The 144,179-nt window shown below is 46.8% G+C and overlaps 1 protein-coding gene and 1 long non-coding RNA gene across 4 annotated transcripts; one reads left to right on the top strand and one right to left on the bottom strand.

The window, feature by feature from the left end:
- Positions 1-26,164: 26,164 nt before the first annotated feature.
- ec (ubiquitin specific peptidase echinus) lies at positions 26,165-103,738 on the top strand. Of its 3 annotated transcripts, none has more exons than XM_065439160.1 (17): positions 26,165-26,687; positions 67,134-67,327; positions 80,229-80,321; positions 81,502-81,636; positions 85,631-85,744; positions 85,833-85,915; positions 86,011-86,110; positions 86,241-86,298; positions 86,420-86,514; positions 87,497-87,649; positions 91,262-91,409; positions 93,587-94,262; positions 96,362-96,657; positions 96,782-96,901; positions 97,121-98,677; positions 99,299-99,360; positions 101,398-103,738. In XM_065439160.1, the coding sequence occupies exons 2-17, from the start codon at positions 67,181-67,183 to the stop codon at positions 102,895-102,897; spliced, it is 5,337 nt and encodes a 1,778-aa protein (XP_065295232.1). In that variant the 5' UTR covers positions 26,165-26,687; positions 67,134-67,180; the 3' UTR covers positions 102,898-103,738. The 3 variants fall into 3 exon arrangements, with proteins under 3 accessions (XP_065295232.1, XP_065295234.1, XP_065295235.1); XM_065439162.1 differs by lacking the exon at positions 26,165-26,687 and adding an exon at positions 57,426-57,981; XM_065439163.1 differs by lacking the exon at positions 26,165-26,687 and adding an exon at positions 63,745-63,866.
- On the bottom strand, positions 49,835-59,215 carry LOC135907462 (uncharacterized). Its single transcript, XR_010566003.1, has 3 exons — positions 58,903-59,215; positions 58,740-58,799; positions 49,835-49,981 (listed from the first exon to the last, which is right to left on the bottom strand). It is a non-coding gene; the product is annotated as an uncharacterized lncRNA (long non-coding RNA).
- Positions 103,739-144,179: the final 40,441 nt, after the last annotated feature.

Below are 144,179 nucleotides of genomic sequence, written 5' to 3' on the forward strand. Positions count from 1 at the left end.
GGTCTTCGTGCCCACGACGCCGACGGGACCACTGCAGTCTGCCGATCGACCGTCCTTCCTGCGGAGTCCAGGTGATCGGCCGATGAGCGAAAACATGTGTACTGCAGCAACGTCTGCGTTTGCGCTTAAAGCGAATCCTACAAGCTTCCGAAATTCGTACATTACTATAAATACTCGCCGGCCGTCCAAATCAAGTTTGAGTCAGTGTTCACTGTTCACTGAAGATTACGCCTAGCACACAGGCTCGTGTTCACTGCTAGCATGTCTGAGGTGCAGGTTATCAAGTAATTAAGACGAAAAAGAGTGTTTAAGAGTTGTGTTTAGACAATGATCATTGAACATGAAGCGCTCGTGTCGTATAGGGTCGCCTCTATACAGGGCTCAGGCAGCGCATATATACGATGTGCTATCAAATGTCGGCATGCCGCTGTTATTGCCAGTCGCGTTCATCGATGCTTCTCTCGCTGAAACGTGACACAGATCAGCAGGTTTGAAAGCATTGTCATGTTGTCTACTATGGAATTACCGAGATGCACTGCTCGCGTAGCGTGTCAAACTGCCAACAAATGGTCGCGTTTTCGATACAACTGCGAAACTACTGCCTTGCTTGAGTGTGCGCGCTGTTGGCATCAGGTATTCGGGAGATAACTGCCCGGTCACTAAATTAGCGCTGATGTCCGCACAGTATTCATTACCACTACTTTATCGAGCATACAAAGTGCATGCATCATGAAGAGTACAAACAGCGAGATTTGCCCACAAATATCGGTAGTTACATTATGCGCCTAACGGCTTGTCGTTCGCTGCTATATATGTGTAGAGTCGAATTAAGGTGCCCGCCCCTCACATACTGGCACGGCTCCGAGTGAAGTGACCTTGCTTACAGACCCTTTTCATGCTTACACACCGAGTACCTCCACAACTTTTAATTGAGCCCTCAAGAGCGACGCAAGTTACAATAGCTTATAAACTTACAGAACCCTCCAGATGGCACCAGTTTTATTGGGGATTTCGTGTGTTTTAGCATGCATTTTATTGTTAAGAACAACAAAATAAAAAGCCCACACATGAGTTCGACGCATGGCGCACGTTCTTTATATCTCAAAACATCAAGAATATGTGCCTACGGTATACTATGTGGCAAAGTAGATCTTTTTTTCATGGCTAACTGGACTCTCGAAAATGGCTGACCGGAAGTTCTCTGGGGTCATGAACGCACTGTTGCCACATCGTAGATGAAAAAGGTCTATATATGTCTAAATTACGGTATTCTGCTACATCTAAACATAATCTAGACATTGTTTCACACCAAAAGGGTGCAGTTTCCATGTGTGACAAGCGAACGATGAGCGGTGGCATGTGCGTTGCGTGTAAACAAATGCACCGTTCTGGGTCTGTCATCGGTGCTTTCCCGATGAAATTACATGTGTGCTCCTTAAAAGAGTACAAAAACGCAGAAGGCGGCTCTCTAGGACTATCATAACAAATATGCAAAAGTTAATTTTTGAGAAATCATAGAACAGATGAAAAATGGCGAGCAGCATACTTCGGAATCAGTGGCTGCAGGTTCCGCGGACGCCGCGTTTCCGCAACATAAGCGCAAGTTTTTGTGGAAAGACCTACTTAAAAAAAAATTGAATTCACTGCCTTGTTATAATGTTTGATTCATGCATGTAGTTACTGATTTAACAGTCCCTTCGGGAAGTGCTGAATTAATTTTTCTTCCGCTATAGAATGGTGTATCTTCACTGTCACCTGGCAAAGATGTCCAGAGCCTCAGTATATCAACGATGCATCCCGTGGGTTCCGCCTTGCTGCCGGGTATTTTCTTGCAAAGCGGCACACCAAATTTAGCTTCAGTTCAACTACCGTCTGGTCAATTACCGCTCATCACGGATGTTTCTTTCAAAGCGAAGCTTTATTTGCTTACCTTCCCGGGTTTAGCATGGCTGCTGCAGCTGATGGGTCGGGTGGTCGCTATCTCAGCGGATATATTTGTGGATATATACCTTACCCGCCGTGGTTGCTTAGTGGCTATGGTGTTTGGCTGCTAAGCACGAGGTCGCGGGATCGAATCGCGGCCACGGCGGCCGCATTTCGATGGGGGCGAAATACAGAAACACCCGTGTACTTAGATTTAGGTGCACGTTAAAGAACCCCAGGTGGTCAAAATTTCCGGAGTCCCCCACTACGGCGTGCCTCATAATCAGGAAGTGGTTTTGGCACGTAAAACCCCATAATTTAATTTTTTTGTGGATATATACCGGGAGCAATTACTGAGAGCTTACCACTGTTGTTGAAAAGAAAAGTGCACAATCACTGCATTCTACCGGTGCTAACATATGGGTTAATTAGCAAACGGAGTGCGAGGGCTAATCGACTATCTGATGTCCGCCGTGCTGAGAACGAATAGCGAAAAAGACATCGTCACATCGGTTAAATCTTCTTAAAAAAAAAAAAAACTCTGTTCCGATTAAAACATATCACTCGGTATATGAAGGCTGTATGTGCACCGCATGCTAGCTATAGCAAACTGGCTTAATATGGCCCTGTATGCTGACCGATAAACCAGACAATGAGCGCACCTCTGTACTGCGCAATAAAAAATAAATCCCTACATAAAATCTGTATATATCATGTCGGCATATAGGGGTAGGTATTTTAAAACCACAGTGATCTCTCAATCAAACAGCATATTATATTCAATGGCTTCTTTTATTTTTTATTTAGTTTTTTTATTCAACATCGGGTATGTGCCACCGCATGTGACCACTCTTGGCCTATTCTACAAAATTGCCATGTGCCACTACTACGCAAGAGGTAGAGAATCCTGTGCGTGTGTGCGTGCGCATGCGTGCGTGCGTTTACATAGCACGATTACATTCAAATCGTTCTATTGCAGTGTCCCAACTCAAATCGCTTCACGTGGATTGCCGCCTCTCAAGTGCATAACACAAGGGACTTGCAGCAGCGCTCTATAGATCCCGGTCTGCGCAATGCCAACCGTCTGCGTTCCCAGGATGTTTCCACTCATCTGCGGCCTCTCCATGGCTCTCGACTTCACCAAGAGCAAAATGATTGTGGTTAATCTTCTCAAATATAACAAGCACACTTTATCGCTGCAGCCCTCGCGTTTGTGTGCGTCATTCTTGCGGGGGATGGGGGGGATTCACAGTACAATGCCACCCCCATATGATGAATGTATTAAGGGGTGCTATGTCGTTCCGTTATCTAGTCGCTAAAATTAACCGGAAATTTAAACTGTTTAGCCCGTAAATCTCCCGTTAGCTTTGTTTGTAATCCCCCTCCTCCAGTGCAGGGTAGCAAACCGGGAATTTTCATCTGCTCAACCGCCCTGCGTTTCCTCTCTGTCTCTTGTATGTAATCATGGTCGAGACTAGCGCGACACCATGCTACCATTTATATCTAAGGTACGGCGCAGCTTACGGAACCGCGCGATCCACCACAGCCACAATTTGAGTTCATGTTTCAATGGTCTCGGACTGCCGAGTGGCCTTGTGCCCTGATCGGTGGCGCATAATATGTGGATGTTCTCCACAGGAGAGGCCTGCAACAGGAGATGCTCCGTCTTGTTTCCAGGAGTTGCAAACGGGACACGACTGCGGGGACGCTCGTCAGCGCTGCGCGACCAAGGAAGTCTTTCCGCCGTGATCTCAGTTGTAAATGTATGTCGTCCATCATGTGACCGATCGTCGCGGGAACTCTAGAGGCTCCTGTTCTTTCAGAATCAGCGCAGGCTGTGAGGGAGGAGGTGAAGTAGAACTCATTTGTGAGAGCCCCAAAGGAGGCTTCGCGGGTACGCCTGGATCGACCGCACGGACCGTCACGCGACTTTTCATCCGCGACGGGCGACCATACTGCGACGTGTTGTTGTATCAGTTAGTTGCCTTTTCTCTTTGATCCCGCTCGTCCGCGGACTGCAGCAGATCAGATCGTGATGGCTTCCCAACTGCATCGGCTCGTTGCAAGACGTATTTGCTCGCGAGAAAGTCATCACGGGCACCGATAGCTGCCCACCCAGTGACAACTATAGTGTGTGATGCGTGTGGGAGCCGGGCAGCCATGCACAGCAAAGTGCTTAGATCCCGTTGTGCACGGACTGGTGATTGACAAAAATTGGCACGCTATATGCCGCAATATACTTACCGTTTACCGGTGGTGAATACGTACCGACCATTAAGCGTAATTACGGGAGGTTGGGTTTTTGTTCTTTCTTTTTTTCTTCTTCCTCTCTCTCTCTTTCCATCGAGCGTGACTGACAGACCACATTACACTTCATTGTTCGTTCTTGAGGCTGCTCTCAATTGCGAATGTTCCCATGTCGGCTTTCAGCGACAGGATTTGCTCTTCAAAAATAAAGAAGAAGAAAGAAAAAAAAACCTCCGGACATCCATACCTCCGACTCCGCCACCTCAACATCACTCAATATCACTCAACATCGTAGTTGCATATGAACCTGTTGGATCTCTTATACGTAACGCCGTTTGCTACCCAACAGCTTTATTTTTCTTCCTCCTCAAACCTCGAATATTCTTATCATTAGGCACTAAAAAGAAAAATAAGCTGAGTTCTATTAGTCAATTCGTATTATATAGCATATAGTAGTGTACCACTAAATATTCCTTCCTGATCACGGCTGTACTAGTATTCGATCAAGTGATAATTATCCTATCCAAGAAATCGTTCAATGACGCCAGACATAGCAGTACAATCTTTCCGATGGCACGCTCGGCAGCAATCATTGGCTCCTGTAAACATGATCCAATGGCTGCTACAGGCCGCTCCCGTGGTTGTCCGCTCCAGCGCACACATCTCGGCGAGAGAACCGCCACTCCGTTTTGAAAAACAATTAGTGGCTGTTCACATAGTCATTCGCACCTGCACCTGGTAGTCGCTGACATGAAGAGACAGTACGAAAAGAGGACGCATCTATATGTACTCGCCCCTTCGACATCGCCGTAAATGGCGCCTCCGCGAGGTGCCCTCGTGAACGCGTCAGTCAAGTCGTCCTCGCAAAAAACCATGGATGCGAACGCCTTTCCCACGGCTAGGGCCGCTCTGCTCTTGAAGACGAGACGCCAGGCAAAAGGAATGCGCAAGGGCCGGTGCGTCGCCAATTGTTTGGCTGATCTGCGCTGGCACGCTCGTGTTGCAGCAGAAGCACGGCCGCCGATTCTCCCGCCGCGCCGGCGCTACGGCGTCTGGACCTCACACTCCGCTGTCGTACGCTCGCTTTCCAGACTGCCCATCCTGTTTACGCCAGCTCTGGCAATATTTGTGACAGCGAGAACAGAAACAACGAAAGGCTCGTTGTCCTGACGAAGCGTTGTGCTTAACATTCTTCGCCCACTACACTATCGCCTGCTGTGTTCTGGGAAATACATGCACAGACGCGCCATTCTCGAAGTCTACGTATCGCACGGAACCACACTGTCAGGCTTCGAAGCTGCGCAATAGTACATTGCGCGTGGTTAGCTCGTCCTGCTCCAAACTGCTTACTGCCGCCCGGGCTCGAGTTCGATCCCCAGTGGGCCAAGTTTCGCATTTCTTGGAGACATGAAAAGGTGGCCTGACGATAGCGGCGCGATAATGATGACAGCCAGACGACTACGCGGACACAGTACATCCAGCTTCGTGCATTATGGCTAGGCGCACTGCTTTGTAGCATAACCGAGGACAAACCATTTAGAAACCCAGTGACAAAGACAAGGCGACGCGCGAACTTGCAAGTGCTTTAATTTTTGTAAGAGCATTTGCCTTAATACCTAGAATTCGAGGAAAGAAGGATGAAAATTTGAGAGATGGTAACACGCACGCATATTAAAACGTAAGTGATAGGGATTATAACTTCCAACAGTTGTGTGGGCACCCCTCGTACCCTCACATGTGTTAACTTTTTATTTTTCTTCTTCTTTTTTTTTTCAACATGCGCGGTGTTCAAGAGTTAGGGATAGCTACGTCTGGCTTGCTTACGTATCTGTCAGTACGGTGCATTTCCAACGCCTCCTTTTTTTTATATACCTTTCCGTCTGATACCGCAGAGAGCAAAACCGTGTTCAACAGCAGGCTCTTGGAGGTCAGGCACAAGAACATATGTCCGTTGAATGCAGCATTTGAATGCTGTTTATAGCATCCCACTGTCATGTGGCGGCAAGTACATGGACCAAATAGCAAGATGCATTAACGAGAATCTCTGGGAGCATAATTACTCATGAAAGCAGATCACACACAGCAAACAGCTCATTATGTTTTCGTCACTAACGTAATGTACGACACTGTAACGTGCTTCATCCCTTTACTTAACGATTCAAACGGCCAACATGAGCCATGCATTATTACGTAACCAATGTAATCGTCTACATACATGCAACTGAAGATAGTCGTAATATTATCATTATCACTGTACTATTATCACTATTACGATCACAGAAATTGCGGGGACTGTCAGGTTTGCCCATTTGCAAGCTGCAGCCGAGTTGCAAATAACTTGCAAATAACACTGGAGGACAGAAATAGGACTTATCTACTGTTTTTCCAGCCACTTTCTTTGTTATCTTTAAAAGTTCCCGGGAAAATTTTTCGTCACTCGTTTCGATATTTCCTGGTCGTATCATGTAAGTATTCGAATGAGAATCAATTCGAAAAATAAAATAGTTTGAACAGCGTTACCTTGTAGCTATATTTCATGCAGGTATTCATACAGGAGGTATTTAGAGACCTGGATTGGGAAGAATTGCGGATAAGAGTTAATGGAGAATACCTTAGTAACTTGCGATTCGCTGATGATATTGCCTTTCTTAATTACTCAGAGGACCAATTGCATTGCATGCTCACTGACCTAGAGAGGCAAAGCAGAAGAGTAGGTCTAAAAATTATGCTGCAGTAAACTAAAGTAATGTTTAACAGTATAGGAAGAGAACAGCAGTTTACGATAGGTAGCGAGGCACTGGAAGTGGTAAGGGAATACATCTAGTTAGGGCAGGTAGTGACCGCGGATCAGGATCATGAGACTGAAATAATCAGAAGAATAAGAATGGGCTGGGGTGCGTTTGGCAGGCATTCTCAGACCTTGAACAGCAGGTTGTCATTATCCTTCAAGAGAAAAGTGTATAATAGCTGGGTCTTATCAGTACTCACGTACGGGGCAGAAACTGGAGGCTTACGAAAAGGGTTCTACTTAAATTGAGGACGACGCGAAGAGCTATGGAAAAAAGAATGATGGGTGTAACGTTAAGGGATAAGAAAAGAGCAGATTGGGTGAGGGAACAAACGCGAGTTAATGACATCTTAGTTGAAATCAAGAAAAAGAAATGGGCATGGGCAGGTCATGTAATGACGAGGGAAGTTAACCGATGGTCATTAAGGGTTGTGGACTGGATTCCAAGGGAAGGGAAGCGTAGCAGGGGGCGGTAGAAAGTTAGGTGGGTGAATGAGATGAAGAAGTTTGCAGGGACGACATGGCCACAATTAGTACATGACCGGGGTAGTTGGAGAAGTATGGGAGAGGCCTTGCCCTGCAGCGGGCGCAACCAGGCTGATGATGATGATGATGACGCGAAAGTCAAAATTACTATTCTTATCATAAAATGGTATATTTTATCTAATTATTTCTAATAGCTTTTCTTTAACGCTGAAGTGGCGCTGTCAGCGCAAGACGCTATCCGCAAACGCAAAGCCCTATTCCAGAAGTCTTCTTTCCTGCGTACCCCAACGCTAGCACCCGCAAACCTCTTTAGGGCTTCAAACTATGGGGGCCCAGTTCTAAAATTGTCTGCTATCTGATTGTTTATTATTGCGGTAGCAATTTTATGTACACTCCAAACGCATTTCTGCCGTCGTCGTGAGGTTCCGTATAAAGTGCAAGGGCGACAGAATCGTCGCCGCGCTCCGTATGCTGTATGTGCGCGTGAAAGCATGAGAGGGTGAGCCGGCAATCGCGTCTCAATCTCGCGCACGCAAGGGAGGAAAGCGGGGAGGAAGCGCGCCGTCTTCCGTAGCGCGCGACGATCCGGTGCAGGGGTAGAGAGGGGGGCGCGTTCTACTCCTGCAGGCGGCTCAGGCCGCTGTACCTTGAAAGCCATCTGCGACGGGTACAGAGTCCGCCGTGCGCAGTGTTTTCGCAGCTTAGTTCGCGTTGATGCGAGAGGCAGCACGAAGGTCTATTCGCTCGCTGCTGCTGCCGCGCTTCCTCACTGCAGCGTTTTGACAGCGAGTTTCCGTGGTCATCTAGTGAAATGTGTTCATGTTTGCTTGTGCGCGCGTGCTAACATACTTGTTAATTTGATTAGTGCGCCTATGTTTACAAGTTTATACGGCAGATAAAACTACTATCCTTACTTCGTATATCAGTTCAGTTGCGTAGACTTGCTTTTGCCGCGCACAACGCTTGGAATATGGACGTTTGGTACTTTGTAATATCTTTGTATCAAGACATATTGCCGTTAGTCACTCGTTTACTCCTCTGGACCATCCCGAAACAATCAACTTCGAACATTCAACTTCGAACATTCGCGTGCTGTCGGCATAGTCCGTCACCCATGTTTGGGCGAATTGATTCAAAAATGCGCCCATTCACTTATTCTTGATGCGTGGACTATAGAATGGCGTAATTTGAGTGTAAGCTGCGGTGGATGTGTAGCCTTCAACTTGCGAAAAACTTACTATGCCAGGAAGTGGTGCTATTCCCTTTGTCACTGTGTAACGAGCACTACTCACTCTCGCCGACGTTTCGGAGTTGAAGTCCTTTCTCTGGAGGTTAGCGATACAACGCTGGTGGATGAGTGATTTTGTTATTATCGAGGAAAGCCGTGCATCGCGAAAGGCCGGCAACAGAAGCAGTCCTTGTGTATAGCAGCGGTCTGTTAGCCACACAGATTCATTTCATTCCTTAATATGTCAGTCACAAATTTCGCAGACAGCTACTGCACGTCTTCCCTCTATTGAACCTTTCCGCGGAGCAGTTTCAGAGAAATGAGATGACACTTTCGGCGGCGCGCCGCGCGTCGCCTCAGCGACAGCGCACTAATACGCAACAATTACCGCTTCCACCTTGCTTCTGTGCGATCAGCTGTGGGAAATGCAACTGAGTTTTCGCTAATGCAGTGTGCTACACTCATGCCGGATTGAATCAGGTGGATTCAAGACGTGTGCAGTATAGTTGGCTGTAGTGACTGGTGTATTAAGAAATGGAATGAATCTGTGTAGTTAGCAGACCGTTGCTACGACTCTCCGTACGTGTTACCGGCACTTCGAGATGTACGGCTTTCTTCGAGGACACAGAAATTTGCTCATCCGCCAGCGTTGTATCGCTAACCTCCAGAGAAAGTGCTTCTGCCCCGGAACGTCGGCAGGAGCGAGTATACCGCTCGTCAAAAAATGACAAAGGGAGTAGCGCCGCTTTTCCTGTCATAGTACGTTTTGCGCGAAGTATCTGCACACATCTACTCCAACTAACACGGAATCTTACGCCCACTATATCGCCAACGTGTCAATAAGTGAATGGGCGCCCACATGAATATATGCGTGCCATATATGCACAATAAATGACGGACTACACCGATAGCGCACGAATATCTGGATGCTTGTTGACGGTCCACACACTACGCGAGTTGCTAGCGATAATACATATTTGCTAGAATGTATTACAACGAATAGAACGGCTACGTTTCAAGCCTTGCACGCAGCGAGAACAAATCTATCCTCACTGCAGTTAGGTTTGCGAGTTAGGTAATCGCTCGCGCTCATGAGCACACCCGCGAGCGATTAGGCAGAAATAATAAGATAGTTATACTGCACCAAGAAAATTTACTGAGTCAGAAATGTCACAAGCCGCTGCCTCACAATAGTTGCCAAATTAAGAACGAAGGGCAAAACACACTAATCCTGATTCAATTCATGAGCGGAAAGTTTGGATAGCTTGGAATACATATATATTTACCCTCGTTTTTAAAACAAGCACCATGTACGCTGTTCGCGCCGTTTGGACGTGGCTTAATGAACCTCCAAAGCGCTTTTCGATATTCTCTGAAGCTGTAGATAAAGCTTCATGTCCTCCACCCAGCCACCGTCTAGATATCTCGCGAAACAGGTTTTCTAAGCCGCACCTGCGTCGTATACACGCCCATCGTAAACGCGGAGGCAACGGAGGCAGTTGAGGCAAGCAATGGACGCGTCACCACGTGATCAAACATAGCAGCGCCCACGGGATTGCCGCGAAAAGGATCAATACCGTTCTAAATTTTGCATCATGAACGGACCATATAGTGTGTTATCGATTACCCATTTTCACTTCCGACAGCTGATCGCACAGTAGCAGGACAGAATCGAGAATGGTAGTAATGGTAATGGTACTAATGGTAATGTTTTCGCGTTCGTGCGCTTTCACTTGAGGCAACATGCGACGCGCCGCCGAAAGCGCCATCTCGTTTCCCTAGAGCAAACTACTCCGCCAAAAAGTGTTTTAGCCACTGCAGGTTTAATGTCGCGTGCGCGCTGTGCTGTTTCAGCGTTGACGCGGTGACACGGCGGTGCTAGGCGCGGCTTGTCGTCGTACGGATATTTACACCGATGACGACAAGACGCCAATGATCAGCCGGCTCGTCGACAGAGTGTCGCTGAAAGATCAACTCGTTATCGGCCACTGCGCGACCGACGACCGCGAGTCTTCCCAGGTCTTCGTGCCCACGACGCCGACGGGACCCCTGCAGTCTGCCGATCGACCGTCCTTCCTCCGGAGTCCAGGTGATCGGCCGATGAGCGAAAACATGTGTGCTGCAGCAACGTCTGCGTTTGCGCTTAAAGCGAATCCTACAAGCTTCCGAAATTCGTACATTACTATAAATACTCGCCGGCCGTCCAAATCAAGTTTGAGTCAGTGTTCACTGTTCACTGAAGATTACGCCTAGCACACAGGCTCGTGTTCACTGCCAGCATGTCTGAGGTGCAGGTTATCAAGTAATTAAGACGAAAAAGAGTGTTTAAGAGTTGTGTTTAGACAATGATCATTGAACATGAAGCGCTCGTGTCGTATAGGGTCGCCTCTATACAGGGCTCAGGCAGCGCATATACGATGTGCTATCAAATGTCGGCATGCCGCTGTTATTGCCAGTCGTGTTCATCGATGCTTCTCTCGCTGAAACGTGAGACAGATCAGCAGGTTTGAAAGCATTGTCATGTTGTCTACTATGGAATTACCGAGATGCACTGCTCGCGTAGCGTGTCAAACTGCCAACAAATGGTCGCGTTTTCGATACAACTGCGAAACTACTGCCTTGCTTGAGTGTGCGCGCTGTTGGCATCAGGTATTCGGGAGATAACTGCCCGCTCACTAAATTAGCGCTGATGTCCGCACAGTATTCATTAGCACTACTTTATCGAGCATACAAAGTGCATGCATCATGAAGAGTACAAACAGCGAGATTTGCCCACAAATATCGGTAGTTACATTATGCGCCTAACGGCTTGTCGTTCGCTGCTATATATGTGTAGAGTCGAATTAAGGTGCCCGCCCCTCACATACCGGCACGGCTCCGAGTGAAGTGACCTTGCTTACAGACCCTTTTCATGCTTACACACCGAGTACCTCCACAACTTTTAATTGAGCCCTCAAGAGCGACGCAAGTTACAATAGCTTATAAACTTACAGAACCCTCCAGATGGCACCAGTTTTATTGGGGATTTCGAGTGTTTTAGCATGCATTTTATTGTTAAGAACAACAAAATAAAAAGCCCACAGATGAGTTCGACGCATGGCGCACGTTCTTTATATCTGAAAACATCAAGAATATGTGCCTATGGTATACTATGTGGCAAAGTAGATCTTTTTTTCATGGCTAACTGGACTCTCGAAAATGGCTGACCGGAAGTTCTCTGGGGTCATGAACGCACTGTTGCCACATCGTAGATGAAAAAGGTCTATATATGTCTGAATTACGGTATTCTGCTACATCTAGACATAATCTAGACATTGTTTCACACCAAAAGGGTGCAGTTTCCATGTGTGACAAGCGAACGATGAGCGGTGGCATGTGCGTTGCGTGGAAACAAATGCACCGTTCTGGGTCTGTCATCGGTGCTTTCCCGATGAAATTACATGTGTGCTCCTTAAAAGAGTACAAAAACGCAGAAGGCTGCTCTCTAGGACTTTCATAACAAATATGCAAAAGTTAATTTTTGAGAAATCATAGAACAGATGAAAAATGGCGAGCAGCATACTTCGGAATCAGTGGCTGCAGGTTCCGCGGACGCCGCGTTTCCGCAACATAAGCGCAAGTTTTTGTGGAAAGACCTACTTAAAAAAAAATTGAATTCACTGCCTTGTTATAATGTTTGATTCATGCATGTAGTTACTGATTTAACAGTCCCTTCGGGAAGTGCTGAATTAATTTTTCTTCCGCTATAGAATGGTGTATCTTCACTGTCACCTGGCAAAGATGTCCAGAGCCTCAGTATATCAACGATGCATCCCGTGGGTTCCGCCTTGCTGCCGGGTATTTTCTTGCAAAGCGGCGCACCAAATTTAGCTTCAGTTCAACTACCGTCTGGTCAATTACCGCTCATCACGGATGTTTCTTTCAAAGCGAAGCTTTATTTGCTTACCTTCCCGGGTTTAGCATGGCTGCTGCAGCTGATGGGTCGGGTGGTCGCTATCTCAGCGGATATATTTGTGGATATATACCTTACCCGCCGTGGTTGCTTAGTGGCTATGGTGTTGGGCTGCTAAGCACGAGGTCGCGGGATCGAATCGCGGCCACGGCGGCCGCATTTCGATGGGGGCGAAATACAGAAACAGCCGTGTACTTAGATTTAGGTGCACGTTAAAGAACCCCAGGTGGTCAAAATTTCCGGAGTCCCCCACTACGGCGTGCCTCATAATCAGGAAGTGGTTTTGGCACGTAAAACCCCATAATTTAATTTTTTTGTGGATATATACCGGGAGCAATTACTGAGAGCTTACCACTGTTGTTGAAAAGAAAAGTGCACAATCACTGCACTCTACCGGTGCTAACATATGGGTTAATTAGCAAACGGAGTGCGAGGGCTAATCGACTATCTGATGTCCGCCGTGCTGAGAACGAATAGCGAAAAAGACATCGTCACATCGGTTAAATCTTCTTAAAAAAAAAAAAAACTCTGTTCCGATTAAAACATATCACTCGGTATATGAAGGCTGTATGTGCACCGCATGCTAGCTATAGCAAACTGGCTTAATATGGCCCTGTATGCTGACCGATAAACCAGACAATGAGCGCACCTCTGTACTGCGCAATAAAAAATAAATCCCTACATAAAATCTGTATATATCATGTCGGCATATAGGGGTAGGTATTTTAAAACCACACTGATCTCTCAATCAAACAGCATATTATATTCAATGGCTTCTTTTATTTTTTATTTCGTTTTTTTATTCACCATCGCGTATGTGCCACCGCATGTGCCCACTCTTAGCGTATTCTACAAAATTGCCATGTGCCACTACTACGCAAGAGGTACAGAATCCTGTGCGTGTGTGCGTGCGCATGCGTGCGTGCGTTTACATAGCACGATTACATTCAAATCGTTCTATTGCAGTGTCCCAACTCAAATCGCTTCACGTGGATTGCCGCCTCTCAAGTGCATAACACAAGGGACTTGCAGCAGCGCTCTATAGATCCCGGTCTGCGCAATGCCAACCGTCTGCGTTCCCAGGATGTTTCCACTCATCTGCGGCCTCTCCATGGCTCTCGACTTCACCAAGAGCAAAATGATTGTGGTTAATCTTCTCAAATATAACAAGCACACTTTATCGCTGCAGCCCTCGCGTTTGTGTGCGTCATTCTTGCGGGGGATGGGGGGGATTCACAGTACAATGCCACCCCCATATGATGAATGTATTAAGGGGTGCTATGTCGTTCCGTTATCTAGTCGCTAAAATTAACCGGAAATTTAAACTGTTTAGCCCGTAAATCTCCCGTTAGCTTTGTTTGTAATCCCCCTCCTCCAGTGCAGGGTAGCAAACCGGGAATTTTCATCTGTTCAACCGCCCTGCGTTTCCTCTCTGTCTCTTGTAGGTAATCATGGTCGAGACTAGCGCGACACCATGCTACCATTTATATCTAAGGTACGGCGCAGCTTACGGAACCGCGCGATCCACCACAGCCACAATTTGAGTTCATGTTTCAATGGTCTCGGACTGCCGAGTGGCCTTGTGCCCTGATCGGTGGCGCATAATATGTGGATGTTCTCCACAGGAGAGGCCTGCAACAGGAGATGCTCCGTCTTGTTTCCAGGAGTTGCAAACGGGACACGACTGCGGGGACGCTCGTCAGCGCTGCGCGACCAAGGAAGTCTTTCCGCCGTGATCTCAGTTGTAAATGTCTGTCGTCCATCATGTGACCGATCGTCGCGGGAACTCTAGAGGCTCCTGTTCTTTCAGAATCAGCGCAGGCTGTGAGAGAGGAGGTGAAGTAGAACTCATTTGTGAGAGCCCCAAAGGAGGCTTCGCGGGTACGCCTGGATCGACCGCACGGACCGTCACGCGACTTTTCATCCGCGACGGGCGACCATACTGCGACGTGTTGTTGTATCAGTTAGTTGCCTTTTCTCTTTGATCCCGCTCGTCCGCGGACTGCAGCAGATCAGATCGTGATGGCTTCCCAACTGCATCGGCTCGTTGCAAGACGTATTTGCTCGCGAGAAAGTCATCACGGGCACCGATAGCTGCCCACCCAGTGACAACTATAGTGTGTGATGCGTGTGGGAGCCGGGCAGCCATGCACAACAAAGTGCTTAGATCCCGTTGTGCACGGACTGGTGATTGACAAAAATTGGCACGCTATATGCTGCAAGATACTTAGCGTTTACCGGTGGCGAATAAGTACCGACCATTAAGCGTAATTACGGGAGGTTGGGTTTTTGTTCTTTCTTTTTTTTTCTCCCTCTCTCTCTCTTTCCATTGAGCGTGACTGACACACCACATTACACTTTATTGTTAGTTCTTGGGGCAGCTCTCAATTGCGAATGTTCCCATGTCGGCTTTCAGCGACAGGATTTGCTCTTCAAAAAGAAGAAAAAAAGAAAAAACCTGCAGACACCCATTCCTCCGACTCCGCTACCTCAACATCACTCATTATTACTCAACATCGTAGTTGCATATGAACCTGTTGGATCTCTTATACGTAACGCCGTTTGCTACACAACAGCTTTATTTTTTCTTCCTCCTCAAACCTCGGATATTCTTATCATTAGGCACTAAAAAGAAAAATAAGCTGAGTTCTATTAGTCAATTCGTATTATATAGCATATACAGTGAAAGCTCGTTAATTCGAACTTCAATAATTCGAATTTATGGATAATTCGAACTGTACGATTTGGTCCGGCCAAGCTCCACAGAAGTCTATGTATAAAAAAGTCCGTTAATTCGAACGCGAGAAGGTTCCCTCACGGTTAATACGAACTACGCTCGCCTGGCACACGGCCAGAGAAACGCGCCTACTGCCTACACACAAGGCTGTATTGCCTCCGAAACGGAGAGAACGGTGAGAGGAGGCAAAATCGGAAAAAAATCTAACCGACGCGGGGTCAGCCAGAAGGCAGCGGCGGCTGCCGCCTCTCCGTTCTACGTAACCTCCGAGACTTTTTGCCCGTTGCGAATCTCGGAGGCATTGCAAATCTTGTACAGCTGCTAATGTTGTGCGGAGATGGCACGGCAAGCTCCAAAACACAGCGAATCAAGTACGTCGCAGCTGCGCTTGCAATCAAGAACCAACGAATCAGGGCCTTCGCCACCTTCACATGTTCAGCGTCTTTGTCTCGGCAGTCTTCATCGGTTGTGCACCTCTGTTTTCAGCTTAGGAGGTATCGGCCGTCGCGATTCATTGTGATGGTGTTAAGCCTCGGCTAACGTTCGTTTCGGTGGACATCGGTGGTGTGGCACAGTCGGACCCTGAGCTTCGACTTGAAGATGGCGTGTGCCCGCGGCACACGCCATCACTTTCTGTCACGCCAAATTTCTGACATGCCCTATACTGCTTCCAAATCGCAGTGTACTGTTGCCCTCCTTCACTTTCGTTAGTTCGAACTTTCGTTAATTCGAACTGAAGCGGCTTCCCCTTGCGGTTCGAATTAACGAGCTTTTACTGTAGTAGTGTACCACTAAATATTCCTTCCTGATCACGGCTGTACTAGTATTCGATCAACTGATAATTATCCTATCCAAGAAACTGTTCAATGGCGCCAGACATAGCAGTACAGTCTTTCCGATGGCACGCTCGGCAGCAATCATTGTTGCTCCTGTAAACATGATCCAATGACTGCTACAGGCCGCTCCCGTGGTTGACCGCTCCAGCGGACACATCTCGGCGAGAGAACCGCCACTCCGTTTTGAAAAACAATTAGTGGCTGTCCACAGAGTCGTTCCCACATGCACCTGGGAGTCGCTGACATGAAGAGACAGTACGAAAAGAGGACGCATCTATATGTACTCGCCCCTTCGACATCGCCGTAAATGGCGCCTCCGCGAGGTGCCCTCGTGAACGCGTCAGCCAAGTCGCCCTCGTAAAAAACCATGGATGCGAACGCTTTTCCCACGGCTAGGGCCGCTCTGCTCTTGAAGACGAGACGCCAGGCAAAAGGAATGCGCAAGGGCCGGTGCGTCGCCAATTGTTTGGCTGATCTGCGCTGGCACGCTCGTGTTGCAGCAGAAGCACGGCCGCCGATTCTCCCGCCGCGCCGGCGCTACGGCGTCTGGACCTCACACTCCGCTGTCGTACGCTCGCTTTCCAGACTGCCCATCCTGTTTACGCCAGCTCTGGCAATATTTGTGACAGCGAGAACAGAAACAACGAAAGGCTCGTTGTCCTGACGAAGCGTTGTGCTTAACATTCCTCGCCCACTACAGTATCGCCTGCTTTGTTCTGGGAAATACATGCACAGACGCGCCATTCTCGAAGTCTGCGTAGCGCACGGAACCACACTGTCAGGCTTCGAAGCAGCGCGATAGTGCATTGCGCGCGGTTAGCTCGTCCTGCTCCAAACTGCTCACTGGCGCCCGGGCTCGAGTTCAATCCCCAGTGGCAGTGTTGGGCCATGTTTCGTATTTCTTGGAGACATGAAAAGGTGGCCTGACGATAGCGGCGCGATAATGATGACAGCCAGACGACAACGGACACAGTACACCCAGCTTCGTGCATTATGGCTAGGCGCACTGCTTTGTAGCATAACCGAGGACAAACCATTTAGAAACCCAGTGACAAAGACAAGGCGACGCGCGAACTTGCAAGTGCTTTAATTTTTGTTGGAGCATTTGCCTTAATATCTAGAATTCGAGGAAAGAAGAATGAAAATTTGAGAGATGGTAACACGCACGCATATTAAAACGTAAGTGATAGGGATTATAACTTCCAACAGTTGTGTGGGCACCGCTCGTACCCTCACATGCGTTAACGACGTTTTCATTTTCTTCTTTTATTTTTCAACATGCGTGGTGTTCGAGAGTTAGGGATAGCTACGTCTGGCTTGCTTACGTATCTGTCAGTACGGTGCATTTCCAACGCTTCCTTTTAATATATACATTTCCGTCTGATACCGTAGAGAACAATCCCGTGTTCAACAGCAGGCTCTTAGAGTTCAGGCACAAGAACATGTGTCCGTTGAATGCAGCACTTGAATGTTGCTTATAGCATCCCACTGTCATGTGGCGGCAAGTAGATGGACCAAATAGCAAGATGCATTAACGAGAATCTCCGGGAGCATAATTACTCATGAAAGCAGATCACACACAGAAAACAGCTCATTATGTTTTCGTCACTAACGTAATGTATGTCACTGTAACGTGCTTCAGCCCTTTATTTAACGATTCAAACGGCCAACATGAGCCATACATTATTACGTAACAAATGTAATCGTCTACATACATGCAACTGTAGATAGTCGTATGAGGTTCCTTTCTTCTGTACTATCATCACTATTAAGATCACATAAATTGCGGGGACTGTCAGTTTTGCCCATTTGCAAGCTGCAGCCGAGTTGCAAATAACTTGCAAATAACACTAGAGGACAGAAATAGGACTTATCTACTGTTTTTGCAGCCACTTTCTTTGTTATCTTTAAAAGTTCCCGGGAAAATTTTTCGTCACTCGATTCGATATTTCCTGGTCGTATCACGTAAGTATACCGAGTCGAGTGGCCACACGCCCTGGAACAGCACTTCACCGTGGAGATCGGCTATTCAGAGCAACTGAAGTACCACAGAGGCAAGAGAATTAGATACTCCCCGCCACACAAAGCCTTAACACAGCAAGAAGCAGCTAGTTGGCGGAGGCTGCAAACGGGAACCTTCTCTAACTTACATATACTAAGCAAGATGTATCCTACACAATTTAGGAACACTTGCCCGTGGTGCGGGGCAACCCCCACGCTTCCATATAACCTGGGAGTGTAAACGTAACTACACATTCCACCAACACAAAACCCCGAGTGCGGAGCAGTGGGAGAGCCGGCTCACCAGCTACGAGCTCGCCGCCCAAAGGGCAATGGTGGAGCACGCAAGCGAAGCAGCGCGGCTCAGTGGAGCCCTGGACTAGGGGCCCAACCCAGCTAAGAAGGTCAAGCGTCTGCAGCGATGAAGACGAAGACCGAACGCTAAACCCTTAATGGACCAAATAAAGTTCTCTCTCTCTCTCGAATGAGAATCAATTCGAAAAATAAAATAGTTTGAATAGCATTATCTTGTAGCTATATTTCATGCAGGTCGCTCCCTCTAATGCACAACGTATCATTTATGCTATACGCCGAGTTTGATACCTCAAATTTGTGATTTAAGCGCAGGAAACGTAACTCACAGCCTAAGCCTACCATTGCATTTTTTATATGCTGGACCAAATTTTCAGTTAAGGATAGCTTAAAAAATAAATTACTCGTTAATTAATTACTGTGCCAATTAAGCTTTCCTTCAAACAAATTTTATTAGTGCTTTTTGTGCAAATGTACTAGTACTCCATGACGAAAAATAAAGGTGAAAAATTATTTTAAATTGATGTAATATTATGCTTGGATATTACAGGCTCATGGGATTCATGGAACATTGTAGAAAAAAAAGGCATATTCCAGGTGCATGCTTCACCTGAGTTGAACTGAAAGTTCACGTATACATTTCAGACCACGCAACGGCACGCCGTCCTCTGTTAACCATGCAGCGCGTACAGGCGTAAGAGACATGTTTCTGTGGAGGTGCATGAACCAGCGAAGAATACGGCGATTTGATGTATGGAACCGCGAAAATACGCCGGTCAGTGAGATTGAGGAAACCAATTGCCCGCGACCAACAAGAACCTGTATGAAAGCTGGCCGGTATTTTGTAGCGATGCCTTTTCCGATTCTATGCTTTCTCAGGCATTTCGCGCTTGGCCAGTGGTCAGAGCGACGCTCTGGCCACATTATCAACGGGATCAGGCGGCCGTGTGTGGTGGGTGATAAGAATAGCATAGAATAAGGCATAAGACATCGCTACGAAATAGCGGCCCTGGCTTACATTGGCTGCTCCGCTCAAACGTCTCGACAAGGCAACTCCTTCATGCAGGGCCTTCGGAGAGACTGTAAATCTATGGTTTTTTTAAGACTTTTCTTAAAGAGCACGCATTTGAACACCAGGTTGTTGAGTCGATGCGCTCGTCACGCGTTTGGCCCTCTGCCCTGTCTCCTCATCGCCACCTGTCGGGCTCCTGCTTACCTCCCTTTCCTGCAGCTTCGGGAATGCAGCCCAAGCCAGCCTCTTCGAACTTGCTGCGATAAGCGGTTATGCGCTGGCTATCGAGGTATCCCTGGAACAACACTCTCGGCGCCTCCGAAAAGGAGATAATGTAAGAAAAGATTCGCGACTTTACGTGGTTCCGAACGAAGAAGCCTCACGTCTTTGAAGCGGCAGCTCTAGGCCACTGCTCCCCAACCGAATTGCATTTGCGATGAAGAAAAGTTGCATTATAGGCTTACCCTCCGAGTTAACAAAATGAGTTTAACGGGTCACATTATTTAGAGTGCGTCTAAAAAAAAAAAACGCAACGTCCCGCTTTTCGCCTTCGAAATTAAGCCCTAAATGTACATATACATACCCAACCCAGCAAGCAACGCTCCTCCTCGTCGTCCACTTCCATTCTGAAAAAAAAAAAAACAAAAAACAAAAAAGAAACAGAAAAAACAACATTATTTTATAACCTTACTGCGCTCTACAAAACGCTTTTAACGTGTCACATTAAAGGTAGCATAAGTATGCTCAATTCTTTCTTTATTTTTTGATACTGTGTCTTAAAGCACGCAAGGGCGGGTTAAACAATGAACAGCGCGCCTCGTCGTCTTCTATTCAGTCAAGCCTGGCCCAACATCGCGTGTCTGCCATGTCAGTGAAGCGGTTTAAGAAGGGCGCACAACCCATCAAATTTAATCGTTCTCAAAACTGTTGATTGTCTTTGACTTGAGTTTATGCCTCCGAATTTACCTAAGCAATGCTCAAAATTGTTCTTCGCCCTCTGCCTTCACTTTAGTGTCAACCAGTAAATGAACAGCCGCGGTACTCCACCACAGCGTTGGATTACTCGCGAGAAAGAAAGAATGGTTTCGTTGTAATTTCACTTGCCCTCACCCGAAATTGGGATACAGTGTCGACGACGAGACACGCATCTGTCCGAAGCGTCCGTTCGCGTCTGTCCTGTTCGTTCTCTTGTACTGTCGTCTGCAGTTGTATGCTGTGTTGACATTCAGCGAGCTTTTTACGCCCTTACCTCATGTACAATACAAATACATCCACAGTAAATGTCGTGATGCACAATGTTTAGTTCTCAGCAATTTAAAAAAAATATATTTTTCTTTCTTTCTTCCTTTTTTCCCCCACGCAGAAATGCCGCATTGCTGAGCGAGGACTGCCAGCGTCGGCTCATAACAGCGGGCAAGCGATGGGCTAGGACTTTCTTGCCTGCCACTCAAGCTCAAGGCCACGCGTTCAGTTCGGAAGGAAAGATGGTGCTCGAGGTGGCAAAGAGCTCGCGATTAAAATCTGTCTGGTGCTGTCTGCTCCCCGGGCGCCAGGCTGGGAAGAGAGCGGAGGGCCGCGTGCCAGACGTGCCTCCCCGACGACGCGGTGGCGGCTGTCACGGGGAACAGAAAGCGTCCGAATCTCAGTTGGCCTGCCAAAAAACGGCAGGGCGAGTGGCATCGTCCCGTCCGTGACCGCGCTTGTTTACAGGCCTCCCAAACGTTGCAAGGCGTCTTACAGTTACGCAGTGGGTCATCTCCGCCAACAACAGTTGCACAGTGAGTATCTTCCAAAGCGCTTATGATGCGTGCGACGGGTTTCGTAATGTGCTTCACATTAGGAAATGATGAAGGGATGCTTAGAGACGTATTGCATGCATGGTTTGTCGATTTCTGTTTCAAAATTAGGCTGGGTTTCAAAGCGGGCTTTCCAAATTTATCGAGGAAAGCAAAATTTCTCGCTGTGCTAGCCGATGGTGTTTTGCAATGTTTCCAAGCGTGTTTTTGACTTCAGAAACAGTCGTGAATCATGACAATTTAAGAATTTGATAACGTAGAACTAAACTGATAAACTTTAACAAAGAATTCGTAGCGTCGGCGAAAAAGCTCAAAGTTATGTTTCAAGTGTGCGGTATATATTCTGCAGATTGGCGGCTCGGCTCTGAAAAATAGTCGGAGCGGACAAGCCAACAACACCAAAAAAAATTTCAGATTGGAGTGCTTACGTTTATGCAGTGCTGTATAACATACACAGGACACTGTTTCGAGGAGGGGATATGGGGGGGGGGGGGGTTGGAATTTTCTTGTAACTTGCTTCTTTTTGTTTCGTTCGCGCGTTACTCTGCTTCGCTGTGACGCCATATGTTTCAAATTGTTTTCTTGTATTTTAAACGTATTGGCGCAGGAAAAGCTCTGGAAACTTACTTGTGCGGTGTTTGGTTCCTTTGGAATGACTCATAAACGCGTATCTGGACCCGAGCAGACGCGCTCAAAATCCATGACATCATGGCAAGCTGGTGCGGTAACTTTGGGAGAACGTCGCCGCTTGTATTCTGTCATCGAGTCTTTTCCGGCTTACCACTCCTCGTCTCACGATAACAGTGATCGTTTTGCAGTTGCAGAAGCGTAATTTACTGATGCACCCTAACCTGATATTTCTCTCTAAAGTGCCCCTTTAACTGTCCTCATCGGCGTGCACGTCTCATGCCAGGTCACGGCCGGACTGGAGCCGCGGCCACGGACCATGTAGCACAAGCGAAGGACCAAGCATAGGTAAGCGCTTGAACTGCGCCGCTTGCTCGGACGGCGAGAACTGCTGGGCTGGGAAAACGCAGGCTCGCACCATGCTGCAGAGGCCGCGGTAGCCGCATCGTATTGCTATATAGTTGTGCTAATAAGCCTGAACGAATCGTGCGTATCGTCCACGCGTCACTGGAACTCGTTTGTGCGACTCTTGATGCCTTAATACCGAAGACCGGTCGCGAAATGTGTCTAAGGGCAAATTGCGTGCACCTGTGCTATCGCATGAAGCGCCCGTTGTCGAGAGCATGCGAGGCCAAAGAGGACTTCGGCATATGTTTCGCTCTCCTCCACTGGGTCAGCCAGCGCTGCGCAGTCTGGGCTGACTTAAAGCGCCCCAATGCACTCCCTGAGAGAGAGAGAGAGCGCATCCAGGCAGCCCGACTATACAACCCGACTATACACCTGCTACTCGCGGCATATGCTTCTATCAGATGCGCGGCAGGACGCTCTCTTTTCATTTCTGCATCCTCGCGTCCACTGCAAAGGTTGCGAAAAGGGAAAGCATCACTTTTATTTCATCCCAAAGAATATGCAAACAGCCACGCGCAAAATGCGTTTGGGTATCAGCCGTGTGATAACACAACTATAATCTGCCTCTCCTTACATTTGGGTGCTTTACATTTTTTCCAGACGGAATGAACCGTACTGCCAGGCACGTTTCCGTACGGTATATACAGGGTGTCCCATCTAACTTTAGCCAGAGTTTAAAAAATATGCGAATGCCACGTAGCTGTACAGAACCAAGGTAATGCTGTTTGCCGTCGCTTGGAGATACTCAAATTATTTATTTTCTCATTCTCCTAATTAGATGATTAGTCTTAATTAATTAATCAACTCAAATATAATGATTAGATGAAAAGTGTCAATAAAAAAATTGTAGGACGACATGAAAGCTCCCGATAGGGATGTCTGTTGCTCAATACGTGCTACGTGAGAGTTTTTCCGAGCGTGCAAGAAGCCCACGAATACACGCAAATTTGCGGCGAACTGTACTTGAACGTTCCACTTATTTTACCAGAAAGCCGTAGGCTTACTGTATGTGAAACGCCGAAATATTTCGCGGCAGATATTGGGGACAAATATTTCAAAACTGGTGTTAGTCTAAGGATTTCTACTAAGCGCGCATGCCTTGAGCATTGACCGGCTTCCATTTCGCGAGTGCAACATATACCCTAAGGAAAATGAGAAAGTCAGGGAACGCCAATTAATTGAACAGTAATTTATCGCGCAGTTTATATGTCCACCGGTGCCCGAATAATGCATAGCCGGAGTAATGCATCACATCCTCATCTCTACTGTATGGTTTTAAGAGTTATATAGACTTCGCCGAAGCGTCTTGTTGCGAATACATAAACATGGCGGTGGAAACAGAAAGCCGGTTGGAAACTGTGGCCTTCCTCTTGGCTCACTACCGCGAAGGGTGTGGCCGTTCACCCGCTGATATATGTCGAAGTAGCTACACGACGACGCCCTGAGGAGAAAGCTTATGCAGAAATCGCGAATTTAGTCTAAGTCATTCGGATTTGCCCTGCTTGCCGTCGTGGTTGCAATGGCTGTGCACAATGTGCACAAGGATATCCGCACTGCTTTCAAGTTGTAAAGCTTCCGAAATAAATTATGCTGCGATGCGTGCTGCATACAATATACTGGCACATTGCCCTTCGGGCCGAAAAAAGAAAGACGTTGAAATAGTTTCCCGAAAAAAAAATAAAAAATAAAGAAGGCACGACACACGAATGTGTTGTTACAATGTTATGGGAACCAGGTCAATGTGTGTTGAATTAAATGGATGATTCGTTAGCATCATGCATCTCCTCGTTAGCGCGATGTGTCTTCGATTGCGTACCTGAAATAAGAAAAAAAAACAGATTTCTCCATTTTTTACTACGCGGGAGACAGATGCACTTACTAGTCCCACTTAGTCGGTGAGCATACAGGAATTTATGAGCCCGTTCGCTGGTACTAGCATGCTATAAAACCATGGGTATCTTTTAGGGGTGTGCGAATATTAGAAACTATAGAATAACGAGTCGAACGACCGAATCGAATAGGGATTCGATTCGGTCTTCGAATCTAATAGTCACTATTAGTAAGTGCTAATATTTTTTTGAATACTTTCCGGACATTTCAAAACGTCAATGCGCCAAATTAAACATAAAATTGGAACGAAAGTACGGTACATTCTCGCCCCCGCGGGCATAGTATAGACATAAAGCATGAGAACTTGCGTAGAGGAGCGGGCTACGTCGCTCAGGTAGCCATACTTTACAGGCTATACAGCGATCGTTCGCCCTCTCTGAAGAGTTCTGTGCATGAGGAGGAATTGATTTTCTCCTAATGCTCCATCTGTGCTTTTAATAACCAACGCTTCAAAACGTACTATGTGAGGACAGACACTTTCTCACTTTAAGAATACTAGGATGTGAATATCGTTTTATATTAATTTTGTTAACGCCTGTTCATTATTACAAAACTATTCGATATTCGATTCGATCCTGGCACTTTACATTCGTATTCGATTAGGTCTCAAAAATCACTATTCGCACGTCCCTAGTATATCTAAAGCACACCAACTATTGATGGAATAGCATATTGTATTCAATGTGTTCTCTGATTCGCTTGATTTTCTTTTATTTAGCCATGCGGTATGTGCCATTCCGTTTGTGCCATTGGGTGTGCGTCCATTATTGGCAGATTCTTTGCAGAGGCCTTCAGAATTGGCTTTTGCCACTGCGACACAACAGTTACAGAACACCTAAATGCGGCTAGATATGGGTCGTACTTCCCTGCGCATATACCTGTAATCGCCATGCTTTCCTCGACAAGCGTCATATATCTCCTTCGTCCTCGTGACATCGCTGCGTAGACATCTCACACTGCGCGTCATGGTCTGTGATGTGTGTGATCGGCAGAGTCAGCTGCTTGGCCAAGCGCAGGTTTGCAGTTGCTGACAAATAATCTAGTGCAAAGCAGGAAGGCTGATTTTATCATCACGGTATTTGCGTATTGGGAAAGTGGGTGAACGCGGTGAGAAGGCGCTTGCATTAGCTCTTGTGTTTACTGCCTCATTTGTGCGCTGTTCAACGCTGACATTGCGACATGTTTTGAAGCTCCTGTTGGTGACAGTCCCTTCTCCACCAATGTATTGAGCTCTTTGTGCGCGTCGAGAGGTCTGAACTTTTCTAGGCTTTTTAGAGGTTATTTTGTTTCCGTTTGTATTCTTTCCTTTCTTTCCTTTTCCATTTTCTCAAGCTCCCGTCCCGTGTTATTCTTTTGCTTCCAAGAAAGGTACCCCCATGCTCCCACAAACTTCCTACTCCCCTCCTTCCCGCGCACAGCAGGCTTTCTCCGAGATGCATGGCTGCATTTGCAGTCGCCGTCTAGGAGGAGCCAGCGAACAGCACAGTCAGCGCGCGCGCGAACGTAAAAGCAACTTCAAAACATCCACAGGCCCAAGGGAGACCAGATCTCTCCTCCTTGGGGGTCAGCCTCCTTCCCTGCGGGCAAAACAATGTGAAACCGGTTTTTCAGGAGCTCGCGGGGGCCCCGCGCTGCAAAGAAGAGTCGGACAGGTAAGCAGTCCACCCGGGGAGGAGGGAAATAAAAATAACACCTGCGCGGAGCGTCTCGCTCACGGCCTGCCGTGCGCTGCCGAGATTCGAAGGGCGCCGCGCTGTTTTCTACTGCCAAAGCGTCACGCGGCGGGGCGCTGCTTGTCTCTCCCGCCATTTTGACGTCACAAACTACGTGTGAGAAAGAAGGCGAAGCGCTACGGCGCTCCCACCGAATCCGCGGGCCGGCACACCGGAGAGAGAGGCACGTGGAGGAACCTCTCGGAAATTTTGCGGAAAGGGAAACAGCGGAGAGGGCGAAAAACGCGGCAACGTGACATCGCGTACGAGCCTTGTACGAGCCACGAGCGCACGGCTGGCTAGGCTACCTCGCAAGTGTTCTCCCCTGTGCGCGTGTCGCGTGCTCCCGTCCGACGGCGCTGCGTCCCTGTATCGCGCTCACGGAACGTTCGTGTGCTACGCGTTCTTTTGAAGAAGAAGGCGAGACTTATTCTTCGAACAAGTGCCCGAATTCTTACCGGCGCGCCGGTCGAGTTTAATTCGTTGTGCTGTTCCTAAGAGGATTGTCCGTGTCGTAGTGCCACCTCCCAAGCTACCTGATCGGAACTGCTGCACCTGCTCGGTGAGCGTCTGCGGGAACTGCTCTTGACGGGCTTAGGACGGCGCGTTCTCTGCTTGTCAATTGTGCCGTTGGCTCGTTCTGAACTGAAATTGCCGCGATGGACCTCCGTGCCTCTGGATACGTGTCTCCTTGGGACACGCCGCACCGCTTTCACTCAGCGACAGCCTCAGGTAAGCTGCTCGTGATGCACGAAATAATTGACGTAGACTTTACGATACCAGCGAGAACTATGACATAGCAATTTGCTGGCATAGCAATTTGCTAGACATATTTTTGTTGTCTAAATGAAAAAAGAAGGCGTCAACTCTCCCTAATCGTCGTCCCAGCAGAATTTATGTTGCACCTCGAAGTAGTAAAGCATGAGCACGAGTCGACCCACTTCACTCAAATCGCGCCAACCGCGGGATATGATTTCTGTTATCGCAAACGTGGAGGAACCTTTAACTCGAGACGGAAAAGCCTCATTTCGTCTTGCGTTTGACTTCTTCCGCGTTTTGCGCCTCTGCACCTGTACACCGCTCATCGTTTTCCGAGTGCAGTCGTTCGTGTTGTTTTCGGCGGGCAACTGTCCAAGTTTCACAGTTCCGACGAAAACCTAATGTGGAGAGCGAACTCTTGTTTTTAATTAAATGGGTATGGAGCGGTGCTTCTGATTTCTTCGTCAGCTTGCTTCACTTGCTTGTCACATGGCCGTTCTCATCCTCCTTAATTGTACCTGGCATGCGTGGTGCCGCAGTGTTCACATAAATCTTCATTGTTTCGTCTACAGTTGTACAGCCGAAGCCAAACTCACATTGGCAGGTGATAACGGCATTGCCGTCCGGGGCTAGATGCTTCTCCAAGCCCGCGGGCGGCTTCTTGCCGCCGTGATGCCTACCTGTCCGGAAACCGGTTTCTGGCCCCGTGGTGGGGGAAGCCGCGCTCCGTCTGGGGTGGCATTTGACGGGCGGCCCGCGCTGTTTTTCGGCGCTTCCTATTTTCTTTTTAGGTCTATGTTTGCTCGTTTTCTAGACGCCTTGCTGTCAGGCTGCTTGAGCTCGTTCTTAAGGCTAGCCTCTCGGCGTTCATAATTAAGCCGCCGTGGTAACGGCAGTCAGTACCATCCAATATCAAGGTACCCGAATCCAAAATCACTGTCGAGATGCTTGACTTCTCAAGCTTGGTGTTCATTGTTTGATTACCGGAAGGTAAAATGAGTGCAATGCTTGATTACAAACAAATGAAAGATTGATCAAAATGTTTGCCCTTTCTTGAGTTGTTTCCGCTGTACTTCTATCCAGTTTAATTTACTGATTGTGCTTATCGCTGCTGCTGGGGCAGCTTTGTCCGAGACCGGCGCTGCCGCAGCATGTGGTTTAGCAGCAGCCAGGAAACAGTGTGTCACAGAGAGATGACAATTGTCTCTCCAGAGATACAATACTGTGTAAATTATAACGTACGCATTGCACCATTTCCGATGTACTCTCGTGTGCACGTGCTTCCTTGGCCGGTTTATGACAAATGCTTTCCCGTCACGCACTTAGCAGGGAAACGAACCGGTGTTTCACGTCAGTTAAAAAAAAAATGAAAGAGTTGCACTGTAAAAACGGTAGTTGTAAATTGGGACAAAAAATGCGCATCGAAAGGTGTAAAACTTTCCGGTGTACTCCTTTGCAGTGCACTTCGTGTGAGCATTACCGAGAATCTCTATTGCTACCAGTCTCTGTATTACCTTGACGTTCTCTCTCAGACATAGTCCGATGATGTCTTGCTTTAGGTGAAACGTCTTTACCCAGTTTATATATTTTCGCGCTTAATCAGAACAATGGCATTGCGCGAGCGAAATGTGCAACTTCTACAGGTGGCAGTTTGAACGGAATGGAAAAGAAAGTGAGAGCGCTTTTTGCACATAATTATTTCAGAGTGCGAATTAGTTTTCCCCAAAGATAGTGAGCTTATACATATACCGTGTTTCCTTTTTCAGCTGAAACATACTTCTAAAAAAAAAAGAAAAACGTCTGTGGAAGTTAGCGCTCTTCAGCCTTTTCAAGTGAATTGCTGTCAGAGACAAAAAAATTACCCACCTCAAAGATCGCAGTGTCCGGGTAGCTAATTAGAAAAGGGTCACTCATTACCTTTATTCACTGCAGGACACATGCTGAGATTTAAACCACGCAGTACAGCGAAGTGACGTCTGCTTCGCAAGTATCCAAAGCAACAGTTTCGAGATATCCGTTCTTGAAATGTGCTACAAAATACATCAGCGTTACACTTATTATCGACCCGAACTGCGCTTCGTAGCACACTTCGAGGTCGGGAATCTCAAATTTAATGATAGTCTTTGATTTTTGCTAAGCAGACATGACTTCACCACTGCTCAATTCCGCGACTTGAATGTGTGTCCTTTAATCTGGACACTGCGATTTCTCGAGCACGTAATTTACACCTATTCCAGAAATCCGCATGTTCAGCAAAGAAGAAGTCATGTCTGGTTACCAGGAAGTCGAACCAGCGCTATCTTCTATAGGCGACTAAAGAAAGAAAAAAAATGTCTGTTCAGAAAAGTAGTAAACGCGGGTGGTATATATGTATTCGTGGAGCGATAGCCGTGGGCCTAGTGTCCATGGAGCGAGAACCTCGGCCTTGCTGCCGACACATCTGAGCAGACGCGTGAACCCATAGCTGCTGCTCAGACATCGCAGCATTATTTGTAGGGAGTGACGTCGAAGGAGTAATCGCTCTCTCGGAGCGCGGCCGGTGTCCCCCCCGTCGGGAGCAGCAGGTGGCCCGCGCGCAGCGTTGCTTCCAGCAGCTGCGTCGCCTGCTGCATTGTGTTTCCATTGGCGTCATGGACGAGTAGTAGTTGGCCGGCCCTTTACCGCCGGTGACTCACGACCGGCTGCACACACGGGAGCTGCGCGCACGTATAGCCGATAGCAACGCGCAGATGCTGCCATGGAAACGCGTTGCGGCGCGGCGGCGCAACCTTGGCGATGATTTCATTTCGGATTTATTCTAGGCGTTATGTCAGCAGCGCAAATTGTTTCTGGCGGCCGACTTCGTCATAGCGGGAAGCCTCCTCGCGTAAATTAGCGCACCTTAATTACCGGCGCCGTGTCGGCCTCTTAAGCAGTGTCTATTCTTCCCATTCTTCACTCGCACGCTCCTTCGATTCAAGTGTGACGCACACGGAGAGCTCAGGGGCCATATTTTCTAGCTTATACATTTCATTTTACCATCACCCACGGTGCCAAGCCGGCGACGTTGGAGCCAAGGGCTGAAAGCATAGAAATATTGAATTAGTCGTTCTGGCCCCAGGCTCTGCGATTCCGGGATGAATTCCACTGCAAATGTGAATTTCCGCTCTGTCTGCTGTGTCCCGTAAACTTTAGTGGCTGACTGTGCATTCGAGCAGAAGGCACGCAGCCGCCTATTTTGACGATTCAGACGCACCGTTTCAAAGAACGTCAATCGCGCTCTGCGCCGCCTTCATAGCCTCCTTCCCCTCCGCGCTTTGCGGGGAATGTCCCTCGTTGTTAACGCATCTGCGCTTGCCTGTTGGTTTCATACCACGCCGAGATTCTGTCAGCTCGCAGAGCAACGCCTGTCGCCGGTTGTTTTCTATGCGGCCGGGCATTCATCGGAAACCCGATCTCTCGAAGGTGCCCGTGGCACCTGTCGCGTTTGTGTAACCCAGTCCAGTGGATGGATACCCAACGCGGGTCGGAACAATGGGCCGATGCATGCGCGGCTATCCGAGACGTGCGCGCGCACCTGCCGACCAAGTCGACGCGTTCGCAGACGCAACAGTGACGTCGCAGCTACGCGACGCCGTCGGCTGTCGCGTCTCTGACGGACTGTGACGCACTTGCCCTGCAGACTACACTGCGTGTTATTGGACGCCGTATTTTTATCAGTCGCTTGTCAGCCTCCCGGGCGGAGCGCGCGCCAACAATCGCCTATCACATGATCTCGACTGGTGGCGGACTGGTATTGCTTCACCTCTGTGGGACGGCGACGCCTGCGGGCGAATTCGCGAGGAATCACGACTGTACCGTTTTGCGCTGCCGCTTCTTTAAAATATTCTCATTATTACTCATTTTTGTTTCATACGACGTCAAGGCTTTTTTGTTTTCTGGTGCATTATGGCGGGACTTGGCGTCTCACAATTCAGAAGCCGATGATGTCGCTAATTTGTCACGAAGCTTATCAGCCATACAGGGACATGAAAATACTTAAGGCTGTGTTTCAGTGCGCCGACTAATGAAAGCCGCTGTTATCGTTGGCTGTATTATAGTCACGACCGGTCATATTATACCGCGGTTGATTTATCAGTTACACTGCACCAAGGAATCTTGCCGCGTGGTTACTCTATAAGGCGCTCGTGGCGTTGCAACATTTGTAGTCACCTTCGGACATTTTTGCAGGACAAACCATTATATACGTGCACACTATCCCACGAAAGCGATTGTAGTAAACAGCAATTAGACAGCAACAAGATTTAAAAAATGTAACACCCCCCCCCCCCCCCCTTTTTTTTTATTTCCCCGCGCACAAAGGAGTTCACAGTATTTTGTGTCTCCTCTATTGCGAGCACAGACTTTTTCCGACCCACTGACACCAATTGTTGGAGCTACAATTTTTGTTATTCGTCGTACTTCTTTTTTCGTGTACGAATAGCTGCGGGAGAAGGAAGAGGCGTTGTCAGAAGCGCGTCTAAATGGAGCCAGGCTGGCGAGAAAGGAATTCCAGTGACTCGTTCTTGCTGCACGCTCCGGCAGCACGTCGTCCACCGTGTATGCAGTCGTCAACCGGTTGAAAGTCGTGAACTGCACATGAGAAACGAGAACGGAGGGCTGTGGCCCACTGACGGCTGGCGTCTACTCTGCTAAACTTGTGCGCACCCCGACCCTTCAAGCCCTCGAATAGCGCGCGGTCGCTGCAGCGGGAGGCCTTGCTTCACACGACTACGCCTGTTCACGTGCCTTCCTTGGCATCTTCAGACAACGCTCGCGATATTGTCAAAGCCCACGAACTAACGGGGAGGACACGGGAACGGCCGCGCACACAGTTTGGGTAAACGCCGTAGCTGACGCGTTTGGTAAATGTGCCAATTCATCGAAAGGTCTCCCGAAGAATACGCATTGTCTGAACGCTCCCTGGCCAGCACTGCATGCGCTCTCGTGCTAACTAGTGTCCCTGTATATATATGCTCGCATATACAGACACACCATTGCTGACGCACAGCCCGTCGTTTGGCAAAATGAAATGAGCCACTATCGTCATATAATCGTTATCCATGCATCCTGCAGCTGCATTATTTTATTCGCTACCACCGCAGTAAAAGAAAGATTAATAATAGAGTAAATGATGGGCGCAATATTTCCAGGGCATTAATTGCGCTGCGCTGCATTAGGCGCACATTTCGCTCGGCCGCACCACGTTCGGAATCGTTAAACCCGAGCGACAGGTGCTCGGAAGAGGGAAAGCAAAGCGTTGGTATCTCAGCGTAAGACAACAATGGAGCAGCGGGCCGGATTTGTTTGCGAGTTTCGCTTATCGACCTATAGAGTAGCGCGTTTCAGCAATAATCACTTGCAGCTTTGAGTGCGCGCGCTCGAACATAACATTCAGTATTGAGTTTTGGGGGCCCTTTTAGTGGAAATACAAGTAGTTATTGCTTCTCAAGCTAGGTTGGTAAATCTTCCTCCTCTAGTGACATGGGCACACATCACTGGAAGCTGCTCGCGTCTGACCGTGAGCTTAGCAGGCTTCCGTTGTCACATCTGATGTCACTCGAGAGGGATCTCCGTTAGTTTGTCGCTTCTAGCGGAGCGTTTGTCATGCAAAGCGTATACGTCGGCCCCTCATCCCTTCCCACGTTTCTAGTGAGTGTTCGTGATATACGTCGTATTTGTTCCGAGAAGCGAATGCCGAGCCGAGCGAGGACATCTAAAATGTCGAACCTGCGCCGTTTTTTTTATTCCCCACCCCCCATCTTCCGTGAGGGCATAGATAAGACACGCGCTGTGGTTCGCCCGAAAGCGCTAATTTATGGAAGCGCCTGCGGAGTCGCAAAAAGGAGGAGACGACGACCACTTCGTGACGTCCCCGGGGCCGATCTCGTCATCCGTGGGGCCACGAAGGGGGCCACGCCGTCGAGCGATTTCGGAGCATTACGTCCCGCCGCGGGCTGGAATTCGGCCGTAGCAGCGTGCTGGCGGCGGGATAGAGGGACGAAGGAGGGGGGGGGGGGGGCAGGGGTAGTCACCGTTCCGTTCTGTGCACGACGCGCGGCGGGGCATCATGCGGGCTCAGCGTCCTCTGTAATTCTGACGGACGCGTGCCAAGTTGTAAAGGCTCGCAGCTTGCTATACCGAAGGCTCGAGATAGAAGATCCAACAGGTGCCGGAGTCACCTTGTGATGAAGTGGCGCCCGAAGCTGTTGTATGCTTGGAGTGGTCACAAGCCGCTCGGGGCCTCTCCCACTATGAGCGAATTTGGGCCGATGCTTCACACGATCGTTGCTGCTTTACTATAGGTTAGTCTATACCTACCTCATTCGCATTGGTCCTTCTGTAATATGGACTCGCCGGGCATGCGAATTCGGCTTGTGCGACGTTCTTCGTGTCGCCTCGTCCTGTACCTATGCGGTTGAGTAGCTCTGGTGGATGGATGTGCAGCCGTACGCGGAGAGCTCTTTGTAGGAGCCGCCTCTGAAGGCGAATTTGGCGCCGTCACATGCATGCTGCGTAGGACATCGCCTCGACCCTAAGCACAGAAGTGTAACATATACGTATCTGCGCCGGCGTTTCGCGTGTCTTTACGTAGAAGGCAAGACATTTTGCTGTTCACGTGCAAGGTTTCTCTTGCGGCAGTTGCTTTATCAGGCCGCCATTGAGAGATTACTCGGGGTTGGGGTGCTGCTTTCGGTCAGCGAGTCCGCTACCGCATCACTCCCAAACCCCATGCAGAAAAACCCAAGGTTGCGTACGGACTGTTTGCTGGTACATTTTGCAAGAAGCTGTGAGTCAAAATTTATCTTCAAGTCAAAGATGTAGATGTTGATTACCGTATGCAAAAAAAAAAGAACAACCAACAACCATTCGGTCTGACATAAAAGCAAGCAACAAAAATGGCCATCAGCAAGATTGCAGAAAAATAAAAAAAAGAAGAGGAAGAAGCAAGAGATGCATCGATGAGAGCACAAAAAAATGCGTAAAGAACAGTACGCTATAAGCAGCACAAACAAAATGCAGTTTATTGTAAGTTTTCAAAATTACAAGCAAATAAGCAGTTGGTTCAAGAGGGTTGCCATGTGGGCTTGTTGGTAATGCATCTTCAAGGGGTGTATGGTAGCGCGATTAAAAGACGGGATTAAAGAATACACACAGGTACACACACAGCGCCGCTAACTTCCAAGAATGTTTATTATCGAAAACCAGGTCGTATTTATACACTCAGCCAACATGAGTCAGAGCGAAACATTTTTGTAAGCGATACGTTAAGCCAGGCGCAAAAATTTCAGTTCTTTTTCAGAGAGAGCCAATGACGGTTTGCTGATACGTGAATCCTTCAGGGAATCGATCTGCTCGGCTGCTGTTATAAGTCTAGTGAGTTCGCACTTATTTCTACCAGTGATGGTTGTTGAGTCAGCAACCATTAGGAATGGTGTTGAATCATTAGGATCAGCCATTGTGTTCAATCAACAACCATTACTGGTAGAAATAAGTGCGAACTCACTAGACTTACAATAGAAGGCGAGCACATCGATGCCCTAGGGGATCGCACTCGGTCGGGACGAGAGCGGGTCACGCGGCAGTCGTCTCCTCCTCGGCAGAGAGGCGCGCGCGTGTTCTCTTCTCGGGCTTGTGCCTATTTTTGCCGACATTGGACCACTCGCGGGCTCCCGCGTTGTCGCGTTCCTTTATTTATTATCATTATTTTTTTTCATCGTTACCACCTTGCTTTCCTGGGGTTATCATTGCGCATGAGAAAATTCCCGAGCCACTCACGATCTGCAGGACTTCATTATTACCATACCATACCATACTGCGTTGCCTTTCAAGAGGTATATTCTTACTTTTCCACTGATTGCGCTCGGCAGCAGTGCCCGATATTTCCTCAGTATTAAACCGAGCGTCGAACCGGCCATATTCTGTCTGCCGAGAGAAAGAGGGGGGAGGGGGGAAACAAAATGAAAGGAAAAAGAAAAAGCAGGACAGGACGAAATTTTGAATCTACAAACAGGAATTTGATGCACAAGCCAAGTTTCTTCCTTTTTTCATCTTTCGTGGACAAGAATTTACCAGAAACTTGGTACGCAATCCGTTGTTGAGTCATCGGAGTCATAGCCGTGGTGCGGCCCCAATGCACGAATCGCACAAAGGGACTGAAGGCGCTCTCTCGCATCTGCGCGCTTTTCAAGGAAGACCCCTCGATCCTTCGGGAAAATAAGGGCGCTTGACAAAAGTGGCGGCATTGTCGCCGCCGGGCCTTTCGACCTCCGTCCCGCGTTCCTTTTATAAATTTGGCTGCTCCTATAGTCGAAGGCACATTCCCTGGCATGCGAAGGGTGCTTGAGCATTTTCATATACTTTTCCGTCGTTTTTTTTCCCCCCATTTTTGTTTTCTATCGGAATCAGCCGCAGTTCACCCCGAATTGTCGCGACGCACCCGTTGTGTTGCGCACGCCACCGACGTGTGAACCGCCACGATGGAGCGTCGGGTCTCGATGGTGCGAACTGCGCCAGCCAAGGCTGCGCATTCCTTTGGCCGCCAAAGATGCTGCGGAGCGCGGTCCGATAGGAATGCGCGGTTCTGATGCGCCCGGGGCCGTGTGCGTGCGCCCGGTCGCGCGACCGGCGGGGCGTTTCCGTCGTCGCGAGAGGGCCTCTGGCGGCATCCGCGCGGCGGCGTGGACGCGCCGCAAGGCGAATCTTCCTCGTTTTACGGGCAGCGAGAGGAACAAACGACGCGGCGAGGAGAAGCGATCGACGAGGCTGGCGATTTCCGCGAAGAGAACCAGTTCCGGGGAACCGTTGCGAAATGACGCGGGCGGCCACGCCGAATCGCTCAGGAGGAGGAGGCCAGTCTGGCCACGAGCACCGTCTCCGGCCCGTGCCACCGGTGGGGTCACCTCGGCGACCTCACGCGGCCCCAGAGGGCCTTCTTTGGCGACCCGACCGCGAAGTCGTGGCGCCCTGCCGATTCCGACCGTTAGGGGAAAACGATGGACACACTCGGCTGGACGATGACTATTTCTTTTTACTCACCTACTGCACGCGCGGCGTTGAAACGGAGTGCGAACAAGTTATTGTAGCGCCGGTCAAATCAGATTGGTGAGGCAAGGCCGACAGCGTCGACGTACCGTCACAGACACTGCTTGTTCGAAGATACAGAAGACATGTTATGACTATATGACTTGGCCACAGAAGCGACAGTGCTGTGGCTGCAGTATAGTATAAATAGTACTACTATCGTATGGTTACGGGGATACGCGGGGCGGACGCAGGCCCTCTCTCAGTGATCTCTAATCAGGTCTATCTTGCCACCAGCCAACTCTTTCACGTGCCCGCAACTTCCCTAAAACTAGGGTTACTGTATAGGCTCCCTAAAGTGAGCCTACACAGTAACTCAAGCTAATCCTATCCCAGCCGTCCAATTATCTGTAGTCCTCGACAGCGACTGCTTCCCCTTTGTAACCCATTGCTACTCTACTATAAATAGACCCCCACGGTTATCTGTTCTATGTTGTCCCCCAAGTTTCAGCCCCGTAATTAGTATTCGTAGACTGCGATGATTGTATGCTTTTCTTCTAAAGGCTAACGGTAAAATCCTGTCCCTGACTTGACAGTAGATGCCAAATGAATCCCGTCCCTTCCCTCCAATAATACGTACATTTCTATGCCGACTCAACGAGAAATTTGTCCGTCCGTCCGTCACGTAAGACGAATGAATGCTCATACCCCCGCAGTAGGGTTTCTGTGGTCGGGCCACGAGCGTTTCGCCTAGGCAAATACAGCTTCCCTGTAAAATATTTGTGAATTCGGCCCCTGTTTCCCCTTTGGCGTATTCAATGCCATCCGAGCTACTTTCTGCGTAAGCGCGGCCTCGCGATTGTGTATGAAATGTGACTGTGCAACGTTTCTAACCTTCAATTTGGAATGGGATTTCACAGTCAGGCTGTGCGCGTGTGCTAAGCAGAAAATGTATCCGACGCGATCGTATCTTAAGCAGAGCGCGTTCAGTTGAGCTGAAGACGCACTTCTACGCATTTAGAAGGGGCCTCGAGTGCACGGATGTCGATAGAGCAGGATGAACCGCACCGGTTTCATTGGTCGAATGAAATTGTGCAGACTGCGTTTGTGTTGCCCCCCTGAGGACGCACAAGGGCATTGGGTAGCGACCAAGTGCCTTCCCTGCCCGAATGTGTGCACACAAGGCGAACGCCTCCTGTAAAGCCGGTGCTTCTCAAGCAGCTAGCGCATGCATGCACCGCTTTGTGACGGTTTCACAGCGACCTGGAGGAGGAAGACGCGCGTAATTGGTGGCCGCCTGCTTCGCTGTCGTACTTCCTTCCGCCTGCGCGGTCATAATTAATGCTTGCGCAGGAAAGTTCACAGCCGTTCTCATCTTTCACCGATCTCGGCCGACCCTATATCGGCAATTGCTGCCGTCTCGAAGATCAACCCGCAATGATAATTTGTCTCTTGGGTGTTTTGTGAAACGAGGCCGGGCGCAGCTACGGGCGGTCGACAATGGCGGAAGCATCGGGCAGCGAAAGTGGCTGCACAGGAGAAGGCACCCGTGGGACCCGGCGAGCCGAACAATGGTTTCTCTCCCCATGGGCGCAAAGTGAAGAGCCAACGGCGGCTTCCCGCCGGCGGCAATATACGGCGCGCTTTGTTTGAGACGTACTTCGACTAATAATGACTGACACGACCCACGTCTCGTGCCCGAGACCAAGGAACGCAAGCTTGCAAATGAAATCTGCGGCTGTAGCGAACGAGAACTCGCGGAGGCTCGACAAAAACGCAGAGCAGCTGGGAAACACGAAAACAAACTGCCAAGCATTAACCATCGTTGCATATTGCGGGCGCCAGGACGCGCGACGTTCTCATTTTGGACGCGGAAAGCTTCTCTGGTTTACCAGACGCGCCGAGAGCCGGCGTGGACTGAATACCGCGGCTGTCCACCGCCCCGGCGAACAGAGAGGTCTGACGATGGCGCGTTTGTCAACACGCAAGCAACTCCGCTTGGCTCTGTAGGAACAGTACGCATATTGCGCACGCTTCAGGGTCCGCGGGGTCAGCGATTGTTGAGTTGCTGACTGCGCAACACGCGCGAGGATCGAGGACGCACGGCTCTGGCGGCGAGCGGACGAATGAATGTGCGCCTTCCGTGGTCACGAGGCGGTCTTGCTGCAGGCGGTCGCCCGCAGAGCGACGCGAGCTCTCGCAGCCTTTCCATTGCGCGCCCAGAAGAATTAAAAAAAAATTACCGACGATTACGTTACTTCCTAATGCGAAATTTGAGCGCAGCAAATAAGCTGTTTCACCTTTTCGATAGATTGAGGGAAAGAAATCGGGCAACACATGCTTCAGCCTCGCTTACTGCTGGTTGCTCTCGACGGCGGCGATGAGCCTCCGCTTCGGCGGCGCGAACGGCAGGGTCTTCTCGGCGGCGGCGCTTAGCCTCTGCTTCGGCGACGCGTACTCCTGGATCATCTCGACGGCGGCGACGGTAAGCTTCTGCTTCGGCGGCACGCACCTCTGGATTCTGACGGCGACGGCGCTGGACCTCTGCTCTGGCAGCTCGTTTAGCAGCAGCAGCAGCAGCAGCAGCAGCAGCAGACGGAGGACTTCCATCGTTCGTCTCGCTCATGGCTCAGAAAGAACTGGCAGATAATTTCGCAGTGGCGAACGGCAGCGGCAATTTCGGCTCGGGCGGTGCACATATACAGATCCGCCGCCACCGATCTGGCTCTCTGATTGCCACCGCACAGGGCGAACGGCAGCGGCAATTTCGGCTCGGGCGGTGCACATATACAGATCCGCCGCCACCGATCTGGCTCTCTGATTGCCACCGCACAGGGGTTGCATTGGAGGAGGAGCGAAGAAAGGAATTAAGTTCGAGCCGGCGCTTTGACAACCGGAGACTCGCAGGAAGAGGGGGGAGGGGGGCGGCGTGTACACCCAGCGGCAAACGATGGGGGCAGAAGCGCGCGCAGCAAGCGGACAACACGATAAAGGGAGGAGGGAAGAGATAGCAGCGACTGACTGATGCCGCTGACGCCGATAGTAAAATACGTAAAGAGACCGCAAAGTATCCCCATAAGGTTTCTAGGCGTCACTCTGTCGCCGCTTTAAAGTAATGCTTAACTGTTGCGTATTGGAAAATGGGGTTATTCGGAAGAACGCTCCGTGATATTTCCTGGTTCTACAGTAAAATAAGCATAAGTCACTAAAATCAGAGAGCTCAAATGGCAAATATTTCCTCGCTTCTGGTCGCGACGACATCCCAGTTAACAATTTCCTGGACCACTCAGCCCGTAACCAGAGAGCTGATATCGGGCCGTACGTGCATCTCTTCTTGTCCTCACCCTGCACAACTGTGTAGCGTCAGCAGTAGCACACGAGCTGCACAGCACAGTCCAGCATCAGCTTTACGCGCGCAGTGGCCCGGAAGATTTTTGAGAAAAGGCTGTACACTGTGGTGGTCTGTGACCATATTTTGTAACCTTCCATTTTATGTGTCGCGTTGAGTGGTCGTTCTTGCAACGATAACGGTGGTGCGGCGACGTTCGAGCCAATGACGGAAGGGCGAAAAAGAGTGATCGTTAAAAAATACGACCGCTGGAAAGCCAGGCAGACTTTCTTCTTCAAGTGAAAACGACCGCGCGGGAGCGATGCGCTTGCATAGAGAGCAGCTGTGCTGTACAACAGCCGTACGCGTCACAGCTTCGGTTGTGGAGGTCTTCTCCTTGTCTTCTAGCGTGCGTTTCATTCGGCGTCTCTCGGGAGACGCCGAAAAAGACATCTTGTCACGGGCCCTTTTGAAGCGTTGCCCGCCGTCGTGCCTCCGAGGGGCGGTTCGCAAGTGACGCCCTTGGCGTCGAAGGTGCCGTCGCGCCTTGGCGGAAACACCCGAATCCATTATCCAGCCCTGTCGTACGTAAACGCCTGGAACAATGCTCGGCTCTGTGCGGCCGCTGTCGCGGTGGCGAAAGCGCAGCGTGTGCCGTTTGCCGACTTAATTCGTGCCTTGTCGCGCGCCTCTGTCTCGCGTGCGTCCACGCTTGTCTCGGCGAGGATGACTCAGCCGCAGGGCGTGTGCGCGCTTCTCGTGGAACAGGTCCTTGGAACCAGCGCGCGTTTCAAGTCGCGTGCTGCCCGTTTCCTTTCCGCTGCGCGCAGGCAAACGAACCTCCTCCACCGTGTGTCTCTACGTGCCCCCTGCGAGTGCCCCCGTGGCAAACCGAGCGCGCAGAGGAGGAGCTTGTGAGGCAGTCCTGCGCCTGTTCATCGTCACGGGTTCGGACGTGCGGTTCCGAAAGCCGTCCTGAAACCTGGAAGGGTTCTTTTGCACGCGAGCTGGCGCACCTGGTAGAAACCCGATAGACACGTCCCAGCACCGGTTCTCTACGAATGGTTGCTTTGTTTTTCTTTGTTTTGAAAGTGCAGCTTTTTCTGCTACGTTGTCCTTGTGATGTAGCACTCGCATTCTGTGTACTGCACTTCTCTTTTGAGCGATTTTTCTTAGCGAATAATAATAATAATAATAATAATAATAATAATAATAATAATAATAATAATAATAATAATAATAATAATAATGATGATGATGATGAGAAGAAGAACGAAAGGCAAATTTTATGTTCTTGCTTTATATTCCGACTCGCACATCTTCAGAAACGTTTATTCAAAGCAGCACTTTTTTTTTAGCGATGACACCAAGTCTTTCCCACCCAATCTAAGAGGCATTCGAGCCAACAGTAAATTAAGAAAGACGGACGTTTTAATTATAATTATTTATTCGAAGACATTATGGATCCTTTGCTGGACCAAGGTATGACATAATAGCTAAGTATGATACGAAGAATGTCAGCACATTACGTGTAAGATATCTAGAAAGAGACAAAAAGGAACAGTTTCGGCAGGTAGTGTTTTGGTATCGGAACGAGCAGAAAAGAAGCAACTAAATAAAAAATTCTTTACTCACGATAAACGCTCAAGCAGTAAGCACCGCCTCGAGCTACTATTGAAAGCTCGTAGGAGACGAAGGTCGAGGACTGCGTTTGGCTAACTCCATCGACACATTTGTTCGGCAGTTGGTTCTATTTTCACACAGTCTGAGGAAAGTGAGTGCTTCAAGCATTCCTCATTATTTCAATCACATGCATTCCATAGTTATTGACCTTTATGTGCAAATGAAACCCATATGATGCCTGTCAGGAAGGGCCAAGTTACTAAGGGTTTAGTTTTCTTTTGGCCTTCAAATTATTGTTATAGGTTGACATTGTAGAAGGGTCAAGTTGAATCTAGCCTCATATAGTAAAACAGGCGTAAATTAACTGTAATGTTCGACGCTAATTGCATAGTCCCGTGGCGTGCGACTAATGCGCAACTCGGAACGCAGCGAAGCGACTGTGCGGAACCAGAGAAACAGCGCAGGGGATACTTTGGTGCAGCTCGACAAAGCCCAGGCACTCGTTGTTCCCGCTCACTGGCGCGGCGTTCCACAGCTGCGTCTGCGTGATCAAGGACACCGGCGATCCGTGTGCTGATCACGCAATATCCAGTGTCCTTTCCGCCGTGCATTGGCGCCCACTGACATATATCTTCGAGCCCGGAGAGCACGCTGCTCGAAAACAATGGAATGGGTCGATTTAATTTGCGCTTCTTTTATTCATTTTTCTCCGCACCGCTGAGGAAGAAGGGGAGGGGATTTGCACGCTTGACGAGTATTCTAGCCGTGACATGCGCAAGCCGAAAGGGCGCAACCCCTGGACGCTGTACTCCACTGCAAGGCTGTGTGCGCAGGCGACGCGGTGCGCCCGACGAGCGAGCCGAGCGCCGGCAAAACACGCATTCTGATCACGGCTGAGCTACGGCGACTGGCTCTCGTGTCCAGCGCGGCAATTAGAGTAAGTGAGAAGGGCACGCGCCGACGCTGCTGCTGTGGCCCGCCATGTCTCCGATTGGGCCACTTCGTCCGACCGCGTCCGCGCGAGGGAGCGCAGAGGGCCTGCGGTGGCACGCTCTTGCGGATTTGCTCGGCGTCATTCTTTTGTTACGCGGATCGAGTTATACTGTCAGTTTCCTTTTGGGCTGCGAATGTTGCCGGTCGAATGACGCCGGAAGGCTGCCGTCGGTTCAGGGTTTACACTCGGTCTGGCGTTCCCCGTGTCTGGCATGATGCGCACCGTCTTTAAAGGCCTTCGGGTGAACCTTCGACGCCCTGCGTTTTCGCGCTGCCTATTGATTGCGCTTCCGTTCCTCGCTGCGGTTACGGCTGGGAGCTTCCATGAAACGCTGCTCTCCTTCAGAGGGCGGAAGAGTGAGAGAGAGAAACAGCAGAAATTGACCAGCGCCTTCTGCACGTATCGCCGCATCTCAAACCCTGCACGGGTTGCTTCTCGGTGCACAGAGTCGTAGCCCATTCATTCATGGTGTCTCTCTTGTTCGTTCCGCGCCTCGACTTACGGTCTGCGGCAGCTCGCGCGCCGTCCACAAAAGAGAGGGAGCTCAATGGCCCACAGTGCGCACGGCGGGAACAAAGCCGCCGGCGCCACCTGCGGCGCGTCATGGCCCACTGACTTTCACCAAGTGCGCCCGGCGGCGAAGAGCTGCGCTGCCGAAACAAAGCGCCGCCGCATGCGAATCAGGGGCCACCTCCTCGCCCTCCGGCGTCGACCCGGCATCTTCTGTCCACAATGGCGGCCCCTCCACGGAAAGGGGTCAGGTGGGAAGCAGGGTCCGCGCAACACTCCGCCCTCTCCCCCCGCGGACGCTACCTCCACGAATGTGCTACGGCGTCAGTGGCAAACATGATACGGGGAAGACGCGAACAGCAGGAGTTGGCATTTAGAAACCAGAGCCGGCGGACTCCGTTCACTGACGCCGAGATTTTGTATGTTGACAGAATATTTGTCGCCAAGGCAACCCGCATGTAAGCGTGAGACCTAGGCCTACTTTAAATGTGGTATGCAATTAAACCAACAGGCTGTTAACTCTTAGCCCTCCCCCCCCCCCTCCTTTCTTCTTTACATTTTATTTTAGTAAGCACACAAATGTCCAACACGCCGTTACTTGCGCTGCGAATTGGTTACGAGGCAGTTAATCCGCCTAGACGCGGCCATGGAATAGTACATTTGGAAAGATGGACGCACGGTATCTGTTCAGGAGGAGCATCTGTTGTCCAGTATCTGTAACGCTGGACACTATGCGATTCCTGAATTGAGGTGTCCGCGTCGTTCCCTTCGCATTCTTCCTCACAGAGAAAAGGAGCGAAGCAACTTGTTAAATTCGAAGACCAGAGCGGGTTTCGCATGATTCCGCTCATTGGAAGGCGTTGCGGGAAGCGGTGTGTTTTGCGGCCGCCGCTGCAGAGTTTACGCGGCTCGGCCCTATTGACCAGCAGATGTGTTCTGACCGCGAGAGAACGACTTTGCGGTGCTTTTGGCGGACCCTGCAGTCCAGGAGGGAAGCGGTGCCGCTGCACTGTCGTCACCACTTGTGCTTGCTGCGCGCACGTTAAATGGAAGCACTGCTGGCCGCGTCGCGAGCACGCCTACCTGCATGCTGCGTCAAGAGTTGCTGGCATGTATTTGGCTTTCGCGACCTTAGTGTTGCGTGTGTACATATACGCACAAACGAGGCGGCAACAAGACCATTTTGCTGCAGACACACGGTTGAAAAGGAAGCTTCTCCTGGTGTTTCGGTCACCCACAATGCGCGCCCTTCGTGAAGTTTTATGGGCCACGCCACTTATGATCGAGCCTTCCTTTATGCACTTTAGGTTCACTCATAGCGCATGCCCAGCGCTCTCAAGTTCTGGAATGAGACAGAGCTCTCTCTCTGGACATAGCTATGAGGTGCCAACAGGTATCCGAAGAGCCACTGCAGCTCCGGCACGTGGCACTGTAATAGTTGTGCTGGCCACGCACGCAGTGGCCTGAGAGGCTTTGGCAAATAGTGCAGTGAATAAGCGGGAAAAGGCCGGACCGCGTCGCTTGGTCAGCTAAGCTGGCTGACCTGACTGCCACAATGCAGCGATGAAGCGAGGAGGGGGAGGGTGAATCACGTCGTCCCTCGCGCGGGCTGCCTGCCGTGTACGGCTAAGCCGCGGACGTGATGGATCGCCCGGCGGCCCATTACCAGCGCCGCGCTCTCCTTGTGTGCGCGAAGATGTTGCCATCTTCCAGGCCATATCTTGCGGTGAGGCATCCTTTGCTTTTGCTCCGTCGCATTAGCAGAGGAGCAAGCTGCCTGGCCAGCTAAACTAAGGCCCAGTGCCGTCACAGAAGGTGTTCAAGTGTTACTGAGCGAGGTGCAATAGCTGAAGCATGAAGCTTTGTGCTTTCTAGTCTTGCATACGCGTAGCGATGTGTGAGATGAGATCGCGTTGACAAACGCTGAAGGCGCATGCGCGTCTGAGCTTTCCATAACCCTCAGACGTTTTCTGTAGCACTGTCAAATCAGTGTCTGTGCAGTTTCGTATAACTTATATATTTCTTTAGCTCGACACTCAGCTCGGAAAAAGTTACACAGCATTCTGCTGGTCGCGTTCGACTGCAAATATAACGCATTGCGTTATCGGTGCAGCGTATATATATATATATATATATATATATATATATATATATATATATATATTCTTACGCTGAACGTAAGAAATATGTTTCATCTGATAACCGCCGTACAAATGCCAACGCCACTAATGGTGCATCAAGCTAGAGGTGCGCGAGGGGCTGTGGGCAAGATCAGTTACACACATCTGTACTCTTTACTAATATTCGAAGTCTGTCTAATAAGCGTGACCGTTTAAACTCTGCTATTGATACTTACAATGCACGCATTCTCGTATTAACAGAAACCTGGCTTCGGCCAGAGGTAATGGATCATGAACTTTTTTCATCAGTTAATAAATTTTCTGTATATCGCTGTGATCGAGGGTCGCGGACAGGCGGTGGTGTATTGCTCGCTATCTCAAACGAACTCCCATCGTACCGCATCCACATTCAAAGTGAGTTGGAAACCGTTTGGGTTGTCGCAGAATTTCCCAAGCAAAAAATAATTATTGGTGTCTGTTACCGCCCCCCTTCTCACAATTCCATTTTCGTTAACGAACTACACGATGTGATTAATTCTGTGGTGTGTCATTTCCCGAGGTTACCGTTTTTCTTAATGGGGGATTTTAACATCCCTAATGTATCGTGGGACTGTGAGCCACCTGCGCCAAATCCGCCTTCTTCACTCGCAAGAGATTTTTTAGATATGTGCGCTGTATTTTCTTTAACACAATTGATAACGAAACCAACTCGAATAGCTGAATCAACAGCAAACATTCTTGATCTCGTACTAGCCACACACCCTGAATACATTTCTAACGTCACTCACCTGCCCGGTATAAGTGACCACTCTATTCTATCATTTCGCATTAACCTTTCACGTCCAAAATGCAAAAACAGAAAGAAAGTTATAAAAGATTATAAAAATGCGAATTTCGAACTAATCAACCAGGAGCTTTGCACTTTTCTTGACGGTTTTCTCGATGGTTTTGAAGAGCGAACGGTACAATCAAACTGGGATTTATTTTTATTTAAGGGTTAAGAATTAACAAATAAATACATTCCTACTCGTACAATAATTGTAAACGCTGATGCACCTTGGTACAACCGCCATATAAAACGTTTGTCGAATAAGAAAAAACGCACATACCGCTCAGCAATACGGTCCCCAGATGACGACCGCTGGGCCGCCTACGAACAAGCTTCCGCCGTGTACATAGCAGCCATAAAGAATGCTAAAGATACTTTTCTTAATGACACGTTACCGTCAATGCTCACATCCGATCCCAAAAAGTTCTGGCGGGTGTTTCATCCCAAAAGTGATAGCGCAATCAGCCTTGTTGATTCTGCAGGGAATGCTATACCTGATGCGCAATGTGCCCGTGTGTTAAATGAAGTCTTTGTCAGCAACTTCTCTACAACAACACAAACAATGCTACCTCATGTTAAGCCTTTAGGATTTATAGTAATGTCTCCCATTATAATTGACTACAATGGCGTGGTCAAAGCTATAAAAAGTTTAAAAGCATCCTCCTCACCTGGGTACGATTCTATTAATCCTAGGTTTCTTATAAATACAGTCTGTTATTCATCAATTATATTAACAAAAATTTTTCAACAGTCTCTAGAGAACAGTTCCCTCCCCACTGACTGGAAGATCGGGAGGGTGGTTCCGCTTCACAAGTCTGGCAATAAACGCTCGCCTCTAAATTATCGCCCCATTTCGCTAACTAGCATTCCGGGTAAAATTTTCGAGCATATTCTATTTTCAAATCTTGTTTCTTTTCTTGAATCGAATTCATTTTTTTCGCCTTCACAACATGGTTTCCGTAAGACATTCTCGTGTGATACTCAACTCGTATGTTTCACTCATCGTCTTCATGCCATCCTCGATCGTTCTTCTTTAGCTGACTGTATATTTTTAGATTTTTCAAAAGCCTTCGATAAAGTATGCCATAATCTCCTTTTATATAAGTTGCAGTTACTAAATTTGGATTCCAAACTGCTTGCATGGCTCGAATGTTTCTTACTAAATCGTTCCCAGTTTGTCTCTACTAATAACACTGACTCTCCTCCGAGTCCTGTTTCCTCAGGAGTACCACAAGGATCGGTGCTTGGCCCTCTCCTCTTTCTAATCTACATTAACGACTTACCTTCCTGCGTCTCTTCCCATATCAACTTGTTTGCAGATGACTGTGTAATATTTCGAGAAATAACTAGTCCTAACGATACTACTATTCTACAGTCTGATCTTGATTCTGTGTCCGCTTGGTGTAAGACTTGGTGCATGGAATTAAACACTAAAAAATGCAAAGTCATGCGTGTAACTAGATCTACTAATGCAAATGTTTCATATCATCTTGATAACTTTCCTTTAGAAGTAGTATCGTCATATAGATATCTTGGCGTCACTATATCATCAAAACTAACCTGGAATGATCACATTGAATCCGTAATCGCCAGCGCCAACAAAACACTTGCATATCTTCGCCGGAATTTCTCACGCGCTCCTCAGGCTCTTAAACTTTTACTTTATAAAACACTGATTCGTTCGAAGGTAGAATACGCCGCCTCTGTTTGGGACCCTTTCCATGACAATCTAATCTACTCACTCGAAATGGTTCAAAATAACTCTGCACGTTTTATTATGTCTAATTATGCTCGAACCGCAAGTGTGACTAATATGAAATCGAGCCTTGAACTACCATCACTAGCATCTCGCCGTAAGTTTTATCGCTTGTGTCTTTTTCACCGCATATTTCAGCATCGTTCTCTACACGATGATTTCATCTTTCCTCCCCAGTACGTATCACCACGCATTGACCACCGACATAAAGTAGCCGTTCCTTTTTGCAGGACTTCTACTTTTCAATATTCATTTTTTCCCAGGACTTGTGAAGAGTGGAACCACCTACCTACCACTACTGCAGAAATTACAGACCAACAACATTTCAAAAATGCTTTAACAGTAACTAATTAGTTCTTTACCTCATGTTATTTCTCGTTTTTTTCTCTTGTTTGCTTGTGCTTGCCTGTATCACCTACTCATTTTACATTGTTTTCTAGTTTGGTGATCTGTATTGAATTGATTTGTTAATTAGAGTATTTGTATTTGCATTGTTACATTATATAACTCCATGTATAAGTATCTTTTCACAGAAATGTTTTTCTTTTTGCCACTCCCCTCTGTAATGCTTCGGCCCTGAGGGTACAATAAATGAAATGAAATATATATATATATATATATATATATATATATATATATATATATATATATATATATATATATATATATATATATATATATATATATATATATATATATATTTTTTTTTCTGCTGTACAGCGGTATACAGTTCACCCGTTCTCGCACAGTGTATTTCGCAACACGTTGCGATGCTCTCACTTCCTTCGGTCGGTGCATTAGGGCATAGCTCTCAGCCACCCGTTCTCATGTAAACAAGAACAAACCACATGCAGTCGTCACATTTTCTTGTCGTCTACGAAACCCAGGACTGCATCTACAAAGCTTTACGTTCATGTGAAACTTCTCGTGCTCGACCGCGACCTTCGCTAGTGCTATGTTCGCTATGAACTGGACGAAGTATAGCTAAACCCTCCCGCCTTTGCCTCTTTATCTTTATCTTGCTAGTATTTGAAACCGCTTGGCTTTGTCTCAATTTCTTTTATTCTTCGGTCGAAGCTGCGGCTTCAGGAAACCTAATCAGGGCAACGGTTTTGTAGCGATGCCTTCCGCTCGATTGTATGCCATTCCTACCATCCACCCTGACGACGCGCGAGCGAAAAGGAATAGCATCGAAAATGGCATCGCTAGAAAATCGTGGCCCTGCACAACATCGGCTGAAGTAATGAACGCGCTGTACTATGTAGGAGGTGTTTCGAAAGCAAGCCATGGCAAGTGCGTCGAAGATGAAGGATACCCGTTTCGGCCGAGGCGTTTTCGAGAACGGGGCTCGCTGGTGTCCACGCATTAGTAAGCAGCTTTGCGCACCGTCGGGAAAACGACCCGAGTGAGGCTGGCTTCGTGATTGGCTGGGTAGCCGACTTCCACCGGTTAGACGGGCACCGCGCAGAACGGGATCCGCGCCGCCCTGTCGTCCTTCGTGGGAGCCGCTTGCACGCTGAAGAAACCGAGGGAGCACGCGGCCAATGCGAGCAGCCGAGTGTACTGTCCTTCGTGGCGCTGCCGGAGGCACAAGCCTCACGGCCGTCTCATTCAAAACTCTCGTCGCTAAGTGAAAGGAGCGCCCCGCAGTACCGTTACCTGGAACCGCGTTTTTTTGGCGCCGCTCCGGACCGCCGGAGTGTTTTGGCTGGTGCACTTCGTAGCTCTCGCCCAAGGCCTCTTGTAATGTGTTCGGGCGCAGACACGCGAAGACGGTGTACGCTGGCATGTAAGGATGTTTTGCCCTAGGAGGAGTTAGTTTTCCCATTCTTGAGGCAAGCATCGCGAAAGACAACGCTACAAAAAGAGAAGGTGGACGGAGATGCTGTTATTCTCAGCTGCTGCGCTCCACGCCAATGTTAGAGGCTCTCAGACTAAACGTTTGTTTGCATGTCCACGTACGCCCCGCGCTACTGGCTATTCGATTGCGCGACGTTACGCGCAACTCAGTGCACTGTCGTGGACAGCGTTTTCCTGACATCATGTCACCGCGGCAGCAAACCAGAACCTCAAGCTGGTTAACACCGATTCGTTCATACATTAGCATGCAGATACAGGGTAAGGACGCCGCACGGCCAACCGTGATGCGCTTAACGTGCTATCTTATTTCTCTTTTTAATGCGCGCGCCATAAAATAAAATAATTACGATCAAGTTCGTCAACGACCGGGTCCTCTGTCCCGTTATACTTTTCTTCTTTTTATGGTAATGTATACTTCCAAGAGATCGACGTGGACACTTCGGTTTCAGTTTATTATTCTTTCAAGATACATAGATGGTTGTTAATAGTATACAGGCAAATTTTTGAAGAAAAAAGGAATGTGGTACGGACACATAGGCGTGGTTCAGTGTCCTTCCCTGGTATGTTGACGCAGTACGCGCACTGCCGACTTTCTCGTCTGTTGCGGGCCACAGACGGTTCGCAATGTCGCCAACGGCACCACTAAGGTGGCCTCCTGGTGGCGCATTGGCGCCGCCGATCGGGGGGGTATCGCCAACGTCGTCTGCACACCGACCCGTTAGCGCCGCCCCGCGCAGCGGAGAGAGCGCCGCCGCCGTGTGCTGCCGATATTTGCAGACATTCCTCAGAATCAGTGCAGCGTGAAGCCGGCACGCATCCGCTACCTGGCTGGCTGGCTCGCGTGCTTGCCGAAACAAAGGCGAAAACAACGCGGAAAAAGCGAGGACCTAACGAGACAATGCGCAGTTATCCCTCTGTTCACCGCGCCCGGTAGATTTCCCGTTGTCCGCGTTCAGACGTGCGCCTCACCCACCGGACGCTCTCGCCTCTTTTATGGAAAGTTGTACGTGCCCCCCCCCCCCCGCCCCTCTCACTCTCCATCCAATGCCCTAAGGAGGTCCACGACGTCGTCGTTTGAGAGCACCAAACAATCCCCGTTTCGAGGGAGCCATTGGATATAGGCGTACCTTCGTGATTAAAAGGACCCATTCAGAAGTTCCCATTCCAATGCAAGAGCCGCCGTTGCTCCGTATTCGTTGTAGGATCTGTAAGCAGAGAAGTTCAGGTCACCGAAGGAGATAATATTGAGCAACTAATGTAAATTTCCGAAGTATCCAGTCGTACATCCTGTAAAAAAAGCTATTTGATTTCAGCAGAGCTGCTTGTTTTTTCTTTTGTTTTTTTAGCTCTTCTGGCAGCAGATAAACTTTAGAACTTTGTCCGACGCTGGTGCCCCAGAAAAGGCAAATTTTTTTACCCGCGAGCAAACCGAGAACGGCCCCAATGTCGCCGCCAGGCTAGGGCACCGTCGCTTCGCCCTCATCCCTGTATGCATGTGGACGCGTTAGTACACTGCGGTGCGGTTGGCGAAAGCGGAAACGAGAGAGAGGAAATCCGGGGTTTATCCCCCAGTCGGAGGGTGAACGCGTCAGCGGTTTCGGAACCACCTCGTATGCGCGTATATCTGGAGCTCCGTTCGATGGGGCGAAAACAGGGCGGGCTGGCTACCTGCGCGTTCTTCCTCTGTCCCCTCCCGGGACCTTTAAATCGCACTTCCTGGCGGAGCACGGCTGTTTGTTCAGCGACTTCCGGGCGCGGGAGAGAGTCTACTTCCGCAGCCCTCTCTCCGTTTCGGCGGGCCCTTGTTCGCCCCAGCGAGCGGGCTGCATGCTTGCCGCGGGGCTCTCCGAGGGACCCTTGTCGCTTCGCTTATCGCCCGATAACCTGTGGCCCGTCGGCGGCCAACCGCGCCTTATCGGCGGCCTTTGGTCGGGCTTTGCAGTGCGAGCGCCTCCGGCCCTGAATGCGTAGCGCGGCGTATAAAAAGAATGGAAAACCGTTCCCGTTTGCACGCAGGCACGTTTTTTGAAAGCGAGCTCTGTGTGCACGAGGAAGAACGGTATGCGTCCCGTTTGAAGCGATTGGCCAACGGTAACACGTATAAATAATGAAAAAAGTGTTATCGCCACAACAATCGTAAACGGAGGAGGGGAGGGGATGTACGAGTTCACGAGCGGCCGCATGGAGCTGCTATCTACGTTTATCACGCGGCACTTGATACGCGGGCATACGGTGTGCTGAAGGTGACATCTGTGTGCTTCTTTTTTTTCTTCGTTAGACTTGTAATTATGTTTTAAACATTGGTTAAACGCGAAGTTTGAGTAATCTGCAGTCGTAGACGGTGCTCGCACAGTGTCAAGTTGACACTGTCAACTGGGGTCGGCAGAGGGCGAGCGCGGACTGCTGAGAGAGCGTCTGAACTCGGAGTCAGGCACTGCGCAGGAACGGTACTCTTTCCACGTTTTCGCAGCGCACGGAAAAAGAAGAAAGAAAAGCAAAGTTTGGCATGCGTCTTTCCATGTCATCTCCCAATGTCTGCTTCAGCTCGCGTCCTATAAGCAGCTACACGAGCGTTGTAGTAACCTAAGTGTGGTCCTGCAAGCACGTCTGTAATTGTTAATGACGAAAAAGTAAAAGTAAAAAATTACCGACGATTACGTTACTTCCTAATGCGAAATTTGAGCGCAGCAAATAAGCTGTTTCACCTTTTCGATAGATTGAGGCAAAGAAATTGAGCAACACATGTATGCGCTATCACAGAATTTTTTTTTTATTTTTCACACGTATTCCTTTAACAAAGACTCCACTAACAGTTCTTGACAGTCATGAAGGAAGCTTTGTGGTCGGAGAAATAGACTGATATATGTTCGACTTGGTACGAGTCTTACACTCACCGCATTAAGTTGTGGAAGGTGCGCTGGCCTCGAGGGATATTTATAACCGTTTGTTGTCGAAATAATAACCAAAACAAGCGCGAACGAGACCGACCCAACAGAACCAAACAGGCGCGGGCGAGAGCTGTGGCGCGAGCAGACGATAGTACGAAACGAGCGGATCGGCTAAGACCAGACACGAGTGCGCATCGAGCCGTAAGGAGGGTCCGCATGACACCAGCATCGCGCGCGCACGTCACTGAAGGGGCCGCTCTCATTGGTCTCCGCCATTCGCGGCTCGCGTCCTTCGTCTCCCACTCCAGCGAAGGGGGGCGGAGCTGGTTACGAGGCCAACGCCGACGACGACGCGAAACCCAGGAACGGACGCCAAAGAGCTGCGCTCTAAAAAAAAAAGCCTGTTGTTCTTTGCTGCGGAACGTTCCGCCAGTTCAAGCCGGGGGCCGGAAAACAGAAAAGACAGGAACGTGAGCGCTGAGTATATTCCGGTGGTGTGTTATACCTGATTAATGGATCTGGCCAGGATGTCGATTGAAATACCGACACGCCCCAAATTTTCGTTGTGAATATATTACGACAATAAACGAGAGCACTATATAGAGTGCTTCTTCGCGCTTTTTTTTATTTTAGCTGCAACAATTTTTTTATTCACGTACCTGTGGAAGCAATCAAATGGTTAATTGACTAATTAACAAAATTCCATTCATTAAGTTTTTTTTACTTATTAACTTACAGCACGTGCTGCAATTCACGAATTGTAGGTAGTGAATTTAGAAGGCACATCGGCTTGGAACGAATTCTGAGGGTGGCACCGGTTTCGAGATATGCGCCGTCAAACTTGCGGCACAAATGCACTGTTGTTCCACTTACTTCATGAAAACGCCGTTTTAACCATTGAAGCACCAAGGTAGAATTTGAACGTCGCTATATTTCGTCGCACATTTTGAAAATTAATATCTCGAAACTGGCGTAACCTTGACAATTCGTACTAAGTGGATACGCCCTGCGAACTCGCCGGCGACAATTCGTAAATAGCAATTTTCGGACTGCAATTAATTAATTAAAACGTTAAATAGCTCATTTTTGTTAATTAACCCGTTATGAATTTTGATTTCTCGTAGAAGTAATGTCCACTTCATCGTGTAATTTACTTCAAGGGTTAGAACTGTGACGTCTGCCTCAGGTAATTTAAGGAGACATTGTAATTAAAAAGCACCTGGTATAAGATTCGTTCCTGTTGAACTTCTGTGGCGCCTGTAGTGCAGTGTACAGTCACCTATGTCACGAGTAGACGAGTAGTCATGCGAGAAATATCGCTTACATCGTGTGGAACCAAACGGGCGCGCGATTTGATGTCGTTCCGTGACATTTGCAAGCGACACGTTTATCATTCGCGAACTGTTAAGAATTGAACCTTCTTAAAAGATAGCTACGACGAGAATATGTGCACGAGTGTGACGAAGCGACCGCGCAATGGGGAGTTTGAAGTTGCCCCAACCGATAGCCTTAGCCACTTCAAAATTAGTTCACAAAATAATACCACGGTGCGGAAATGGTCAATTTGCGGGCTGGTGCTTTTCAGCAACGTAATTCGTCAGCCTGATTGTGGTGAAATAATAGTAGCAATAATAGTAATAATAACAGAATTGTAGTAGTCGGGCTGAGCCATTCTTGGGAGAATCGCTAGGTCAGAGCATCGTGTTGCAGTTTCGTCACGTGTGGCCCGTGGCATGAGCGTGCGGCGCATCCCGACGTGGTGCAACCTCGTGAGCGAAGCCGCCGTCCTGACGTGCGGCTATTGGATGCGCTCACGGGATGATATAGCTTTCGCAAACAGTTGCGGCCACAGCGCTACGAACCGCCTACTCCAGCACCGCGCGCAACTCTGCAGCTTTGGAGTCCGTTGGCCGCACGCGAGGCGTTGTTAGGCCGGCGCGTAGGGCGGCCCGTTTGTTTTCTATGAAATTCGCGCTCACGCTATCGCAAACCGCTTTCGCCGGACCGTCCGCTGCGTCGGCCAGCGGGCGACGCGGAAAAGCGAGCCGGTTTGGCCGCGCCCTGCGAGTGGTGCTTGTAAAACCGGGGAGGGCAGCGTGCCCCCCCCCCCCCCCCTTTTCCCGCCTGCTGCTGCCGGACAAACCGGACGGACAGCGCGTGCCTGTCTCGTGGACGCCACTGGCAGGGCTGCATCGAGCTATCCTAGTAGGTCGCACTCGGGAAACGCAACTGCACGGCAGACAATGCGACGTGCAGGCCGCCTGGAACTCTTGGCCCAGTTTACGGAGGTCTGGCGAGTTCGCTTTGTGTCTCAAAGAAGCGGGTTGACCAGAGGAGCGAGTTTGGATGACGACGCAGAGGCGAAGGGGTACGAAAAATAGTGAATAACTCGAATTTATTACCATGTTTAAAATTTAGTTTTGTTGCTTTCGGCGCCGGAACGATGTTCCGTGTCGCTTTCTTCCTTGTAATCGAGAACTCGATGAAACACGTCGCACGTCCACCAAGGCCAACCTGCCACACGAATTCGGGGACTTCTCAGTCGCTCGTTTCGAAGACGAGTGGCATGCGAAGGACCGCGTGCAGCTCGACCCAGCGAGCTGGCCAGCCAAGTTGACCCCCTTCGGGGCCCATGCGAGGCTGGTCCGTCGACCCTTCCGGCAGGAGGCGTCGCCGTCGGTGTCACGGCGGCCCTCCATTTTTGCCCCCGGGCAGAAGATCGGCTCGGCCACGCGGCTTCGGCGCCGCCATTACACGGCCCCTCGCGGCTACCATCATAGCCAAATGAGATTGGGCCGGTCGGAGAGTCCCTCGCATCTTCCCCTGCTCTGGAATTCGATAATGGCGTCGCCGACAGGCTGGGGGCCAGCAACGGAGCCGGCGCTGGAGGCCCCTCCGCGAGGCGCTCTCGCCGCCGTGTATCCATTAGGGGATGCGCGTCGGCTGCATACCACTCGTGTATGTGCGGTTCGCGTTTGTGCGAGAAATTTCAGTTTGCGAGAAATGCCAAAGTACGGAGTTCGAAGGGAGCGGAAGAAAAGCTTATTGCTTAGCTCTCGTGTCCTATATATTCTTATGTTGGTGGAAACATGTATACGCGACTTATCGTCTCCACGGCGCCGAGGCACTCATCGGCCATTAGGAATACGTCTCTGGACATTTCTGAGCCGATCGGACAGTAAGCCGACGAATGAGCCGCACCCGCGTTGGCGTGCGCAGATGATTCACGGCATATTATTGGCACATACTGGCCACATATTGCGGCTGGAGCAAGGAGAACCAACATGCATGCAGGGCCCACATATATATGCAAACGTACTGTCTGGTCGCGAATATTTGCGTCCATGCAAGGGGTGGCGCTTTGAGGGAGAAAGGCGCAATATTACAGGTTATTCAGAACGCCCGAAGGCGTTGGAACAGGCAACTTCTAGCGTACATTAATTATTCTTATCTGCGCGTAAGAAATCGATATGCTGAACACGATGAATGATTGCGCCGTCCATTTACAATAACGTTGCTTAAGACGCCGTCTCGCACCGGTCATCTGGCGCGCGTGGCGGTGAAGGCTTTATGAAGGGAAAGTGCGATGGACGAACTGAGGATATTTTTTTGCTCTTCATCTTTCACACACAGCTACGGCACGCAGGGGAACGTCCGGTGCCGTTCCGAAGAATGCACGAAGCTAGATGAGCGCCGCGCAGCTTGGCGATGCAGTCTAGAGTTGCGTGCAGGATGCGCTGGTTGCTGCAAGCTGTGCAACAGCGCGCCCCGCAAGAATGTCCGGTTCACCAGCGGCGGTTCCTCGAACTTGTACCGCTGAAGCCGGTCTAATTGCACCGCCCGCCCCGCACAAGGCGGAAGATCGATAGCGGGGCACGGGAAGGGCAATTGTTCCTTGAAATTCTTTGCCCAGCGTGAGCGTATGGTCGTGGTGGGTATACACATGCGTTCCAGCGTGCTGCAGCCTGCGATATGGCGCTGTTACAGCGATGACCGCGGCAGTCCGGTCTTCGTTCACGTGTCGCGGCATTTCGGCCAGCGGGCCGCACGTTTCACTTCCTTCGGCCGCACTCTCTTCGTAGGGTGTACTTCATGACAGGGACGTGCTCGGCATGCGGCGATGCTTCTCGGATTACGTTTTCCTTGCTGTGCCGGCCCAATAACTGCTCATTGCCGGTCTGCGTGCGCCAACAAGCGCTGCTTATTCATGTAGCGCTCGCAGGGGCCGCTCTTGCATGCACCAGTTTCCTCCCGCTGCGTGACTAAATTGACAAAGGCGCTATCGCAGAAGGTGCTTTTCCTCCTGGCGTGATTGTCGCGACGCTGTGTGACCGCTGGGATCCCTTCGTTAGTCATCCCGGCTTGTGCCATACTTACTCCTCCTCCTCCGCTTCCTACTACTACTACTACTACTACTACTACTACTACTACTACTACTACTACTACTACTTGTTTGTGTATACGCGCGTTCGTGACTTCAACAGGAGTGCATCCAAACATATATCATCATGCCCAAGTGATTCCGTGTCATCTCGTTCGTTGCAGTTTCAACTAAGCAGGCGTCTCATTAAAAGATGGCCCAAGATGCACAAATTGGACCGACTTGCGCTAGCCCACAGAGGAATAGAGCGGCCAAACTTATGTACTGTGTGACGGACGTGTAGCGCAGACTGTGGCCAGTCTTGGCAAGGGCAGCGCTCTCGAGGAACCAGACTCCGAGCGTTTTCCGGCAATGCTGTTAGCGCGAGTCCTTGGGCGGCACGCGCGGGCTTGTGCTTGCCGCAGTGGCACCTCAAGGACACGTAGCATTTGCCACTTCTGCAGCAACAAGGTTCGTCGAACAGCAGGCAGCGCTCTCCGGGGGTGTCATACGTTACACGCCCGTCGCCTGCTGGCCGATTATACCGAGGCCCACTTCCCGGGCAAACTTCCACTCCCAGAGTCTTTCCGCGTGCGTGCGCTCCGAGCCGTTGTAGGCGCGCACCTTCTGTGGATGCCGTCCGAACGACGCGTCTTATCTGCGTTTCGTGTTTGGAACTGCCGCGTACGAAAACAGAAACGGCATTCAAAGCTTTTCGACCGAATCTCTCCGTGACCGCTACATTCACTGCTCGCTGACCGACAGTGCATCTGGTGTGCACGCGATCACAATGACGCCGTCGCGATATAGCCGCTGCAGAAGCCGCTCGATGGGTGCACCAAGCGAATGGCCGCGCTAGTTCCCACGGTGCCATTTGGGTGCGTCATGCAGCTAGTTTGCTCGCGAAATTTACTTCGAAACCCAAGGGTGAATGAATGCGCCGCGCCCACTTTCGAGCTTTTCCAGTACTCTACAAGGAAGAAATGGGTCGAATTGCGATTGAAATTCAAAGCAGCGTGTTAGTCGTCAAAAGAAGGCGTTCGCGCATATATTTTGCCTTTCCCAGCGGCCAACGAGCTTTGTTTGCGACGGCTGTTTTTCTACGTAAACAATGCGTACTGTTCGTGAAGAAGTGCACCGACGATTGTTTTTGTTCGCATAGTTACCGCATAATGAAGCGATTCTTTGATGCTCTCTCATTCTGCCCATTTGTCGCGCCGAATGGCAGATACCGCCGGCAATAAGGGCAGCGCGGCACTCTACGAGCCGTTGACGAAGGACACGGGAATTGGGGTATTATGCTATCACGCCCCGTTGGAGCGCATTCTTCGCGTGTACACGATAAATGGGAAGCGCAACCACATGCTGTGGTATTTATTAACATTTTCTTCTGGCGCTTTATAACGCGGCTTTATAAACGTTTCTCCTTCCCACATGGCATGAGAATGTAAAGGGTGAGAGGTGGGTGGGGTGGGGAGTGAGAGGGGCATCTTGGTACCAGCGCAGCGAGGTTACTGACGAGTGCGAGTAATCGCACGGAGCACACTGGCGTGTTTTTTTTCGGGCACATGGTATTGGCGGCGTGCGACGAAAGCCGCCTGTTGGTGGGCTCACAATGGCCGTCGGTCGGTTGACGTCGTTTCCAGACAATGGGTTTCCTTCGGAGCATTCAGCGGTCACGCTTGTCGCCGCGAGGCAGCAGAGACGGACAGCGGCGACCGTCTGGGAAAAGCGGGCTGCCGCCAAGGCATTGGCCGCGCTTGCGTACACTGGGCCGACGGACGGGCCCCACTGCGAGCGCCGTGACTCGCACGACCGTGAGCTCGATCGAAGAAAGCGCGGCCGAGACTTCGCAAAAGCCCGCTGCCTAACGAGCCGGCGTAGATTGCACTGGCGGTGCGCTTCCTAGCGGAAACAAAAGAGACTGGCGGCGGATTCGGCTAACTGGCGCATGCAGGTAAGACTCGTCAGCATAGCGTCGTCCCTTCTTATACCTGACGTCGAAGAGTATAAGAGAAAACGGGCCAGGACTCTTTCGAGGCGTGGTCAGTGAGTCATCGGTCCGAAATGCAGTGCGAGTGAGGTTTTCGCATATAGTGGAAAGTGTTCTATGGGCGAAGGTGTGCTAGTATAGTGATTTTCCTCTTCCGCAAACACAATAAGATGGGGGAAAGGAAGTGGGGCCGCGTTCACTTAGCTGGGCGCTTTTCGTACGGAATTACTTAGTCCCAAAGAGCTCGTGCGGTGGTAGTGCAACCGCTGTGGCGGTGAACTTAGCTTACGGGTGAAGCGAGGAGGAAGCAAAAGGTCTGATCGAACGACAATATAAGTTGGAAGCGCGGTCATGTGAAAGCAGAATTCACAAAACTTTTCGCTCGCAAGTGTTCTTTCTCATTGGCTAGCTGCCTTCAATAATAATGCGTCCAGCAAGCGGATTGCCTGGAATTTTCTCTTACGAGCAATTGTAGCGTAAGGGCTTTCTGTGAATACGGGCCCTGGTGTCATAGCAGTGCGTGAGGCGCGTATAGCTGATCGAGACCACAGAGCTAGCTGAGGCTATGCTCTGACAACACATCGCTGCTCTCCGCTTTTGACGGCTTCCTTTCCCGGGCGTGTGCTACAACGCCGATAATGGCGGCCAACCTGTCCCGTTCGCTACACCATAAGGGATTTGTTGTTAGTTGCCAGTGGGGACGATAGTTAAGAATTGCTTACTGGTTACAAACCGTGCGACTGGCAGAACCAAGATGTCACACCAGGCGATCGTTCCTGTAGCTGCATACAGAAAACAGAAAAGATAATAAAAGATGGCTATGGCAAAACAGTGTCATGTCACAAAAGTGTGCCAGAATAGAAAGTACAATGAGAAGACACCCACCACATTGCATGAAGTTTCAGATTTGTGCCATTCTAAACGAGCCAGCCTCTGTTGGGAAGCTAGTGTTTGCAATCCACATCATTATCCAAAGAACACTTTTTAGACATAATTCGGAGACTCACACATCAAGAAAATTTCTAAACAATTCGTAGGCAGCACTAATGCTCATTTACTATCGGCTCAAAAATTTCACGGAATGCGGGCTTAGTGAAAAAAGCCATTATGAGACGCGGCATGAGCAAACAGCGTGGTATATTAATTCACTTGCGTGACCAACGCATTTCACCGCTGATTCCGGACTACCCGCATCGCGCAAAGCTTGCCGCGAGAATGAGGTGGATACAGTAGAATGGCGCGTCGTCTTCTGCGCCACTTCCGGTTCGAGGCCGGCCCGTAATTCCCGCTTTTCGGTGTAATCGCGGCGGAATGGTTGTGCGACGTCATTATGGTCGGCTGAGCATGTGTTAAGTTGCGCGAATGTACTTCCGTGAAAGCGAAGAAAATGTTCCGTTTTACATGCAACGAAACGCGCAAGCGGAAGTGGCAGTCGCTGTCAAAAACGAGCGATGGGGAACGACGAGTGTATCGAACGCAGGAGGCAAAGCACGTGAATGTCACTTCGTCACAGGCGAGCATTCCCATGGTGACTCGAAAAGGCACGGAAACGCTACTACTATAGACACGACAGCGGTTGCGGGCAAACGGGATGAATTTAAGTTCCAAGGCACGATTCGGTACTTTTCTGCTATTTCTGAAAAATAAGCACCATGCAACTTTGTCATGCGGACAACTTACGCAGGACGTGCAAAAGCAGAGCCGCATTAAAGCGCACCGTAGGGTCTGTAGGCGAAACTACGGAAGCAGTCGCACGTCAAATCAACACTTCTGTGCCCGCTGCGGTAGCTTTGCGGCTTTGGCATTGCTCGAGGTCGCGGGTTTGATTCCGACCGCGGCAGCCGCATTTCGACAGGAGCGAAAAAAAAAAAAAACGCTCGTGCGCTTAGATTTAGGGACACGTTGAAGAACACCACGGTGTCAAAATTAATCCGGAGTCCGCCACTACGGCGTACCTCATTATCCGATTGGGGTTTTGGCACGTACAGTCCCGTAATTCAATTGAAGTTTAATACTTCTGCCACGGTGCGATGTGCCGCGTGCTGCAATGAATATGCTCAATCCTGTCAGAGGTTTCTCTCCCCCTGTGTGTTCTCTCCCCTCTCTTCGTGTGTGTTCTCTGTTCTACGCAGACAAACAGCAGCGGTGCACGCAAAGTAACGTTTGCCATCAACTCACCACTCTCGTGCGGGACTAAACCTTGGAAGAAATCTAACATTCGCCGTCAACATCACCGCTAATTGTCCTCAGTCAAAGCAAACAGCGCAGAAAGCTTCACTTACATCGATTCCCACAGTGCGTGGGATCCGCATTTTTTTTTGGGGGGGGGAAACTATATGGGATCCAGTGGCTTCCTATAATGTGGATTCCGGCTAAAACAAACACGCTAACTGTTCAATACGTCTGGCGAACAGGCGCGTCGCTTCTTCGGCGAGACCTGCCCTCCCCCGTCGGATCGGCCGGCCGTCGTGGTCTCGCCGGTCTCGGCGGTGACGCGAGGCACGCCAGCGCTTCCTTCTATCGGAGCGTGGACGCCGTTTCCTTTGTTTTTTTTCTTTCCCCTTTTCCTTTTTCTTTGTTTCTGTTGCGCCGCGACCTTCGTTGTCCGTTTATTCTCATGGGCCGCTGTACGGTATGGACGGCGATGACCGCTTCCGACAGTCGGCGGCTACGGGAACGTGCAACGCAAATGCGCCGTGACGTCATGCCTCCCGTATATTGAGGTTAGCATGAGACGAGCCTGTGAAGGCCATGGAAGCGTCTGCAAAAAGATGCACGCGTTCCGTCATTTGTGGAGAGCATCGGGTCGCATCGGCATGACATCATCGCTGAAAGAAATGCGCGGAAGAATCCTGCAATGACTTCATTACCCTAGAAAATACTTCGGATCAGAGTAATAATAATAATAATAATAGTAATAATAAGACGTGTTTCTGGTCAGTTGGACGGTTATCGAAAAAGTGAACTTGCGCAACAAGGGATGCAGGCAAGAGATTACGTAACATCTACCCGCATAGGTGTATTTCTTGCGGGAATCGTGACGCGACCGAAACGCTCAGCGCATAACCTGCTGTACCTTGCACACTGGGTCGTATGCGCTGAATGTAGACCGCAGGGTCGGCACAAGTTATGTCTATGACTTGTGGCATTGAGCGAACAAAATTTTATCGTAGCGTTCATTCGTTTGTTGTTTTCCAGAGTGTAACTTAACAAATTCGGGTGCGAAGGACGGCTGGCTAGTCCTATAGCTCGCGTACTTTTTTGTACGCGTGCATAGCTTTTTCGAGTTCCTGCGGCGTGTAGCGTCAGTGGACATTCTTTTTTTTTGTCCAATATCAAGTGTATGCCTACGGCCTCCACTGTACAACATTGATGTAAAACGTAGATCGCTACTGTACAGGAGGCTGTGACCGTACACGTTGGCCATGCGGCATCGGCCAACGCGCTGTAGGCGCGGTGCGCGAAGATCAATTACCTTCCTGGACGTTTTGCTTGGCGATTAGACCGCTTAGGTCGAGCAGTTGTAAGATTAAAAAGCGAGGGGTTTGTGTTCTTGTCTATTATTATTATTATTTTTTTTATAACTTACGTTTCATTCTGTCCCTGCATGAGATGTGTGCGGGGAGGGGGTACCAAGCCGTGGATATTATATTTTCCGATACGATTGGTCTCGCATGTGTCGTATTTCGCAAGGCGCACGCGCCCGAGGCGAGCAGCGCCTGGAGTTTCTCGGCGCCGTTCCTCTTTTACAACTACGATTTCGGGCCGTTTCCCAGCAGTGGCACGACCGGTTGGCGCGGACGCCGGACTGCGGCTGCGTTGCCTGTATACCTATACTGCAGTACACTGTATCCATACGCCCGTTTGCCTCGCGGTCCAATGGCGGCTTGCTGCTGCCGCCGCAGCCTGCTATAGTTCGCTCACTTTGCCGTCCCGCCATCCGGATCCTGGTCCGGGTGTCGGTGGACTCGTCAGGAAAGAGGAATCGGACGCCTTGTCTTCACTTCGACATCAGCCCGGGAAACTGTGTTTCGATTTCGCTGCACTTTATGCTCTTTTAATTGGGAGAGTGCATAATTTTCTCCCTCACTTGATGCAGTGCGCGCTGTGTTTGCCGCGCTCTTCTATTTGACTTCGTGCAGGGGCCAGTTCTATGCAGTCTCACGGTTCTCCTGCGCTAGATACGTTGGAAGCGCGTGGCGTCGTGGAAGCTTCCGGTAGCAGACGATATTGGTGGTGGGGGAGGCAGTCAATTACGGCAGTCAATTGAGCCGTGAGGAGGCGGGATGCCTGTAACGTGATTGAGTGTTTTGGTTGGAACGGATCTCTCGTTGCCGGCGTTTTATGGCGAAAAAGTCGCGTACGTGGTTGCTGTCATTGTCACTGCGCACTACTATACCTATAAGCGGTGATTATGTCGGTAACGAAAAGAAAATATATTTCGCATTTGTATACGCACACACTTATCGAAAAAGCCATAGCAGACGACACAGCTCGTTCGTCGCTATATACACTATTATGCCGGCCCGGACCTGCTCTCTTTCGACTCAATAAACTCTTGTCTCTCTCCTCGATACGCAATGGCTACGAGGCGTGCACGCAGGCGCCGCGTTGCGCTTGCGCGATAGAAACTTGTGCGGCACCGCGCACGTTCATAAAGTGAAGTCAAATCGAGTATAGGCTTCATCGAAGAGCAAAGCCGCAACGTCATAAAAAGGAAATAAACGAAGAAACGAAACGGAAATAAACGAAGAAACTAACAAACAGACAAACATTGTCGTGTTTTGCGGCTGCGTTGCCGGAAACATTACACACGAAGTGCTGCGCGCTTCACTGTCGGCTTCACGGCGCGGATATTGCAAGTGTTTTAGGAGCGGTTCGAGTCCGTTAAGCCTGGCTACGCACGCTGGGTCGGTCGCGCAGTTTTTCGGGGGTGCCCCTTGGCCATTCGAGTGTGGCGCGCGAGCAGTGGCCAGAGTCACCGGCTGCGTCGGGCCACTGGACCGTTGGCCGCAGTCAGACGTAGCTCCGGGGAGACATCCGCCTCGGCAGATCTCGACTGCGCTATTCTGCGGAAGCGCTGAGGCGCATCGGTGGCGGCTACTTGGCAGCTCCTGATCCTCAAGCAGTGCCCCAGCTTTGCACGTTTCGACAGAGTGGACGGGCGTTTCTTGACAGGAGAATGGTTTCCCTGAATCCAGTGCTGCAATTGCAAGATGAGGGCTCCGCATGAGCTTGGCGCGATTTTGTCTTTGGCTTTAGTCCACCTGCACAACCAACTGATCATAATTGGACGTATTCGTTGCATATTTAGCACTCCCATCAGCTATAAACTGCTTGTGTTCTACGTTTATTTTACAGGTACGTGCACATTGCGCGCATGATACCCTCGTTGAACTGTTCGCTGAAGTACGTTCATCCAGGTGAAGTAAGCAAGGGCCCCTTGCTTACTATATACGTAAGTTAGCAAGGAGTTCCTCTGGCTGCATGAACGACCCGATGCGATAGCCAGGACTTGCGTACACTTATAGTGCGTTGTTATAAGTAGCGTCGGAAACGGCCTTGTCGTATAGATTCCACAAGCAACTGTAGCATTGCAGATGCCGTTTTAGGCTGTGTTCCAATGCTCGCCATAGATGGCTAAGTGGACAGCGGCCATCGCAAGTCTCGTTCCAGTTCTTACGAAGACGTCAATGTAGACAGCTTCGCGAAGATAGTATCGAAGTCAAAAACGATGCAGGCTACTTTTCTGTGCAAACAAGATGGCGACTGAGCAAGGCTCTCGGAAGCTTGACGGGAAGGTCGCCTGCGCAGAGGAAAACGTAGACACGCTTTCCTATGCCCTTAATGTAAGTCACATCGTGTTTTTCATGGGTTCGCAGGCGCAAATACGTGAAATAAAGAAATAATGTGTGCTTTTCTAAACTTTTCTTTTTGTCGCCGTGAGGTGGCGTCACGTCGCAGAAGCGTCTTCCGGACGGCTAGAAACGTTCGATTACATGGCCGACATGGCCTCGAAGCTGTCTCCCTATAGCTGTCCCCGTAGACTGTCTCCGATGCTGGCCAGAATTGAAACTCGCTCTTAGGTGGCACATTACGCATGATACATATGGCGCGTCGGGCAGTTATACTTTATGAACTCGCGTCGGCTCCGTATGGCTAGGTGGGGGACATGTAAAGTGCATGTCAAATTGCAGAAGTGTTTTTTTTCTGCTTTTTACACAGGAAGAAGCGGTATAGTGCGAGGATGAGCGCGTGGGATGTTGGTGAAATTTCATTCTACACGGCTAAATACCATTCTCATTTCTCAACGGTGACACTCCGTTTGTTTAACGCCGTCATAAACATTTGCAGCTGTGTACGGTTGCCGAATTGTGATGTAAGCATTTAAACTGTACGGCTGCCAAGTTTGTGTATTTCACCGGTTTCCGGCGGTGACGAAAGCAGCAGCAGCGGATAGCAGCCTTAACAAGGACAAGAGTAGGCTATAGTTGGTGCGTTGTTTCAGTACGCATTGAGGTCACCGTGGAGAAACACGAGGCACAGGCGGAGCAGACGCAACAAGCGCTGGTTTCCAGCCACAGCATTCATTTCCGCTCGTGTGGCGGTGCATATCTGTGGCGGACAACCTGCGCACGCTCGTGGGCCAAACAAGGGCAGGCGATCGGTCTCCATCGCCGCGGATGTTGCGGTGTAACCAGGAACACCGTCGGGCCCCGTAACTCCCGAACGCGTCCGTCCGATAACAGGTCTTGCGCTCGAAACCGGTTCAGAGTGCGTTGCTCGTGGCACGCGCGCCTTTAGGGCCGACCGCGCGTAGCGCGAGGAAACCCCGGCCTCAAAAGATGGCGACCGATACAAGTGGCCGCTTCGGGTCAAGCGGAGAAAGTTTTGCCCGCTGATTTCCTGCCGCCCTTTGTCTTGTAAATTACGCTCGCCGTGATGCACAGAGTCGGCGCTGCCTTCGCGATCTTCGGTGCACTGCGATACTATGTGGACGAGGCGTCGTTCCTTCGAGTCGCGCCACAAACTCGAAGGGTGTCCTCGCGCTGCTCTCCGTGGAGCGTTTACGTGACATTCATAGCAGCTCCTCGAAATGCGCTGGCTTGTTTTAGACTGAGGGGAAACTAGGAGGACGCTTAAGCTTCGCCTTTAAGAGTGGAACGCGACAGCATTCAAAGATCCCCGACTGCTTCTCACGCTTCCGGGAAACTGCGCCTTATGTAACCGTAATAGTTACCGAGAAACGCTGGCGGCGAACGCTATGCACGAACGCTAGCTTTTTGGTAGAAACGCGGCCTCTTGCGTGGGCCGATCCCGGAGATTGTGCACAGCCGCGCCAAAATATTTTCATCGTTTTCAGGTTTCTGTTATCGTTTGGCACTTTTACTATTTCAGCCTGAGAAGATTCAACATAAAAGGCGTGCGCTGTCGCTGTTTTGTTCCACGACGTTTGTTTGTGGGCTATCATTCTCGAAATTCCGAGGAATAACTTTGTCAGGAATGTAAGATAAGGCGCGAGCAGCTTTAGTGATGGAATGGTGTTGCATTATAACCCGCATATACCGCATGTCGTGACATATACATACACCTAAATATATGCAGAAATTTTCGCTCACAGAACGCCCGGTGCCGGACGCCGGATTTTCTGCGACACGGGGCCCTTAATGCGTTCACGTTAAATCTAGCGAGGTCGCGGCGCAGTGCTCGCCTTGTGGCCGGTCCACGTCCTCGCGCCTGACGGCGGGATGAGCCTTGCACCGGCGAGCTCGTGGCTGGGCGTGCCTGCGCATACTTGCGCCGAAGCGCTTCCGTCCGTCGTGCGTCAGCCGCGGTTCGACCGCTTTTTTTTTTTTTTCGGCATCCAGGGCAGTCATGCGTGGCGCGTTCTGGAGCTGCAAAACGCCCATGTTCGCGGGAAGCGGCCGGCCGGGATCCTCTGGCCGCCGCTATTGTTCTCGCGTTTTTCACGCGCAGTACCGATTCGCTAATGCACCGAATGTCGCCCAATAAAGACATCAGGGACGACAGCGAGCTAGCGCCGATTTCCGACAGCTCGGCAGTCGTCGTGATGGACGTCACCGGTATGCGGGCACCGGCCCTGGTTGACACCCGAAAGCGGAAAGCCCCCGCAGGGCGACGCCCGCATTGTTGCTCGGGCAGTTTACGACTGCTGTCTGTCAGCACGAGCTTCCTCTTCTCACGGCACCAGAGGGAAATATAGTCGGCGCACGCGGGACCCGCGGCCCTGTAACACTGCTGGACCAGCGGCTGCATATTTGGCGCCGTCGCTATACACCGGGGCTGAGTGAAAGTGTTTTCCCCACGCCGCAGCTGCTGCAACTAACCGTCATTGACTTGCACGTACTATCAGCGGCACAATTCGCGTTTGCGGACTTCAGCGGCGAGAAGCAGCTGCGTAAATATTGACTTCGATGCCTGATTTCTCGCCATGAATCCGTAGCGAGAACCTTGAAAGTCAACGAAGGCGATGGGACGATGTACCAATTATCTTGCAAATCGTAAAATTACGGCTTTATTTTCAAACTTGGTGCTGGGGTCATTAAACATGTGTCGACACGAAGTGGAACATTTGTGATGCGCCATACGTAGCGAGTCAGACAGGTCGCTCTCGCGCGTGGGAACTGCCGACGCTTATGATCGCGTACTCAACAACCGTAAACCAAGCGAACCGCGTCGTTAACTAGCGACGCGCGAACCACCGGAGCGAAGTCGAACTACGGTTGACTGACGACGGTGGAGCTGCGTGTGCTCGCCCGTTGCACCCGGCATTTCTGATTGTCGCCGTATAATGAAGCATCGCATACCGCTCATGTTGCGGGGAGGACTTGCAGCCAAAGAGAGTCCGTCCACCGGGTGGTACTAACGCTAAGTGAAAACTGAATGTCACGTGGGAACACAGGGCATAGAAAAAAAAATAAGTGCTTCCTCACTATTCATACACTATATATATATAGCGGCTCCACGCATCGTGCTCAGAGCAGGCTGTTGTCAAGTAATGTGCTGGGTTTGCTTAGCGTTTTGTTAGTCTGCAAGTTGTGATGCCGCGGAGTCATGCGTGCCTTATACTAAGAACGTTCTCGATCTCCTCGCAGGGCCCGTGAGGAGCTGCGCCCCCGGAGCCTGAGCGTCACGGCCAGTCATGGCGCCTGCCAAGAGCGGGTCCTCGAGCGCCACCAGCATGGCGCACAGCATGATGATGCCCCGCTGCACCATGTCTATCACCCGCACCAAGGGGCTACTCAACATGCCGGGCCAGAACAACTGCTTCCTCAACAGCGCCGTACAGGTGGGCTGCCAGGCGTTTTCTTTTCTCCTCTGGCACGTGTTGCGGTTCCAAGTATACTGCTTTGCTTCGGAGGGAAAACTGTGCTGATCGGAGGAGACTCGTGTCTGGAGCAAAGTACGATGAGACAATGAGCAATAGGGCAGAATTTCTGGACTGTGCCGTGTCCCTGTTTCGTATTTTCCCGCCGTGTTGCAATTGCGCGCACCTTGCATCAGGTGGGCCAGGTATGTTTTCACATGATTAGTGGAAATTGTGCAGCCCTATTTACAGCCTCAATGATAGTACTCAGCCTTAGCGTTGGTTTGCTTATTATCTATATCTAGTGTAGAGTTTAATTACTTCCGCTTTGGCTGCCCCCGGGATTCGTACCTATGCACGCGAATCTGTTGTCTGAATTTTTTTTTCATCTGATCTTGAGCACTCGTGCCCTCTAGTTTTAGTTATATGTATCGACATTGTGTTCATCGGTTTTAACGATTGAACGTGAACGAAGCAGACTGAAGCCGGACGCAGAGGGCGGCTGGCCACAAAAAGTTCATAATGCAAAGATGGGGTAAGGCGTGCAGACACGTACACAAGAGAAGTGGACAACACGAACGCGCGTCCGTGTTGTCCACTTCTCTTCTCTCGTATCCGTGTCTGCCCGCCTTACCCCTTCTTTACATTGCAAATCCTTACCGCCTAGCTCAGCTTTCCGTTGTTTTAAGTCACAAAAGGTGTTTGCCGCCTAGCGATTAAATGTTCCACAGTGAGTCATACGACTGAGGAGTATAGCACGCTCACGCGTAATAGTCGCGAACTGCACTCCACGAGGCGCTCACGGTTAGCAGCAAGCGAATGATCGGGGCCTCAGAGCATTCGCGTGTTGCACTTAACCTGTTAGGCTGATTAGCCGACCGAGGCGTCATTAGGGTCGCGCTCCCAATACGGAACTTGGTGCGTAATAAAGTAGGGAGATGCGCACCCAGAGAGGGAAAACGGTCTTAAAAAAAAAAAAAAAGGCACGCTGGCATCTTCCCTCGCGCACCAAATTGGAAGGCGAAGACACGCTTGCAAAATGTTTTTCGTTGGACACCAGAACCGGTGACGTGGGCGAGCCTAGTCGGAAAACCTGTTCTGCGAAGCCGGGCGGCAGCGAGCCCAGCGACAGGAGCTGCTGCGCGCACCGCATCACGCTCGCTGGCTTGAAGTTGAAGCGGATCACTTTTGCGAGTTTTGCGTTTGCAGCGTACTCATTGGGGGAAGTGGGGAGAGGACAGAGGTAATCGCGCAAGGACGGGGGGGGGGGGGGGGAGGAGTTAGGTCGCGTGACCGAAGGCGGGTTACCGAAACAACTATCGAATGAAATATTGTTTTGGATGCAGAATTTGGGAGCTATCACGGTGATCACCGCGTGCGAGTATAAATTCTCAGTTGACGCAGGAAGGAACGAAACCACGGTTGCAGCTCATTTGCAGTCATAAGAGTCCGAGTGACACATGCTTCGCCGAAAAGCTTGTTTCGTGCCCAATTTCGGCGCTGAAGTTCTAACGCGAAGAGTAATTGGTGCATAAACGATACCTTGTTGCATAACGCTTACCGGGTGCCGTTGGGCGCGCCGCCGAAAAGGTATCATTCTGTGGAATTTTTCAGACCTGGCAAGCTTTCGAAAGCGGACATGTTAGGAAAATATGTGAGTGCAAACGCATTATGGAACGACGCACTGTTTATCAGCTTCGTAATCTGATGCCTGCATCCTAAAAGCAATACTACAGTTTATTTATTTATTTATTTATTTATTTATATCAGCTCGTCTTTTTCTTCTTTGTTGTGACACGGATACCCACAGTACCTAACGCTGCTCATCTCAGCATGTGCCTCACATTTGCTGACTTGAGAAGCTACGCCGGAACGTGGAAAAAATAGCGGGCCTCGTGGCCATTGTGAAGGAAAAGTTGCAGTGCTGTGGAGCTGACTTCAATTTTGTTATTGCACAGTGAAAACGGCTGTTCCTCGAACTTGTGCAATTGCACGAGGAAGGTTCTCGCTGCGTTTTTCATCACGCACTAAAACGGTCCACCGCACATTATAGCGAAGCCTTAGCGAACTCCTCTATGAAGGTTATTTTACCTTCTTTAGTATACTAACGAAGGTAACATAATTTTCGTAGAGGAGCACGGTAGCGCACTCTTTAATAGTCATGGCGCAGAATGGCCTATGTGACACGTGTTTGGGGCTAGGGCTGCAACCCTGTAAAACAGGACTTCCCATCCAGGTGGCTAATGCGAGGCGTGGTCCCCATATTTTTCGGTTATCGTCAGTCGTCCGGGTAGCCTATTCGCTGCGCACTGGAGACCACTGATTGGAATGTGTGGCGGTCACTTATCGTGCGCGACGATTGCCCGCCGTTGGTCTGTATAGTGCACAACTAAGTCTTGCCATGTAAAGTGTGTCAAGCCTGAATTCTTGAAGCATACTTTTGTTTTTTTAATAGCTCCCCTAACTCATTAGTCCGCGCCCACTCGCGTTGCAGCCACCGTATTTTCATTCGAAACATGGTTTCACTCCTTTCAAAAGCTGTGTGAGCGCTAGCATACCGTTTCATGGCGTTAAAGCTTCTTTAAATTGGGGGTGGGTGCTTGTTGTGTCAAGAACAAAGTATGAAAATTAATACTGGATCGCGGGCGCTTATTGGAGCATGGGCAGGCGGCAGAGGTCAGTGGGGCTCTGGACTGGGGGACTCCGACCACCCCTCCTTAAAATATATTCCTGTAAAAATAAAGTATATATATATATATATATATATATATATATATATATATATATATATATATATATATATATATATACCGGCAAAATCTAACGCGCTGCCATGCCAGGACAATATTACAAAGTGACCTCAGGTAATACATGTCAAATTTTTGATCACTTATTTGTATCAACTTTAAGAACGGAGTCATCTTCTTGTTCATCAAAACAACGTGCTATAGAACGGTTGCTCAGGAAGAAACAGGCCAACCTAGACGCAGTAAGGGTAAGAGCATACTAATTCAGGCTGCTAATTGCAAACAAATATGCACCCTTAGAAGAGAGAGATGAAGGTGACTTAGAGGTAAAGAATGAAATCGTAACTATACTGGCTTCAGAGGCAGCAACTGAAGTGGGAGGTAAAGCACCGGAGTAAATAGTAGGCAAGCTCTCCCAAGTAACAAAGGGCCTAATAAAGAAACGACATAGAATGAAAGTGTCCAACTCGAGAGATAAGACAGAATTTGCGGAACTGTCAAAACTGATCAACAAGGAGAAAATTATGGATATTCGAAATTATAACGTGCGAAAGGCTGAGGAAGCCATAAAAAATTGATGCTGGATGAAATAAGTGAGAAGGAAACTTGGCATAGGACAAACCAAGATCTATGCACATAAAGATAAGCAGGGTAATATCATCAGCAACCTCGAAGGTATAGTAAAAGCAGTGGGAGAATTTTATACCGACCTGTACAGTACGCAGAGGAGCCATGATACCTCCATTCAAAGCAGTAATGAACAGGTTGCAGAGACTCCTTCTCTAACTAACGATGAGGTTAGAAAGGCATTGCATGACATGAAACGGGGAAAAGCGGCAGGAGAAGATGGAATAACAGTCGATTTATTCAAAGATGGAGGAGACATAATGCTTGAAAAACTGGCGGTTCTCTATACGAAGTGTCTATCTACTTCAAGGGTCCCAGAGAACTGAAGAATGCAAACATTGCACTATTCCACGAAAGGAAGACGTTAAAGAATTGAATTGTAGGCCCATTAGCTTACTCGCAGTATTATATAAAATATTCACCAAGATAATTTCCAATAGAATAAGGGCAACATTGGACTTTAGTCAACCAAGGGAATAGGCTGGCTTCAGGAAGCGATACTCTACAATGGGTCACATCCATGTCATTAATCAGGTAATCGACAAATCCGCAGAGTAAAATAAGCCTCTCTATATGGCTTTAATTGATTACAAAAAGGCATTTGATTCAGTAGAGATACCAGCAGTCATAGTCATTACGCAATCAAGGAGTACAGGCCGCTTACATAAATATCTTGGAAAACATCTGCAAAGATTCCACAGCTACCTTAATTCTACAAAAGAAAAGTAGGAAGATACCTATAAGGAAAGGGATCAGACAAGGAGACACAATCTCTATAATTCTATCACTGCGTGCTTGGAAGAAGTATTCAAACTATTAAACTGGGAAGGTTTAGGAGTGAGGATCAACGGCGCATATCTCAGCAACCTTCGGTTTCCAGGTGACGCTGTCTTGTTTAGTAACACTGGAGGAGAGTTGCAACAAATGATCGAGCGCCTTAACAGAAAGAGTGTAAGAGTGGGGTTGAAGATTAATATGCAGAAGACAAAGATAATGATGAATAGCCGGGCAAGGGAACAGGAGTTCAGGATCGCCAGTCAGCTTCTAGAGTCAGTGAAAGAGTACGTCTACTTAGGTCAATTAATCACAGGGAACCCTGACCATGTGAAGGAAATTCACAGAAGAATAAAAATTGGTTGGGGCGCATACGGCATACATTGTCAGCTTCTGGCTGGAAGCTTACCATTATCATTGAAGAGGAAGGTGTACAATCAGTTCGTTTTACCGGTGCTGACATATGGGGCAGAAACTTGGAGACTGACAAAAAAAGCTTGAGAACGAGTTAAGGACCGCGCAGAGAGCGATTGAACGGAGAATGCGAGAGGGAAAGAGAGCGGCTTGGATTAAAAGGCAAACGGACATAGCCGATATTCTAACTGACATTAAGAGAAAAAAATGGAGCTGGGCAGGTCATGTAATGCGTAGGTTAGGTAACCGGTGAATTATTAGGGTTACAGAATGGGTGCCAAGAGAAGGGAAGCGCAGTCGAGGACGGTAGAAGACTACGTGGGGCGATGAAATTAGGAAATTCGCGGGCGCTAGTTGGAATCGATTGGCGCAGGACAGGAGTCATTGGAGATCGCAGGGAGAGGCCTTCGTCCTGCAATGGACATAAAATAGGTTGTTGATTATGATGAAACAGATGACCATTAATAGATGACAGTCCTAGTGCAAGTTATCTACGGACTTTCTTTGTAAAATTATGTTGTAGATGTTAGCGTTGTTGCCAATCGTTTCTACATAGCTAGGTGTTCCCTGCACGATTTTGACCGAGTAGCGGTTGTACATCGAACGTGAACTGACTATGCCTTATGACCTCGTGACGTTTCACATATATGTGTATACCCCTGGCGGGAGGAAAAATGAGGTTTTGCCCTGACCTGTTTTGCGAGAGGACGGTGATCGCGGACTGTAGCGTCTAATTAGTATCGGCTCTATCACGCAATTGCTCGCCTATTGCGTACACGCACACACGCTTAATTGGGGGACGGACGTTGAAGCACTATAGAAATAAAGCGCGGGAATCACAAGCTTGGCTAGCTTTCTCAGTCACTCTAAGCGAGCGACGAGCGAACCATTGAAGGAGCGCCTGAACAGGCTGCCAAGAATGTTTCCGCGCACTTCACCGCTTACTTGGCCCGCGGTGCAGAATTGCGCGTCTAGACGACCCATTAACACCCTTTATCTTTTGTTTTCTACCTCTTCTTTTCATTTGCCGTATGCGCCTGTTGTACTACGCTCCCGACCTTGCCAGTGTGTGTAGCAGCCGCGAACGAGGTGACTGGTTACAGACGCAGACGGTAAAGAAAAAAAAAAAAAAAACGCGTGCTTTAAAAGGCCCCTCAGCAGGCCCCATAGCAAATTTTGGTTATACGTTGGAAGTCGTTACGTGCCTTCGAACCCACAACCTTTGGTGGGAGTCGAACCCTCGACCTTTGGTGCTGATTAGGGTGAAGTTGATTAAGGCACGGTTAATATAGAGTTAATTGAGTCACTCGAACGCATGACATTTGGTGTTAATTAGGGCGGAATTGTTTAAGACACAGTTAATTAAGGTAGCTTTAATTAAGACACTCGAACCCACAACCTTTACTGGGAGAAAAGTAATAAGACGTAACAACGCATTCGAACGAGAATGTCAATAATTTAATGGATGCCCTTTAAGCGCGCAGGCTTTCGCCTTCACCCTCTTTCGCGTATGCTAAAGTAACTGTCATTTTTTTTTTCATTCAACGCCTGCGATTTCCATTTCTCTAACGCTTGATACAGGACATCGCCAGTTTATTAATTGGTTACCTGAATTTATGGAGAATTAGAATCACCCATAAACATAGGTGGCTGTAAGTTTTCGGATTGAGCGTGCGTGCGTGTGCGTCTGTGTGCGTGTTCTAAAGTAGTTATATGGCTGCGCGGTTTCGACATTGGTGTGCAATCATCAGGGGTGTGTCTTTGCGTGGCCGCAGTATAGGAGCTCGCTGTCTCGCGAGGATCGCGACCGTTTCTTGGGGCTCGATCGGTGTGGCCCGAGTATGAGACCGAGCGAAGCCGCACCGAGCCTTCTCGTGAGCTCGTCGCGCATAAATGGCTGCATGGGTACCACGATCTGGCCTAACGCGCGCAGTGTCGCATAGAACAGCCGGCACGAAAACGCCCGCTGCCCGGTTCTCCTCGCTCGGCGATCTCCCGGCGACCCACTGGCAAGGGCGGCGGTCCCCACCTGTCGCCGCCGCGGTCTCCGCCCCGGCGTCTCCGCACCGCGGGTCTTTTCCACGCTCTCCTCCTTCGAGACGCCCGCCGGAAGCTGGGACGGCTTTAAAGGGACGGCGAAAGAAACGGTGCGCGCCTGCAAGAAAGCGGGCGTCGCCGCGACTGCTTCCCACGGAGCACGCACTTACGCAGCTGTTCTCCCCCCTGGAAGCGTCAGTGAGAGAGTTCTGCTTCTTTCTCCCTTTTAATCTCTTTCTTGTGCGCACACTTCGTGCTCACCGCGGCCCACGGTCGTGTCTCCTAGTAGGAGAAAAGAAGGCATCGGAAGAAAGCTGAACATCAATGCTTCGACTACCGACTGTCGTGGGGCCGGAGCCAACCGCGCGTGATTATGTTGAAGCAGATGTCGTAGGGCTCTGGTTCGTTCTCCTTTAGTGTTCCCGTGTATGCGAGGAACACTACTATGTTTCAAGCGGCGCAAGGAGTTCTGATGAAAGGAAACAGTACTACCTGGTGGCCGAGAAGTTTGACCCTGTCGAAAACCATTAACTTTTGGAGAACTACGGTAGCCTTGTTTTGATTGAAACCAATTTTATTTTGCACGTCAAAGGTGGATAGTTGTTATCGTCAGCGTGGGTTTCGGCGTTCTCGTCGTGTCTGTTAGAACGTTTAGATGCATCCGCGGATTTAAATGAAATCTCAGGTGAAGCGTATGTTCCTGAGGACATAGCGATTCATGACTTCTGTGGATCCAGAGTCTGACGAATGTTTCGATTGACTTCTTTTCGATTGGCAGGCGGCCGCTTTCGGTGCCGCGGACCCTCGTGATGTCATTAGTTCAGTCCTTCCAGGGCATTGCATGGTATCAAACCAAGGCTTCGGTATTTTGTATAGGGAGGCCAGATGAGCCCGTTCACACACAGGTAGTCGTCGCGCCGTTTGTGGAATCAGGGCTCCTGTTAAACAAAAACTTTCTTGCACAATAACTGTTCGTAAGAGCAAATGCCAGCCAGTTACAGTGTTGGAGTTTCTATTAGCGAAGACGGCCGGCTAAACAACGATTACGAAAGCAAAGCTTTGTGAATTCCGCCCCTGCAACTCGCAGTGAACTGTTGTCTCCTTCTGTCGTCTTCATCGCAAAACATCATCTTGGTTCTTCTGGTCTACGGTAAAATTCGCGCCACTAAAATAACCGCATCCTTTTTATTTCGAAGAAATTTTCCATAGGCACAAAACTTTTGGACTAAAGCGGCTGTTATATACTCTCATCGCTGTGATTGTCGATAGAAGCTGCGCGTTTCTCTGAGGTAGCCACATGAAACGTCTGAAGAAGAGCTGTAAAAAAAAAATAAAGAAAAGGTTGCCACCACTTCGCAACTACGCTAGAACTGTCCAATCTTGCAGGCATGAATTTAAAAGGACGCGTGCCTTGCTTTCCGTGGTGCGAGCTCCCACAGGCGACGGCCGCCTCGCTAGCCTGCGGTCGCTGTCATCCTACGGCCGTCCACTGAGGACGCCGTGTAGGAGGCCATCCATCACGCCCAGGGCCGCGCGGCCAGCGTCCCACTGCCAAATGCGCACAGGCTGGCCAACCGGGCCGGTGGGCCGCCGCGCAGGCCGAGCGACCCCCACGGCGCTCAGCCTGCGCTCGACCACAGCAGCGTCAATGCACGCGCTTCGAAAGGACGGCGCAAGCTTAAGCAGGCGTTAGCAGTACCGCATATCTGTGGCTCATTGGACGACAAGTTATAACCTTACGCCTCGCGTTCTGCGACTGCTTTAATTTTCAATGACAGTCAATACCATTGGTGGAAAACCGAATGTTTTAGTTTTTATTGGCACTACATTGTGATTACCGTGTTACGTATTGAAAGCAGTGGCGTAGCAACGGGGGGGGGGGGGGGATCATATAACCTTTGAAGACACCCCTCTTTCCGCCGGCTACACCGGGGGGGGGAGGGGTGACAGAAGACCTATGGGCCCCGGGTGCTAGACAACCTAGCTACGCCACTGATTGAAAACTATTAGTTCTTACTTTTTGTTGACGGATAAACTTTAGTTCCCGATATTCAAAGAGTCCTTACGCTAAGAAGCGTTCGCGAGAGCAGATGCCAGCCAGTCGTGATAATGGACATATTACTAGCGATGGTGGCCGGCCAATAGCGAACAGAACTTACGAATGCAAAGCTTTGTGAATTAGGCCGAAGGGCCAGTATCCACACAAAAATGTTCTTAGGCTAAATCTACTTAGCTCGTAAGCGGAGATAGTAGTCAATCGCAATGTCAGACTTATCATCGAAAGCGACCATCCATAGGCAAAGGGCACTTACGAACAAAGCAGCTTATTGAATTCGGCCCCAAAGCCTAAATTCACACACACACACACACACACACACACACACACACACACACACACACACACACACACACACACACACACACACACACACACACACACACACACACACACACACACACACACACACACACACACACACACACACACACACACACACACACACACACACAATGTTTGCACTATAGAACAGTTCGTTAGAGCAGATGCCAGCCGATCATGATGCTGGCTGGACATATTAGCGAGGACGGCCGGCCAGTAGCGAATAGAACTTACGAACGAAAAGCTTTGTTAATTCGGCCCAGATGTTTAAGTCATCTGCGAAAGCAAATCTGCGGCCATGGTTTATCGCTTCAGTACCCCCAGATTTCCCATTACAATAACCATGAAATGTTTCACATACATATAACAAATAAAACCGCGTGCTAACGAAGAATAGCCAACGAACTTATCGATCACTAGATATCTTACGAACCATAGTGTCAGGACAGTTGAGAACAGCCTGTGTGGGCACCCAACTCCCTGATTTAAGAGAATATATCCGTATTCCATACGCTTCGCATATTATTATAAAACCGAGTCGCTCAGTAGCTGCTCTTTTTTTCACGCCACGTCTTTCAATTTAAGTCTTTCTCGCCTACGTAAGAACACTGCTGCACACTCTATCAGCGTGTCCAGATGGTTGCGTGATGTCAGCCAAGGTTAGGCTCCTTGAGTGCGCGGTAGGATATCCCGCTTCATTCGCGGACATATGGACGGGGGCCCGCCGGTGGCTTGAGGGTCGGCGCCAAGAGGGCACGCTTCAAGATGGCGGCCGAGACGCGGCTTCTAGCGTGGCCATTCTTCCCCAGCGGCCGACTGCAAAGTGGAAAGTAGAGGAGAAGGGCAGAAAACAGGTCCGCCGCCAGCAGGTTGCTTTTTTGTCTATTTTGTTGTGGCCGCACGGTTGGAAGAAAGAAGGCACCGTTCCTCCCTCTCAGGCATCCTCGGCTTCTTGGAGCCGAGGCGAGGAGGAACTCCGCCGACTGCCGCCGCGGCGCGGAGCAGGCCTCAGGTGACTGACGACGGGTTACCGCAGCGAGGGACCACCCAACAAATGCGCCGGTGTTCGATGCTCGGACGAGGCCGTGCGGTTAGAGCGCGCACCTATGGACATCGTGGCCGACTTATGAAATGGCTAATGTCGTCTCCCGTGAAATCAGTTTTGACAACGTAGCTCATGTAGTGCCCTAGAATACTAATGTAGTTGGTGTTGCATCTTATGTGTGAAGCGTGAACGTTAGACAAATCCTCGTGTTTTCTTCTTCATGCGTTTTTGGCTAACGTTCGTGCTTTATAAGTTTTGAGTAGCAATGTCCAATATTTAGAGCGATATTCAAATATTTGCCGCAGGGCCTCAAACACACACAAATCATGATTGTCCTCCGTTGTATATATATATATATATATATATATATATATATATATATATATATATATATATATATATATATTCTGTTTGCCCTTCTTGAATCTGTCCGAACGCACACAGCGACAATAATTATGTCCGGAAGGAAACTATTTTATGTAGGTATTCTTCGCTTTATCACAACAAATGCTTACCGCGTATTATACTATTTACTCTGTACGAGTGCGTTGGTAGAAATACGAAGGAAATGCTGTTAGCTTTGCGTGCTGCTCGTTTCTGTGCCTCGCGAATCCAGCTGATAGCACCTGTGGGCCAGAGCTCCATTTTTGTCCCGGCTAGAGTGGCCATAGGCACGCACCAGGCGTGACCGCAGAGGCTAGGTTAGGTGGTCTTGGACCCACCTGCGCGCACGCAGCGTGAAACGCGCGCGGCCATGCGCCTCCCGCGTTGCTCTCTCTCCCTCTCTGGCCGGCACAGGAAAGGGGAGGATCACGAAGAGCCATTGCGAGCTCGGCGCGCTGGAATCGGACTACAGCCGGGCAAAAAGTGACCGCCCTGTGCCTCATGGCCGAACCGGGGCCGATGACGGTCGCCGTCGGGTGGGTGGAAACATGCGCGTTTCCTCCCCGGGCCTGGCTAGATTGAGACATCAGCTGCCAGCGACCCCCACCTCCTTCTCTCTCTCACCGTGTCTCGTCCCTGGTGGTCTCTACGCTCTCTACGTATATGCGGCTCGTCTGTCTAGCGCCGGTGGTCTTATTACCAGACGACGATGATTAAGCAGAACAGCGGAGGGAAATAACGCCACTGCCTCAAAAACCGTGTGGCCGCCGATCCATTCGACCCGCGGACAGATTACAAGCGCCATGGTGGACAGCAGTCCCCCATACACTTGCACACGAATTTTTTCTTCTTCTTTTCTTTCTTCTAGGCAAGGAAGTACGTTACTGGCGCTGTTCTGCAGACATCATATTTGTAGCAAAAGAGAGGAAAAAAAAAACCGTGAATGAACTGGCCGCCCATTATCCAACGCCCATACAGGTGATCGTAAGCTTTTCCGCGAATGCAATTCAGTAGATCGCCCACTTTCACTCTATTTCTCTCTCTCCCTTCTCACGTTTCAACGGAAACTGCGCGGCTACACTGCGAAAAAGCGAGTCACTGGTGTCGGAAAGTATGGGCGGAACCGACAAACCTCAATGATTCCTTCTGGCGGATGCGGTATAAATACACAACCAGAGAGCTTTGTGTCAAACTGAGTCTATTTGCAGTACTAGCTCTTGGGAATTGAAAAGGTGCATAGAAAATGAAGTGCAAAAAATTATTTATCTCGACAGCTCCTGGTATTTAGGGACTCTTGCCTGGACGCACTCCCTTATTAGAGTTGCTATATTGTATTAAATACCGCCATATTGTTGAATTCGCCATCTTGTGACTCACAGGGCTTCTTCGGCCTCTGTGATTGGCTCAAAATTCCGCTATTACGGAATTCGACAAAGCAGGGGAGGTCGCATGGGACGGCAGCCTAACGTTGTGTGTCGACTCTTGTAATCACTTACGCGACGTCTATGTATATCCCGCCCAGCGCGTGTTACAGCGGAGCCATCATTGCAGTGCAGCGCCTCGATGCGGCGCCGTTGCGGCGTCTCGATGCTAGCTCCGAGTTCAGCTTGCCTGGTATCGCAGTTTCCATTCGTGTTAGAGGCTTGACTTTGGTCATTGCATGTCATCACGTTTAAATGCGTTAGCATTAGGAGTGTCTAAGTGGAAAAACGTGAGCATATATATATATATATATATATATATATATATATATATATATATATATATATATATATATATATATATATATATATATATATATATATATGTGTGTGTGTGTGTGTGTGTGTGTGTGTGTGTGTGTGTGTGTGTGTGTGTGTGTGTGTGTGTGTGTGTGTGTGTGTGTGTGTGTGTGGTACAATTGACGGTGGTCTGCTCTGGACCACCGCCATTTGCACTTCGATCGCTCCTCGAAGAGCCAGGACCTGTGTCATCGTCGTCGAGTCAGCTCCTGAGCAACATTTTGCAATGTGGTGAACGTGGTTTAAATCATGGATTCGGGACCTCAAAGAGGTGCGACGTAATGCTAACGCATTTCTCTAGTATTGACCGCTAAATCGCCACTGAATTTTTTAGCTGCAGTTAATTTGTCTCGCCGCCAGTGGCGACTTGCTGGGACCGGCCGGCAAACAGCGGACGAGGAGGCACCGTGCCACCATAGTGTTCTTGCCATTCGACGTGCAACTTGTCGTCGAGCGCATCGAACAAGTTTCCATGAACAGCCACCATTCACAGCATGCGCACCTTTAAGCCAGCCTTATGGAGCATATAGTAACACTTTACTCCCCCTTCCCATTTGCTATTTTTAGAGGGTACACCCGACTCCATTCACGGCGCTTGCCTCCATGCTCTTCACGTGATCTCACATGAACACTTCCCCACGTTGTTGCAGCTGCCCTTCAGGAATGTTTTTTTTTTTCATCTTCATTTTCGCAGGTCTTGTGGCACTTGGATATATTTCGAAGAAGCTTCAGAGACTTGAGCGGGCACATCTGCATGTCAGACTCATGCATCTTCTGTGCACTGAAGGTAAGCATGTTCAATAAATTGTGAAATGAAGCTTCAGACTTGTACTATCAGTTCACTATCCAACTGTTTTACATGAAACTGCGCACCAAGCTGAGTCAGAATATATGCTTATGAAGTATAGGTGTATTTATTTTTATTTATTTATACAATACTGTAAGTAAAACTATTTTGGCTCATGCAGAAGTGGAAAAGCGGTTTGCATAATTTAATATTTATATACATAAAAAACAGACTCTCTCCTAGGTCAATTTTTATTGCAGATATTGTAATTAAGTGTTGCCTGGTAAGGCAGCTTTAGTAAATTCTACATTATGTGAAAAAAATTTGAGCATGCTACAGCAGTGACTTCTCTAAGCCACCCACAGCAATGTGTGCACGATTATATCACTTATTCACGAATGTGTTGTGTTACTGAAGTTGTAACAGTAGAGTCATCACTGACATGTTGCCCTGCCTTCACTGTGCGCTCGTTTTGCATGCTCTCCTGCATGCACCAATGTTTACAGGCTAAAATATACAACCCTTCAGCATGGAAGACCTGCCTGCCTACTTTTCGTGCTTTGAAGCCCACACGATTTCTTTCCAATGTGCATTTCTGGCTTTTGTTTTATGGAAGAAATTTCTTCCATCTTCAATGAATTCTTGAAGCAATCGAATACTTTGCATTGCAATCGTTAGGGGCCACAGGTGTAGGAGGAAAAATCTGCTTATCCTATGCTCACCATTATTGTTGCGCTTGCATATTCAGAAAAACTGTGGTGATATCTAATTTGCAAATGTAATATTCAGAGTGGTAACATGGACTTCCTGACATTTCTTTTCTTTTACTTTTTTTTACTTCGACGAGGTACTGTACAGTTTTGATTGCAGCTCAAGTTATTCTCTTCAAGTTATTCTGTTTACGTTACACTCAGCTTTTCAGTTCAGATTTGTGGCTTCAAATACTATATAGTACTACTTCAACGAAAAATCTTCCCAATTTTGACTCTCTGTTCAGCTAGAATTTGGGCTGAAATGTAGATGGATCAAATATGGATCAAATGAGCTGTGTAGTACATATAACACCATTATTTTTTTTCTCTCATTTTACTTCAGCAGGTGGTATGTTGCAGCTGCTGCTAGCTCAGGATGAGGTCTACACAATAACTTTTATAAAATATATGCATCCCATCCTTTGCAGGAACTATTTGCTCAGTTCCAGTACAGCCAAGAATCTGCTCTTCCACCTGATGCTTTACGGCGGGCATTGGCAGAAACCTTCTTTGACCAGAGGAGATTTCAACTGGGATTTATGGATGATGCTGCTGAATGTTTTGTAAGTTTGCGACTTGAGCTACCAAAAATATTTAGCATTGGTAATGGCAGTCTGAAAATAAATTTTGTTTTCTATCCCATACTCAAACGCAAGCACAGATATGAGTAAGCATAACCCCAGAAAGCCCGAACACCATTCCACATCAAAGAAAATTAAAGCAACTTGTTCACATTTATTTCTGGTCATGGAAAGTATATTGGCATGAAGAAAACTGTTGAATGATACTTGCAAATGGATAAAAATAATTATATAATTGCTTAATTAGTAATTCATTTTCTGAACTATTCACAACTGAAAACTCCCTCCATCATATCAGAAATGCTATATGGGCTTTACATGGGATTCCAGCACTTAAATCAGTTTTATTGCGATAGGCGCATTTCTGCCGTTGGCGTCACCGTCGCCGCGAGGTTCCGCATAAAGACCAAGGGCGATAAAATCGTCGCTGCGCGCCTTATGCTGATGTGTGAGTGAAAGCTTGCGAGGGTGAGCCGGCGAACGCGGCTCAAACTTACTTGTGCGAGCGAGGAACGCGGGTCGAAAGCGCGCCCTCTCCTGTTGCGCGCGAGGCACGGGGGTGAGGCGGGGGGGGGGTCGTTATTTTCCGGCCGCTGCTACTTACAGCGCAGCCGTGCGGGCGCCGTTAAAGCCCCTTAAACTGTGTAAAGTAGCGCCACGCTTTGAAGAATGCCGCCTCCTCCTCGCGCGCTCTGGCCGATGCCGACGCTGCGTCGCTATTGGCCTAATAGCATCACGTGGGCCCTCGCGCCGTACTTCAGCGCCATTTTCGCTCGAGAAGCGTCTACGGAGTGGCGAGGAGCGCATGTTGGCGCCGTTGCTACGCTCGAGCGGTGTAGGCGGCGCCACGGTCGAGGAGGAAGTGTGAAAGGAGAAACGAGGAGGAGTGAAGGCGGAGGAGGAGAGTGTCGCTACTTTACGAAGCTTAAGGGGCTTCAGGTGCCATATCTTGAAAGCGATCTGCAACGTGGCCATAGCTTATGTAGGTGTACTGTGATAGTGCGCGCCCGCGCGGGCCTCATCTTCAAAGCGATCTGCGATGTTTGCAGAGTGCGCGTAGTGCCGGTAGCTTCGTATGCGCTGTGCTTTAGACGTTTTGTTCGTGTTGAAGTGAGAGATGCACGAAGGTCAATTCGATCGCTGCTGCCGCCGCAATTTCTTATTGCAGCAATTTGACACCAAGTTTCCGTGCTCATTGAGCGAGATGTGTTCATGTTTACCTGTGCGCGCGTCACCGTGCTTGTTAATTTAGTTAAAACATGTTGGCAGGCGAGTTGGTTTGAATTCATGATAGAATGTGTAAGCGCGACTGAACGAGGACGTAGAAAGAAACAGACACACACAGACAGCGCGGTCTCGGTGTGTCTGTTTCTTTCTACGTCCTCGTTCAGGCGCGCTTACACATTATATCATTGTTAATTTAGTTAGCGAATGTTTACAAGTTTATACGGCCGATAAAACTACTATCCTTATTTCATATAGCTATCTACTGATTTGCTATCGCAATCGGTGCTTCGCCTGTCAGGTGAAACTGCAACTTTCTTAAGCGTCAAATTCAGCGTATCAAAAATGATATGTTAGGCTTTCTGGGATAAATGTAGCCATTGCATAGCCACCTGCATCCTAGACACTCTTTGCCGTGCAAAAGCTACCTGTGTCTGCACTATGACAGTAGGTCAGTGGTTAGTGCACTGCTACCATGATCAGCATTGTTCATTGAGACACTGACTTTCAGTGGTAAACTTTGATCCAAATCAAGTACCTGCCATTCATTTACATGACAGAAACAGCACATTGACCAGGCACAGAAAGAACCACCAGAGCATGCCACTCAGTATAAAGAAATGCTTTGATATAAAGCCAAGTAGAAAACACACACAGAAATGAAAGGATGCATGTACTAGTCATGTTTGGTGTGACAGATAATCTATTTCTTTCAATATTAACAGAAACTGATACAAGGTATCGAAAATCTCAGTTTTAAAGCAAAGCTTTCTTTGCCTCTTCCTTCAACTTTGCCACTGCTGCTGCTGCTGTCATTGTCTTGCACTCCACATTGAGAAAGTGGTTGAGAATGCGCGGTAGGAGTGCGGGAGAAGAGATAGGCATTGCCAACAAGCATGCCTCCTTTGGGGGGAGCCTGGCCACAGTGCCCTCTGGAGCTCGCTGAGAGTTGCCATAATGCCCTTTCCTTGCAAGCACATTGTAGAAGCTGCAGCGCTTGCCTTTGTGCTCACATGCAACATTTCGGAGAGGGAGTAGAGAGAGCAGGCAGAGCATGGGTAGACCCAGACGCCGTACCCATTCAGTCGCCAACACATTTGTGAAATGAATGAACAACTTTACTACTCTTCGCTCGTGGTAGCTTTCCTACATGGCCTGGGAGAGGGGCAATGCTATGTCAAAAAGCATGCATCATGTGGGGTCTCTTCAATAAAGGAAAGGGTACTACTACATGTGGCAACAGTTGAGGACTAAGTGGATAAATTTTAATTCAAAGTGTGGTATGATACATATCTGATATTTCTGAAAAATAAACATCAGGCAAATTTGTCCTTTGAAGAATTCACGCAGAACATGCAGACGAAAAACTGCATTAAAGCACTGCAGGCAGCATTAAGACGACGCTAGGCAAGCCGCCACTCTGTAAATCAACACTTCTATACCTGATGCGCTATTTTAGCGGCGATGGCGTTGCTCAAGGTAGAGAGCTTGATCTCAACTGCGGTGGCCGCGTTTCGACGGGGGCCACATGCAATAATGCTCACATACTTAGATTTAGGTGTACACTACAGTACCCCAGGTGCTCAAATTTAATCCAGAGTCCCTCACTACAGCATGCCTGATGATCAGATTGTGGTTTTGCTATATACAGTGCCATACTATAAGTAAAGTTGCCCACTTCTGCCACGATAACGTGCTGTGTAAGGCAATGGCATTGCTAACCTTCTTGCAGTATGAACACTGGCCCACAACAACGAATCAAGCAAAACACATCTTGCTGTGTTTTTTTTACTATGTGGACAAACACAAGTGGTGCACGCAAGAGTAATATCACCTCACGTCTCTTGTATTGCACCAAGCAATCAATAACTCAAAGATTCGCCATTAACACCACTGCCAATTATCATTAATTAATGCATATACTACAGAAAGCTTTGCTTACACTGATTCTTGCAGTGTGTGGGATCTGCATGATTTTTTTACTCTATGTTTTCTATGTGCCTTTGCATTGCACTTTTGGAAATGAGGCATATAGTTGATGGTCAATGCACTGACCAGCAATGCTACATTTTGTCATTGTGCTGTTCATTTTGTTTGTCTGAAGGCTGTACCAATCAGCCCAACTTCACATCTTATTGACGTTCACTTGAGCTAGAAAATAGGCTGAACGGGATTATTTCCATCTGTTCATGACATTCACCACCTGTGAAGCCACTCTGATGAGATTCCCCAGGAAATCCGGAAATTTGGACCACCTGGGGTTCTTTAACCTGCACCTAAATCTAAGTACACGGGTGTTTTCGCATTTCGCCCCTATCAAAATGTGACCGCTGTGGCCTGGATTTGATCTTGCGACCTCGTGCTTAGCAGCCCAACACCATAGCCACTAAGCAACCACAGCGGGTCTGCATTGATATAGGAATACAAATGGGGCCATTAACATGTTACCCGGACTGGAAATATTGCAGTAAATGTTGGGGAAAAAAAGTAAGCTTTAACGCAAATAATCACACCAAAAAAGAAAGAAAGGCACATTCCTATGTTGCAAAAGTATGAAAAAAAGCCATCAAGCTTTTACATGAACATAGTCACTGAAGGAGAAATTTCTACCTTTGAATAAATACTGACAAAAACATGTAGAATTTTCATAAAACAAAAACTGAAAATTCTGAATCTTACTCATAGTTCATGCACAGCTGAGCAGTTGCATGTTACAGGGTCTCATAATGAATATGGGGCTTCCATTTTCTAGGAGAATATTCTTCAACGGATCCATTTCCACATTGCCAGTCAGGAGGTTGAAGATATGTGTAATGTTGCCCACTGCATTCCTCACCAGAAGTTTGCTATGACACTTGTTGAGCAGGTAAGTACACTGCAATCTCTTTTTTTTAGTGGTGCATATTTGTTCTATGAAGTCAACACTGTATGTGTACTTTTGGTTTTCATTTCAGACTGTATGTCATGTTTGTGGAGCATCATCAGAGCCTTTGCCATTTACGCAGATGGTTCACTACGTATCTGCCTCTGCTTTATGGTAGGGCTTTAATAGAGAATTTGCAAATACATTTTCTGTCTGTACAGGCATTCCAAATTTTGTTGCTCAAATTTTTGTTGCACCTACTGTTTCAGCTTGCAGGCATCACTTGTACATAGCAAGGAGCAAAAGCCAGTGTCCTTTGGCGAGCTGCTGCGAAGAGCAGGAGGAATGGGCGATATCAGAGACTGCCCAGTAAGAAACATGTCCTTTAGTGTCCTTGCTGTCACAGTCATCACGTGTGAAAATGTACCATGTGTAGAAATGCTTACATGCGGGGCACATGTTCCACTCACTTCTTGTACTTTCTTTTTTTTTACTACAGAGCTCATGTGGTGCCAAAATCCAGATATGCAAGACTCTTATGAACAGACCGGACATAGGTAAGAACCACATATTGCAGCTAGGCATTTGTTTTCACTGCCATAAATTGTACCATTATCTTAATGATAAACTGTACCAAAACCTTTGTAATTGACACACGCCTTCCCTCCTCTGTTACAGTGAGTCTTGGTCTGGTTTGGGATTCTGAGAGACCAAGTGTAGACCACATTGTAGATGTCCTCGACAGCATTGGGATGACTGTAAATATGGATGAGGTAATGTGTGGCATGGCATTTGTTCTCGTGTGTCTGCATATGGTGCTGCAACTGCCTATCATTATGCAGAGTTTCTTCTTTTTAATCAATTCGTAATACATTATGAAAACTATCATATAATGTGAGCAAAATTGTTGCCTGCCCTGCATGTTAACTTAGTTCTAGGAGATGAGTGAGAGACATTTTGACCCACTGTGGCAACATACAATGTCGGTATTCCCTGAAATGAATTTTAATTAAATGAGTTGTAGGAACTTGTAGGAAACATATGTATCGCCATTAGATGATGTTTAGTAAATATATGAAGGGAGAAAGTTTCAAAGATTTTGGATTTCACTGTGTCAGCTATTGATTTTAGTATTCTCAACAGTAAATGGAAATAGGAAATTTGAATTTCTTTACTAACTGCCTGTCTATAGTGCAGCTTATTTCAGACTCCTTTACAAGTTTGTAAGGCCTGTAAAGGAGTCTGAAAACTCCAAAGTGGCTGAAGCACCAGCCACATTGGAGTTGGTGCTTCAGGATATAGCTGTGCCAGCATCCAAGCAGGTGGAGTTGTTAACGTTCTGATCACAAAAGGGTTTAGAGCTGCTGTATCACCTGGAAGGCAACGGTACAGTGCAATAACAGTACTTTGTGTAATAAAAATGGTAATCAGCAATCCTTTTACAAAGTTGTTTTGTTGAAAACTGCTACAACATGCAGCATCATGTTCAAGACCCATGAACGTTTTTACTTGTAGTTAAATATATATATATTTTTATAGCTGCATGAATCATGCTTTTACTTTACACATTTAGTCATTTACTTCTTTAGATATAGGTTAGTTCCATGTACAAAAGCTTTTGTTGAAATGTGTATGGGTTTGGGTTTCTAGGTGGTAAAGCAGAGTACTTCTGAAGTGTGATTATGATTAACGGGTAGTAGTCAGATTTTCTCCCTAGTTGCATTGATAGAGCTACCCTTTTCATTTCTATTTCAGATGTTTCATAAAGTTGTGGACACCAGGTGGGCCAGTACAGTGACTCACCACCTTGTGGGCATAGTGACCTACTATGGCAAACATTACTCTACATTCTTCTTCCACACAAAGCTGTGTGTATGGATATACTTTGATGATGCCACCGTGAGAGAGGCAAGTGTATAGGGCCATACTGTATATGCAGTTTTGTTTCATACACCAGTGGCGTAGCCAGAAATTTATTTCCAGGAGGGGGATTTTCCACCGACAGCTACCACTCCTCCCCCTCCTTCATTCTCGCTCTCTCTGATCACACACACACACACACACACACACACACACACACACACACACACACACACACACACACACACACACACACACACACACACACACACACACACACACACACACACACACTCACACACACACACACACACACACACACACACACACACACACACACACACACACACACACACACACGTGTGTGTGTGGAGGTTGTACACCACGCAGAGACAAACTCCTAGCATTCCCTAGACAAGAATGCTTTAATAACAAGGATGCACGTTTTTGCATTGCCAAAATAGCACTTAACTTCTGAGAAAAGTGTTTCATTGCTAATGCATGCAGCCACTTTGCATCAAATTATGCTATCATGCTTATGCTATTTTTAAAAATGATAATATTAACAAAGACCTAAAATATTCACGAATTGATGCACTTATTTAATGTATGTCCATGACCTCCCGGGTACATGACTTGGGAAAATGAACAGAGCTAAAGACTGGGCCATACAAAACCAAGAGAATGCACTATCATGTGTCTTGTTGGAAAGCCAGACTGGTTGCACCCCAGGTAACAGCGGAGATAAAAACCGTTGTTTTCCAGCCAGATCTTCTAATGTGGCTATGTACAGAAGAGGGCGGACACTATTTTGCAAGTCACCTATCACTCAATCGCACTTTCGGCATTGTGGCCATACTTATATTAATCCACATTTAAAAATACGGGATTGAAGGTTTGCGCTAGAACTTTGATAGTATCATACAATGCAAGTTTCACTCACTTTCAGTGACCTACTGTCCGAGTTGTTTGAAGAGATGTTTGGAAGTAACTTGCGATCATGGTATTGTAGTAATCACGCGAGGCATATTGTTATTTGATCACGCTCAGGAATTGATGAGCCAGACAGTCCGAAGCAGGGCTGCTTCCTGTTTAGAAACCTTTCTGAAAATTACGTCATCTGTAGTTTGCAGTAAAATAAGGGCCAGTAGCTCCAAGAGATTTGAAAGTGTCATGTCTCCTGACAACCGTCTATTTTGAAGATTTCCAAGGCATTTAGTTAGGATGGGCTCTCCACAGCAAGCAGCAGCACATGTTACAACGAGGTAGGTGAGCCTCAGCTAGGCGATTGGCCACAGCCGTCTGGTGTTGAGCGATTCAACAGTGACGAGACATTCTCCCTACGTCATTAATTATCTTCCAACTTCATTCTTGATGCCTTTTATGTGCATCCCCCTCCCCCTCCTCATATGCATCACTTCATTCTCCTTCTTAAAATTGTTTTCCATTAGTCACTGTCGCACTCTTCAACATTCACTGGGCTGTTTAATGGCATAGCGGCCCCTAACATTCCTATATTTCTGTTTCTGTGTGCACTTCTGAGGCCATTCACCTACCTGCCTTCCCACCTGTTTCTTGTGGTGGTTTCTTAGCTTCCCTGGCCCAGCACCCCCATCCTTGATATATAGAATGGAATACAAATATATAATAGAATGGAAATAGGGGAATTGGGCTGGGCACTGGTAATTTGCTTGACACTGCGCTGTCTGGCTGTATCGCTTGTAGGGATAATGATACTGAAATTGAGTGACTCGGAACTGCACTTCTGCCCCCCACCTATGCTTTCTCATGCCATTTGGCATCATTCCAACTAGTTTTGTCATTTGTGACTGATGGATTATCGTCATTATGAATCTTTAGTAAGTCTAACTTCTTTTTTGGGAATGGTGTAACATATCAACAGAAGCATCAGGAGCAAAAGTTTTAAGTGATGAGCTATATTTCGGTGAAATGAAAGAATTGACATCTTCCCAAGAGGAGCCTGAAGCTGCAAAGAAAACCTATACAGGTCTCATAAAGATAGCCTCACAGTTGAAGAAAAAATTCATCCTGGTCTGGGGATCGAACCCAGAACTGACGCCTTTCTGAGGTGGTTGATCTGCCATTCAAGCTGAGAGGCTAGCTTCGTGCTACTCTCAGCTGGATGAAAACTTTTTCTTTTCACAACACGTCCTCCACCTTGCAGATTTCCACAGAACTCATTTGCCATATTTACATCCATCACTGGCAAACAGCAACCTGTTGTATAATGAAAGTAGGTTATGAATCTTGTCTCGGTTATTATTTTATTCTGTTCCTTTCTGTTCTAAGTAGTCCTGAAGAGAAGGCAAATAAGGGCAAAGCAAGTTAACTGAAATTATACGGCATGCTTCTTGTTGTCAAGTGTGTGTGGCTTTATGTTGCACCACTCATCATAAGGGGGCCACTCATGGTTACCTTGCCGTGCAACTTGTTCCACAGGCATCAAAGGCAATTTTTTTCAGGCTGTGTGTTTTGTGACGATGTAGTTTGCATCTGCACTTGCACCACTGTATTCAGATATAGTAATAATGTACGAGAAGGAAGTGACATTGAGCTTTCTAAAACTGGTACAGCACAACGTAGGAAGGAAGAAACAAGCCGAGCCAGCCAGATAAAGGAACAGAGTACTTTAAGCATTGACACTGTTTGCATTGCACTTTCTCGTGGACAGGGTTCTGCCTTACTTCTTATGAAGCTGTAAAGTTTACTGCTGTATCTCCTCTGCATACACCCTGAGATTCACTTTTAGGGGTGTACAAATAGCAAAGTTGCAGACTAAATTGAATACGACTATAATAGTGCTGGAAGCAAATCAAACCAAATATGAAGTACTTCTCAAATAATTTTTGAATAATGAACAGCCTTCTTCACAATGAATGTAAAGCAGTGTTCACCTCCTAGTATTCACAATGTTAGCAAGTTAATATCACTGAACTGCGCACACAGCATGGTTTATCAAAAGCACAAATAGAGCACTAGGAATAAATGTGAGCAGTTTTTTTTCACACAGTATTTAGAAAGTTATCTGAAAAAGGCAGTCTTGTTCATCATCTGTGTACACTGTCAAGACTAAATCGGAAATGCACATTTTCTATGGTGATGACAGACTGAAAAAAGGGGATTTATTTTCTCTAGTTGGATTGTTTATGGCAGATAGTTCCACTGTTAAATCAAATAATGTTGCAACAAATTGCACTTAAATTTAGTCTGGAGGGAACACACAGCAGCAGCATTCATAAATAACACCAAACATTATCCACTGCCGAATGTCATTTCTGAGCTAAATGTGAGTGCGAATGATTGCGGTTTAGCTGTCTGCCTCCTCCCTGCAAGACACAGTGAGTTCTACTGCGTAACTTCTTGTGCTTTATGTCCTCTAGGGCTGGGATGAAAGTTATCGCATGTTTGCTTCAATTTCATGTGTACTTGATGATGTGAAGTACTTGAAAACTATGAGAAGAATATTTAAATTTGCTAATAATGACTGTTTGATGTGAAGAATGTTCTAATCTTTTGAATAATGAATCCACACTCTCCCATTCATTTGCATTTCAAGTATCTGGACAAAATTTTAGGTTAGACCATATTTTGCTTGCATGCTGAGCAGCTTTGAGCTTATAGGTATCTGATTTCTTTCAGATTGGCCCCCACTGGCAGCAGGTGGTGGACAAATGTCACAGAGGGCACTTTCAGCCCCTACTCCTGCTTTATGCCAACCCTAATGGAACTCCTGTGTCTACAGCCACTGCACCAACTTCTGTGATACATTACATATCTGAACACAAAAGTAAGCTCCAAATTCTTTTCATTTGTTCATATTTGGTTTATAAATATCTTCTAGGCAAAACTAGAATAGTAGCTGCTCAAGCAAAGGTTTGGAAAAATACAGGGCTAATAACTTGCAAAGAATTTATAACTTCCAAAATTTAGGGTTTGCTTTCTTTCATTTCCCAGGCACTTGATAGTAGTGCTCAGTGTGTAGGACAAGGAGGGGGAAAAAAATATAGAGCCATGTGAGCAGCCTATCACTTGCAAAAATAGGTTTGCTCGGACCTTGCCACTAGTACTGTTTTAACCACATATAGTGACGTTAAAATTCAAAGCTCCAGGTCAGTTGGAGCATCACCCAACTTTAGAAAAAAAAACATTTGTGCAGAACAGTGTGTTTATTGACACATTAACCTCGAATCGTGCATGTCACATGACATGTACCTTACTTTTTCTTCCTGTGTCAATTTCTTTTTTTATCGCTTTGTAAATGAGCAGGATATGATGACAGCTCAATAAGCATAAATACTTGAGCCAGTGGATACCAACACACTTCAATTGAACATAATCTGTTCTTCTTCACTACCTTTAGTTTAAATATTTGTTTTATGTGCCATTCATGCATGTTCCATAGTCTGCCAAAAGATTTGCTTTCTCAGGAATTAAAGATTAACAATTTTGGGAAATTTTTCCCTGCAGATGTTGAAAAGAGACATGCACAATTTTTTACTTATTTTTTGCAGCTTGTTTATTTTCTCGGGTACCTTTTGATAGCCTGTGCTTATGCAGGCCCTGCTGTTCATGTCTGCAATCAAGAAATAGGTTTAAAAACATATTTTGTGTATAGCTCAGGACCATTAGTGTGCACACATATTGTTGTTCATTTGATAAAATAAGGAATTTGGTGCCCATGTTGTCATTTATGTTCCTTGGTGTGTACTCAATTCTGTAGCAGTAAATATTTTTTTAGTAAATGTAAACTAGCTTAATAACAAGTCTTGTGGCATGTTTCAATTAATTGTGAGAGCAACCAACCACTGTCGTGTTTGTGCACAGTTATTGGTAGACACAGTTCATCAACATCATTGGACTGGTGTTGCCATATGCCAGCAGAGCACCTTGCTGCTGTTTGGAAAGTTGTGAGACCAGTCGACTTGTTGTACATGGACTCATGTACAAGCCACAAAGATCCACTTTAATTTAAAGTATAAGTCAGCATAAATTAAACTGTTTTTCTTGTAGCATCACTAAGCGATTTATTTCATCCTCCCCACAATTCCTAAAATGCCCAGCCATTTCACGAAAGATTGCATTTTTGCTTTTCTTCAAATTTGGATAGAAATATTTCTGGAAAAAAGAAGATTCCCTCCATAGAACATTGCTGTCCTCATGTGGTGCTATATGCCAGCAGTTGTCACCATCATGCCTACATGCCATCATGTCATAACGTAACAAATTATAAACAAGCATGCGCTTCTAGACTATATCTGTTTTGTAGTCAAGGACATTTCTTGTACATGGCTTGACCGCAGACTGTTCAGTCAGCCAGTTAATGCAACATACTGGATATATGCAGGAGGTGATTGTGCAGAAAAATATATGTGAAAGATTATCCTAGTAAGAATGAGCTAACATTTTCACGCAGAGTGTCATTTCTGACATCATTCAATCTAGGCTGTTTATAAGTCCCTACCAAATTTGGAGGTCTGCATGCTGATTGCAGTGTTTATATAGCACACATTTAAAAAAAAATATTTGCAAGCATTCTTCAAAGCTCTACTTACTTTCAGGCTATATGCCTATATGTTCACATGCCTGTACACTGATTTTTGCTTAAGAATAGGGAACGTTGCCTCAGGTTCCAACTTTCAGACTGTGAGTGTAGATTGTGCATCTCAAGGCAAAGGATGAGAGAACCTGCTTAATGCAGTAAATAAACATTGGAAGTGTGGAAATACAGGTGATGATAGGGAAATGCTGAAGATTATTGGAGCATCTGGGAAATTCAATATAGCAGACATTGTTTTTCATAAAATCATCTCTGTTTTTAATAAAAATATACATCAGTATGATCAGGGCATAATCATTATATAAAGCATATTTCATAATTGTTTTGCCTTGAAGTTATTACAAGACAGGTTCAGTTCCTCATGTACGTGATTAAAAAAGTTATCTCAAATTTCTTTGCATCCACAGAAAAACAGATGGACGTGAAGCGATCAACAAGCGAAAAGCACAGGTATGGACAGCAAAATGGAAAAAAGAGCGAACACCTGCCTGCAGGAATGCATATTTCCGGTGACGTGCCATGGAGCCGCGGCAACTATCTGAACAGCAAAAAAGGCATCAGCATGGGAGGCCGCTCAGCAATGCAGGAGCCTTTGCCCATCTTGGACATGGCCTTTGCTCACTGTGCAAAACCAAGGGCAAGGACTTACTCGGACACGTCCATCATGTCAGAACGCCCCTATGAGCCACATGGCAGTGGGTCAGACCTAGAAGCTCAGCACACAATGGAGGGTGTGCGCCATATGGCCAAACAGGCAGGAAGGGATAGCACTTTGGATGCAGACATCAACAGCACATATATCAGCAGGCAGGCAGTGGAGAGCGTGCTGAGCCTTCAACACTTGCAGAGGCAACGAGCCCTCCTTGGGGCAAGCACATCAGTTGTACCTGGCAGCCGCAATAGCAGCAGCAGTCTTGAATCATTTGAAAACTCGCTGCATATGAGGGAGAAGGCATCTGACTGCGTTGATGGCACATGCCGTAGGAGAGATTCTGGAAACTGGAGTGGAGATAGAAACAGTGCCAGCTCAGCTAGCAGCACTTCTCTGGATGGGCCTTACTACTGTGCTTCAGGTGTAAGGAGGTGAGTAATGATGAAAGCTGTGGCACTGCAAATAAATTGAATAAAGATAGTGCTTGTTAAGAAGAAATCTACTTGTTTGCTTGGCTGCCATCCAAATTAAATTTAGGAAAGGTAGAAGCAGCGAGGCTGTATTTTTTCTGAGGAGTTTTCTTAGTGTACAAATACTTTTCTCACTTTCCTTGTGCAGTAAAATATTCTCATATATTTTGCTAAGTAAGTTTTCTATAATTACAGAGGTCAACGAAAGTGCAATGCAATAAAAAAAAAAAAATTACCCTCTTTTATACAGACCGATAACTAGTTTGTGTAGGGGTTATACCAGTGTAGAAAGCATTGGAAAATGTTGCCATTCTTTACTTTTATTTAACAAGTGTGCATAACATAAAATTCTCTGGTTTTACGTGCCAAAACGAAGATATGATAATGAGGCACGCTTACTGGGGGACTCCAGGTTAATATTGATCACTGTGAGTTCATAATGTGCACCCAATACAGGGTACACAGGCATTTTTGCATTTCGCCCCCATTGATATGCATCTGCTGCAGCCGGGATTTGATCCTGCGACCTCGGGCTTAGCAGTGCGATGCCGAAACCACTATGCCACCATGGCGGATCTGTGCATAACATAAAGGCAGTGTGGACAGTTAAGAAATGTGATTTATTGATTGGGTTGTTGGTCCTTGTTAGGTTAGGCAGATCATTGTCTACGATTAGGTCATATGTGTGGAAAGTACATTTTTGGAGCTACTTGTAATATTCATTATTATTATTCAAGTCATACATGAATTTTTTTCATTAGCTGCATTTAATGTACATGCGCTTAAGGTTCTTGCTCTAACTTTACTGAAATTGATTGGGCAAAAACATATCACTGTGTTCAGAAATTAGAAAAATATTTCTTGTTTGGTGTGCTAACCAAAATAATAGTGTCAGCATTACCTTCTTTCTTTCTTTTCTTGTGCATGTGTGTGCATGGAACACAAGCTTCACTTTGAGTAAATGACTGGATATCTCCAGAACAATTGACAGTACTCTGCTAACGCTTATTTTAGTCTTGATTGTTTGTTTAAAGGGCCCCTTGCCAGGCCCCATAGCAAATTTTGGTTATACGCTGAAAAGTGTTACAGGTCCTCTAGGGAGCGTTCTGCCGCAAACATTTTTCAAATCGGCTCATTAATAGCTGAGGTAGAAATATTTCGGTGCCGCGAACCCATGATTTCAGGAGGCGAGCTCCATTGCATAGCGCGACACTCTTTTCACTCGCCCCGTCTAGCCTCCGCAAGCGAAATTCCTTCCCTGCGTTCTCCCATACCGGACCTCGAGGATCGTGTGATGCATACGTCATGTCTTCATTTTTTTTTCTTCTCGATTTTTTTTTTCCGGCGCTGCGCATTTTTGCTGATGGCATTGCACACGAGCTGTTCTGATTGTCTTGTTTCGAGCAGTGCACGATTTTGCGCACTGTGCACAAGGTCACATGACTAGTGGTATAATTCTGTGCTACACGAATACTGAGGCAGAACAAGCGGATTGCAGAGCATCATCACGCACAGGAACACAATATAATATGGCATAGTTTCGGTACCTGCGCACGTGACTGCACGACCATGGGAACAAGCAGACGAAGTGGAAGTACATCTCTCTTGCTTTGGTGCAAAGTAAAACAAAAAAAACATGCAGACATTCCATTTGTGTGTTTTATTATTTCTCTAAACTTCAATTCGTCAATTTAAGCAACAGATCACACAAATAACAGATGTTGCCTTGAATAATTCTTGAAGTCGTGTCACCACGAGCGACGTCACACTGCGTACCCGAGTACGCAAGTGCAGGGACCCCAGCACGTCACCGTCCAGCTTGGAGCGCGGTCGCCATGAGGGAAAGGGAAAACGGTGTTCAGATGGAAATTTCAGACCTTTCCGTGGCGCATAGTGATAAAGGTAGTTCTTTGTAAATACGATGGTCAGCGTGCATTGTATGCTCTGCGCTTGTCAGCGCAAAATGGTCAGATCTGGTGAGGGGCCCTTTAATGAGTATTTAAAGTGCAGTGTTCATTTATGTTGCAAACGAGTCTCTGTTTCTCTTTTCTTTGCCACAGAGCTTGTGGAAGCCCTGGCAGGGCAGTGAACAACTTTTCAAAGCACGAGTATTCCAACATTGGGATGCTTGTGGACAAAGGCTACGACTCTTACTCCCTGTCAAGCACAGACAGCTACCCATCTGCAGGAATGCCTGGTTCTCCAGCCAAGGCAGACCCACGCCTGCAACAAATACCAGAAGCTGTACACATTTCCAACAGGCTTGAGCGGGCCATTCACCACTCTCTGCTGCAAGGAAGCGACTCAGCCTCGGACTCTGTTTTTGATGATGTCTTCACGAGTGGGAAAGGAGAGGGTGAGTATTATGTCTTCGCACACTTCTGATATGCAGTTAACTATATAGTTCTACGCATGCAGTGCAAACACATTTAAGAATGTTCCCTTAAGCGTATCCATTATTTTTTCACTTCTTTGTGCAGAAGAATCGCAAGACTGTGAGAAGCTGTGCTCGCAAGCTGAGGTTTGCTTGAAGATGTCATATGAAAAAGAGCAAACAGGAGACCTTAAGATGGCCATTTTCTTTAGTGATTCAGCAGCAGGTGAGTGCAAAAGAAGTGGAACAATAAAAAAATGTAATTTGCCTATTGAAGTACACTACTTGAACCGGTCTAATGGCTCTCATAATGTTTTTTCAAGCCAATTATATTTTTTCTCCGTGAAATCTCATCTATATAGGCATCCGCTGTTGATATTTTCTTTGTGACAGTGCTGCTGCATTCAAAAATTGCACTAAGATTATTCTAATCTTTCTTCCACAGCTAAAGCGAGAGCTGCCATGGATGCTCCTTATGGCAATGCCCAGTCACTGATTGCAGCAAAGATGAAGCACAGCATGAGTGTGATGCGCTCATCCAACCTGTCCAAGCGATTGAAAGAAGCAGAAGAACGTCGCCGGGGGAAGGAGCTTAACGGCTATGATGCTCACCACAGCCGTCAAGGGAGCAGAGATAGCACGCACAGCCGTCACACTCGCCAGGGCAGCAGAGACAGTGCATGCACTGTCATTGATCTGTCAGAGCCAGTGAAAAGCATAGAAATATATGCAACTCTGCCCAAAAAGAGCTCCAAAAAGAAAAGTGGTGCACTGTTTTCCCACTCTTCTCTTCGTCTCAAAGATGATGTGGAAGTCTACAAGGATTTTCTGGCAGACCGGTGGCACACCAGCAGTCAGGATGATTCAGCCATTAAAATAATGTCTGATGGAGAGTACACGCTCAATCCTAAGACTAACATGAGAAACGGAGTGGGCAGCCTTAGTGAGACCAATGGTGCAAAGATGAAAGACCCTGAATTCAGTGATTATTCTAGTGAATGGGAGCAGTCCAAGAAGCCTTCCTTACACCGAACGCTCTCCAACCCAACAGGCATGAAGAACCATGATGCTGATGATGCCAACAATGTTTCAGCTTCAATGAAGAAGCAGCACAGGATTCGGAGAAAGTTGATGGGTGGTTTCATGCGTCGCAAAAACAGGAGTCTGCCTGACCTGCGGGAAGGCAAAGATGCACCACAGACTGAATCAAGGGCACTTGATGACAATGTCATTTTTGATGCTAAAAATGAACGTGGCATGAAACAAGAGTCCTCTAATGAAGATGAGACTCGGGAAGATCATTCTGCCACAATCAAACGCCGTGGCTTCCACCAGCCTCACAGGGCCTTTGTTAACAGAAACTATGCACAGCGACCACTTTTAACCAAGGTTGACCCTCCCCAAGTTGATGGGGTGACCTCTTCTACCTCACTACATCAGAGGAGCGCTGCTTGTGAGCAGCAAGAAGATTCAGCTAAACTGGCATCATGTTGGCCACAGCCACGACAGCAGCCATCTGAAAGTGCAATCTCTTCTACGACACTGCACCAGAGGAATGTTGCTTTTGAGCAGCAGGACAGTTCAGCTAAACAGGCACCTTGTTGGCCACAGACACGACAGCAACCATCCGAAATGTTTGGAAACAAAACAATGGGAGTTGACGTGGGAAGTTTCAGTGATCCCCTTATGCCAAGTCCGGCTCTAAGCCTTTCCAAGGGCTTGAGCACAAACCAAGGCACAGTATTGGAACCAAACAGTTTCTTAAAAGAGCTACACAACAAGAGAACACAAATCTTGAAATCCCTGCCCAAATCACCTGACAATGTTCGAAACCAGGGTGGTGAGTCAGCAATGCAAGTGAAGCTGGAGCAGCATTCCAGTGCTGCACCAAGTGGAAATAGCTGGTTGTGTGAACTTCAGTCAAAACAGATGGCGATGCTCAAGAAAGGGGACCGTGTGGATGATGTGAAGACTTCATGTGACAAAGATTTGATACTTTCTGGTAAGCAGATTTTTGCATCGTTACTCAAATAGATTCTGACTCTAAAAAATGGTGCAATACTTAGCATCAGTACTTAATATGTGTGTTAGGTTATGATAAGGATTGCCACGGAAAAAAACGAATTAGGTAATAATGGTTTTTATGATTATGTAATTGTCCATCATTTAAGTGAAGCTTCATAGTGGGAAGTTGCATTTTATTTCACATTTGCTTGGGTCATGCCAAGGCACCTTAGTACATTACTCAGCCAAAGAAGTTCATGTTGCTGACTGGCGGTATGAACACTTTCTGTCCTTCTCTTAATCTTTTCCTTCCCTTTCTCCTTTCCCCGGTGCAGGGTAGCCGGCCAGGCTCAGCCCTAGTTAACCTCCCTGCCTTTCATTTATCCTTGTCTCTCTCTCAACTAGTTGAACTTTCAGTTATGGCATGTTTAATGTTTTCTTTCAATATGAATCTATGTAATTTTCTGTGACATGTATTGCATTTAACCTTTACGTGGCAGCATATGCTTATGAATGATAAGATGCCTGATACTTGCACTGCAAAGATTGAAAATTAATTCTTGATTTATAATTTGTGACGTTTTTGTTTCATTTCTCTTTCATTCTTTAAATTTAATAGGAAAAGAGGAAGCTCTTCGACAGCCACTGATGCTTTCAGCTCCCCAAGTTGCCCATAAACATGTAAGTGTTTATATATTGTTTGCTAATATACTACGTCAAAACATGTAATGCATTAAAATAGTGCAACACCAGTTAAGAAAGCACAATATGATAACTGATGACAGTCAAAACTCTAGAAATTGTTGCAATGTATTTTACAGGTGGTCCGTGTTGCTAGCCATTAGTATTTTGCCCTGCATGTAAGTTTTTTTAGCCGTTTCATTGACCCAACGAGGATGGACAAAGTATGTAACAGGAGAATGGTCCTCCACTGTAAACTGATTGGATTTGGTATGAAACAAAGCTGTTGAAATTTGACATCCATTGATTTGTTTTGCAGTGATGTTTTAGCATGGGGTAGAGCAAATAGTTGGTTATGGAGGTGCATGAAGACACAAAGTAGCATAAGCTTAATTTATATGCACTCGATATAAGTGGATAAAGTCAGAGATTGGGCTCACTGCTCATCCACACAGATTTGATAGAGTTGACATGTACTTTGCCAAATGAGTTGAGCGAGTCCACTTGATAAGCGATTGATTTGATTGATAAGTGTGCCACTTGGAAAGACTTGTGTGGCACCCTTGTATTTTTAGAGCATCGCAGATACAAATATGGCTTTAGTAAGCTTCTGTAAAAATGGAACACAAATGTACCTAATTTTGGCATGGTCAACGAAAATTTTATGGTATCAATCAACCACATGCGTGTTGTTTCTTGTGGCTTGTAGCAATTCATGCCAGCAACAATGAATTTGCCAGCTATCTTTTCTTTTTCTGCATTTTATAAATAAATTCGATCTCTTGAAGTCATTGCCTAGTTAACGTCCCTCTGAGACATGGTCAAAATTCTTTGCATCAAGTGAGATGCAGTGCTGAAAATGCACTGCTGTAGCAGAAAAATCAAAGATACTGCAACTTTGTTACTGCATTCTCTTTAACCAGTAATTTTTTTGCTTGTGAAAGTATTGCATTATCTTCAATAAAACTTGGTGCTGGGCTAGTTGGTGACGCGTTCTTTAAAACTGATGGTAGTGCTAAAAGGGATGAACACACAGTGAAAAGATGACACGATGACGAGGGAACGCCCTCGTCGTCGTGTCGTCTTTTCACCGTGTGTTCATCCCTTTTAGCGTTACCATCAGTTTTAAAGAGTATTCCACTATCTTATCAAGTTCTCTTTCATGTTGCTGCTCAACCTCCCATGAATTGAGAAATGCATTTAAAGGGCACTAAAAGGAAAAATAGGTTGAGCTAGGGGGCTATTCTGTAAGAGTCCACCTAGTCGACTGTCCATTTCGGCCACTGCTGATTGGGTGCAGCTGTACGAGCGAGGTGTATACGAGCGGCCCTAGCCAATCAGGAACGGCCGAAATGGACAGTCCACTAGGTGGACTCTTACAGAATACCCCCCCCCTCCCCCCTGTATTAGTAAATTATGCTTCTACATTACCGAAAGAGCCATTCTTACCATAAGAGGAGGCTTAATAAGCCAGAACAGACGTAAAAGTGAAAGTCAGGCGTCAATGCCGCTTTGGAGTTCTCGCACCAGCTCGTTGTGATGTCATGGGCTTTGCAAGCATCTGGTCAGGCCTAGCTAATTTTTTATTGGTAATGATGTACTACATTGCATTACAAAAGAGCCAAAAACTGAACTTGCCTAGGCTTGAGAACTTTTACTGCATCATAATGACCATGAATTGTCATAATTAAAGAAACGGAAGTTTGACCTTCATTTTCTATTTAGGAACAAACCTCTACCATAAAATTAAGGAAATCGTGTTTTGAAAGAATCTGTTATCAGTCTAAACTGATGTAGTGTCCCTCTTTTTAGTGTCCCTTTAGGACAGCCAAATTTCCACTGAATTTCAGTGTTCATACTACATAGTAGTATTAGAAAGAAAATGTTGAAGTCTGCAGGAATTACTTTTTTTTCCCCAACAGGGTCAGTTAGCCTTTCACTAATAGGAGTTTTGATAGTGTTGTACTGTTATATATCTATGACAACTTCTTGGTTTCTCTCTCACCATGAGCATTACCTCTTCTTTTTTTATCACAGGCATATCCTGCTGACAACCAAGCCACACAAGCTTTTAATGGATCTATCCAAAGTTCCGGCGAGCAGTATAATGAAAGTGCAGAAGAGCAGGAGGATATAAAGCCCAAGTCTGTCAAAGACCTTGCATTAAAATTCGAAAAGATCCTGCGTCCAGCTATACCGGATCAAGAAGTGTCAACTGTGCATGAAGAGTCACAGCTGACTGCTGCCAAGGAGCCTTCCTTGATTGCCAACAAGAGTGTTTCAGCTCCAGCAGGAAACTTGGTTATGCCTAGAGATTCTAGTTGTGAATCACAAACAATGAGCACCTCAGCTTTGGCAATGCGCAGTGAAAAAACAAATGCCTCCACAAGTCTGCAGGCAGGCTCAGAGAACACGTCTCAGGGACGACCTTTTGGTGCGGCACATGTCCCACAGCCAGCCACTGTTCCATGCCACAGAACAGCGAATCCGGCAATCCATTCACAACCAATGGCTCCAGCTGGGCAGACCTTCCTGCCACATAACCTTGCCACACCACCTTGCTCTAGTGGTAGCTTTCCACCAGCCTACCAAGCTCTATCACCTTCGACACCCTGTACCATAAGCTCTGCTCGCCACCATGCTTCATACACTCGACCATTTGTTCCACAGTCATCATTCCAGAGCACGTCACCTGTCATGGGCACGATGCATGGTTCAGGCAACCATCTGGCACCCAGCCATGGAGAAGCCAATCTTTTGGCATCCAGCCTTGGGGTATCCAGCCATGGTGCATCTGGCAGTGCAGGTGCCAGCTATGTAACAGCCAGCTATGAACAGAAACCAAGTCATGTCAAGCCTCCAGCAGCACAGCAGCAGTATGGGAAGGCTTTCCAGTATGCCAAACCTGATCCTGCAGAGACAAGATCATTTACTGCTACCAGGGGACCTCCAGCAGTCTCAGTAGTCAGTGAAACGATGCTGCATAGCACATCTTCCAACAGCGACTCATCAAAGCGGCCAACAAGACCTCCTGATTATGAGACTGCATTGCAGCGACTCGAAATGATAAAGGAGCAACAACGCACAACGTCCCCTGACAGCTTTCAGTTCCCTACCAAAACACCACCAGATGTGCTTCAAGGTCAGCAGCTACCTCAACCAGAAGTGGAGCTTGGCAAGAAGCGCAAGACTGCCCTGAAAAAGTGTGTAACTTTTTCCGATGAAGTGGTTTTAGTAGCTTGTGCAGAGGAAGAGGAGGATGACTATGTACCCAACCCACTTCTTGAAAGGGTTTATCGGCAGCATGCAGCGAAGCAGGACTCCAGAGAGTGCCATGAGCCTTCACAGTTCGAGGACATCAGCTCTGTTCACTCATCTGACTCATGTGATAGTGTTTGCCATGTGGACTCTGTTGTCAAGCCTCATGATGGCTCTCAAGTTCCTTGCAATCTGTGTCACAAGAAGTTTGTGTCTCCTCCGACAGTGTACTGCCCTGATTGTGCCTTTTACATGTCAAGGTTTCAAAAACGGACATAGCCCTTTTTTTTTCCTGGACATTCTCTTCCGGACTTCTGTCCAGTCTGTGATATTTGTCAGGGTTAACTTGGTGAAATGCCACTTGCTTAAGCATGTTGTACTTTTGCACTGTTAGTTCTACAATAAAAACTGAAGTTATATCTTAGCCAACATCTGGCAAGTGGCTTTACCTTCCACAAAATTAAGGTTGTGTACAGATGCCAAGTAAATAATGGCATCTTGAGTATTATATCTGCTGTTATGTTTTTCATTGAATTCTCAAGATGTGTGCCCAGTATTGACTATACTGTATAACAATCAGATAAAAGTAGCACAAGTTGTTATTATATGATGATTTAATGTGTGGCTGTATTTGTTCATATGCTGTGTACATTTGTTTATAAGGTTTAACAAATGTTATTTCACAACAAAGGCAGAATCACCGTTTGCCTGTTGTGTGCCTTGTGTTCAGAAACATAGCTATTTATACAACTGAATGAGCAGTACCTTGAACAATTTGTGATAATTCGAACGTTTTTATGTATCAAATGCTTCTGTATTGTACAGTATTAGTTACATGAAAGACACCTATGCCTCATGATCTCAATTCCCTTCATTTGTCTTACTAATATAACTGTTGTAGTATATAGATGTTGAGTAGAACAAGTAGTGCTTGTAAAAAGAGCCTCACTGAAACTTTGAAAACTTCGTTTTGTAGCCTTGCTATTGAGTGTAATGTGCATGCATTCTTGACATTAAATAACAGAAAAGCTGCACTCTACAAATACAAAAACACTTTTTTTGGAGCTTTTATGTGCCAAAGTTGAAAGCAATTTGTAAATAAACATTACTCTTCATTGCATTAATTGTTGGTGTCCCTAATTGCTTTATGGCTGATTACATCGCAGCGGGCCTGTGATGTATTGTAGAATCACCAAGCTCAAGTATTCGCTTAAATTTGCTTACATTTGCTTTGTTTCCAAATAAACAAACAAAGCAGTACACGCTACTGCTACAATTCTTACATGAGCAGGGCCCATGTGCTTCCATTTAGGCGCCTTCATATGCCACAGGGCAAGCCATATGAATTAACAACAAACAAACAAACAAAAAACAAGGCAGAATAGTGCATATGTGACAAAAAAGTTTTAATGGGATGGCCATAATCAGTTCATCATCAAGTCCGTGATTATACTGCCAACATTGTTAATGTTGTTCAATATTTGAAGACGCAGTGGAACCCAATGACTTCCCAATGGAACCTGTTGTAGTCTACTTGGGAGGTATCGTTCAAATAATCATCTAAAGCTGCCCTCAAGTTCGGATCCCAACAAAATTAACTGAAAACTTTCTGAAGAACACTTCGATGTATTCATCCTTTTTTTTTTCATGTACCTCTTCAGTCATTATAGTGCTCCAAACATTCACATGACTGGTAGGCGGGAAAAATTGCTCTTGCTATTTAATTTGAGTAACCCTCATTCTACCCTAAACTACAGGCCAATATCACTAACCAGCGAACCACGCAAGCTTCAAGAGCAGGTCATTCATAGAAGCCTTGTTGCATTCCTAGAATCTAACATTTTTTACAGCACTCGACATGTTTTTCGAAATTATTACTCCTGTGAGACATAGCTGACTCCCTTCACTAGTAGCATACTTTAGCCCTCAATGACAGATTTGTTATTGGTTGCCTTTTTCTTGATTTTGCTAAAGCCTTTGATAAAGTGCCACATTGTTTACTAATTTTTAAGATAACCAAATTAAATGTTGATCCTTGTATTCTAATATGTATTGAGTGTTTTCTTAACAGCCGTATGCAACATGTCACTGCCAATGACTGTTTTTCGGCCTGCTGCGATGTAACATCTAGTGTCCCTCAGGGCAGCTGTGTTAGGGTCTTTATTATTTCTCATTTACATTAATGGCCTTCCTGATGGTGCTACATCACCCATAAAACTGTTTGCGTTATTTATAATGTGAAACATGGTCAATCGGTCAGCTTACACCTTCAGTCTGACCTCAACAAAGTTTTCAACTGGTGCATGAAATGGCAAATATAAATCTATGTCTGTTTCCTGTTGATTTGATCCACTTGTAGCAAAATACATGATTAATGGTACTAATCTAGAACAAGTGTCTTGTTACAGCTATCTTGGGGTACACATAACAGATAACTTATCTTGGAATATGCACATGAATTGCATCATTAACAACACTAGTCTCACTCGCGACTACTTATGAGGAAAGTTCTCTCAAGCCCCTTCGAGCCTAAAACTGCTACTTAACCAGACATTAGTCTGACCAAAGCTAGAATATGCATTGTCAGTGTGGGAACCTTATCATCGTAACCTAATTGACCCCATTGAATCCATCCGAAACCGAGCAGAGTGCTTTATTTTGTCGGGTTACTCCCATGCATTTAGCATTACACATTTGAAATCTACTCTCCACCTACCAGGGTTATAACTACGCAGAAAAGTAGCTAGAATTTCTGTTTTCCACAAGATTTACTTCCAGAACTCAATCCTCGGACAATAGTTATTCTTGCAGCCCTTGTACTTATCACTGCGCACTGATCATGTGCACAAGGTTGGTACAAATTTGATTTTTCATTCCTTTCTACCTAAAACCAGCTCTGACTGGTACAGCCTCCTTTCATCCATCGCCAACGTTGTAGATGTATCACTGTTTAGAGAATCTCTTACTAATTACTTATTTTCGTAATTCATGTGATCTGCAAACCTGTATGACGCACTTTCGCAAACCCTCATTATGTATATACAAGGATTGCTAGAGTGATTTTTCAAATTTTTATACATATCTTTGTCTTAATTATTCTTTTGTTGTTATTGCACTCACACCTTCTCTACCCACCCCTTCTCTAATGCCCTTCTGGGCCATGAGGAAACTTATAAATAAGTAAATAGTAAAACTTGGCGCACTCACACTTCACTATCGGCACCTAGATATAGGGAAATGCGGTCTCGCATCACTAAACTTTTGTGCAGCATGGGTGTGGGGCCTGAAAAAGAGTGGCTTCATGTAAATTAAGCTTTTTCTCAGATTCTACACAGCCTGAATTTCGACATTGATATCCCAAGCACATCACTGAGCACAGATGTGAAGTATCCCATAAAGCATTGTAATAACTTTGCACTTTCTTAATCAACACTGCACCAAGGTGCAGATCCATTCAAATATGGTCACAACCTCTACAATGCTAGTGGTGGCTGTTATCAGCTGTGGCCAATTTAAGTGTACTACAATGACTATATTGGCAGTGTCAAAGGAAAGATCTAAGAATGTTATTTCATGCTCACTTGAAACCAGCTGACTTCGTTTTCTGATTTGTTTAATGTTTCACTAAAAAGGGAAGGGTACATAGGTGTGCAAAAGTGTTCACACAGCTGCTACACAGACGGGAGAAACGGAGAAAAAGCTATAAGAGCATAATTTGTACAATGGTGGAAAACAATTATACAAATTCCGTATTTGACAAATCAAGTGAACATGAATGATAAAATCAACCAACATATATCCAGGCACATGAAAAAGAAAGCCATGGTGCTTACTGAGCAAACAAGTTAAATCACTGAAAAACCACCATTAAACAAACTCACTACAAAGTGGCAGGAAAAAGAAAACATTTAATGCAAATGGAATACTTAACTAATAATAAGTACATTCTTAAGTACATAACAAACTACAATCTAACACTTCAACAATAATTGAAGCTCATTTACTTTAAGCATTAGTATATGACATTATTGATTTCTTGCGTGATGCAAATTACATGTTAACTTTATTTTAATACTTTTAAATCTTTCCGTTATATATATCCTTGTTTTCAATCAAACCTCGATATAACGAAATCGCATGTGTAGCTAAAAACTTCTTTATCTCGCAGAGTTCATTAAATCAAGGTTTATATGTGTTAGCAGTAAAAATGACTGCATAGGTTCATAGAACAGCCCTCGGCTTAACCCTCAAAGTGATGAAGCGGCAGGGAATAGAGAATAAGGGTCTGCAATAAAAGCAGGACTTCAGAGATCCACCCACGACCTCCTCTTATACTTTGCTGGAGAAATCTACAATGACCTTCTTCACATTATCCTCAATATTGCCATGAAACCAAGTACAGCAAGAAAGCAGCAAGGACTACTCGCATCATGGCACGGACATGGCTCACACCTATGTGCTCTAAATGTGGCAAGATCAGTGTATGGTAGACACCAAGAAAAGGCCACAAAATTGAAATCACTTATAACATAAATTGGAAACATGCTGCTTTATTAAAACACTTCTGATCGGACTTGTGCTGCAAAATTGATTACAATGTGCAATTTGTACTAGAGAAAAGAGTTGGAATGCAGACGTCTTAGTGTCCATGGCGCCAGTGGTACGTTTTGGTTGGTTGTTCCTGAGTGAAATGGCGCAACCCACTCTGGGAAATCGGCCATGAATCAGTATATGGTCACGTATTTGGCTCACCACTATCACTGTTTTTGGCAGTAATTATTTTACAGTGGTATAACAGGGAAAATCTGCATTTGTAGCAGACATTGGTTTTCTTGGCACATATGCTTTCGGATTGTTACACGAGATGCAAAGGCAGTCTATAGTCGGATACAACTTTAGAAAAAAGGGGGCGTTTACTCCTCCGAGGCGGATGCACACGAGCATCCACCAATGGGCGCGCACTCTGGACCGACGTCATGCGCCGGACGGCCGGTGACTTCGCCGCTTCGGTCATCTGGGCGGGGCCTCCCCTTTTTTTTAAAGTTGCATCCGACTATAGAGCCCCACAACTTTCTAGTTATACACCATAAAAAGCAAAATAATGCAGCCTAAGCCTAACAGCTCATAGAACAAAATTTATCAAAGTCGAATATCACACGCAGAGACTTGTGACTTGACACATACTGACAGGTACAGTGCACGCCCTTACCATAACTCAACACTTAATGTGTCGCGCAGATATCATTGGTTAGTGACTGGCAGTCAGGTACAAGTTCAGAGCTTCAATTAACCCTTTGAGGGTCGAATTATTCTGAAACAAACTTTCCCAGGTGGTCAAATTACTTGATTGCGGATCTTGAATGTACAAAATGTATAAAGTCGGGAATAAATAGTAACAAAAAATTAGGAACAGTATATTGGTGTTAATTGGCACCACTCAGAACTGCAAAATGTTCAATAGTATTTCAGAGTGTATGCGGTATTCCTTGAAACACGGGTCTACGCACAGCGCCTTATTGCAGTCTGCACCCCTAAAGCGCGTGTCTGTTCTCCTCTTGGAGCGACAAATTGTGTTGGCACACACATGACATCTTCCCTGCGCGCGGCTGCCTTGGGCAGAGGCAGAGGCTCTCGCGTAAGCGCGTTGCCGCAGAGAGTGAGAATACCTCGTGCACGACCTCGTGAAAAGCGGCGGAAACAAGCTAAGAGCAGCGCCAATCAAGATAGAAATCAACTTCCGCCGCCCCTGCAAGAGAGTGCCGACGCCGACAAAGAGAAAAATCACGTTTCGTGCGCCTCCGTTGCGATCATGTGGCGGAACCGAAACCGCGAAAGGGGGTGTTGCCGCAGTCTGCGCGACGCGCTGAAGCTAGAAATCAGTTCTGTTTATCTCCGTAAGAAGGCAGCACGAATTTCAAACGCTTTTTGTAAATCGTAAGAGGTGGCAGCACCTCCCAGTGAGCACGTATCGTCATTATGGCGCGAAATTTCAAACGGAGGGCCGAAACCGTACCCGTACAGCAAAGACCTTGCGGGACAGAAAACCACCGCCGGCGAGCCATTCCAACAGATCAGAGATATTGTACTTCGTCACACTCAAAACACAAATGACTCCAATGGAACTCACTGCCAAGTGCATGGTAAGAGTTAGTATGACACGAAGTCTTCAACAGTTTGTTTCACAAGGATAATGCTCCACCAGCTCTACCAATCCTGCTCATTGCAGGAACATAAATGACAACCTTGATGGCTCAGCCTTGATGGCTTGATGATTTTAAGCAATGCAGTCGGAGACAAGCCAAGGAATCAGGGACATTTTATTTAACCAGATGTGTTTGATGGAGCTTCAGTCTCTGCACTCACGTGTATCAAGTTCTACAAGTATGCCTGTGACTGGAACAGCTGGGCTGTCTATGAAGACCTAGTGCAGACCTTAAGAATATATTTGGCAGGTAACGGATGCAAATGATATGAACTGCGTGTCAGAGAATATTCGACTGATACCTGGAACTGTTGGATAACAAGCTTTGCATCAGTGTTTGAAATTAATCCTGTCAAATGCTGGGCCAAGGCAATATTTTACGAGCATCTTGCTAGAAGTTTGCAAGACATTTTATGAAAAATGAAGAGTGCTGCAACTTGCTGATGCTGCTCTTCCAGAATCATCAATCATGCCTGTGATCATTCATGGTACGACAAAGAAGGAACAAAAACAGATGCAAGCAAGATCTCCAGAAACTATAGAGAACACCCAACATATGCCATGAAAGGCATAGAATCGAACCCACTTATAACAATACCAGTTTTAACCATATATCAGATATAACAATGAGCAGCTGATGCACCATCAACTCTTGTATGTGTGCTATGGTAAAATAAACTACTTACTACAATGCTCACATGCTGCGTTATCAGTTATCGCAATCAAATCTGGCTACTGGGTGTGTGTGCCGAAAGTAAAAAAAAAAAGAAAAACCCACCGAGGAAAAAAAAAAATGTGAGCCGCTTTGTCACACCTGTCTTTGTGCTGCGTGCGCCCCACACAGCATGTCTTCGTCACATAGCCAGCCTCGCGCGCCCATCTCCCGTCTCCTTTCCATCCTTCTCGCTGACATTGGAGGGGTGGATGGGAGACGGGAGAGGAGTGACGAAGGGCGTGCCATGTAGGATTCGGGGCACGAATGCGAGTGTGGTGAAGAGGCTCGCACTTTTTTCCCCCCTGGATTTCACGCTCTTCTTTTTGGCACAGCCCGCCAGTAGCCAGGCTTAATTGTTAGAGCTGATGATGCGGCACGGGAACATTGTAGTAAGTGGCTTATTTTACCATAAAACTTGCACAACAGTTCACAGTGCAGCAGCTGTTCATTGTTACATCTGAGTATTGTTAAAACTAGTTATACTATAGTTGAAGTGTACTTCTGTCTAAATAAACATGTTTGAATGTGTGTCCCCTCTGCTTTTTTCATGCAACCTGCTTACAACAATTATTGGTAATAATAATGGAATCTTCTTGGCACTTGAATATTGTTATAGGTGGGTTTAACTGTATCTGATGCCAACCTACAGTTACCTATGCAATCGATGTCAGAGCGCTCACACTCAACCATTGGTCTGAGCCAAGCGTCTCTGAGAACAAGGATTCACTGAAAGTTCAATGGCCCTGTGAAAAAAAAAAAAGTGAGGGTAAGCAATTTCATCTTTCAACAGCAAATGAGGCTGTATATTTGACAAGAACTAACGTAGTTCAAGCTGAACTCATTGCAAATAGCCAAAATGCAGGCACACTTATTGATACTTGCGCATCTGTGATCATTGTGAACCGGTGCCTCATGAAGAGCAGTGATATTTGCTCAGAGCAGGTAGTGCAAGTTGTCGATGACAGCACCATAAAATGTAAGCAGAACTAGAGATCAGTAAGTGCAGAAGAATTTCTGATAGGAAAGTTTGACATGGATGCCCTTTTCATACAAGTAAAATTTATGTTTATTCTATCGACCCCGAGAGAAGCTTCCTGATGCAGATGCACTGTCCAGACTACATACAGTCGAGTGCCTCTACATTTAAATTACCTGTATAACGAAGGAATAATTCCGTCCTGGTTCTAGTGATGAGCGATTCGCGACCTTTACAAGGAAGTGACCTGTTTAATTAATGGTTTCGGAGGCCCGAAGTACTTCGTTTATTATAAAGGTGTTCAACTGTATGCAAGTGTACTAGAACTGTAGCAGTGAAAGTTAGATAAGAAGACACCAACACCATTATAAAATTTCTGAAGCACGAAATGTTTGAAAAAAAAACAAAGGTTTTGGTAGCCGATAATGATGCCACTTTTCACTGTGAGAAGCTTGCAGAGTGGACAACTATAGTGAATGGAATTAAGCTCTATTTTCCAATTGCGAAAAGAACCGTGATGAGATATTACACATACAATTCATCTCAATACCCTGATTTTAAGGGGAGTGGAAGTGTATGCTGGAAGTGGCAGGAGCCCATCACAATGCCTTGCACATAACAGCTCTAGGCTGTAGTCTACACTTTGTAGCTCATGGATCAAGCCCTCAGGTCCCAGCAGAGATAGCACTTGGTCTTCCCTGCAAAATAACTCTGTAAGTAAAAGAAAAGTGAGTAGAACAGCGACAAAAGTACTGAAATGCTGTCAAGAAAGGTTTTGAAAGTCATCATCTGAGCCATATTCCTGATATTCAGCTGGGACACATGATGCTCATACGGGAAGGCTTATGGGGCTCAAAGGCATCCTCTTTAATGTCCTTTCATGGTGCTTAAAATGTGCAAGCAACAGGGAATACTCTAGACCATACACTGGGCACCACCTGGAAGGGCTGAGATGATGACTATTGGAAATGTCCTTCCATATTGTACCATTAGAGATGAAGAAAGAAAGATGGGGAAGGTGAAGGCAACCGATAGAAGGCAAACAAGTTGGCGGTGGAAACTGGTGGTGATGTTCAATATTTGAAGTGGTGGCAGAAATATAGGTGGTAGGTAGGTCCAGGAAATAGTAGTATAAATCAACAAGGCATGCTTCTCATGGAGCATGAAGAACTGATACCAAGCTAAAGCTAATTACTGTAGTCATTGAGAAGCTTGTCATAAAGCAAGATCATCAGCAGTTAATTTTTATGGTGATTATCAACATAGTAGCTACTCAATGTGAATTGCGAATATGCGAGTGTGATTGCTATTCATGCTTCAATAAAATACCAGTGCATGAGCAAACTGGTGAATGCCAACTTTAGTTAGATTTGACTAGATGTATTCTCTGAATCCTTGAGTGCACATGACATAGTTCTTGTTTCTGACTGTACCAGAATGCCACTACGATTATAGGTATGCATGTGACATTTGTTTTATAAACTCTGGGAAATGCCCACCAATGTTGGAACTAAGCTTAGGCTTGGAAAAGAAGCTCTCCTTAGTATAAGTTTGCCCATAAGCGAACTTGGCTCAGATGTGGCTTTAGTTTAGTCCGTTCTTTGCGAATCACAGTTATGTTCGTGTGGAATGTAATATAAATCAGGTTTTGGAGACTATCAGAAACCAGATTTATTTGTCTGTCAATGACAGAATTTCCAATGACAATGGCATAGTTCTAAAGAAGATAGAGATTAAGAGCACCTCCAGATTGATTGATGCAAGTATCTCTATGTTGCTTCTCTCTTTCTTTAACTAATACTATAGACTTTAAAAATATCTCGCTATAGTGCCTGTGTAATACTTTGGTATAAAGTTTGTAAACAGGGATAAGATGCCTCAGAAAGGCTGGCCAACGTTTCGATAGGAGGACCTATCTTCGTCAAAGGCGGCCTCGTCATCCTCGGCGTGTTAGTTTTAAAGGGTTAGTGCAGTGACGTCACGTGCGGGTGTTGGCGCTGGCGGCTGGTTTTAAAGAGAGAGATTACCAGAGGAAACAAGCGCTGTCGTCCGACGTCTGTGAGCTTCATTCCCAAGACGAGGGGACAAGAGCGTGAGAGTGGGCACGCGGGGAGAAAAGAAAAGAAATAGAAGCAGAAAAGAAAAAAAAAGAGAAAAAAGGGGGGTGGGGGAAGCCAGGGCGGCACCAAGACAGACAAAAAAAAAAAAGGGGGGGAGCGTGAAAGAAAAAGAAAGAGAAAAATGAAATTTTTAAGAAATACGGGGGCTTGGGAGCGTGTTGGGGATGCGAAAGGTTAGGAGGTATTCAGGGGGAGTCGTTGGCGGCATGTTTTTGAGGCATTAGAACGGCCGGTCAAGCGGTCAGTGCGCGAGTAACACAAGACAAAAGAAAAAAGAGAAAAACAGACAGACACACACACACACACACACAAACCATGGGCTGAAAGTGACTTGAGTAGCATAGCAGCAGTACGTCGACTAATTCTGAAATAGTTAAGATGGCGACGAAGAGCCTGCGGTGCAATGTGTGGGGTGACTGAAAGGCAGCGGCATGGTCTTTCAAGGGGCACTGCCCCAGTCGCTCATCGTAGGTGTCGTTACGGCGGCATCCAGGAATGGCGATACTCTGGGTTGAGGTGCCGAAAAAGGCATATTGACTTCGGAATGTATTGATGAGGGGGTTTAAAAAAATAGATGTAAAAAAAAGGGGGGGAAGGGAAGGGAGAGGGGGAGGGGGGGACCGAAACCGGAATAACAAACAGGAGGGTCAGCCCCTTTCTTGCTGTGTAATACTTTAGAATCAGATCTAAATTTCGCTCCTGATTTGCTTTCTTCTGTTTCTAGCACCTACAGATCCCTGTAGTTACACGAGATGATGCATGCATCACTGACTGCTATGTTCAGCCCTACAGTAATATGAATTCACCACTGCTTACTAGTGGTGACCTGCGATTAATTTTTGTGCCAATCATGGACACAACAGAAGCTCCTTTTTGTTGTGGTTGCACAAAAAGATAAAAAAATTACATTCTGGGGTTTTATGTGCCAAAACCACAATTTCATTATGAGGCACTCACTTAGTGAGGGACTCTTGGATTAATTTTGACCACCTGGAGTTCCGTTACGTGCACCCAAGGCACGGTACATGGGAGTTTTTGCATTTCACCCCCATCGAAATGCGACTGCCGCGGCCGAGATTAGATCCCACGCTATCAGCCTTAGTAATATGCCATAGCCACTATGCCACCATGGCGGACGACACGCAAGAAATGACTATGGATTACCACTAACTAATGTGAACCCACATGTGGCTAGTGGTGTCCTGCATAAGGAGAGTACATTAAAATATTTTTCAACATCTATTAGTTTTCTTCCACTTCTGTCCATAAATAGTGGTGCTGGCTATTCGAGAGTTCCTTGCATTTGACATGTTGAGGATCTACACTACAGAGGAAGCTAGTGACTGACATTGCTGCCTAGTGTATCAGCTCGTAAATAAATGATATGTTCAGTCGCGTTAACTTCTGTCTCATGAAACTGGTGCGCAGCAGGCACCTTGATGATATATGACTTCAAGGGTATATCTACAGTAATGTGCACTGCATGTCACTGGTGGCATGACATGTACTACTGAAGGTGATAAGCAGCGGAACTTTCCTGCCACGCAGAGAATGGGTCTCAGACTTGCTTTTTACAACATGTCATACTGCAAAAAAAGAAGACCAGAGAAAAGCAGCATTTGCCATGTAGAACTCTTAGTCCTTGATTGCATTTGAAATCAATGACGATACCAGTGCAGAGAGCACGCCAACATCAAATCTGTATTGCAAGTACCATGGCAGGAAGTGCACTGGCTAGTGTGGTCATATTGACATTGCAATTTTGCTGTCTGAAGTATACTGCATGTTTTCATGCTAGTGTGAGGTTACCTTTGCAACACATGGTAAGAGCACTAGCTGTCTCCCAACATGACAGATATATTAGAATTGAAAGGTACATGAATCACGTTGGAAGAAAATGTCTGGACAACATGTTTAGCTTTATAGCACAGACAGCTAGTCGTGAGGTAACTTACAATAAATCTAGCTTTTCTGCTAATTACATGTACATTAAAAGTGCCAGATGCATCTCCCGAGCAACAGTAAAGAATTTGGTCAAATAGCCTGGGCACTACTGTTGTTTTCAAGTGCAGTACAATCTCCTAAGGAGGAACCTTGAAGGACCAGAAAAATTTCTTTATCAGTAGTTTTATAGGTGAGAGAATATAGCATTTGGAATACTTCCGAGTCTAGTATGCCCAAAAAATAAACGATACACCAGAGATGCTGCTGAAGATTGCGCCTTTATTGTATACGTGGTTTTGGTTTTGCAGCCATGCCATCTGTTTTTTATAGGAGTTTGCGAATACTCGAAAATTTCAAATAATGAATCGTGTAGGTGGTAGTCTGATCAAACATAAAACATCCTGATCAAACATAAAATTGGAGCAAAAGTGCAATAAATTTCATGCCGGCGGCCATAGTAGTAGATAAAACACAAGAAGTTACGTAGTGGAGCACACTATATATCTTGGAAGGCTGAGGCAATAATGTGCTGTGACTGTTTGGAAGAAGACTGGCGTCATTTTGTTTGCAGGACAATGTTCTCTACAAGGACATTTATCCGACGGACAGCACCTACTTACTTGTCGTGCCTGCTTCGCTTCGCAATGAAATTCTCACAGCATGTCATGAAGAGGCCACCATCTGGGCTACAGACAAACATTGTCCCGACTGCGGCGCAAGTATTATTGGCTGAAGCTCCCAGCCAATGGTAAACGCCATGTATGCACTTGTCCCGACTGCCAAAGACACAAAGCGTCACCCTAGAGGCCAGCTGGTCTCCTACTGCCTGTAGAGGTGCCGGGAGCGCTGTTCGCTAAAATTAGCATGGATTTTCTGGGACTATTTCCAACTTCAACTAGCAGAAACAGGTGGATTATTGTCGCCACCGGCTATCTTACCCAGCATGCGGAGACAAAAGCTACCCAGCGGGGCACAGCAGCTGAAGCAGCTCGATTCTTCGTCAAAAACGTTGTCCTTCAGCGCGGTGCCCGAGCAGTATACTGATGACTGACAGAGGAACTGCATTCACAGCCGAACTTCCAGATGCAGTTCTTGAACTCAGCGGCACAGCCCACAGGAAAATGACAGCCTATCATCCCCAGACGAACGGTCTAACGGAGCGTTTCAAGACACTCGAAGACATGCTTTGCGATGTGGAACATAAGAGCTAGGACGACATTTTACCTTATGTAACCTTCGCACATAACCCCGCTCAACAAGAAATGACTCGTATGACACCATTCATCTTGGTACACGGTCGCGAAGCCACGAAAACGTTGGATGCAATGCTACCGCATGAGTTTGATGGCATCCATGCAGATGCTGAAGAATTTGCTCAACGTGCCGAAGAAGCCTGACAGCTTGCACGTCTACGCATCCGTCACCAGCAAGACATGTGGACGCAATGCGGTACAATTGTCAGCACAAATTCGTCGCCAACATACCCAGAGAGAGAGCTGGGTCTGGATACCCATTTGTCGTCGAGGACTTTCAGAAAAATTGCTAAGGCCATATTTTGGGCCGCCTGAATGACGTAAACTACGAGGTGGTGCCAGATGGCGAAGCTTGTTCCCGGCGCCGCAAGTATCTACCCGAAGTGGTGCATGTGGTGCGCATGAAGCCGTACTTTTCCAAGTCACTCACATTTCACTGTTCCATGCGTGCATACGCGCATCGGGATGATGCTTCCTTTAGAAGGGAGGCATTTGCCATGTCTGTAGTGCGGCAAGGACGACGATGATAAGCAGACATATCGGCACTTGTAAAAACACATGGAAAGCAAAAAGAAGAAGAAGAAGTAGTGACTAGCAGGCGCTATTAAAGCAGCCCGTACTTGTTACTGTTCCTGCTGACAAGTTGGTTTGTCCCTTTAGTTTTGTGACGCTGCGACAATATTGTTCAGGGAGCCAGCCTTTTTTTTCTAAGCCGTGATTATTTACACTCTCCGAAGAATGCTGGATATGTGAACAAACTGTATATTTGTTTAGAACGCTAGATTCAGACTTGCAATAAACAATGCTTCATAATGAACAATGTTATGTCTAGAGACCAGATGTTTACGTACAAAAATTGCTGTTTTAGGCGCCTATAACAAGCACTAAAGCTGTCACTTAATGTATATACAGGGTGTCCCAACTATCATGTATTTATTTATTTGCTCAGTCACCCTACAAACTTGGACTCGGAGGAGCATTGGGTAGGGGGGGTTACAAAAAAATGACATGTATTTAAGGCAAAAAAGGGAACTACATAGTAGGAGAAACAAAGTAGTTTGTACATTGGAAGAAAAGGAACACTGGTAAAGATTGGAAAAATGCATTCAAGGTCAAGGGAGTACAATGCAAAGCAAAGTCGAAAAACGATACGAAGGCGAATACAATACAAAGCCGTACAACATAGTCAAGCGAACATGCGAAGTTCCAAAAGTTCTCGAAATTTGGCAGGATCTTTCAATGAAACAACATTATCATAGTGTGATGGCGTATGGTAATGCAGAGTTATTAAATAACTGTGTGCGGCCTAAAATGTGCCTTAAACTGAAATGGTTATGAAATTGAGTAGACGTACGAGAAGGAATTCCAAGTGACAAACGGCTGGACCATGAGTTATAGTAGTATTTATGAAAGAGGCATAGAAGGGCAACAGAGCGGCGGGAATACAAGTCCAGAAAGGGAACATCGCATTTAATTTGGGCAATACCAGACTGACGACTGTAATTAGAAGTTATAAAGCGGGCAGCACGATTTTGGATGGATTCCCATTTATCTATTAGGTATTGTTGATGAGGAGACCAGATTGATGAAGCATATTCAAGTTGAGGGCGTACAAAAGTTTGTTAGGCCTGTTGACAGATGGTAGATGGCGAAAGGTGCAGATGACGTAAAAACCCTAAAGTTCTGTTAGCTTTAGCGCATATCTTCTCGATGTGATAGCTCCAGGCAAGATTAGTACAAAAATAAACGCCCAGATATCTGTAAGTAGAGTCACGAGGAACTTCTGCCGAACAGATTTTTAAAGAAACTTTGGATATGATTTCATACGAGTGAAGGAAAGAACGCAGCACCTAGATGTGTTAAGTGTCATTTGCCAATGGTCGTACCACTGATTAACTAGGTGAAGGGCATTTTGCAAAGTTAGATGGTCATCATGACAGTTAATCGTTCTGTAAACTACGCAATCATCCGCGAAAAGTCGCATGCGAAAGGAAATGCTGCTCGGCAAATCATTGATAAAAATTAGGAAAAGAAGAGGGCCTGAAACGCTACCCTGGGGTACACCTGCCGTTACAACAGATGTGGAGGAGCTAAAGTTATTCACAGATACGAACTGTTGCCGATTAGATAAGAAATTGCGAAGCCAGGATAATGTTTATGAGTCAATCCCAAGAGCAGTTAATTTACCTATTAGACGACAGTGAGCAACTCTGTCAAAGGCTTTTGCATAGTTGAAAAATACGCAATCAATAATTTTACTATTACTCATGCCATAATGTAAATCCGACGTAAATTCTAATAGTTGAATATCACAAGACAACGCTTGACGGAAACCATGTTGATTTTGAAAGAAAATATTATTACATTCAAGATGGTTGGATATATGGGAGGCAGTGATGTGCTCGAGGCGCTTGCAACAAATGCATGTTAGCGAAATCGGGTCGTAGTTACCAGGTGAATGTCTGCTTCTATCTTTGAATATCAGAATAACTTTGGCTATCTTCCAGTCAGCAGGAAGAAGGCCTGTTCATAAAAACTGCTGTAGAATTTAGTACAAAATCTGACTGGATATAGCTGACGTGCTTTTTTTTATAATATTAGAGTTAATATTGTCAATTCAACATGATGTAGACACCTTTAGATCGCGTATTAGTTTTGAAATGCCTTCAACACTAACATTTACAGGGGACATGAAGTGATAATTAAGGTCGGAGACACAGGGAACGGAGGAGCAGTCTTCATTAGTGAACACAGAGCAAAAGAATGAATTGAAAGTTGAAGCACACTCAGATGCAGAGACAAGAACATTGCCAGCGTTATGTAATGTTACAGTATTACTGTCACGATCAGGAGAGATAGCTCACCAAAACTTTTTAGGGTTAGTGTGTAAAAGTGAGGACAGATCTTTGGATAAATACTTCTTTTTCGCTTCAGATATTGCAAGAAAGTAAGATTTTAAACAATCCTCATATATAGACCATGACGAGGAACATGATAGCCTTTTAGCAGAAGCGTATAGCCTTGTCTTTTTATTTCGGAGTGATCTAAGCGATTTATTAACCCATGTGTTACGTTTGTCATTAGATATAGTGACTATAGTGGCACATATTTATCTACTAGAAGTGACAATATTTCTAAATGAATTCCAATTTGCTTCAACAAAATTGTTTGTGAATGATGGACGAAACGTTTTCTTAAAGAAACCTTCAAGTTCATAGTTCATTTGTTCGTAATTTGCCTTGATATAATCCCTGATAATCTTACGTTCAGCACCAGCAAATTTCAGCGGTATTTCAATTAAGAACTGCAGTAGGTTATGGTCACTAAAGCCACCAATCTGCACGACAGGGCTTATGCTATGTAAATCTTGATGCTATCATGCATCAAGATTTAAAAATGTGCAAATGCCACATAGCTGGACCGAACCAAGGTAGTGTTGTTTCCCGTCGCTTGGAGATACTCAGATTAGTTCTTGCATTCCACCTAATTACATGGTTAGTCTTATTTAACTAATCGACTTCTAAAATATTACATGTAATTACGTCAAAAGTGTCAATGAGAAAATTGTAGAGCAACATGAAAAACTCCCGATACAGGCTTTTGTTGCTCAATATACGTGCTACATAAAAGTGATTTTCCGAGCGTGAAATAAGCAAAGAAGTGTGAAATAAGAAACTACACAGCCATCACCCCGTCCGAACAGTAAACTGAACCACCTCCGAATCCAATCACAGAATCATCTTTCCTTTTCGGTAATCTTCACAAATATTCGTAGCCTCGATCATACCGAAGTGTCAACTCGTGTCTAACATTGTAGCATCTTCCAACAGTAATGTAATGATACTAACAGAAGAATGGCTTACCGATGAAGTAACAGACGCCGAAGTGCTCTCGGATCTACCAGATTTTCAGTTATTCCACACCGACCGCAAACGCAGCCGAGGAGGCGGTGTACTAATCGCGGTTGGCCCAGAAATATCCTGTCAGCATTCAATATGACATTGAAATTTTGTGGCTAACTTGTCACGCTTCACCTCAAACAGTACTACTCGGGGTGTGTTATGAGCCATCGAACACTAATCCAAGTTTTTCACGTGATCTAAGCAATATAATGAACGCACTCACAACCGTTCACCCTAATGCTCATATTTTACTTTTTAGTGACTTCAACTTTCCTAAAATTGATTGGCATAACCCGACACACTCGTCAGCAAACCCTGTCGAAGCAAGCGAGTTTATTGACATTTGTTTGAATTTTAACCTAACTCGAATGCTATTAGAGCCCACGCGCATTGCTGGCGATTGTGCTAGCACCGTAGATTTAATACTACCCAACCATCCTGATTGCTTGTCCTCAATTTCATACTTACCCGAAATTAGGGATCACAATGTAATACATTCAGATTTTTCCTTCTCCCTTCAACGACGTGATAAAATCAAGAAAACAATTACGCTATCTGCGAAAGGTAATTATGAAACCATAAAGAACGAGCTCAGAAACTTCTTTCCGGTTTTCGAACGTAAGTTTTCTACTCGATCCGTGCATGATAACTGAGTGACCTTTAAACATAAAATTAATGAACTAACTAGTAAATTTATTCCCAAAGTATCATTCCATGCCACGCCACAGAAACCATAGTTCACAGACAAACTGAAGATATTCGCGAATAGAAAAAAATGTATTTTTCGCGCAGCGAAAGCGAAGGAAATACCCGAAGCTTGGGCGAAATACAACAAATCAGAAAAAGAATATACAAGCGCAATTTCTAACGTAAAATAGACGTTTTTGAAGCGAGATCTACCATGTATGCCAGCAGATGATACGCGAAAATTCTGGCAAGTCGTAAACTCTCACTCCACTTGCAGCATCAGCCTTACTAACGAATCAGGGCACGTATTCACAGATGAGCAATGTGCCAATGCCTTTAACACCGCGTTTTCATCTGTATTGACCATAGAATCCAGCATACCTTCCCTTCCCGCCACCACACTATTGACATCCAGTATGCGATCCATCACTTTTCGCACAAATTTCTTTTCAACATCCATAATACAAACTATGAAACAGTCTTCATCAGGTGGCATTGATGAAATTAATCACAAAGCGTTAAAAACATTCATGATACCATCACCCCATTCTTGAGTTTGATTTATGCAGTCACTCTCCACCGGCAGCCTTCAGATGACCGGAAAATGGGCAAGGTCGTTCCGATCTACAAATCAGGTGATAACGTCTCTCCACTGAACTACCGACCCATTTCCCTAACAAGCGTACCGTGCAAAATCATGGAACATGTTATCTACTCTCAGATTGTAAACTTTGTAGATTCTAACAACTTCTTTCACCCCAGCCAGCATGGCTTTCAGAAAGGGTTCTCTTGCGAAACACAACTAACAATCTTTCTTCACGACTTGCATGCTAACCTTGACAACAACTTACAAACTGACGCCATCCTTCTAGATTACGCAAAGGCATTCGACACAGTCCCCTACCAAAGACTTATGCTAAAATTATCCCAGTTAAAATGGGACCCTAACGTACTAAAATAGATCGAAGCACTCCTAACTAACCGTTCTCAATTCGTGCATGTCAATAACAATGTCTCAAAGTAACATCAGGTGTACCTCAAGGTTCAGTCCTCGGCCACCTTCTATTCCTAATATACATGTACATTAACGACTTACCCCTTAGTGTATCTTGCAAAATCCGAATGTTTGCTGACGACTGCCTAATCTACCGAACAGTAAAACACCCACGATCAAGCAACCCTACAGCAAGACCTTAACCACATTCAAGAATGGAGTGAGAAGTGGCTTCTCTCTCTTAATCTGAACAAATGCAAGCTTGTTTCCCTTTCCCGCCACAAAAAACCCTTACTTTTTTACATAATAATATCGCAAACATCCCTGTAGAGTCAGTATCATCGTTTAAATATCTAGGTGTCACACTGTCTAATACTCTTACTTGGAATGCGCACATAACTAACATCATTTCATCCGCTAACAAAATGCTGGGCTTTCTAAAACGTCACCTACGTCATGCGCCCCAGCACGTAAAGTTGCTCGCGTACCAGTTGCTCATCAGATCAAAACTCGAATATGCCTCCGCCGTATGGAACCCACCCCAAACATATCTCATAAACGATCTTGAGTCAGTGCAAAATCGCGCCACCCGATTCATTCACTCCCTATGCTCATACGATATCAGCGTTTCATCCTTAACAGCACAATCTGGGTTATCACCGTTCTCTATTTGCCGTCGTATGTCCACCTTTTCCCTCTTCCATAAAATTTTTCATTCTTCACTCAACCTAGCGCCTTACATCATCCCCCCGACATAGATTTCACACCGCACCGGAGATCCACTTCAAGTGTCCCATTTTCGCGCCAAAACTGTCACTTTTTTCACCTCTTTTTTCCCCCGTGCAGCCAAAGATTGGAACGACCTTCCCAACTCTATTGTTTCCATCACCTGCCTATCAACTTTCATTGCAAACCTAACAAATCATCTCTGTTGTTAAAATAAATGCGTCCAAATGTATCTTTTTATGTACAAGCTACCCCTTATGTAGTACCCCCCAGTGGGGTCCTTAAGGAAATAAAAATGAAATGAAATGAAATGAAATGAAAGCACATGATACACGCAAAGTGCCTCGAGCAGCCAGTCACGTGGCAATTTTGCGTGTATTTGCGGCCTTATTTTACGCTCAGAAAAACACTTTTATGTAGCACGTATTAAGCAACAGAAAGCTGTATCGGGAATTTTTCATGTTGCTCTATAATTTTCTCATTGACACTTTTAATCTAATTATGATATTTGAGAAGTTGTTTAGTTAATTCAGACTAACTATGCAATTAGGTGGAATGCGAAAGCTAATCTGAGTATCTCCAAGCGACGGCAAACAACATTTCTTTGGTTCTGTCCAGCTACATGGCATTTGCATGTTTTTAAATCTTGGTGCATGATAGTTGGGGCACCCTGTATATAGCACCACATACAGTCATTTAGGTATGTATAGGCTCAAACAATAAGAAGTTTTGCTGTGCATTTGAAGATAAATTGGGATTTTCTGAGGAACGCATCGCACTAAACCCCTGTTTTGTGAAATTAATTTATTTTCTCAACAAAACAAAGAGAAGCAAGTTGCGTGAGTCACAAGGTTTATTTGAAATCTAGTGTGACAAACAAGCATCATACTAAGATATTTGGGTTTCATGTTTTGCCTTTCTTCGCCGAACATTAGTTTGTATGGAGAAAGGGAATGCTCAACATCCACTGAAGTTAGTGGCACATACTTGTACAACATTCGATGATCAATACCTTCTTGAATAGCAGAGTGTTTGCTAGTCAGAACCTTTGACAGTTCTTTCAGTGCCGAGAACCTGGGATTTGTGTCCGAGCCGTATTAATTTTTTCGCTACTGCACCTGTAGAAATAAATAAATCTGGAAGTTTTTGTACGTGCTGCTAGACAGATTGGTTGCAATTCTTCTACTAGCAACGTAATGTTCCGTCTGAAATGATGACTGAACTTTAACTATTTGTCGGCTTTTACCATTATTGGAAGATTGGGGAGCTTAGAAAAATAAAACTGACTGGAGGTATCGTCGAGGCTAGCCTGTGGTGCTCCTAGCATTTCTTCAACAAAAAGACTCAAAATTTGTGCTTTGGTCAATTCGGCAAGGTAATTTTTAAATGACAGCAGCAGGTACGACACAGAAACTTCTCTCAGGTTGTCTAATTTTCCGATCCGATGTCTAGACCGTTTTAACGATGCCTTAAACAATGGTAGATGCTCATGAGTGCATGTTATTCTGTTAATTTTGTTTGATTTATATGAAGTGCAACTTTATTTTTCCCACCAGGGTTGCTTTTACCCAACAGCATCTCGACAGCATATGTAAAAATTATAACAAGCAATTTGACCATTATTGGAAGACTGGGGAGCCTGGAAAAATAAAACTGACCGGAGGTATCGTCGAAGCTAGCCTGCGGTGCTCTTGGCATTTCTTCAACAAAAAGACTCAAAATTTGTGCTTTGGTCGATTCGGCAAGGTAATTTTTAAATGACAGCAGCAGAGAAGACACAGAAGCTTCTCTCAGGTTGTCTAATTTTCCGATCCGATGACCAGGCCATTTTAACAATGCCTTAAACAACGGTAGATGCTCATAAGTGCGTGTTATCTTGATAATTTTGTTTGACTTGCATGAAGTGCACCTTTATTTTTCCCACCAAGGGTTGCTTTTACCCAGAAGCGTTTCGACAGCATGTGTACAAATTATAACACGCAATCCTTCCCATAATGTGGGGTTTTCACTCATACAGAGCATGCAGTTGGTTCCAGACCAACCTTCATCCGAAGCTTGACTAGCAGTCTAATCTCTTACATCTTGAATACTGCCTGTGCAAGAGCTCTTATTCGTTCCTGTACAATATTGTGCAATGTTACATGCTACTTACAGTGCTGTTCAGAAACTGAACAAAGCTTGTGGAGGCTCCAACGTCAGTTGAGCGCATACTAGACAGCTTTGCTTGCACAGAAAAGTTGATCGAACACAATAATCAAGTAAGAGGAGGCCTCTGTACGTCCCTGACCTGACAGCCATTGCTTCGTGAGCCTAAACAAAGCAGTAATAAACAAATCAGGTGCCTGCTGCAATGAGTAAAAACAAATGCCCCCTGTAGAATAGGTATTTAAACGTTTCGCATTTGTGAAGCTACTGCTTTACCGCTTAGCACGGGCCTCGCTATGCACGGTTAGTATTGATGCTAAGTCTTTATAATAACTTTTTAGGCCTCATCTGACTTGCAAAAGTTATGAACTAGGAGTCAGGTCCATATTTTGTATACTTCAGATTCTTTTTACTCTCTAGAAAAAAATAGGAAATTATTTGTGTTCCTTGAAGTTATACATTAAAACATGAAAGCACTGAAAATGAGCACACTTCTAGTGGTGATGAAAGAGTTAAAGTTTTGAGCTAACTTTATCAGAAACAGGTCTAGTGGGGATGGTGGCAAACCTTTCCTGAACGTCAAAAGTAAACTCCACAGTCCGGGCCACAGTTGCGTCAGTGCATTCAAGTTTCTTGATGATGTTGGCTGAAAGTGTGAAGTGAGCACATAGGCACGCTAAGTCACCTTCAAGTGCATCATTGCATAGCACAGCTTGAGCCGTTCTCACAGCGATGCTCTGTTCTGGTGCAAAGCTATTAATAACACTCTTCACGCCGGCAAAGTTCTAGTAAATTTCCCTTGCATAATTCACCAGGAAAGTCACGTTTACTGTGAAAGGAAACTTGATAATTAAGCCAGAAAAGATGCTATAACAAAAGACAGAGGTTTCTGTCACCTTGAAGTTCCTACATATATAAGCTCACCGTGATGTCATGGAGTGTCACAGCATCTTGTCAGGCCTAGTAAATGCGTTATCAATAAAAATGGACGACATTGTAATACCAAAAAGCCAAAGACTGAACGTAGCAAATTCCAAGGACCTTCACTGAGCCAAACAGCCCAAATACAATTTTTTTTGAAATCAATGATATCACACTGGCGTGACGGCATGAAATTGAGAAAATTTAAGTCTAAACTGATTTGGCATTTATTTTTATATGTGTCCCTTTAACATAAACGCATCGCATGTGTGCCACTGTGTGTTCAGCAGAACTTCTCAAAATATTCTGCATTCTTTTTTTATTTCTCCTCTCTCCCTTCTTTCTATTCTTTCTTACTAACTTCTGCAAGCCCCAGAACCTTTTCTCTCATGGCTAATGTTCAGGTACTGGAGCTATGGGCTAGATAAGATTCAGGTTTCTCGCCATTTTGAAAGCTACTGGTTTGGCGGGAAATAAGCGCATGCACGGATCATACACTCCAGTATGGTGGTTAAAAGTAGAGGTGGCGCCAACGCCCTTATGTTCGTAAAACCCCTCAATTTTCCAAAAGTAGCGCCATTTTTAGATCTTTCCGCCACCCCGCTCTCTCCGACGTTTCCTCCTCCACGCCCCCTGTCGCCCCAGCTCCTTCCGCTCCCCCATTGGTCAATATATGTCACATGGAAGCAGGCGCCGCGCTTGTGTACATTTTTTCTTTCCAGCACGCTCCGACCGCCATTGTTGGCCCTGCGCGACGTAAGTACGCGCAAACAGGCTGATCGAGTGCGTTAGCGGAACAAATCGAGTGTGTTAGGGACAAGAGCTTTTAATTGTGATGCCGTGCTGCTGCGCCTTCGGTTGCTGTAACCGACACAGCGACGGCAAAATGCTTCTTTCTTTACCATCCGGCGAGCGCAACGCACAAAGTGTGAATACATAGTATCGGGCAGGCTGACTTCGAGGAAGTGGCAAAAAACGCACGGCTTTGTGAAGTGCCACGGTTCCTCACAACCTCTTCTTTTGAGCCTAGTTCATGCCTGCCGCTTCGAAAAAGTGTATGTGTTCATGCTGTGCGTGCTTTTAGCGCGTTTGGGTTGACTTTTTTTCGAATGTGCTCTCTTTGTCTCATGTAGTTTCGTCTTGTGGCTAAAGTGTACGCATCTGAAGCTGGCCTGTGACGTAAAAACGACTTTATTTATGCTATGTTTTGAGCTCCACCAGAAGTTAGCACAATCTCGAGGCTTTTGCAAGGCTCACTGTGACTTACGTATGCAGTTGTTTAGCTTCGAATGTACGCCCGCATGTATCGATTTGGTTTGTAGTGATTAACGTTTTTAACGTCCCGAAACGACTAAAGCTATGACGGAGGTCGTAGTGGATGGCTCCGGATAACTTTATTTAGGTCGCCTGGGGATGTTTAACGTGCACTTTGAACGTAGTTGTACGTGGGCCGGTAAATTCCTCGTTGGCGTTTCGTAATTCTCGCGTGGGCGCGGTAGCGCTGCGCCAGAAATTGGCGCCTCGGCGGGAGTGTGTTTCTTTATTAGATTTTATTTACCAGTTGTAGCAACGTGTCATTATTTCGTATTATCGACGGCGCCTCCAGGGCACCAAAGCGGCAACGGGAACACTTGTAATGTCACGTGCTCTCCAGAGGCCTCTGTTAGCCGTTACATGTGCCCTCCTGGAGCAGTACTTCCCCCCCCCCCCCAAAAAAAAAGAACTCTATCGTCGCGATTACTAGAGCAACCCGCAACCAAAAAAGCGCCTGCTCACATCTGCTCAACGTAGCGTCTAAGAAATGCGTTTGCAATGCCGTCAGAGCCTGTTGACTTTTTAATATTCAGATTAAGAAGCATAGCAGTGACGCTGTCACGAGTAATTACTAGTGTTTTCTCCGTTATCACCAGAGATCCTTGATAGTCGTATTCGTGTAGCTCAGAAAATGCAGTCTGAAGATATGATTGAAAATTTCTGCGATTTCCCTTGGTTTATGTATAATTCGACCATTCACTTTTAATTTATGTATATTCTGATTACCTTCAGTTATGTGGCTCCAAATTTTTTTTTTTGGGGGGGGGGGAGGGTCAGTCGTAATAAATTCTGCCAAAGCCTTGCTGAAGAATTTGTTTCTTGCTTGTCTAACTTTTTTCATTAAATCATATTTTAATTCAATGAACTGAGATGTAGAAGTTTTGTGCTGATTCCTGAGACTTGTTTTATTTTCCGTTTCGTCTGTATTATAGCTCTACTGATCCAAGGATTTCTGCAACGCTGGTAAATTTTTTTTGGAGGAACGAAATGACCAATGCAATATTCTGTACTTGAGCGAAAAATTTGCCACAAACGCTCCAACATCATGACTGGCAGAATCAAGATGCGTTTCCAAATAATAAATTATGGCCGTGTCGTCAGCCTTGTTATAATCTCTAATTACTGTCTAATATTCTTATGTTTACCACAGCTTTTTTTAATCCAGTTAAAAGACTTTTATTTATGGTCCGAAATTCCAGGTTCCGTGAGAGCAGCTCCACTGCTAAACATTTCGGTAACAAGTAATAGATCCAGAATTGAATTTCCGTGAGTTCAGTATTTTACAATTTGCTCAAGATTAAGAAAGCACATAATATTCACTAGAATGTCCCTGGTAGTGCACTATTCATACTGCAAACTGTTCCAGTTGATAGAAGGCAAATTAAAGTCTCCAGTAACAATCAGGCTTCTACCGGATAGTTTTAGAAGATGATCGTGTAATTTATTCAGAAAGTGGGCACAAGTGGGCAAGAGCGGGCACGTCGGCTGGCCTCCTGTCAGCGTGAGGCTAAATCCGTTCCTGTTCTTCACGCAGTTCCTTCTTGGCTGGACAGTGACGGTCGGCGCATTACAAGATGCAGCACGCAACCGTTTATCATCGTTACCGCCCCCCGTCAACCTTACGCACATGACCGGCAGCACTACAAAGACACCTGGGCGTCATCGCACCGTGGATTATCGACGTCATCGGCAGCTATAAAGAGCCCGCCTTGGTCACGACAGTTGAGTGGGCACGTCGGCTGGCCTCCTGTCAGGATGAGGCTAAATCCGTTCCTGTTCTTCATGCAGGTTAGTAACGAAGCTTGTACTGTGAAATCAGACAGCCCGTGCTTTTTCCAGCTGACGTGTCCACACGGTCTTAGCATTCTCTGTTTGAATGTTCGAAATGTACTATCGCTACTGATGTTATGTGGGGACGTGGAACCGAACCCTGGTCCCACGGTAGACCAACAACTCACTGAGTCACTTCAAGGGCAAAAAAGCATCCAAAACAGACTCGACGAAATTGAATCTAAGCTTAATATTGTTGAGGCAGCCACATTAGCTATCACAGAAGTTAAACCTGAGGTGGTTAGGCTTGAAGAGACTATTCGAACTATGGAAAGTAAGCTGATAGAACTAGACTGCCGATCCAGGAGAAACAACATTATTGTGTTCGGTGTAAAAGAGAAAGATGATGAAACGACAGATGATTTGACTGAAAAGGTGGTTAACGGCGTTTTTAGCGAGACCATTGATGTGACTGTTTCTTAGGTCGAACGGATTCACAGGATAGGCCAACTCAACAAACGCCGTCTCGTGATAATAAAACTGATCGACCACCGTGAAAAGATGGCCATATTGAAGAATTGTCGCAAGCTGAAAGGGAAAGACGTCTCGATTTCGGAAGATTTTTCAGCCCCAACCAGACTAAAACGTCAGAAACTATGGCAGAGCTCCTCAGCAGTAAGAAAAGCAGGCGTCAAAGCCCAGTTGGTCTACGACAAAATTAAAATTGATGACGACCTGCTCTAATGGGATGCTACAGAAAATAAAAGGGTTCCTGTTAGAAAGCCTGACGTCAGCAAGAAGCAATGAACTAAAACTGGCAATAAACAACCATTTTGTTGCCTGAACCTTATAATGCCCGTAGCATTATGAATAAGTCCGAAGAAATGGGAAGCATCATTCTGACGTGCAAACCGCATTTAATGATAATCGTCGAGTCTTGGCTGCACAGTGAAATCAGCGACGATGAGCTAACGCCACCGGGCTATCAAATTCACCGCACGGATCGGGATTCCCGAGGTGGTGGTGTCGCAATTATCTTTCAAGAAACGCTACACGTGGAGAAGCTTCCTGGCGTACCTGGTATCGAGAGCGTAATCTTAAAAGTATTTCTTGATGACCTTAGTCTCGTAGTAGCAGGGTTTTACAGGCCGCCTAACTCAGGTAATTTCTTTTTTGAGAAACTTAATGAATTTTTATGCGCTAGCAAGAGTTATTCTTGGAATTTGATTCTCGGTGGCGATCTTAACGTACCGTCCATAAACTGGAACAGTAAATTCTCCAACCCCTTATGCAGCTCTGCCGAGCCTTTTCTTGATATTATCTTTTTCCATGACCTAACACAATTAGTTACCGAACCAACACGGATACAAGGGGAAACTATGTCTATTTTAGATCTTTTTCTTGTCAGCAATAGCATCCTTAATCACAGTCCGAAAACGTATGTTCTTGAAGGTATATCCGATCATAAGATGGTAAGTTTATATGTAGATTTGAATTGTATAAAGAAAAGCAAGAAACAGGAATATATGGTACCGATTTTTGCGCATTCTGATGATGTGAGTATATTGGACCGGCTTGATATTTCGTTTTCACAATTTGTTGCCCTCTCTGAGTCTGGGGAAATTTCCGTTGATGACTTGCGGTTTTTCTTCAAAAACCTTGTTTTAATGTGCATACAAGATTTCGTACCATTCCGAGTGAAGTGCATGCAACGCTCAAACACATGGATGACGGAAGAAGCTTGTACTGCAGCTTTTTCATCTTTCGTCCCACGCTTGGGACGAAAGATGAAAAAGATACGAAAGAAACTTCGTTGCAGTCCCTCCGAAGATACCTTGCAAAACCTTTCCGACATGCGCAGACAGAAAAAAGGACACCTTTAAGAACTTGCAATCTGAAACAGGATCCTTCAATACTTGCATGAACGCGACAATCTGAAACGTTAACTGACATTCGTGCCGTTCAAATCGTGCAACATGATTTCCAGCAAAGTAGGAACCCTTCAATCGAATAATAAGATCGCTTAGCGAATCGAATGTGTTGTTGCTGCCGTTCTTGCAAACTCGATCCGAAGTTCTCCACTCAAAAACTCATATCACTTTAAGCAAGCGAAAAGCATGAACGAACCGCCGCCACCGCCACTGCTGCCGAAAGTTTCAAAATCGGCAGAAAAAGAGCGCGAAGCGGGTGTGGATGGGCTGTCGGCGGCGCGCATTGAAATGTACACGGCAGCGCTTCGCTGTAAAGCGATTTGGGCCCAATTGTTTGGTAGTGAAACGTGCTGACTGCATTGAACTGATGATATTTTGCCCTCCAATGCTACATCTTTGCACGAAAAGCACGGAACATTCCTGCTATACATGAAATACTGTGGTATAAAGGCTATAAACAGGGATGAGGTTCCTCAGACGGTGGCCAGCCTTTCTGAGGCATTTTATCGCTGTTTGTAACCTTTATACCAAAGTGTGCTACTCCACTTGCCAGCCCCATTCTTGATTTTGGCTATACATGAAAGGAGCGCAAAACGCAGCACCAGTGCATTATTGGTGCTTTTTGTTGGTGTTCGGTATGCGTCAGGCTGGCGCTGCTGTTGTGGAACCCAACTGTCTTCTACTGCACTGGTTATAAGAATGCGTGTATTGATACGCAGTGAACTTAAGAGGAAGCTTTAGCTCGGGTGCTCCTATCTAAATACATTTAAAAGGAGAATTCGTATTCCTCGGCAACCACTATGCCACATTTGACGAGGTTTGTTGTATTTAAAAGAAAAAACTTAAAATCTAGTGACTGTTGGTTTCGAATTTTTGAGTTAGGTAGTCAATTTTTTATTGAAAATGAGCAAAAATCAAAAATTTTCGAAAGAACTAAAAAACTCGGTTACTCAACAACGAAAAACGATAATACAATTCTGTGAATTGCATTAATAGTACATCTAAAGCGGACAAAATTGATATGTTACACATGAATATAAAAAAAATTAGTAATGTGGAAATACAGCTTTTGCAGAACCCTTGTAATCAACGTAATAAATTAACCTAAGATGTAAAATTACATATCAAATTTTTCCGCTTTAAATGATATAATGCATGCCGTTTACAGAACTGCGATATCTGTTCTTGATACAGACCTATCAATTTGTAAACTTCGTGCTTCTATATTTTTTTCAAACTGTCGAATATTAAAAAAATCTTTTTAACAAAATTCAAGCCCTAAATCGAAATTACGCTTCCAACAATCACTAGAAGTTAACTTTTTCTCTCAAATGCAACAAATTTCATTAAAATCAGTCCAGGGGTTCCCTCAGAAAAACGTTTTTGCGTTTTAGATGTATTTGAATAGGCCGCGTTGGAGTTGGGCACGAGCTAAAGCTTCCTATTAAAGCAGCTATATGCTTCACCGCCTGAACGCATACATAAGTACATTTTCACTTCTTTTTCGATTGTCTGTGAAATACAAGGTAGTTACTAATTTTAGTTAAACATGGCTTCAACACTATGGGTGACAGCACAGTGGCAGGATCGCCGTGTGGCTTCACACACATTTCATTTTTTTTTTCGGTAACAGCAAATACATAGCACTTTATCACAAGGGTGTCTTGCATGATTACATCTAAGCAGGAGAACCATTTAGGTACGCTCCCATTCATGAGAATGGTGCGAATAATATTAAATTATTTTAGGAGCCGAACATATTGCGTTGTTCTCTTTTTTGTGAAAATAATGGCTGCTACCTCCCGTCAAGCTAACAGCACCACGCTAAAGAGCTCATTATTTTAGTCGCCAGCAACTCAGCTTTACGATGTCCTGCGTCTAACGACTTCTACACAATGAGCAAAATGAGAACAAGGTCAAAGCGGGAGCCAACGTATCGACAAGTCGACTTGTCTTTTTCAAGCCGACATACGCTTTCCTCGGTCCAGTATATAGAGCTAGGGTTCTTCTAAAGGGGAGGGGGGTAAGGTGGATGGGTGCGGCAATGACCGAAGTTGTGTTAGCGGCGTGGGTGTAGAATTGAAAACAAAGGAGTGCTCTGCACAAGGTCGGTGACACGGCCGTGTGTCAGCCGGCGTGTCAACGGCCGTGTGCAGAGCACCCCTCTATTACCTGCTTCGCTGGATGTCGTGGGCTGTCGTGTCTCTTAAAGAGATAATAAAAGGAGCGGCAGAAAACAATGCTCGTGAAAAAAAATTTCTGAAATGGAATAAATATGTAAATAAAAGAAAAAAGGAAATAAAGGAAGGGAAAAATCACTAAGCAACTAAGAGAGAGAGAAAGAGAAGAGATGAAGGACTGGCAGGGAGGTTAACTAGACTGAGTCCGGTTTGCTATCCTACACGCGGGGGGGGGGGGTGGAGTGAAAGATGAAGTGTTGTTCCCTATAGCTTGAAATTTAGCATACAGAATAGATTCTAAAGCTCCCTTTGAACCGTTTATGCCCATTGGTTGGAATGTCTTGAACTTATAGATAAAGTATGATTCTCTGTATTTTCTTTCTCGTTCAGAATGGAAATTTGACTGTAAGATGTTGAGTTTATGTTCATCAAACTTACGACGTAGTTGGTTGAAATAGTCGGCGACGGCTTTGGGAAGCTATTTAGCTGTGTCCGCGCGATGTCCGTTTAATCTGACGTTCATTGAATGTCCCGTTTCGCCGATATATTGTTTCTTGCAGAAGGAGCATTCACGCATATAAATCACATCCGAACTTGTACAAGTAAAGCTAGTTTTCACTTCGTGCGTATAACTATTTGCGGTGCTTTTAATTTTAATGTCACTTTGAAGGTGCCTGCAGGTTTTGCACCTAAGGCGACAGCATGCTTTTATTACGGGGCAATGAAGTTGGCTGACTTTCGCGTGCACTAACATGTCTTTAAAGTTTCTGTTGCAGCGATAGGTAACCCTTGGTACATCCGGGAACACTTTTCTCAGACGCTCGTTACTTGATAATACTGGTTGGTATTTTTGTAGGATGTTTATGTCTGGGAGGGCATTGGAATATTTTCCTATGAAGGCTGGCGGTCTCAGATTCTGGTGTAGGCTGTTTTCTAGCTAACTCCGACTGTCTCTCCAATCTTGACGCGGCCTCATAAGCTCTGTCGAGAGCAACTTGAGGATTGTTTCTTTCTGCTAGCGTAGTTTTAAGGTCATTTAGGTGGAAGATATAATCGTCTTCGCTGCATGTTCTTCCTATTCGTTTCGCTTGTCCGACAAAAATTTCTTGCTTGCAGTGTCGTGGGTGATGACTGTTGTAGTCTAAATATTGCTGGCTATACGTAGGCTTCCGGTAAAGTGTCGTTCTCAGTTTTCCGTTTTCTATGTAGACCGTCGTGTCGAGGAAGTTGATTTGACTAGGAGAGTGGTGAGCAGCAAATTTAATACTCGGGTGAAAGCGATTGAAATGGCTAATTAAATCGGTTAAGGCGCTTGTGCAGTGTTCCCATATTCTAAATATGTCGTCAATGTAACGAAGATAGGTGTGGGGTTTTAAAGGGTAGGATTTCAACAGGTCTGCTCCAATGTGTTCCATGAAAATGTTCGCATACGTGGAAGTGAACAGCATGGGAACACCATTCGCTCCTGGGTATGCGTCAAGGTAATTGCTAACAACATCAAGTACAGGCTCAAGAACTCTTTTAAATCGACGCAACCAACAACACCAGTAAAGCCTAAATCCCAGTTAGCTTCAACACAGAAACACACGCCTAAAATCTTCAACACCAGCTCGCACGCACGTTCCACCATAGCTAGAACACAATAAGTATCTACAAAGACGGTGGACGCGGAACCAACACCACCTGAACACCCGCTTATACAGAAGTCCACAACCACCCGCGAAGCCTTCACGCAAACAGCTACACACACTAATAAGCAGACAGATACACAAACAGACATCGGTGCAGGCCTCGACAAGAAAATAAAGCGTAGGAAGACACCATCTGAAGATGTTTCGCCCCGGAGGTCTGCCCGAACCAAACAAAAATGACTACCACGCACTATAGGGATATCACACGCAACAACAAATCTCGCCTTTCCTCCAATCCCGTAAACTCGCCGCCAAACAAACGAATTACAGATTTCACCTAAAAACTTACACTAGCTGCATTAAACAAAGAAAAATCCGAAAAGGTCTCACAATTAAGGTTAGATGTGCCCTCGGCTCCTTACCCTCCAGGCTATATTATTGAAGTGGAATGCTGTCCTAGAAAATGCATCGCTCTCTTTAATTTATATTCTCGAAGAACACTGCCAGGAACAACTTACGATAATTACTGATCAGCTCGACAGCATAAATTTATCTGAACCTGAAAAAAAGAGAACATTAACAATTCATCCAAACTAGGAAAAAAATTACAAGATAAATACCAGCACAAAGGTATTAGAGCTGCAGATCCACGCTAGAAAACTAATGTAACCCCCACAGCACATAGCTCCACCGATAGTGCTACAGGCGAGCATCCAGAGCACTGCAGCAACGTAGTAGACATATCCCAGAGTCTAAGCCTCGATGAAGTTGATCTCCTGAAACGTGGTCTAACGTTTTGTCACACGAACAACGCAGTATATGAATACGAACTCCACAAAGATATAACACAGTTTTCAAGACGCCTGCGCACCAAGGAGTTCTTTTTTGATAGGCCAGACATAGGAAAACAAGGTAGAGACTCTCTTACCACCTAGCACGGGGACACCGGAAGCCGAACAGTGTTCAGACATGGATTTATACATAAAGCTAATTTCAAAGGAAATTCTAGAGTTAGCGCGGCATTGCGCGACATCTTAATTGGTGAACCCGATATTACTTCCTTCTAGCGCCCTTTCCATCCTCACCATGCTGTTTATGATGTACGTGGGGAGGATGGAAAGGGCGCTAGATGCAAGTAATATCGGGTTTAATCTTTCATACAAACAGGCGGGTACAGTAGGAGAGCAGCAGCTTCCAGGTTTATTTTATGCGGACGACATTGTGGTGCTAGCTAACAAGCAACGTGGTATGCAACGTCTGGCTAATATCTGTGGACAGGAAGGCGATAAGTTAGGTCTGAAATTTAGCGTTAAAAATCAGGTGTTACGGTATTCCATGAAAACAGCCGACAGACAGTGACAATACAGGGCCAGGAAATAACTCGCATAAAAGAATACAAATACCTTGATATATGGATAAATGAAGGAAATCTATATATGGAAACACCGGAAAAAACAATAACAGTAAAGAGCAAGAGAAATGCAGTCATAATGAAACACAGAGCAGTATGGGGATACAATAGGTACGAGGTGCTCCGGGGTATATGGAAAGGTGCATTGGTTCCAGGACTTACATTTGGAAATGCGATCGCGTGCTTGAAATCAGGGGTGCAATCAGTACTCGATGGGAACCAAAGGTCAGTGGGACACCTCGCATTGGGCGTTCACGGGAAGACTACAAATGAAGCTGTGCAAGGTGATATGGGCTGGACAAGTTTTACAAGTTTTGAAGTCAGGGAAGCTCACAGTAAAATTGATTATGAAGAACGACTGAGGAATATGGAAGAAAGTAATTGGGCTGGGAGAATGTTGAGGTATTGGTACGGGAAGAACTAGGAAGCTTACCAGCAAGTATGCGGCCTGTATGGTGAGCAACACAGCAACAAAGAACGTCAAGCGGACAGTCAGAGAGGCTGAGATAATATAATGGGTGGCGGCAATGGAAAAGAAACCTGCCATGAGTAAATTCTTAAGAGCAAAAAACGAAGCGAGATCAGGATGCCTTAGAACACGCACTTATCAAGCGAGACATAAGAAGGAAGAAGAGGCATGAGCTTGCTGCGGTAAAGCTAGGGAAACTATGAAGCATGTTTTATTAGAATGTGAAGACATTTGCGCAGCATTCGCTTCAGGCAACACTGGCCTCCTTAAAGCTCTTGGGTTCAGCGAGAGCAGGGGGAAAGTAAACATGTCTGCAATAGAGATTAGTAAGAGGCGATTGGAAGATTGATAGAAGTGAGGAAACTACAAACAACGGAGGTGTACAAAACAAAGTTCACAATAGTGTTTCAGAAAGTTTGGTTATGGGAATTTATCGCGTTTTTTTTCTTTTTTTAACATAGGTAGTGTATTAGGCAATATAATAACAAGAGCTTGGTGGCGCAACCCACCATCCCGTTCCAAAGGGGACACTCATAGTATCCACCCATTCATCCAACGACCAATAGCAGCACTGTACAGTTTCTCACTGTAACACCTAGAGGAAAATCTGGCGCCACCGTCTATAGGGGTTTCCTAGGGGGTGCTGCGCTGTGATGGGGATGACGGTATATATATATGTCTGCAATGCATGTCTTGGCTGGTGTTGTAAAAGGCTTCGTATAAAAGGTGGATACGACTACACAAATAACGCGCTCTTGAAGTAAAATCTTCGTAAAAGGTTGTCATTCAGGCATATTACATCTTTCCGTGAAGTTTACTCGCTTACCATGCATAACCAAGCGAAGAAAAGCAACAATAGACGACAAACTGTTCCAAAGCGAGCGCGAATCTTGTCGTCTGTCCTCCAACTTTAGCGCCCGCTGATACTTTTTACGTATCCTATAATTGTACATGCAATAACAAGTGCTCATAGTTAAACAAAACATGTTTTTGTGTAATAGTAACGCTAAAACAGCTTTTTATGGGCTACTTTAGCAGAAAATGAATCATTGTGACAGACGGAACGGTGCTTGCCAGGCGCGTCTTCAAGGTGTCCTGGCTCTCCGAGAACGATGCGAATCCGAAGTCACAATATACCGGCATTCCCATGCATACCAAAGCACAGCAGCGCCAGATTTTCCTCTAGGTTATATATTGAGAAACTCTGTGAGCGGCACTGTTGCACGTGACGCCAATTGTGCTACCGGCGCTGTGCTTGAATAAAACTGTTTAAACTTTTCTCATGCTTACATATTTTCACTTTAAAACAACTTTAATGCACAGCTATGTTTTTTGAACAGCATACATTGTAATTTTTTTACTTCCTCTTTACGTAAATTTTAAATTGCGCACCCCCTTTGCGGGCTGCAAGTCGCAGCATGATATCAATATGGCGCCAGATTTGATCCGGCGAACGTGTGCGCTCGAAAACGTGCGTAGGAAATTTATGAAAAAGCGTTGCGCGGGCGCTCCATTTGTGGGGCCGAGTACGCTGCAAGAGGTTTCATATGTACTATCAACGCAACTATTCCTTCACCTTTCCCGAAGCATGCCTGCAAATTTCTCGCTTACATAATTGAGGAAGAAGAAGAAGGCGGCGAGTCAAGAAGCGTTCTTCAGTTCCCGCATTTTCCCAGCTTTTCTTGTATTTAATCGTCGCGAGCCAATGTTTATTTGTGCACATCTTTTCCGTGAAGTTGTAAGGACCACGTGGATACCCTTTTTGCCACAGTGAGTGACTTTTCACCATTTTACGGACATTCCTGTGCATCCGTCGGCGGCGTCTGACGAGCACTTCGGAGACCACGCCTTGGCCTCCGGGGTGGCTCAGTGCCACTCGTCCGCTACCATCATGGAATACCAAGTACAGGGAGAAAGTATTCTTCCGGAGGAAGTCACTCAAGAGCAGGGATGGCAAACCGCAGGTGCTAGAAGAGCTGGCGCCAAATCGCGGGAAGCTAACCCGAACGCCATGGCGACGCCTTTGGCTCCCCATAGCTACAAGTCTAGCGGCACAGCGCTGAAGACCAAGATCATTAGGGCGAGCCGAATGCCTGTTCTTCCCAAAGAAGACACGAAGATCGTTATTAGACCAAGAGGTGGGCTGAATATTTCAAAAATTGGAGCGGCCACGGTGGCTGACGCAATACTTGCAGCCTCCGGCATCAGCCAGCACGAGCTCACACAAGACACTCTGTGCCCGAACTTACAGCAAAACATCATGGTGGCCAGCACTCCCAGACGGGAGAATGCCGATCGATATGCCCGCATCAAGCAAATCCGAATCACGGGCAAGATTCACGAAATCTGCGCGTACGAGACAGCCCCGCACTCCACGTGCAAGGGGGTCATACGTGGCATACCGTTGCAAGACGACCCAGCGACGGTGGATGGCAAGATTGTTAACCCGAACAACCCTCTTGCACTAGCAGCCAAGAGAATTGCTCAGACTGGGACCATCATCATCGCCTTTGACGGGCAGCGGGTACCGAATTTTGTCAGGTACGGAACGCTCCTGATGAAATGTTCCCTATATCGAAAGCAAGTGGACGTATGCCACGCCTGCGGAAGACTCGGGCATCGCGCCGATGTATGTCCAACACCGAGCGACGTCATCTGTCGGGGATGCGGCCTGCCAAATCCCAATGAGCAGCATCAATGCACCCCAAAATGCAAGATCTGCGGTGGTCCGCACCTTACAGCCGGTAAAGAGTGTGCGCGCAGATTCAAGACGCCATACATTGTTCGCCGACGACGCTTCGAGCGTGCCAGGCAGCAAGAGCAGCTCCCCACGCCAGCACCAACAGCACCAACTGCACCATCCAGCACCAACCGTAGGGGCGGAAGACGCTTGCGCTCGAGAAGCCGCTCTACAAGCCGACGGGGCTCCAGAAGTCGCTCTACCTCGAGATCGCGACTTACATCGCCTTCTCCAGCGCGCTCCAGCTCCAGAAGCTGCTCCAAGTCCCGTACTGGGAGCGACTCCTCCAACAGCTCACGTTCGAAGACTCCCAACGGCGGTAAAGGCAAGTCCTCTCTAACGTGGGCCGATAGGGCCCGTGGCAACCAAACGCAGGCGTCCAACTCTCAAGACTCGCACGACCTGCGTCTCACGAATGAGCTCGAAGAGCTTAGGCGTGCCAATGATAGTCTTAGAAAGGAAAACGCTCTGTTCAAGCAGGAAATCAGTCGGCTAGCCGCCGAGATGGCGGAAATACGAAGATTGGCGCTCACACAGCCAGCTTCTCAGCCTGCCGCACGCTCTTCGGCCATGGACACAGTGGAGGCCCCTCCCAAGACGGTTGCAGTGAAGCGGCGTGCCCTGGATGACTCAAGGGGAGACGAGATGGTAGAACTCCTGTCTGACCTCAAGAACGCCATCTCCAACATACAGACAGGTCTCTCACACGTACAAGAAATGATCGCGCACCCTCAGCTGGGCCTGGTCGCCCTCAGCACTAGAATACTTAGGCTGGAGGGAACCAGCCACGGATCTTTGCCAAGCACATCTACAGCTCAGGTCCCAACGTTGCCCAGCGTCATTGCCTCACCGACGGAGGGTGCCATTGTGAATGCGGCACTTTCGCAATTCATTCACAAGCCCAAACATGGATAACGTAACTAACGTCATAACAATGTGGCAGTGGAATTGCGCAGGGTTCGCCAGCAAACGGGCGACCCTGCGACAATACCTAAAAAGCGTAAAGGACAAACCCCAAGTAATCGCCTTGCAAGAAACGATCACATCATCACCTATCAAGCTCCCCGGTTTCCTTACGGTGGCTTCCACTGAAGGAGGAAGGGGGGTCGCTATCCTGGTCAGTAAAAAATTCACGTGCCTTCAGCGAGACCTTGGTCCCGCGGACAATGGGATCGAGTACGTCATGGCCGAACTCCTTGTCGACCCCCCTACGCAGCGCTTAAGAAGAAACAGTATCTTCATACTGAATGTTTACTGCAGACCCAGCGTTCACAGAGCCAGGCCTAGTGGTATTCTCAAGAAGGCCGTGCATTTGGCTGGCTGTCAGCCTCTAATTGTCATGGGGGATTTTAATGCCCAGCATCAGGCGTGGGGCTATTGTACCAATACGAAGAAGGGTAGAGACATATGGGATGCGGCAGCGGAGGAAGATCTTACGCTGATAACCGATAAAGACTTTCCAACCAGGAGAGGGAACTCGGTATGCCGAGATACGACTCCGGATCTTACCTTTGTCAAGAACCTGGAAAACGTCAAGTGGACGAACACAGCCATGGACCTCGGTAGCGATCATTGCATCATCGAAGCTGTGATCAAGACTGCCCGCAACAAAACGAGGACCTTTAGGTTCACTGACTGGGACTTGTTCCGAGCCAACCGCTCCGAGCGCGTCCTTAACGATGATATGGACCTATACTCTTGGTGCGACGAGATAAAGAAGGATGCGGCTAGAGCCACCAAGGAGGTGACAACCGATCTGGAGGTGGACAGGATGGACAGTAGGCTGGCGCATCTTTTGGAAGCCAAGCAGGCACTGCTCGCGAGATGGAAGACTCAGCGCCATAACAGAAGACTACGCAAGAAAATCTCCGATATAAACAAGATGATAGAGGCTCATTGCAAGGTGCTATGCAAGCAGCAATGGGACGAGCTGTGCGACTCGGTGGAGGGCCAGCTCAAGAACGGTAAAAGCTGGGGTCTCCTTAAGCACCTACTGCACGATGGCAACACCAAGCCCAACCAGAAGAGAGCTTTGGCGAAAGCTGTCCATTTGGCCACCGACTCGACTCCCGATGAGGCAGTCATGGAGCACCTCATAGACAAGTACCTGGCGGCCACGGACGATCCGGTGCCCCCCCAGTTTCCCGAGTACGAAGGGCGTGACGTACCATCTATGGACGAGGATTTCACTGTGGCTGAGGTCAAGCGAGTTCTCGCATCCCTCAACGGCAGATCTGCCCCTGGGCCCGACGGGATCACCAACAAAATGCTCAAGCATCTCGACGACGCCTCAATCGAGTTTCTTACGCGCAAGATGAATGATATCTGGTGCAGCGGCCTCATTCCCAAGAGCTGGAAAACAGCCTACACAGTACTCATACCGAAGCCAGGTAAAGCGCCGAGCATCGACAATCTAAGGCCCATCTCCCTGACGTCGTGTGTTGGAAAGATGGCCGAGCACGCCATGCTTAACCGCCTCACTGACCATCTCGAGTCTAACGAATGCTATACACACAACATGATTGGCTTTCGGTCGGGGCTTTCGACTCAGGACGCCATGAGACTGATCAAGCACCAAATCATTGACTGTACCTCCGCCGACACTAAGGCAATTCTCGTCTTGGATCTGGAAAAGGCTTTTGACAACATATCGCACGCCTTTATTCTCAAGAGCCTGACAGAGTGTAACGTCGGCAAACGGGCGTACAATTTCGTGCGATCTTTCCTTTCCTCAAGGTCCACTAGACTGAAGATTGACGAGTTTTTGACCCACGAAATCCAGCTTGGTCCAAAGGGAACACCTCAGGGGGCGGTGATCTCCCCGACGCTGTTCAACATCTCCCTGATCAACCTGTCGAGGGCCTTGAACAAAATCCCCAACATTAACCACACGATCTACGCGGATGACATCACCATCTGGTGCTCCAGTGGATGTGAAGGGCAGGTCGAGGGTGCTTTGCAAGAGGCCATCGATGTGACGGAGCGGTATCTAATCCCCACCGGGCTAAGGTGCTCGCCCGCTAAATCCGAGCTCTTGCTCTACAAGAAGAGGCCCAGAGGCGGTTCACACCGATCCTGGAAGCCAGCAGCAGAGAGCCACATTACATTATTCACCGGTAAGGGCTCCCCAGTACCGCGGGTAGACACTATCAGGGTCCTAGGAATGTTTATCGAGTCGAACGGGGCCAATGGAGCCGCCCTCAAACGCATTTGTTCCAAGACCGAAAGCGCCCTCGGCCTGATCCGAAGAATCGCCAATAGGTACTGCGGAATCAAGGAAGACAATCTGATCCGGATTATCCACGCCTTCGTGCTCTGCCACCTCGCTTATTCAGGGGCTATGCACAATTGGCTCGTATCGGAGCGCAACAAGATCAACGCCTTAATCAGAAGAGTCTTCAAGCTTGCCGTCGGCCTTCCCATGCGTACGCACACAAAAGACCTTCTCAATTTGGGAATTCACAACACGTTCGAAGAAATCGTTGAAGCCCAAGAATTTTCCCAGTTTGTCATACTCTCCGGTACCCCAACGGGCCGAGCCATACTTGGCAAGCTGGGACGTAACCCCATGGTCGTCAGTCTCGACGCTGTGAAGCTGCCCAGCGACGTAAGGTCCAAAATTTACATACACCGGATGCCACGAAATATGCATTCCACCTACAACGAAGGACGAAGGCGAGCCAGGGGTAAAGCTCTGCTCGCCAGTGCCCGCTTGAACAAGGACCGAACATGCTTCGTAGACGCTGCTTCCTACGTTCAAGAAGAGGCCTTCTCCTCAGTGGTCATCGACTGTGATGCTAAAATCCTTAGCTGCGCTACCGTCCGCACTTCTAATTCCAGCGTTGCAGAGCAAGTTGCTATTGCTCTTGCATTGACGGACAGTGTACATGACACGATTTATTCGGATTCTAAGGCCGCTGTCAGGGCCTTTCAGATGGGAATGGTGGCTCTTCAGGCCCTACGTATCATCCAAAGTGCCAAAGACATGAAACATCACTCTTTGGCCTGGTTCCCTGCGCACATTGGGACCATTGAGGGTGCCTTGATCAACCCCAACGAGGAGGCGCACTCAGCTGCACGAGGTTTGACTGACCGTGCGCTGGGCAACGCGTCCTCTCCTGGGCGACCCGAGCCTCTCTGCTCGTACAACGAAATATGCAAATACAATTATCTGTCAAGAAGAGTCCTACCTGCGCCGCACTCCTCGCTGTGCAGGGCCCAGGCAGTCACTCTCAGACTACTGCAAACAAGCACTTACCCGAGCCCCGCAGCGCTACACACAATGTACCCCGACCGGTTCCCAAGCCCGGATTGCCCTCTGTGTGGTGACTATGCGGACTTCGAGCATGTCCTGTGGGGCTGCGCCTCTGCCGGTCCTCCTTTCACTCAAGAGGAAATGAAGAAGCTGATTAGGGCCCAGGATCAGACCTCTCAAACCCTGGCAGTCCAGAGGGCTCGCGACAGGGCCGTCAGGTTCCACCTGATGGTCCCCGAGTGGGCCTAGCCAGGTGGCGTGGCGTTTGCTTACGTCTCTAGTGGACAAAATAAAGTTATTTCACTCACTCACTCACTCACTCACTTACATAATTGACGTGTCGACGCCCGCCGCCCTGCCCCCCCCCCCTCCCCCCCCTCAATTCGTTGAGGCTGCCCTGGATCCTCCCTGGCGATGCCTTCGAAATTTTGACACTTTTTCTAATTGTCCTCACAATGGCTAGAAGCACATGGCTTGGAGACATCCAGTGCTCATCATGGCATTGAATTTTTTTGACATATTTTTTTTCTAAATGTCTTCACAATTGCTATTGAGTACAGCTTAGAGACATCAAGTGCTAGCCATCTTGAAGATGTCTAAACTATAGCTTGACATCGCTCAAGCTGCTTCTAGCCTGCTCAAGCTGTATCAAGCTAGCTAGTAGCCAACTTGTGCTTCCAGGAGTAAAATATGTCGCTCTACGGGAAAAGAGTATATAGAGGTTCTTGCGCCTTTGCTGCTATTTGCGCATCGGTTGCTCTTAACCGGAAACACGGTGTACGGATTCAATCTTATAATTTCTTGCTCTATGCTTAGACTTTGTACCTAAGTACTGATATATAAGCTACCCGACACAGGCGCTCCTTAAAGCAGGCCAGGTGTAACAGGGACAGCAACAAAATGGGAGGTTACAAATATTCGGGATTTCGAATAAAATGACGCGATGCTTGCCGCTTTTTAAGAACGAGCCCAGCGGATGCACGTGCGGTCACTTAATTCAGGCGTCCGTGCATACACCTCCAGGCTAGCCATCTGCCAGGCTGCGGTGGTATTCGGGGTTCGTGTTTGTTGCGGAGCTTTACCGCTGATGGCTCCAGAGGACTCGTATTCCCATGCCACCTGCCTCGGAGGAAAAATATTTTTTTCGGAGAGCACCAGCGGAGCCCCGTGCAAGGGATCGATCAACGCAGTGTGCAAGTGCATACAGCTGCATAAATTGTGTTCCGCCAACCATTCTCTAGAGAAGAGTCCCACTTATTGGAGGGAGCGCGCATG

The sequence above is a fragment of the Dermacentor albipictus genome, chromosome 1, assembly GCF_038994185.2.
Source record: "Dermacentor albipictus isolate Rhodes 1998 colony chromosome 1, USDA_Dalb.pri_finalv2, whole genome shotgun sequence".
NCBI lineage: Eukaryota > Metazoa > Arthropoda > Arachnida > Ixodida > Ixodidae > Dermacentor > Dermacentor albipictus.

Coding starts and splice junctions, on each gene's coding strand:
- ec (XM_065439160.1), top strand. CDS start 67,181: ATGGCGCCTGCCAAGAGCGGGTCCTCGAGCGCCACCAGCATGGCGCAC. Junction 86,111..86,240: donor GCGATATCAGAGACTGCCCA/GTAAGAAACATG, acceptor TTTTTACTACAG/AGCTCATGTGGTGCCAAAAT. Junction 94,263..96,361: donor TGTGCTTCAGGTGTAAGGAG/GTGAGTAATGAT, acceptor TCTTTGCCACAG/AGCTTGTGGAAGCCCTGGCA.